Here is a 111,640-nt window from a genome sequence, read left to right as displayed (position 1 = left end):
GGCTACCATCTCAGTTGTCTGTCTTGGTACCCTATGATTCGAAAAGTAAGCGATTTGATTTAACATCCAGGGAATGCATGATTTATTTATTTTTTTATTTGCAACCTGTCAAAATAGGATCCCGAATGATCAGATTTATTTTAGGCTCATCAGAGAATTTGCTGACATTTTTGTGCATATCGGCTTAATAGGCTATATTATTCACCACCTGAGGAAGTGGGGTCTCAAAACACTTAGCTAGATTGCTAACTCTAAATATGATATTGTTGCTAGATAGCCATTTAGGCTTATTTATTAATATAGCAGTAAACATCAGCTAATATCCTACAAACACTTTGCAGCGCTAGGCCTAGGCTATGTGATGTTGGCCTATTTACTGCACATGGTGTGCCCTGCATCAAAACTATAGCCTCCTCCGGTTGTAAGGTGGTGCCTTGAACTCAATATTAAGAAGTGAGAAATAAATGATATACTCACAAAGCTCTGGCTCTCCTCTCTTAACTAGAACGATAGTAGATGCTTTGAAAACAATTTTTCCCACAATTGCAGTTTGGGCATTGGTCATATGCTTGTGCTTCTCTGAATGCATCTCTCCCTCCTCCGTGCGCACAGTGGGGAGAGTGAGTGGACAGGCAGACACTTAAATAGCAGGAATCAGCATAATGCATAGGCTATTACTGTTGTCCAAATAATGGTTTTAGAACAAGCTACAGAAAAGCAGAACATTGCCTACGTATGCAAAATGCTTCAGTAAGAGCAAAGCAATGCCGGTGTCTAATTTTAGGTTTATCGTCCTATGCTCCTTTGAGACCCCTCTTTCAAAGTCACTGAAATCTCTTCTAGCCATGTTAGTCAAAATAATAGGCAACTGGGCCTTTTATACCCTAAGCATGATTGGCGGTTAATTGCTTAATTAACTCCGGAACCACATCTGTGTAAATGCACCTGCTTTCAGTATCCTTTGTATTCCTCATTTGCTCAAGTGTTTCCTTTTATTTTGGCAGTTTCCTGTAGCTCTCCATGTACTCACCTAAGATTGTACTTTTCTATACCACGTATCTTATGACTGTACAAAACCAAAATTTCCTTATATTTGTGCATAATACAAATCTGCCAATGGTATACATACATGATAGAACTGTAATACAGAACTCAGATACTCTGAATCTACACAGAGAGCCGTATTGGTGTATTATCCAAAAAGTAGTTATTGTAGGGAAAATCTAAAAAAGTTGTGATATCAGGTTTCTCTAGAGACATAATATTAAGTAATGCATATCATCATAGGGTGGAGGGGGACCTGTTGCAGTGATCTTGTCCTGAAAGACGGATCACCTGCCGAGATGGAGCACCTTATGTACTCGCATTGGTTATAACTGGTTATTACTAGGTATGAGCGTATACAAAATCCAAATTACAGTTGATTTAGTTGCAGTCAAAACACCTTTTATAAAAGTCTGTCAGTGGTATGAATACTTGGTAGAACTGTAATACAGAAACCAGCTATTCTCTGAATGTACATATAGTGCTGTATTGGTGTGTATTCTCAGAACAAGAAAAAATTCTATATAATACCAGAATTCCTACAGATATGGGATCTTAATTTGAGACAGTTTGCTACATCAGGAAAGTGCTCCTGCAGCAACAGGAAATGTCAATTATTATGTGGATTATAATTAATGGACATTTTTGTAGGGGTTGATAAATGTTTTAAAGCAAATCAAGTCTGAATTTTTATGCGTAAATTATAAACTTAAGAATCCTTTTTAAACCTCGAATACTCTACAAGTTAACATTACCTGCTGTGCAGGACGTTTCCTGCAACAACAAGGTGACCAAATTAAGATCCTACATCTGTATAATATTTTACATGTCACTTGTTAAGATATTTTGGTTGCTATACAATTTGATTTAATGTGACTTTGAGGATTTGGGCTTACTCTTTTAAGCATGCATTAACCCCTACCACTCCCATTGTTTCGCTAACAGTTGGAAATCCACATAAGTAAAATATGTTGGAAGCTTGAGGATTAAAGCTAAATTCTCTGCAAGAGACACAAAAAGAAAAGAAAACCCTCTCCTATATGGAATGTTGCTTGATCTGCATCTTATTTTATCAATAGAAAAGAAAGAGTGGATGTAAAATGTTTTTTGGGGGGTCATGATCTAATTGTAATTTTGTGTGTGGATCTGTCTTGAAATCTCGGGATTTCTGTTTGAAAACAACCCAGAGAAGATGTTGTGCATCAGTTACAATTTTACATTAGGCTTCAATCAGGCTTGTATATATTTTTTTTGTGATTTACTTTCTAGTTGTTTTTCCTCAGAACTGTCCTCATTGTTTTTCATAGGAATTTGTACAGACACACACAATGTAAACAAAAAATTTCAACCATAAAATTGAAAAGCAGTTTTTTGGGGGGGCCGCTCGGCCCTGGGAGAGAATAACCAGAATGTGAAAACTAAGTATAAAATCTAATATTTCACTACGGTTTTTACCTGGCTGCAAATTAACCGTTTCTTTCCTGTAGACATGTCTGGTAATGCTTAGTTATTGCCGTTTTTTTCTTCCCAAAGGAATAAACCACAGCTATTTTGTAATGAATGCAGCACAGTCTTGGTTCATTGTGTGATAACATGTTTTGTATTCATACCACTTGACTTATTCCACATTTTGTTGTTAGACGGAATTCAAAATGGATTAAATAGATTTTATCACCCATCTACACACACTACCCCATAATGACAAAGTGAAAACATGTTTTTAGAAATGTTTGCACATTTATTGAACATAAAATACAGATATCTTCCATACATAATTTTACACCCGTAAGTCAGTACATGTTAGAATCACCTTTGGCAGCGATTACAGCTGTGAATCTTTCTGGGTAAGTCTCAGAGCTTTGCACACCTGAATTGTACAATGTTTGCACATTTATTATTTTTACACTTCAAGCTGTGTCTTGCCATGGATTTTCCAGTAGATTTAAGTCAAAACTATTAACTAGGCACATTCAATGTCCTCATGCTAATCAACTCCAGTGTATATATTTGGCCTTACGTTTTAGGGTATTGTCCTGCTGAAGGTGAATTTGTCTCCCAGTGTCTGTTGAAAAGCAGACCGAAAACGGGTTTTTCTCTAGGATTTTGCCTGTGCTTAGCTCTATTTGTTATTTTTAACCTAAAGTCCCTAATCCTTGCAGATGACAAGCATAGCCATATCATGATGCAGGCACTACCATGCCTGAAAATATGAAGGGGTACTCCGTAATGAGTTGTTGGATTTGCACCAAACATAACAATTTGTATTCAGGCCATAAAGTGAATTTCTTTGCGAGATTTTTTGCAGTTTTACGTTTGTGCCTTATTACAAAAAGGATTCATATTTGTACTTATTTCACTGCCATTTAGGTTAGTATTGTGGCGTAACTACAATGTTGTTGATCCATCCTCAGTTTTCTCCTGTCACAGCCATTAAACTCGTGTTTTAAAGTCACCATTGGCCTCGTGGTGAAATCCCTGAGCGGTTTCCTTCCTTTCCGGCAACTGAGTTAGAAAGGACTAGAGGTCGGCCGATTTTAAGTTTTCATAATCGGTAATCTGCATTTTTGGACGCCGATTTATATTTCACTCCACGAGGAGAATGCGTGGCAGGCTGACCACCTTTTACGCGAGTGCAGCAATGAGCCAAGGTTAGTTGCTAGCTAGCATGAAACTTAACTTATAAAAAACAATCAATCTTAACATAATCACTAGTTAACTACACATGGTTGATGATTACTAGGTTAACTAGCTTGTCCTGCTTTGCAAATAATCAATGCTTTGCCTGTAAATTTATCATCGAATCACAGCCTACTTCGCCAAACGGGTGATGATTTAACAAGTGCATAAAAAAACACTGTCGTTGCACCAATGTACCTAACCATAAACATCAATGCCTTTTTGTAAATTAATACAGAAGTATATATTTTTAAACCTGTATATTTAGTTAAATCAAATCAAATTTATTTATATAGCCCTTCTTACATCAGCTGATATCTCAAAGTGCTGTACAGAAACCGAGCCTAAAACCCCAAACAGCAAGCAATGCAGGTGTAGAAGCACGGTGGCTAGGAAAAACTCCTTAGAAAGGCCAAAACCTAGGAAGAAACCTAGAGAGGAACCAGGCTATGAGGGGTGACCAGTCCTCTTCTGGCTGTGCCGGGTGGAGATTATAACAGAACATGGCAAAGATGTTCAAATGTTCATAAATGACCAGCATGGTCAAATAATAATCACAGTGGTTGTCGAGGGTGCAACAAGTCAGCACCTCAGGAGTAACTGGAGCAGCAGCACGGCCAGGTGGACTGGGGACAGCAAGGAGTCGTCATGCCAGGTAGTCCTGAGGCATGGTCCTAGGGCTCAGGTCCTCAGAGGGAGAGAAAGATAGAGAGAGCATACTTAAATTCACACAGGACACCGGATAAGACAGAAGAAGTACTCCAGATTTAACAGACTGACCCTAGCCCCCCGACACATAAACTACTGCAGCATAAATACTGGAGGCTGAGACGGGAGGGGTCAGGAGACACTGTGGCCCCATCCGATGATACCCCCGGACAGGGCCAAACAGGCAGGATATAACCCCACCCACTTTGCCAAAGCACAGCCCCCACACCACTAGAGGGATATCTTCAACCACCAACTTACCATCCTGAGACAAGGCCGAGTATAACCCACAAAGAACTCCCCCACGGCACAACCCAAGGGGGGGCGCCAACCCAGACAGGAAGATCACGTCAGTGACTCAACCCACTCAAGTGACACACCCCTCCTAGGGACGGCATGGAAGAGCACCAGTAAGCCAGTGACTCTAACCCTATCACAGGGGCTGAGGCAGAAAATCCCAGTGGAGAGACAGCAAGAGCGGTTCGTTGCTCCAGTGCCTTTCCGTTCACCTTCACACTCCTGGGCCATACTATACTCAATCATAGGACCTACTGAAAAGATGAGTCTTCAATAAAGACTTAAAGGTTGAGACCGAGTCTGCGTCTCTCACATGGGTAGGCAGACCATTCCATAAAAATGGAGCTCTATAGGAGAAAGCCCTGCATCCAGCTGTTGCTTAGAAATTCTAGGGACAATTAGGAGGCCTGCGTCTTGTGACCGTAGCGTACGTGTAGGTACGTACGGCAGGACCAAATCGTAAAGATAGGTAGGAGCAAGCCCATGTAATGCTTTGTAGGTTAGCAGTAAAACCTTGAAATCAGCCCTTGCCTTAACAGGAAGCCAGTGTAGAGAGGCTAGCACTGGAGTAATATGATAAAATTGTCTGGTTCTAGTCAGGATTATAGCAGCCGTATTTAGCACTAACTGAAGTTTATTTAGTGCTTTATCCGGGTAGCTGGAAAGTCGAGCATTGCAGTAGTCTAACCTAGAAGTAACAAAAGCATGGATTAATTTTTCTGCATCATTTTTGGACAGACAGTTTCTGATTTTTGCAATGTTACGTAGATGGAAAAAATCTGTCCTTGAAACAGTCTTGATATGTTCGTCAAAAGAGAGATCAGGGTCCAGAGTAACGCCGAGGTCCTTCAGTTTTATTTGAGACGACTGTACAACCATCAAGAATAATTGTCAGATTCAACAGAAGATCTATTTGTTTCTTGGGACCTAGAACAAGCATCTCTGTTTTGTCCGAGTTTAAAAGTAGAAAGTTTGCAACCATCCACTTACTTATGTCTGAAACACAGGCTTCCAGGGAGGGCAATTTTGGGGCTTCACCATGTTTCATTGAAATGTACAGCTGTGTGTCATCCGCATAGCAGTGAAAGTTAACATTATGTTTTCGAATGACATCCCCAAAAGGTAAATATATAGTGAAACCAATAGTGGTCCTAAAATGGAACCTTGAGGAACACCGAAATTTACAGTTGATTTGTCAGAGGACAAACCATTCACAGAGACAAACTGATATCTTTCCGACAGATAAGATCTAAACCAGGCCAGAACTTGTCCGTGTAAACCAATTTGGGTTTCCAATCTCTCCAAAAGAATGTGGTGATAGATGGTATCAAAAGCAGCACTAAGGTCTAGGAGCACGAGGACAGATGCAGAGCCTCGGTCTGACGCCATTAAAAGGTCATTTACCACCTTCACAAGTGCAGTCTGAGTGCTATGATGGGGTCTAAAACCAGACTGAAGCATTTCGTATACATTGTTTGTCTTAAGGAATTTTCTAAACATTTTGAGAGGAATGGAAGATTCGATATAGGCCGATAGTTTTTATATTTTCTGGGTCAAGGTTTGGCTTTTTCAAGAGAGGCTGAGAACTGAGCTTTGGAGGAATACGCAGATTTAAAGAGGAGTCCGTAATTTGCTTTCTAATGATCATGATCTTCTCCTCAAAGAAGTTCATGAATTTATCACTGCTGAAGTGAAAGCCATCCTCTCTTGGGGAATGCTGCTCTTTAGTTAGCTTTGCGACAGTATCAAAAATAAATTTCAGATTGTTCTTATTTTCCTCAATTAAGTTGGAAAAATAGGATGATCGAGCAGCAGTGAGGGCTCTTCGATACTGCATGGTACTGTCTTTCCAAGCTAGTCGGAAGACTTCCAGTTTGGTGTGGCGCCATTTCCGTTCCAATTTTCTGGAAGCTTGCTTCAGAGCTCGGGTATTTTCTGTATACCAGAGAGCTAGTTTCTTATGACAAATGTTTTTAGTTTTTAGGGGTGCAACTGCATCTAGGGTATTGCGCAAGGTTAAATTGAGTTCCTCAGTTAGGTGGTTAACTGATTGTGGTTAACTGACTCCTCTGACGTCCTTGGGAAGGCAGAGGGAGTCTGGAAGGGCATCAAGGAATCTTTGGGTTGTCTGAGAATTTATAGCATGACTTTTGATGCTCCTTGGTTGGGGTCTGAGCAGATTATTTGTTGCGTTTGCAAACGTAATAAAATGGTGGTCCGATAATCCTGGACTATGAGGAAAAACATTAAGATCCACAACATTTATTCCATGGGACAAAACTAGGTCCAGAGTATGACTGTGACAGTGAGTAGGTCCAGAGACATGTTGGACAAAACCCACTGAGTCGATGATGGCTCCGAAAGCCTTTTTGGAGTGGGTCTGTGGACTTTTCCATGTGAATATTAAAATCACCAAAAATTTGAATATTATCTGCTATGACTACAAGATCCGATAGGAATTCAGGGAACTCAGTGAGGAATGCTGTATATGGCCCAGGAGGCCTGTAACCAGTAGCTATAAAAAGTGATTGAGTAGGCTGCTTAGATTTCATGACTAGAAGCTCAAAAGATGAAAAGGTTTTTTTTTTTTTTTTTTGTGTAAATTGAAATTTGCTAAAAGAAATTCATGTTAGCAGGCAATATTAACTAGGGAAATTGTGTCACTTCTCTTGCGTTCTGTGCAAGCAGAGTTAGGGTATATGCAGTAGTTTGGGCTGCCTGGCTCGTTGCGAACTGTGAAGACCATTTCTTCCTAACAAAGACCGTAATTCATCTGCCAGAGTTTTACGTAATTATGACATAACATTGAAGGTAGTGCAATGTAACAGTAATATTTAGACTTATGGATGCCACCCGTTCGATAAAATACGTAACGGTTCAGAATTTCACTGAAAGAATAAATGTTTTGTTTTCGAAATGATAGTTTCCGGATTTAACCATATTAATGACCTAAGGCTCGTATTTGTGTGTTTATTATATTATAATTAAGTATATGATGTGATATTTGATAGAGCAGTCTGACTGAGCAGTGGTAGGCAGCAGCAGGCTCGTAAGCATTCATTCAAACAGCACTTTGCTGCGTTTGCCAGCAGCTCTTTGCAATGCTTGAAGCACAGTGCTGTTTATGACTTCAAGCCTATCTACTCCCGAGATTAGGCTGGCAATACTATAGTGTCTATAAGAACATCCAATAGTCAAAGGTATATGAAATGCAAATGGTATAGAGAGAAAAGGTCCTATAATAACTACAACTGTCAGGACCCGGTGTGAGAAACAGTCACTAATAGTCGGCAGAACCCAGAAGATGAGGCAGACACAGCAGTACTAGAGACGGTGGTTTAATCAAGGTAAAAGATCTTCAGGCAAAAATATAAATCCACAACGTCAAAAGTAAAGCCAAGAGAAAAAATGGATATCCTCCAAAATACAAAGAAAATCCACAAAGTGGTAAGAACAGCAGGGAAAAAACAAACCTCAAAAGACTAATCAAAAATAAACAAGAACAAAACCAGAGAACCTCTGGAAAATCCAACAAGAGAAATATATGTTAACAGCATGGCTGGGGGTGGGTGCTAACATACAAACACAGCCAAAGAACTGAGGAACACAAAGGGATTAAATACCTACAAGGAAATGACACACAGGTGCAAATAATAATTAGAACAAGGGAAAAACAAAAGGTTCAAAAAAGGCGCAATGGGGGCATCTAGTGACCAAAAACCTGAACAATCCTGGCCAAATCCTGACAACAACCTAAAACTTCTTAACTGGGAATATTGAAGACTCGTTAAAAGGAACCACAAGCTTTCATATGTTCTCATGTTCTGAGCAAGGAACTTAAACTTTAGCTTTTTTACATGGCACATATTGCTCTTTTACTTTCTCCAACACTTTTTGTTTTTGCATTATTTAAACCAAATTGAACATGTTTCATTATTTATTTGAGACTAAATATATTTGTATGTATTATATTAAGTTAAAATAAAGGTGTTCATTCAGTATTGTTGTAATTGTCATTATTACAAATATATATATATATATAAAAAAAAATCGTCAGATGAATCGGTATAGACTTTTATTTGTCCTCCAATAATTGGTGTCGGCGTTGAAAAATCATAATCGGTCGACCTATTTAGAAACATAAAAAACGTGTGTTTTTTCTCCCATTTCATTGCATTAAAAACCTCCACTCCTCTCAATAAAGGCTTTTTTTGTCCTGCCCAATGCAATCGGGAAGTAGTCAAGACTGTCGATAAAAGGTTTGGCTCCTGAGATCGCTTGAAAGTCAATCTTAATCATCAAAGCTTTATTAAAATATAAAGCTTGAGATGAGTAGAACAGTGAGCTGACATTCCCTTTTAATCTATGCATTGTAGGCAGGCCCACATTACTTTGGCCATGAAGGTCCCGTTTTGGACGTGCGTAAAACCCTGTCCATGATGTGTCCATGCCCATCATGAAACGAGAGAGGAGAATTTTGGTGAAGTGATCTGTAACTTGTAAGAACTGCTTGTTTTCCATTTCATATGTTCAAAACCCAAGCCCTCCCTTAGGCCTACTATAACGAAGGCTCGTTCAACAACAATGCAATTGTTTTTTTATCCTGACGATTTATGATATCATTACATTTTACACTTATTTATTCTTGTTGTTTAAAAAAACAGTGGTTGTTTTTAGTTACATTTTATTACAACCAATCTTATTCTAATTATTTACCTTCCTGGTTGGATGGTTACAACGTCCTTGGTGTGCATGAAATGCAACTTCTGGAGATGTGTGAATGCAATCTGATCTGTAAAATGGTTCTGATTATGTTCATAAAACATAGGCCTATTTGGGAGCAGTTTAACAGTGATTGGACATTCTCCCCTTCTCTTTATATTGGATCTTTGACCAGCTGCTGTGAAAAGTTTGGATGTGCATAAAACCCTCATAGTCTGCAATGTTTTACAATGATATGCTCATGGGGAGAAACTATTGTGCCTGTAAGTGTGACAGTGTATTTAAAACAAGTTTTGTAAAAAATTTGACTAGAATTATTCATTATCTTTTTAGGCCTTATCTATAATGAATTCAATAATGCTTATTGACAATGTTTGGCATGCCCATGGTCAGCCATAATGCAATTTACAGTTGGCCTAGCCCCTATATCCATGTGAATGCTGTTGAAGCCATGCAATTACTTAGAACAATGTGGACTGCATATGGGTTCAAGTTAACGTATTTAGCAAAGATTGGTCTACATTTTGTTATTTAGTTTCTGTAAGCCATTTAACAAACTATAACGGACTACATTGGTATTGGAATTGATTCCAAAGCAATACATAAAATACCGTAAATACACAACTGGAAGCAACCACATATTTTGCCATGGAGCACATTCTGATTGGCCAAGCCTCGACACACCCACAACTTGATTATTCCTCAAAACCCATCTCTTTCGGCCAACATAAGCAAGTGCGCTGATAATTGTGATAGTGAAAATGTGATTTTTTTAAAATACATTTTTTCTATATTTGCAAAATAAAATAGAAAAACCTGTTTTTGCTTTGTTATTATCAGGTATTGTGTGTAGATTGATGAGGAAAATAAATGTTTTCATCCATTTTAGAATAAGGCTGTAATGTAACAAAATGTGGAAAAAGTCAAGGGGTCTGAATACTTTCCGAATGCACTGTAGAGCCCTATGAGTCTGCTTTGATGCTTGCTGAGGAGAGGTGTACACAACATAGAGGCTCTTCCTTTCATGTAATAGCTTTGTGCTGCATCTATTCACTGCAGTTATTTCATCTCATCCAATATTAAAAGACAAAAAACGGCAGCAGTGTGTCCCTTTTGTCTACATGCACCACAACACAATGCAGAACCGAAGCCAGAACGCAGTAGTCAGCGCATTTATACATAGGCACAGACCGTTTACACTAACAATTAAGTTCCATTCATGAACATAGTAGCTTAATGTGTAGTGGGTAATTGTATAGCTTATGTGTTTATAGATCAACTGAGGTGAATGAAGCTACACCAACCAATGTGATAATGGCTGGGGTAATTTTTGCTGTTCTTCAAATAGCATTTAACAGTTTTTAAATGGTATAGAAATGCAGTAAATTAGCTTAAACTTTCTTAAAATTTACTGGATGGGGAGGATACCCAAAACTTACCTTTTGGGTCTTTGCTTGTAGCTGGTAGTTACCTTGTCGTTGTTATTTCATTACTGTAGTTAAGTAATTATTATGTCACTTACTGGTCATTTCTTTATAGTTTCACCATAGTTTCAGTCTACCTACAGGGCGTTGACACTGTATTTTAAAGAAAAGATTGGTTCTCCTGTTATCAGGTAAATTACTATTACTTTCTTAATAGTTTCACCATTGTTTCTTACTATTCATATCTTTATACATACTGGTATGTAGATCTGACTTAATTTCATGCAATTTCTCCCCAGACACATTAACACAATCACAAGTAATTAACCGGGATTAAAAATGGTAATTTAATACATACAGAATGATCTGTTAGTAGAACAAGTATTTTATTAACAAAAGTGAACAAATATGCTTGCTTTCAATGAAACTTTTTTTGTTGCAGTTTTACAGTTAATTTCCTGCAATTCTACACATTTTGCCATGACTTCTGGCATGTTAATACGATATCGGAGTGAGAGAGTGACTAACAAAATCTATGGGGGCCCCCTGGAGGTCAGGGCCCCCTGGGCACGTGCCCTGCGTGCCTGTCCGATAATTCGTCCATGCTTACTACTTAAAGCTGCAATACTTAACTTTTTGGGCAACCAACCAAATTTACATAGAAATGGCAGTTAAAGATCTGTCATTCTCATTGAATGGATGTCTAAGAAGCTGTAGATCTGTTCTATATGCGCTATTTCTATGCTCCCCGGTCTTCAGTTTAGTTTTTGCCTCTTTTACTTTCGGGTTTTGTACACCAGCTTCAAACAGATAAATACAATATTTTTGGTTATGGGAAATATATTCTGCAGCGGTTTAGATGTAACAATGATTCTCTACACTATACTTCCTTGTTTTGTCACAAACTGAAATTAGGAAAACTATTATTAACATGTTTTGCAACGAGAAAATAGCGGAGCGATTTTTGCATAGTGCATCTTTGTAAGTTTAAATAGCTGTCTAGACTGATAAATTAGTCTAGTTAATCACGTTTTTTTACCGACACGGGCTAATTGAGCGACTGTCAGTGAGTGACACAGTAACTAGAGGAAAACTGCTGATGCACATCCAAGTTTCGAAATTGCACATTGTGTATTCTAACTTTCAACAGTAAATTGAAACCCCGACTCAGTGCTGTCAGTGCTGAACTGAATGTCAGTTAGAAAACAGAATGGTGTCATAATGTATTATATATATTTTTTCAACATTCTTTATGAATTTAAAAGCAAACCAAGAAGTAATCATCTAGTATTTCTAGTGTCTGTATATTTTAGCTGGTAACGTAACTGATTAGTTCGTTTTTTCTCCAGATTACATGTAGTAAGTACTCCCCAACCCTGAATGTAAACCATATGCCATGGCCATCTTCGTCACCAGATCTCAATCCAAATGAACACTTATTCTGATTCTGAAGCGGCACCTGAGATATAATTTCCCACCACAATTATCAAATGCGCCTCGGAGACCAGATGCTGATAACAGGTTACCCATCAGTTGGTGGTGGTGGGGAGGTGGAAGACTGAGGACGCAAAACAGCAGGGGAGAGACACAAGGGGTGAGTTGACATACAGTATAAATACTCCCGTAGATGTATGTCCATTGTTTGAAAGAAAGGGAAGTGATTATAGCATGAGTGAGCTCATAGGTTAATCAGCAAGCGTGGTGGAATTGCCTTAGGGTGCCATGCACATAGGCTGACTTTTAGGTGAATGGCATTCCACAAGCTTGCTAATGGGAAAGAGGAGAGACGTGAAGCGATGCTGATGAGTGACATTATTGACACTACCAACACTATCACTACCGTCCCTGTGGTTGGCGTCCTGCGGCTGGAGCCGAACGCGCTGGGGAGAGGGTACTGTCACGAATGCTCGCTCTCCGGCGCTCTAATTCGTCATGCTTCCGCGCCTCAGCCGGATCGACAGGTCGTCATGCTTCCGCGTCTCCGCCGGATCGACAGGTTTCCGCGCCTTAGCAGAGGTGACCAGTCCGCTCCTGATACCCGGGATCTTGGTCGGCGTTCTGCGGCTGGAGCCGTGCATCGCGGAGGGGGTACTGTCACGAGTGCTCCCTCTCTGGCCTCTAGATCATCAGGCTGCTCGTTATGGCGCGTACCTGTTACGCGCATCTGCACATAATGACACTCACCTGGACTCCATCACCTCATTGATTACCTGCCCTTTATTTGTCACTCCCTTTGGTTTCTTCCCCAGTCGTCATTTTTTCTATTTCATGTCTGTGCGTTGTTCGTGTTTCTTGTTTTAATTTATTTATTAAACGATTCACTCCTTGAACTTGCTTCCCGACTCCCAGCGCACACGTTACACTGCCCCTAAAAACCAGCGTTAGAAAGTAATGTGACACAAAGATTATCTCAATGAATGGACATAGACTACTCATCTTAAACCACATATTTGTGGATAGAAATACGTCAGGTGGAAAATGTGTCCGAAAATTCTGTAAGCACGGAATACAGATCCACAAGCACTTTTTGAATAAGCAAATTCACATTCCACAGTTGTAAATGTTAGGGATTTCTGAATATTTGCTCACAAATCGTTTTACATTTATTCAAATTGTAATTTTATTTGTGAGCTATGTTGAATATATTTACAGATTATGGATTTATGTGTGATTTATTTTTACATACTGTATTCACGGATTATGGTTTACTTTGTGAAATATTTGTATACATTCACAGATCATAGTTTTCTTTGAGTTATGTTCAATAGACATTCTTACATAATAAAGAAACAAATCTAACCCCATAGAATATTTTTTCAATCTTACAAGAAAGCCGTTGTTCTCATACAGTACACATATGAGGAAGCAATTTGTTTTTGCCTTTGTCACGCGAGTGTTTCACAGGAATAGTCAATGAATTATTGTAACTGGTGAGACAACCGGTTTGCAGAGTTTTCGATCCAGGTGCATTCCACCACAGAAATGAACAGTATATAAGCCTAGTGTCCAATTGTACCACATACATGAGGGTGAATCCACAGAAACAGGTGAGCTCATTAATACAACATGTAAAAGGTGCATGAAATACATTTTAAGGATGGGATAATAATATTAATGGTTTCTGACGATTGTGGTAATGATGATTATCATCTTTTCTCATAGATTTGAATTATCTTGGCCATTGAGCTAGTGACAATGGGGAATCAAACCATGCTTTTGGTGCTGCTTTTGTTGATGATGAGTAAGTATTGTCTCTTCTCAGTATGAAGCTGATGAGAAAAGCTGGTGTTGAATTGCACACGTTTACCTTTGTCCCCACTTCTATTTAGTCTATAAGGCTATAAAACCAACTTATTTTTCCATATTAATTTCCCTTTCCTGAAAATGTTATCTTTGGTATCTCAACAGGTAGGGTGACCAATGCTGTTTCTGGTAAGTTTACCATGTCTAATAACTGATTTCAACCCACTTAGCAAAACAAACAATTCCCTTTAAGGGATAGTTTCTCAAAATGACGATCTAGTCGTAATTGTTTTCTTACCTTGAGTGGAGTTATGCGACTGTATTATATTTTTAATACGAGCTCTATGGAATGTCCTGTGAAGTAAACTATGCCTACAGTGTCATAGTTTACTTCATGTATGAATAGTCACCCTAAAATAGCTCACACAGTTCGATTACATTTATATTGCAACAATATCACTCAAGAAAATCTGTGTTTGACTTTGAATGAAATGTTTTGGAACATAAATGTGTTTAATCATTTTAAAACTCCTGTAAGAAAACAATTAAGATTGAGTCAAAATTTGCTTCAGTAAGAGAAGGTTGTTCTGAATGTGCAGAATGCTGTCTGCACACTTCGTAATAGTCATTGTTTTATCTTATTTGACAAAAATCCATTATGACAAGGTGTAGACAATGCATGTGATAGAGTAAAAGGCCAGTTTATACTTGGTCTGTAGATAATTAGAATGTGACACTGATCAAAACTATATTTAACTTATACTCCGGTGGAATGACTGTGGACCGTTGCTGCGACTTTTGGTTTCCTTGTGGAGGTTACTGGGCGGGTACAGCAATAAGACCAAATCCATCTGTGACGAGACAGTGCAGGAGTTCTAAAATCCTCAGATAGAATGACCTACTTTTATTTAGTCACACTCACAACCATAAGCTATTTTCTGTATGCTCGCCATTACTTTGTAAATGATAATAATTTTCCTGTAAAATTAAGACGTTGTCAGCTATACTTAGGTCATTATTTGAACTGGCTAGCCAGTTAACTTTAGCTAGATGACATGTTTTGTATTTTATTATGGATCCCAATTGGGATCCAGCAATATTAAGGATTGAAAGAAACCATATCAGTGCCCCATGCTATCATCGGTGGTCTCTGATTGAACTCTAGCTCAGTGTTTCTCAGCCCACGCAGTCCCTGGGATGATGCTGACTGGACCCTGAGATACGGATTATATTATGTAACTGCTACAGTGCTAGTTTTAGTGCAATGATGAAACACCGCTGCTTGCTGTTGCCTGGTACAAAAAAAACGGTTTCGAAATACTGCACTAGCTAGCAAACAGCATCAATCTCTATGTCTCAGTTCACATGAAGGCATTGCTGACATTTAATGGGCATATATTAGAGCTGGTTTTAAAGTTTCCTCAATGTCCTGATGCAAAATAAATGTACCCGACATTCTACCATAAAATCTGCGCATCATTTGACTTTGATATCAGAACTCACTTGATTTCCTTTGCATTATTAGAAGCAAAAGTAACTTGCCATTGTGTTTGTTGCTTATAGTGCTCTCCGCGCAGCGCGATGCAGGCAAAAAGAGGATTTCGGCAATGTGAGGAACAGTTGAAGAATAATACATTATGAATTTATTTAATTTAAAGGTGCTATGCATAGATTTTGGGGGGTGTTTTGCATTGTAATTTCAGAAGTATCTCCATAACATATCTGGTGCTAATAGTGGAATGATAGTGGGTTGATTTTGTCCATCCACAACAGATGCGATCAGGACCCGCAGGTTGAAATATATAAACTAACTCTGAACTAGAGGTCGACCGATTATGATTTTTCAACACCGATTCCGATTATTGGAGGACCAAAAAAAGCCGATACCGAGTAAATGGACAATTTTTTTAATTTATTTGTAATAATGACAATTACAACAATACTGAATGAACACTTATTTTAACTTAATATAATACATCAATAAAATCAATTTAGCCTCAAATAAATAATGAAACATGTTCAATTTGGTTTAAATAATGCAAAAACAAAGTGTTGGATAAGAAAGTAAAAGTGCAATATGTGCCATGTAAGAAAGCTAACGTTTAAGTTCCTTGCTCAGAACATGAGAACATATGAAAGCTGGTGGTTCTTTTTACATGAGTCTTCAATATTCCCAGGTAAGAAGTTTTAGGTTGTAGTTATTATAGGAATTATTGGACTATTTCTCTCTATACGATTTGTATTTCATATACCTTTGACTATTGGATGTTCTTATAGGCACTTTAGTATTGCCAGTGTAAGAGTATAGCTTCCGTCCCTCTCCTCGCTCCTACCTGGGCTTGAACCAGGAACACATCGACAACAGCCACCCTCGAAGCAGCGTTACCCATGCAGAGCAAGGGGAACAACTACTCCAAGTCTCAGAGCGAGTGACGTTTGAAATGCTATTAGCGCGCACCCCGCTAACTAGCTAGCCATTTCACATCAGTTACACCAGCCTAATCTTGGGAGTTGATAGGCTTGAAGTCATAAACAGCGCAATGCTTGAGGCATTGCGAAGAGCTGCTGGCAAAACGCACAAAATTGCTGTTTGAATGAATGCTTACGAGCCTGCTGGTGCCTACCATCGCTCAGTCAGACTGCTCTATCAAATCATAGACTTAATTATAACATAATAACACACCGAAATACGAGCTTTAGGTCATTAATATGGTCGAATCTGGAAACTATCATCTCGAAAACAAAACATTTATTCTTTCAGTGAAATACGGAACCGTTCCGTATTTTATCTAACGGGTGGCATCCATAAGTCTAAATATTCCTGTTACATTGCACAACCTTCAATGTTATGTCATAATTACATAAAATTCTGGCAAATTAGTTCGCAACGAGCCAGGTGGCCCAAACTGTTGCATATACCCAGACTCTGCGTGCAATGAACGCAAGAGAAGTGACACAATTTCACCTGGTTACTATTGCCTCCTAACCTGGATTTCTTTTAGCTAAATATGCAGGTTTAAAAATATATACTTCTGTGTATTGATTTTAAGAAAGGCATTGATGATTATGGTTAGGTACAGTCGTGCAACGATTGTGCTTTTTTCGCAAATGCGCTTTTGTTAAAACATCCCCCGTTTGGCGAAGTTGGCTGTCTTTGTTAGGAAGAAATAGTCTTCACACAGTTCGCAACGAGCCAGGCGGCCCAAACTGCTGCATATACCCTGACTCTGTTGCAAGAGAAGTGACACAAAGAAATTCATGTTAGCATGCAATATTAACTAAATATGCAGGTTTAAAAATATATACTTGTGTATTGATTTTAAGAAAGGCATTGGTGTTTATGGTTAGGTACACGTTGGAGTAACGACAGTCCTTTTTCGCAAATCCGCACCGCATCAATTATATGCAACGCAGGACACGCTAGATAAACTAGTAATATCATCAACCATGTGTAGTTAACTAGTGATTATGATTGATTGATTGTTTTTTATAAGATAAGTTTAATGCTAGCTAGCAACTTACCTTGGCTTCTTACTGCATTCGCATAACAGGCAGGCTCCTCGTGGAGTGCAAGAGAGGCAGGTGGTTAGAGCGTTGGACTAGTTAACCGTAAGGTTGCAAGATTGAATCCCCGAGCTGACAAGGTAAAAATCTGTCGTTCTGCCCCTGAACAAGGCAGTTAACCCACCGTTCCTAGGCCGTCATTGAAAATAAGAATGTGTTCTTAGCTGACTTGCCTAGTTAAATAAAGGTGTACATTTTTTTAAATATATATTTTTTAAATCGGCCTAATTGGTGTCCAAAAATACCGATTTCCGATTGTTATGAAAACTTGAAATCGGCCCTAATTAATCGGCCATTCCGATTAATCGGTTGACCTCTACTCTGATCCAACTATATTAATTTGGGGACAGGTCGAAACACATGAAACATTCATGGACATTCAGCTAGCTAGCGTGCTGCTGTTAGCTAATTTGTCCTGGGATATAAAAATGGGGTTGTTATTTGATCTGAAATGCAGGATCTTTTGTAGAATTTTTACACATTTTGAGTCATACAAAATTGTCTGTTCTCTACTCCGACAATTAATCAACAGATAAAAGGAGAAACCTAGTTAGTTTCTAGTAGCCGTTCCTCCTTCAGTCTTCTTCTGTGGACTTTATATGGCGGTTGGCAACCAACTTTAAGGTTAATTTTTAATCACCCAAGTGGATATTTTGCTCCTAAAAACCAATGAGGAGATGGGAAAGGTGGAACTTGCAGCACTTCAAGCATATAACTATTTTAGCGCCTGGCTACGCAGACAGCGCGCGAGCAGTTAGATGAAATTATTGAACAACAAGTAGTGACTCATCACCTGGATTCGGTCTTCTGTAGCAACATTTGAATTTCATTTTTTTTTTTACATTGGATAAAAGTAGAGACTCAGAGCTACAAAATTGAATATCATACACTGAGACAACAATGGGAAAGTAATTATGCTTTGAAAGTTGAACAACTTGTAAACTCACTTTTGAGAAACCCGTCTTTCAATGTTTTGGTACTACTATTGTTCACAGCCTCTTAAGCCTTCGCCCCACCCATCTCTTTAAGGCAGTGCTTCTCAATTATTTTCTATTACGCCCCCCCTAGGAAGAAGTAAACATTTCGTGCCCCCCAACTCTCCGCCGCGACTGTAAATAGTATCATTTGTCTATAAAATTGTTATAAGTACACCTCTGCATAACATTGTATCCTTATTAACATTAAAGAAAACAAAAAAACAAAAAAATATAGATCAACTTACAACAAAGAATAACTTTATTAACATTGTTTTTTAGTCTGTAACAGAAAAGACTTAAAGTGCATCAATTTGCCTGAAAAAAAAAAAGAAAAAAAAAATCCTTATTTAAACTGTAAACATTTTTTGATCATTTGATACTGAAAAATACAATTAAATATAATCAATAAATAATAATACATTTAAATTGATCAGCAACATTAACTCAGGAGCACAAGATATGAAACACTTTGACCTATAAAACAAAAATGAATAAAACAATTTGTGCTGATTTTTTAAAATCAAAATGAGGCAGTCAGGATTAATGGCTACAATGAGCACGTTTTGCAGAGCACAGCTTTTCGAAGCGGGGTTTGAAGCATGATACTGCAACTCTCAGCTCCTGCTCAATGTTTAGCTGGGACCTGTACTTGGTCTTCAGTGCAGCAACAGCAGAAAAGCCAGTCTCACAAAGATAAGATGTTGCAAAAGGAAGAAGAATGTCCATGGCCCTCTGCCATAAGAGTGGATACTGCCTCTCTACACTCAGCCAGAATTCACTCAGTGTCTGTGATATGAACCTCAGTCTCAATATGGAGTCAGACGTCATATCAATGAACTGGTCCTCCTCTGCAGAGCTGAAACCAGTTGGAGCTGGTGCATTGAAAGGATCTCTCACCCAGTCATATTGGGAACTGTTTTCAGGGAAGTACTTTTTAAAGAATCCCATCAGTGATGAAATATGCTCCTTAATATATGGAATCACTGAGGTGGCATCATAGTCAGTAGTCTCAACAAATTCATGCAGGTTCTCGAATTAATCAGTATTTCATTCATCAAGTCGCCTGCCCCACATTGCAAGCTTTCGAGTGAAAGAGCTGATCTTGTCTGTGACCTGAGGGAGGTGTTTATCTTTCCCTTGAAGCTGTTGATTTAGTTAATTTAGCTTTCCAAATATGTCACTCAGGTAGGCCAGTTTTGCCAGGAAGTTCTCATCACAAATTTTTTCTGCGAGGTCATACTTGTGCTCCTGCTCCGAAAACATTCTTATCTGCTCTCTGAGCTCAAGAACTCAGGACAAGACTTTTCCACGTGACAGCCACCTTGCTTCACTGTGAAACAGCACCGCTTAATGTTCAGCTCCCATCTCCTCACAGATAGCAGAGAAGACTCTTGTTTTTAGTGGTCTGGTCTTTATAAAATTGACTACACCTACAATGTCAGTCATAACCTCACTTAATTCAGAGGAAAGGTGCCTTTATGCCAGTGCTTCTCTGTGTATAACACAGTGTGTCCACTCAGCATTAGGTGAGGCCTTCTTGATGAGTGCCCGAAGTCCTTTTCTCATCCCTGCCATGGTCTGTGCACCATCACTGCAAACACCAATGCAGTTCTCCCACTTTAGCCCATTCTCAGTCAGGAAGCAGTCCAGCATTTTGAATAGCTCTTCAGCTGTGGCTCTGTCTATGACATATTTACAAAAAAGTAGATCCTCACACAGGGAGTTTGTCATGTCAAAACGTACATAAGCGATAAACAAACAGTCTTTTTTGCTGTCAGTTGCTTCATCGAACTGTAAGGCAAAACGTTTGTCTTTGAGTTTATCTACCAGCTGTTCTTTAAGATCGTTAGCAATGTCATTTATACGTCTGGCGACAGTGTCATTGGACAGAGGGTTAGATTTTATTTTTTGCAGCACTTGCGTCATCCAGCATGACAGAGACCATGTCTAATGCTGCAGGCAGTATCAGCTCCTCTGCTATGGATAGTTTTTTTTTGCACTGAGCAATTTGGTACGCCACCTTATATGATGCTAACAGTGCTCGCTGGTTTACTGAAGTAGCATTCACAAAGCGGGACGATTGTTGGCAATATTCGGCACGTTTTCGCTGAAAAAACTCAAGCGGCTTATCAGCGTGATTGGGGTGTAATGTCTTTAAGTGACGCCTTAATTTATTTGGCTTCATGCTGTCCACTGCCAACATTTTTAGACACAGTAAACATACCGGTCTTTCCTCCTCTCCCACCTTAGTCACAGTGAAGCCAAGCGCTACATACGCTTCGTGATATTTCCTCGTCTTAGCTTTCGGGAGACTTACCTTTGTCTCATTATCTCCGTCTCTCTCCGCCTTTCTTTTCATCCCTGTTAAATATTTTTCCATGGTGTCTCTTAAGGGTTTGTTATCTGCACTTCATATCTCCTGCTCTGCTGTGTGCTCTTGTTCGGTGCAAAAAAAAACTACTCCCTGCGTCAAAAAAAAGCATGTTCCCCGGGGTCACACACCCTGGCATCGCTCCGGGGGGGGGGGGGGGGGGGGGCGCCCCACTATTTGAGAAGGACTGCTTTAAGGGTTGATCTGTGCGTTCTGTACTAACTTGCCAGCTACTTCCAGACATCTAAGAGAGAGAGCAGCTCACTGAACATTATTCGCCCTAGCAGAGCTGGTTAGGCTGCTTTGTTATCCAGAGCGTTGGTGACTGCAACTGTGCTGTCAGATTGTCCTTTCGTAAATTCAGAGCGTTTCGCGTTCAGAGCGCACACTGGACGCTCTGACAAATAAGTAGGGCTGTTCCGAAAGCTCTGACCTCACAATGACAGTCACGCTCCCAGTCTATCTGGCTAACATTGGCTAGCTTCCTCCAGACACATAATGAGAGAACACCCCACTCTGACCATTTTACTCACTCCAGAGTGATTGGTCGAGCCATGTTGAAAATGTGTAATATATACCCATTGATTCCTTAAAGAATATACAGTGTCATGTGTTGACTATCATTAAATGTGAAGACTTATTTATATCAAATCATTTCTCTAGGTTGAAATATTACGTGATGAAACTAACCATGTAAACATAAATTAACTAGGAAGTCAGGGCACCACGGAAAATGTTAAGATTTACAGAGTTATAATTTTCAGAAAATAACTCTTCAGATATTTTAATATATGATCGATTAGTCTTATATAAATGAATTATTAATACCTCATCAGTTCTCATTATTGAACGTCGCAAACACTTGGATATCTGCACGAACCCTACTTTCCATAATGAATCAGCAATATACAAATTGTATTAATAATTGATTTACTAACTAACTAAATAATCACAGAAATACATGACAAACAAACAGTAGATATTGGTTACTAACAATGATAGAAAAGTCCCTAGTGGGCTAAGCCGATATGACAGCTTGGTAGACAAAGGAAATGGGTGGGGATTGAGAAAGAGCGGGAATGACTAAATGGATTCACTACACACAGTCTATAATTATATTAATTGAAATGCTAATCCTTTCGAGAATATTTGCAATGCATATATTTATGCCCGTATGTCATTGTTGTCTTTTCTGTTGGAATCCGGTCCATCTGCGGGAGAGTTCATCAGAGTCTCTGGTTAACTTTCCCAGAAGTCACAATGTCTTTTGTGGTTGTAGGTGTGTCACGATCGTGTGGAGGAGAGACGGACCAAAACGCAGCATGTGGAAAATAAGCCATCTTCCTTTTATTATAGAAGAAGGCAAAACGAAACAAAACACTTACAAACTAACAAAACAAATAAACGACCGTGAAGCTAATAAACGTAGTGCACACACACAGGCTACAAACGTTCAGACATAGACAATTCCCCACAACAAACTAAAGCCTATGGCTACCCTAAATATGGCTCCCAATCAGAGACAACAGAAACCAGCTGTCTCTAATTGGGAACCCATTCAGGCAACCATAGACTTTCCTAGACAACTACACACAACATAGACACTGCTAGACAACTATACTAAACATAAACCCAACTACTCTAAATAAACCCCCTAAACCTTACAATCACCCTGGACACTACAAAACCCACATAAATACCCATGTCACACCCTGACCTAACTAAAATAATAAAGAAAACAAAGAATACTAAGGCCAGGGCGTGACATAGCCCCCCCCCCTTAAGGTGCGAACTCCGGGCGCACCAGCACAAAGTCTAGGGGAGGGTCTGGGTGGGCATCTAACCACGGTGGTGGCTCAGGCTCAGGGCGAGGTCCCCACCCCACCATAGTCAATCCCAGCTTATATCTCCCCCTACAAATGACCACCCTCATATTACCCCCACTTAATCTTTTGGGTAACATCGACACAAGGGGCAGCACCGGGATAGAGGAATAGCTCAGGACAGAGGGATAGCTCAGGATAGAGAGGTAGCTCAGGATAGAGAGGTAGCTCAGGATAGAGGGGCAACTCCGGACTGAAAGGCAGCTCCGGACAGAGAGACAGCTCTGGACTGAGGGGCAGTTCTGGATAAATAGCCGCTCTGGGCTGAGGAACAGCTCATGACTGGCTGACGGCTCTGGACGCTCATGGCTGGCTGACGGCTCTGGACGCTCATGGCTGGCTGACGGCTCTGGACGCTCATGGCTGGCTGACGGCTCTGGACGCTCATGGCTCACTGACGGCTCTGGCAGATCCTGTCTGGTTGGCGGCTCTGGCAGATCCTGTCTGGTTGGCGGCTCTGGCAGATCCTGTCTGGTTGGCGGCTCTGGCAGATCCTGTCTGGTTGGCGGCTCTGGCAGATCCTGACTGACGAATGGCTCTAGCGGCTCCTGACTGACTAACGGCTCTGACGGCTCTGGACAGACGGGCGGCTCTACTGGCTCGGGACAGACGGATGGCTCAGACGGCGCTGGGGAGACGGATGGCTCAGACGGCGCTGGGGAGACGGATGGCTCAGACGGCGCTGGGGAGACGGATGGCTCAGACGGCGCTGGGGAGACGGATGGCTCAGACGGCGCTGGGGAGACGGATGGCTCAGATGGCGCTGAGGAGACGGATGGCTCAGACTGATCCTGTCTGGCGGAAGGCTTTAGCGGCTCCTGTCTGGCGGAAGGCTCTAGCGGCTCCTGTCTGGCGGAAGGCTCTGTAGGCTCATGGCAGACGGGCGGCTTTGCAGGCTCATGGCAGACGGGCGGCTTTGCAGGCTCAATACAGACGGGCAGTTCAGTCACCGTTGGGCAGACGGCAGACTCTGGCCGGCTGAGACGCACTGTAGGCCTGGTGCGTGGTGCCGGAACTGGAGGTACCTGGCTAAGGATACGCACCTTCAGGCTAGTGCGGGGAACAACAACAGGGCACACTGAGTTCTCAAAGCGCACTATATGCCTGGTGCGTGGTACCGGACTGAGGGCACGCACCTCAGGACGAGTGCGGGGAGAAATAACAGTGTGTACAGGACTCAGGAGACGCACAGGTGGCTTAGTGCGTGGTGCCGGAACTGGAGGCACTGGGCTGGAGACACGCACCATAGGGAGAGTGCGTGGAGGAGGAACAGGGCTCTGAAAATGCACTGGAAGCCTGGTGCGTGGTGTAGGCACTGGTGGTATTAGGCTTGGGCGGGGAGGTGGCGCCGGAAATACCGGACCGTGCAGGCGTACTGGCTCCCTTGAGCACCGAGCCTGCCCAACCTTACCTGGTTGAATGCTCCCCGTCGCCCGACCAGTGCGGGGAGGTGGAATAACCCGCACCGGTCTATGTAGGCGAACCGGGGACACCATGCGTAAGGCTGGTGCCATGTAAGCCGGCCCAAGGAGACGTACTGGTGGCCAGATATGTAGGGCCGGCTTCATAACATTTGGCTCAATGCCCAATCTAGCCCTACCAGTGCGGGGAGGTGGAATAACCCGCACTGGGCTATGCACCCGTACAGGAGACACCGTGCGCTCTACTGCGTAACACGGCATCTGCCCGTACTCCCGCTCTCCACGGTTAGCCTGGGAAGTGGGCGCAGGTCTCCTACCTGCCCTTGGCCCACTACCTCTTAGCCTCCCCCCAATAATTTTTTTGGGTAGTACTCACAGGCTTTTCAGGCTTCCAGCCACGTCTCCTTGCTGCCTCCTCATATCTCCGCCTCTCTGCCTTCGCTGCCTCCAGCTCAGCTTTGGGGCGGTTATATTCTCCTGGTATTTCTCGGTCCAGAATTTCCTCCCAATTCCAATAGTCCAGTGTAGGTGGGTCCTGTTGTTGTTGCACACGCTGCTTGATCCGATGATGGTGGGGAATTCTGTCACGATCGTGTGGAGGAGAGACGGACCAAAACGCAGCATGTGGAAAATAAGCCATCTTCCTTTTATTATAGAAGAAGGCAAAACGAAACAAAACACTTACAAACTAACAAAACAAATAAACGACCGTGAAGCTAATAAACGTAGTGCACACACACAGGCTACAAACGTTCAGACATAGACAATTCCCCCACAACAAACTAAAGCCTATGGCTACCCTAAATATGGCTCCCAATCAGAGACAACAGAAACCAGCTGTCTCTAATTGGGAACCCATTCAGGCAACCATAGACTTTCCTAGACAACTACACACAACATAGACACTGCTAGACAACTATACTAAACATAAACCCAACTACTCTAAATAAACCCCCTAAACCTTACAATCACCCTGGACACTACAAAACCCACATAAATACCCATGTCACACCCTGACCTAACTAAAATAATAAAGAAAACAAAGAATACTAAGGCCAGGGCGTGACAAGGTGGTTAGAATGCATACTTCAGAGTAGAGGTCGACCGATTATGATTTGTCAACGCCGATACCGATACCGATTATTGGAGGACAAAAAAGCCGATGCCGATTAATCGGCAGATTTATAAAAAAAAAAAAATATATATATTTATATATCATACACACACACACACATTTTTGTAATAATGACAATTGCAACTAGACTGAATGAACAATGAACACTTTTATTTTAACTTAATATAATACATAAATACACACACACACACACACACACACACACAGCTCTGAAGTGACAATGATACTGAAGAGTCTGCTTAGGAGACAAATACTCTCAACTGTTTGAATAAAAATATAGTTTAAGTTACCTGTGATGAATGTTGAAAACAAAAACTGTAATTTCTATATGCAGGAAATCCTATTTTAATAATGGGCATGGTAAGAAAGTGCGAGTCATAATTCCCATGACACCTTCTAGCAAAATCTGAAAAGCGGTTCCTTCATTTATTCCATAGGATATTTTTAGATTCACTTAAAATAAGGTCTGTGTTTCGTGTAGGCTTACACCACCTTGCCAATTTTATAACTGTGTAGATATCCATAGGACAAGGTAACTCTGATCAATATTGGCTAAATATAAGCGAAGATCATTTTTTTTGTAGAGTGGATTTATGAAAATATGTTGACAAACGTTACCTTATCCTAGTGAGATTTACACGGGTATCAAAACGCCGAGGCGGTTTAAGCCTGCACGAAACACAGACCTTATTTGAAGTAGATCAAGACATTCTCTATGGAAGACATGAACGGTAAAATAACGAAGGAACCCCTTTCAAGTTCAACCGCAAGTTATTACAGGAATTATAACGCGTCTACGACTATTTCTCTCTAAACCATATACCTTTGACTAATCCGGAAACTATCACCTCGAAAACAAAACGTTTATTCCGTTCTGTATTTTATCTAACGGGTGGCATCCATGAGTCTAAATATTCCTGTTACATTGCACAACCTTCAATGTTATGTCATAATTACGTAAAATTCTGGCATATTAGTTTGCAAAGAGCCAGGCGGCCCAAACTGTTGCATATACCCTGACTCTGCGTGCAATGAACGCAAGAGAAATGACACAATTTCACCTGGTTAATATTGCCTGCTAACCTGGATTTTTTTTTAGCTAAATATGCAGGTTTAAAAATATATACTTGTGTATTGATTTTAAGAAAGGCATTGATGTTTATGGTTAAGTACACATTGGAGCAATGACAGTCATTGATTGATTGTTTTTTATAAGATAAGTTTAATGCTAGCTAGGAACTTACCTTAGCTTACTGCATTTGCGTAACAGGCAGGCTCCTCGTGGAGTGCAATGTAATCAAGTGTTAGAGCATTGGACTAGTTAACTGCAAGGTTGCAAGATTGGATCCCCCGAGCTGACAAGGTTAAAAATCTGTTGGTCTGCCCCTAAACGAAGCAGAACGTTCCTAGGCCGTCATTGAAAAATAAGAATGTGTTCTTAACTGACTTGCCTAGTTAAATAAAGATTAAATAAAGGTGTAAATTAAAAATAAAAAAAATCTGCAAATCGGCGCCCAAAAATACCGATTTCCGATTGTTATGAAAACTTGAAATCGGCCCTAATTAATCGGCCATTCCGATTAATCGGTCGACCTCTACTTCAGAGTACCATTAGGAAATATTCTCATAGAATAGATATTTCGGCGCTTGTCGGTGTTCTCGTACTAGATTTACGAAATTTCTAGCTGCAGACTAGTAATTGTACGTTTAAGATTTGCTCTTATTCTGTAGTGATCGATAGTCTCAAAGTTGAACCATTCCAGCTGTGTAGCCAAAACTACATATGTATGGTCTCTGTGGCCTATAGAATTGTAGCCATGTCCAGGCCTTCTCTGACTTAATGTACATTTTGTAGGAAGTAGGTTTAATACTCTGTGGAAAATAGGGCGGTTCTATGACACCTAATGTGATGTCTGGCTCCCGGGGGTGTGGCCACTGACTAGTTAATCTTTATATGAAAATCCATACTCTCATTTAGAAGGTTAACATCACATTACATATTTTCACAAATAGTTTTATGTTTAAACATATACGTTTCACAATATTTAGATGTAAACCTGACAACTGGGAAATGTACACTTTAAGAGATGCAGTTATGTGTGTTTCCTGTCTTTCATGAGATCACCAAATGAAACACACTTGTCATAACTGTCCCTGAAGTGTCCACGGACCATTCCCACATTCACAAAAGTAGAAATATTTTTTAATTCTCCCATTTTGGGGATTAGGAGTTTGACCAAGTCTCTCTTTGTTCTCAGTACTGCATATCCAAAGGGAGAGAGGGTCCCTTCCAGGGACTATGATACTCCCCCAAGAACAGTCATGACAATGCCTCATGAGTTTAGTTCAACTGTCTTACCCCACCAGAACCCAACATATAAGCTTGTTTTACGCCATTGTTTGTAAACAATGTAATTGTAAAAATAAATATATAGCCTCAAACATAGTTAAAATTATACTTGTGATCTCATGGATGATCCATAGCTCTGTCTATTAATTTGAGCTTGGTTACATTTTTCCAGCCCCATCCCTCAACTTTTTACCAAAACAGTGCTGGGGTGTCCACAGCAGATTGTATAATATCACACCACAATACTTAGCATTCCAACTACCCACTGAAAAGATTATTGCCAAAGGTGTTTATTTGTTATAGCAGGTGTTCATTCAATGGTATTAGATGTCCCCTTCAATGCTTTTGTTTACTTGCCAACCTTCATTGCCATCTTGGCAAAAGAAGTCTGCAAATATTTTGTTTGCCCAACCCATTCGGGCAGGTTGCTGTTGTCAAAGATACTGTATTTTAATCTCAACAATTAGAAATAATCTGTTAAAAGAACCTGTGTGACACACCCCTTGTTGTGACACATTCCTAATCTTGCCAGAAACATAGCTGAAAGACTGCCAAGAAGGCATGACTTCCTAGTAATATATGTGCTTTCAGGTAATTTGCGGGACAGTACAATGCCTTCAGCAAGTATTCAGAGCCCTTGACCTTTTCCACATTTTGTTACTGTAACGCTCGTCGTTGGAATGAGGTGAGGACCAAAGCGCAGCGTGGTAAGTGTCCATATTCAATTTAATAACTGGACACTAAGAATACAAAAATAACAACGTGAATGATACAAAACGAAAACGAAACAGTCCCGTATGGTGAAAACACAGACACAGGAAAACAACCACCCACAAAACACAAAGGAAAACAGGCTACCTAAATATGGCTCCCAATCAGAGACAACGACTGACACCTGCCTCTGATTGGGAACCATACTAGGCCAAACACATAGAAATATAACCATAGAACAAAACATAGAAAAACAACATAGAATGCCCACCCCAACTCACGCCCTGACCAAACTAAAATAAAGACATAACAAAGGAACTAAGGTCAGAACGTGACAGTTACCTTACAGCCTTATACTTAAATGGAATAAATAAATAAATGTTCCTCATCAATCTACACACAAAACCCCATAATGACAAAGCTATTTTTTTTATAATAACAGAAATACCTTATTTACATAAGTATTCAGATCCTTTTCTATGAGACTCGAAATTGAGCTCAACTGCATCCTGTTTCCATTGATCATCCTTGAGATGTTTCTACAACATGATTGGGGTCCACCTGTGGCAAATTCAATTTATTGGACATGATTTGGAAAAGCACATACCTGTCTATATAAGGTCCCACAGTCGACAGTGCATGTCAGAGCAAAAACCAAACCATTAGGTCAAAGGAATTGTCCTTAGAGCTCTGAGACAGGATTGTGTCAAGGCACACATCTGGGGAAGGGTACAAAAAGATTTATGCAGCGTTGAAGGTCCCCAAGAACACAGTGGCCTCCATAATTCTCCAAGTTTGCTGTCATGTGCCTCAGTAAAAGGCACATGACAGCCCACCTGGAGTTTGCCAAAAGGCACCTAAAGGACTCCCAGACCATGAGAAACAAGATTCTCTGGGGTGAAGGTTCACCTTCCAACAGGACAACAACTCTGAATACACAGCCAAGACAACACAGGAGTTGTCTCTGAATGTCCTTGAGTGGCTCAGCCAGAGACGGGACTTGAACCTGATCGAACATCTCTGGAGAAACCTGAAAATAGCTGTGCAGCAACGCCCCCAATCCGATCTGACAGAGCTTGAGAGGATCTGCAAAGAAGAATGGGAGAAACTCCCCAAATACAGATGTGCCAAGCTTGTAGCAACATACCCAAGAAGACTTGATGCTGTAATGGCTGCCAAAGGTGCACCTCCTCCAACCTCTCCATGTGAATGTCTGTGTCCCCGTTTGTTTAGGATGAAGGAAAAATACAGATTTCAATGTCCACGTGACAATTGAAAATGAAGTATATCTTATTTTATGGGTCGTTCTTGAATTGCGTTGGCATTTGCATCACTCGCCTTTGCAACCATGAAAAACACTTTAAAATGACCAGTTACACATCATACATGCTGTTGTGTATATTGAACTGTTTATCAATGATAAAACATGATGCAAGTTCTTTACACTAAGAATATCTCATTTTATTTTGTCTGGTAGGAAGACATATTTGGAAGAATTACTCAAGTATGGTCAAATCACTCAGAAGTCAGGTTCTTACACTTTGTAAATGTCTGTCCAAGCGGGCTGTCCTGTTAGAAGGTGAACATTCACCCTAGTCTGAGATCCAGAGCGTTCTGGAGCAGGATTTCATCAAGGACCTCTGTACTTTGCCACGATCCTGACTAATTTCCCAGTCCCTGCCGTTGAAAAACATCCCCACAGCATGATGCTGCCACCACTATGCTTCACTGTGGGGATGGTATTCCCGGGGTGATGAGAGGTTTGCGCCAGACATAGCGTTTTACTTGATGGCTAAAAAGCTCAATTTTAGTCTAATCTGACCAGAGTACCATCTTCCATATGTTTGGGGAGTCTCCAACATTCCTTTTGGCGAACACCAAACGTGTTTGCTTATTTTTTTTCTTTAAGCAATGGCATTTTTCTGGCCACACTTCCGTAAAGCCCAGGTCTGTAGAGTGTACGGCTTAATGTGGTCCTATGGACAGATACTCCAATCTCCACTGTGGAGCTTTGCAGCACCTTCAGGGTTATCTTTGGTCTCTTTGTTGCCTCTCTGATTAATGCCCTCCTTGCCTGGTCTGTGAGTTTTGGTGGGCGGCCCTCTCTTGGCAGGTTTATTGTGGTGCCATATTCAAAGTTTCAGATATTTCTTTATAACCCAACCCTGATCTGTACTTCTCCACAACTTTGTCCCTGACCTGTTTGGAGAGCTCCTTGGTCTTCATGGGGTCTTGCTTGGTGGTGCCCCTTGCTTTGTGGGGTTGCAGACTCTGGGGCCTTTCAGAACAGGTGTAGATATACTGAGATCATGTGACAGATCATGTGACACTTATATTGCACACAGGTGGACTTAATTCGTTAAATAATGTGACTCTTGAAGGTAATTGGTTGCCCCAGATCTTATTTAGGGGCTTCATAGCAAAGGGGGTGAATACATATGCACGCATCACTTTTCCATTTAAAAATTGTATTTTTTTTTTAAACAATGAATACTTCTGCAAGGCACTGTAGGGGTGGTATACAGAAGAAATCCCTATTTGGTAAAATAACAAGTTCATATTATGGCAAGAATAGCACAAATAAGCAAAGAGCAAGGACAGTCCATCACTTTAAGACATGAAGGTCAGTCAATGCGGAAAATTTCAAGGACTTTGAAAGTTTCTTAATGTGCAGTGGCAAAAACCATCAACGCTATGATGAAACCGGCTCTCATGAGGACTGCCACAGGAAAGGAAGACCCAGAGTTACCTCTGCTGCAGAGGATACGTTCATTAGAGTTACCAGCCTCAGGAATTGCATCCCAAATAAATGCTTCACAGAGTTCAAGTAACAGACACATCTCAACATCAACTATTCAGAAGATACTGCGTGAATCAGGCCTTCATGGCCTAATTGTTGCAAAGAAACCACAACTAAAGGATATCAATAATAAGAAGAGACTTGCTTGGGCCAAGAAACACGAGCAATGGACATTAGACCGTTGGAAATCTGTTGTTTGGTCTGATGAGTCCAATTTTGAGATGTTTGGTTCCAACCGCTGTGTCTTTGTGAGACGCGGAGTAGGTGAACGGATGATCTCCGTGTGGTTCCCACCATGAAGCATGGAGGAAGAGGTGTGATGGTTTGGGCATGCTTTGCTGGTGACACTGTTGGGGATTTATTTTGAATTGAAGGCACAGCATTCTGCAGCGATACGCCATCCTGTCTGGATTGTGCTTAGTGGGACTATCATTTGTTTTTCAACAGTACAATGACCCAACACATCTCCAGGCTGTGTAGGGTCTGTTTGACAAAGAAGGAGAGTGATGGAGTGCTGTATCAGATGACCTGGCCTCCACAATCACCCGACCTCAATCCAATTGAGATGGTTTGGGATGAGATGTACAGCAGAGTGAAGGAAAAGCAGCCAACAAGTGCTCAGCATATGTGGGAACTCCTTTAAGATTGTTGGAAAAGCGTTCCAGGTGAAGCTGGTTGAGAGAATACCAAGAGTGTGCAAAGCTGTCATCAAGGCAAAAGGTGGCTACTTTGAAGAATCTAAAATATTTGTTCATTTGTTTAATACTTTATTGGTTACTATAATATAGAACGGATTTTCATCCAATTTATCTCCCAGTGATTGCACGTTGGCCAATAGAACAGATGGTAGAGGAGTTTTACCCACTTGCCGACGAATTCTCACAAGGCACCCTGATCTCCGCCCCCTGTATTTCCATCTTTTCTTCATGTGAATTACAGAGATTTGGGCCTGGTCTTGGGGAAGCAATATATCCTTTGCGTTGGACTCATTAAAGAAAAAATCTTTGTCCAGATCGAGGTGAGTAATCTCTGTTCTGATATCCAGAAGCTCTTTTCGGTCATAAGAGACGGTAGCAGCAACATTATGTACAAAATAAGTTACAAACAATGCGAAAAAACAAACAAAACAGCGAAGTTGGTTGGGAGCCTGTAAAACGGCAGCCATTCCCTCCAGGTTGATTATTCAAATACAGCACCCGATCTGCCAGTCACATTCTGTTAAATGTCCCCAAACACATCCCCGGGTCATTCTTCTTTTCAGTTCATGTCAGACGAGGGATGTTGTGGTGACCGTATTACCGCCACTCCGGCGTTCACGAGTCACGAAGGCAGTCAAATTTCATATGACCATTTAGTCACTTGCCAACTGACATTATTGCAAATGTAATCGAAAATCTAATCAAACACTTCATGAGAGCCCATTATGCAATTGCGCAAGAAAACAGTGTGATGGCCTCTATTAAAAAGAGGAGGATTCCCATTCCCAGCTTTCTATAGGCTAGGCCTACTATATTTATTTCTCAACTTTCCTAATACTAAGCACATTGCTTATCTTTACAACAGAAGTATAGCCTACCTGGCTGTCATGAAAATTAACCACGGGAAAAGCGTCCTCCATTTGCTATTTAAATGCATAGGTGACATGTATTTTCTTCCCCTGCCCCTGTTTCGAGACAGGTGCATGATAATGATCCATTCTAAATCAAAACAAATGTCACATATATATTATTTGGTATATGTAAAGACAATATTAAATCAAGAATAGTCTGATGTCTGGTGACAATATTAGCCTATCACTTGTGAATTATATATTATCACTTGTGAATGATGCCCAGCGTAAGGCAAGAAACAATTTTCCCCAACTTTTTTGAATCATAGTCGCACACCTCATGTAGCCTAGCCCATAGGCCTATATGTTTTGATAAGATTTGTTTCACAACTAAAGTGGCCAAATAACCTTAATCCCCTTTATAAGGGCCTGACTGGAATACATAAGCAGCGCGTGAGTTTCAAGTTTGGGGAATATTCGCACATATAGCCTACTGCCGTGTAATAGCCTAATAGTTTAAAATGTTGATAAACTAAACGTTCTGATCTGTTCCATCAGCCACATTGCGGAAAAAAAAGTGTTTGTATTAGTTTGGGCTCTATCGCATCCCAGAACTGTCCCAGACTATGTTTGGAATATTTGTTTCCTCGCACAGAATAGAATAGGTTAACTTTTGTACTATGGGGGATAGTAGATTGACATAGGCTAGTGCTTTTGTTGTTCGTTAGGCCTACACATCTTGTTGGCTGACAAAAAGTAAATGTGGACAGTTCTTCCAATATCTTCAATATGCACTTCGGAATTGGATAAGGACGTGTGCAGTTGCGTCCCCGATGTGTCTTGGGGTGGTTAATTTCTTTACTATCAAATAAGGAGAGACAAACTTATCACACAAGTCAGAGTTATACTTAAACTAAATCTTTATTCACTTATTAATAAGGGAGCAGGTCAATACAGCACACACATACAAAGTGAATCGATTGAGTGCTCTGCGATAATGTGGGCTGGTCGACAAATCACCCTCAGATGATTCGTTGAGAGCCCTGAGACAAAGAATACAATACCTTTTTATAGCAAACTACATCCTCCTGAATGTTCATGACAAACAATAGATGTATGGAATGGGTCACCAGGTTAATAAAGACCGTTCTCATTGTGTAGAAACCAGGGTCTGGCTCCGAGCCATCTCTCCCTGGTACCTTCCAGTCAAACCGGAGTAATCTCCCTTACATGAATGGAATGTGGCCTAAGGCATCGTAAATCTACTGTCAGTATTAAGCCCCCAGAGGCCCATTCTCAGTAGAAAACACACAGATGAGTGTTCTAAGAACCCCCATTTCTGTTGCATTAAACAAATCATTTGATGCAATAACAGTATTTATAACATGATCCTGTAATTTCTCACAGTCTGTCTTCACTTGTAGCCTGTAAGAAAGACCCGATCACGTGATGGAGAGCCATGTGAGTGAGAGGTGCTTCGGATCACATAGCACTCAGGGAGAAGGGCACAACGCAGCACTCCGGGCCAAGGGCACAATGGCCACTGGCCGAAAAAGGCATGGATTGTTTTATGGTGCATTATGGCCACACAAAGGGGATGCCGCCAGGAAATTGGAGGCATTAGCAAGTGCTTGTCAAATTGTGAATGAAAGACTAATGCAGTTTGTACAGTCTACGCAAAAAAAACAAAGCAGAGCTCATTCCTTTCAACCGACTATTTTCAAATCATCATTAGAGTTGCATCATGCAGCCTTATAATGTATTTAAAAAATCTAAACATTGGCTTCCCGAGTGGTGCAGCGGTCTAAGGCACTGCATTGCAGTGTTGCAGCATCATTGCAGCCTGGGGTTCGATCCCAAGCTGTGTGAGTCCCGTAAGGTGGCTCACAATTGGCCCAGGGTCATCCAGGATAGGGGAGGGTTTGGCTAGGGGGGCTTTACTTGGCTCATTGTGCTCTAGCAACTCCTTGTGGCGGGCCAGGCGCCTGCATGCTGACTTCGGGTGAAGCGAGTGGGTGTTAAGAAGCATGGTTTGGCGAGTCATGTTTTGGAGGACGCATGATTCGACCTTCGCCTCTCCCGAGCCCGTTGGGGAGTTGCAGATTGTAATTGGATATCACGAAATTGGGGAGAAAAAGGTGGTAAAAAAATCTAAACATATAGCCCAACATTTGTAGTACAACTAAAGTTACATGAATAACTCTAAATTAAGCATATAGGAGTACCTACTTCTTTGTTAACCGCTCAGCACAGAATAGCCGCATGTGAGCACTCCCTCAAATTTGATTCAGCTTTGTTAAATTGTATTCTTCATACTATAAAATTATCTAAAATAATGCCATGGAATTCTAAGCAAATCTTGTCTGCTAAATGAACTAGTCTAGCCCACAGCCATTTGGCATAGCCAGATCAGGACCTAACATAAGGACAACGCGGAGTATGCTATTCTGTTCTTCTGAAATAGTCTACAATTTCTTCATGTTTCTTTAGACCTGTCTAAAGGTTTAGGCTATATTACATGGATTTATTCAACTTTTTAAAATTGAGATGTTCCAAAGGTATGCATCAGTGGCTTGTAGACCGTGTGGAAGCCAGTAGATGCTAAATATGTTTATGTTAATTAAACTTCTTAGGGATCGGTGTCCTGTGCACGGGACGGTTGAGCTAAAGTAGGCTAATGCGATTAGCATGAAGTTATAAGTAACAAGAACATTTCCCAAGACATAGAAATATCTGATATTGTCAGAAAACTTAAATTCTTGTTAATCTAACTGCACTGTCCAATTTACAGTAGCTATTACAGTGAAAGAAGACCATGCTATTGTTTGAGAAGAGTGCACAATTTTGAACATGAAAAGTTATTAATAAACAAATTAGGCATATTTGGACAGTATTGACACAAAATTTGGAACAGAAATGCAATGGTTCATTGGATCAGTCTAAAACGTTGCACATACACTGCTGCCATCTAGTGGCCAAAATCTAAATTGAACCTATGCTGGAATAATACATTATTGCCTCTCGGTTGCATTTCAAAGATGGTACAAAAAAATACAAAAGAACGGTTGGTTTTTTCTTTGTATTATCTTTTACCAGATCTATTGTGTTGTTATTCTCCTACATTTCCACACACTTCAAAGTGTTTCCTTTAAAATAGTACCACTAATATGCATATCCTTGCTTCAGGGCCTGTGCTACAGGCAGTTAGATTTGGGTATGTCATTTTAGTCGAAAATGGGGGAAAAAGGGGCGGATCCTTAGGTTTTAAATGTCCCCTGACAATGAAGAGGTAATTTGCTAAATCACCTGCAATGCTTTTGTTCACTTATTAACCTTCATTACCCACCAGGAAAATGAATTCTGCAAACATTTGACTTACTGGTAATAGGTGGGCCTTCAGGTAATTTGCTGTACAGTATGTGATTAGCTAGAAATATGAGGATGATGATATCAGGCTAAATATATGTCCTCTTTGTTGTGTGCATTGATTGTTGCCAACCAGTGAAGCCATTTCTGTTGATTGGCATATGCATTTAAAAAGTGAAAGAACCAGACTTCTGAGTGATTTAATCACACTTGAATACTTCCTCCAAATATTTCTTATATTCCTACCAGATATAATACAATTAGATATGCTTTGTGAAATCAAATGTAAAATGTTTTTTTTATTACTTTTAATAGTACTAAAAAAAGAATAGTTATCTTGGCTTATTGTTGATCCACTTTGATGGACAGGTTATACTTTGCTGACCTGATCACTGGTTGGTGATCGAATAACTCACTTGAAATAATTGCCAGTGTGGTCAAATATTGCTGGATAATTACTTTTTTATGATAATGGCGCATTTTGTTCGTCTCAGGACCACTCTATCCATTTGGGGCTGGAGACACCATGAGTTCCAGATCAGATGATGGAAGTTCCCCTCTTATACCCCTGAGCCGGCCATTTGTCTATTTTGGAAACACGTACCACCAGATATATGTGGGTAGAAATGTATATTTATTTATCTGTTGCATGAAACCTGTTGTGTATTTTGAATATCTTAGTAGGCAAAACTGTATGCAATGCATTATGACTTCTTTTGCTGGTCAGGTTGAATATTGGTTGTCAAAAATCAAGATGCCATTGTTTACCTGGATGTAATCTGGTTCTATGATGTCTGTTCAACCAGTAAACCACTTTACAATCAGAATATGCTGTTAAGATGTTGCATGCCCCAAAAAAGTATGCTGGGATGCCTCCTGGAGTTGTTCAAGATGATACAACTTGATGTTAGATGGTTCCTCACCTTGAAAGTAGTCTATGTGCCAGGAGAAACTGTAATCCATGTTTTTTGTTGTTGCTGCTACTAACTTCAGCTCACTATAGCCATAACAAGTTGACCATTTTTGGTGATAGGGGCATGTGAAATCAACTCAAATATGAATATTTTGTTTAATGTTACTCAAAGGTGATTTGGCCTTTGGGTAACAATTGAGTACCTTACTGTGCGTGTTTTCAATTAATAGCTTTTTAGCCAAGATAAATAATTTTGATAGGATTGTCTGGAAGTGGTCTGAGTGGGGAGGGGAAAACTAGCTCTTATAGGCAGAGAGGTTTTGAACTCTCCTTCGTATTGGTCTATTAACTAATTTACCACCTGGTGATGTCACCAGGCAGACCAAAACTCCATTCCATCAAAACACGTTGAAATTTCAAGCGGTCTTTTGAAACAGCTCTCACACTAAGGACATTAACCGAATTTTCACAATTTCACAGTATTATTCCAACCTCAGAGTTTGGAAATTATATACAAAACACAGTTTTGTGTTTATATACAAAACACAGTTTCTCCTGATCCATAGACTACTTTCAGGGTGAGGAACCATCTAACATCAAGTTGTAAAAGCCTGAACTACTCCTTTAAGCAATTCAAAACCTGTTCTGATATACAGTACAAATAAACAAAATAATTGTGTAATCATTTGCCATTTTTCAATGAACTCATTTGATTTAAGGTTAACCACAATGGACACCTGACGTTCAACCAAGCATGGTCCAGCTTCACACCATACAGTTTTCCTGCACATTCCACAATAGATCTCATAGCTCCATTTTGGACCGATTTGGACAACCGATTCAATGGTAACATCTTTTACCAGCACTACATCAGCGGTAGTGTTCTTCAACAGGCCACACAAGATATCAATCAGTACTTCCCAAACCTGGTCTTCTCTGCTAATTTGGTCTTCATTGCTACGTGGGATAGGGTGGCCTACTACCCCAATTCAGGAACAGTAAGACTTTTCTTGTGGTTCCATATCTATCAAAAGTAATGCGTATTGTAAAGGCAATCGATACAACACCTGTAAAGCAATGATATGAAATAGAAATGACATAATTGCAAAATGTTTACATTATACAGTAGGCTATGTATTAAAATCTTTCTCTCATTTCCTTAATGTAAGGAAACCACCTTCCAAGTGGTTCTGATTGCTGGTGTCTCATCCTCTTTTGTCCTGATGAACTATGGGCAGATTGCACCATCACAACGCAGCATTCAGGTCAGAAGAATGAATGCATAATTGTGACTGTCTATCCCAAAGGGGGCTTATGTACAAAAGTTTAGATTCAGATCTTGTATATAATTCATTGTGATTGGAGGAAACATAGGAAAGTTATTCTACTTTAAAAAGTTGGTAAACTTGTTATCCCACTTAGGAGACAAGTAGGAGAAAATACCCTTGAAAGATTTTGAGTGCTGGAGAGAACTTCTTTGTTTACGATCATTCAGCATCGTTCACACCCTCTTAAGCCATAGATCCACCCATCTCTTTAAGAATTCACATGTCGGCATGGTCAACCTCTCCATTGTCTCAGGCAATCATGGCTAGCCAGAAAGGATCCTGTCTTTCTCCCTATTTTGCTCAGTGCTTTCTCCTTGGCAAAACTCAATATTTTCTGATCCCATACAAGTTTGTAATTAAGGCACATGAAAGTTCACGTTCAAGAAGGCATTTCTGCAACAACAACAAAAATATATATTGTCTGGTGATGTAAATTTAGTTTTCATCATTCAATTTGTTAAATACATTTGTGTCTATTTTTTTTACTAGGCTGGCTATGACACAATCAACTCCACCCACCACTTCTCGATCCCTGGATCATTTCAAAGCAATTTTACAGCGTTCAGCTCCACCAGTAACGTCAATGTTGCAGGTCGCTGGGCCTTTCACACAGACCATGGATCAAGAGGCTGTACTTTCAATGGTGAGAACAACACTATAAATACAAAACATAGGAGCCCCATTATTTTGATTTGTGTTAAGAATTACTGTTCTTTTCCTAAATAGACAAACTATTTTCATTTTTTTTTTTTTTAAGTGATGGTTGCGCATCATGTTACTGAGAGACTCTGCCTAGGTTTAAATTTAAATTAATTACATCTTGTCCAGGCTTCTGTTCTTACCCCATAACATTGGCTGCATGAAACATCTTCTATCACTCTCTTTCAGGTTCTCCTGTCCAGTTGGGTGACTCCTTCTGGAGTGACAACAGCTGCAGACAGAGGTGCACCTGCACCAGTACAGGCATTCAGTGCCAGAGCCAACCCTGCTCCTTTTCCCAAATCTGTCAACCCGACGCCTTCCAGTTCTCCTGCCAAACGATTGAACGCAGCACCTGCACCGTTTCCGGCGACCCCCACTACTACACCTTTGACGGAAGAATGTTCCACTTCCAGGGCACCTGCACTTATGTCCTGTCAGAGGAGTGTGGTCATGGACTGCCCTACTACCGTGTAGAGGGAAAGAACGAGAACCGCGGTAGCACCCAGGTGTCCTGGACCCGTCTGGTGAGGGTATCTGTTTACGACGTGGAGATAGAGCTGGTCAAAGGTCACCAAGCCGAAGCAAAGGTCAGTGCTGGTACACATGTAAGAGTTTCTTTGTCGCTCAAGCAAGATTGATGTTTATTACTGTTGATTTCACATTGCATTGCACATAGTTCACAAACATGTTAACTTGCACTTCACTGAATTGTCTCTTCATAATGCTGTAGGAAGTATTATTTTTACTTTTATGATATACACTACATTATCAAAAGTATGTGGACACCTGCTCATTGAACATCTCATTCCAAAATCATGGGCATTAATATGGAGTTGGTCCCCCCTTTGCTGCTATAACAGCCTCACCTCTTCTTGGAATAATTTTCACTAGATATTGGAACATTGCTACAAGGACTTGCTTCCATTCAACCAGAAGAACATTATTCAGGTCGGGCACTGATGCTGGGCGATTAGGCCTGGCTCACAGTCAGCGTTCCAATACATCCCAAAGGTGTTTGTTGGGGTTGAGGTCAGGGCTCTGTGCAGGCCAGTCAAGTTCTTCCAAACCAATCTCGACAAACCATTTCTGTATGGAACTCGCTTTGTGCATGGGGGCATTGTTATGCTGAAACAGGAAAGGGCCTTCCCCAAACTGTTGCCACAAAGTTGGAAGCACAGAATCGTCTAGAATGTCATTGTATGCTGTAGTGTTAAGATTTATATTCACTGAAACTAAGGGGCCTAGCCCGAACCATGAAAAACAGCCCCAGACCATTATTCCTCCTCCACCAAACTTTACAGTTGGCACTATGTATTCGGGCAAGTAGCGTTCTCCTGGCATCCACCAAACCCAGATTTGTCCGTTAGACTGCCAGATGGTGAAGCGTAATTCATCACTACAGAGAACGTGTTTCTGCTGCTCCAGAGTCCAATTGCGGCAAGCTTCACACCCCTCCATATCTTAGGCTTGTGTGTGAGGCTGGAAACCCATTTCATGAAGCTCCTGACGAACAGTTGTTGTGCTAACATTGCTTCCAGAGGAGATGGAGATTGCATGGCTTTGTGCGCAATTTTATACACCTGTCAGCAACAGGTTTGGCTGAAATAGCCGAATCCACTAATTTGAAGGAGTGTCCTCATACTATTGTATATATAGTGTAGTGTTCTAATTATGTCCTTCTCTCTCATACCCCTCAATGTTATGATTTCTACTCATTCTGCGCATCCAGGTCAACGGAAGCTTTGCCTCCACCCCGTTCTCCCTCCGTAATGGCACCATCCAGGTCTACCAGTCTGGTTTCTCCCTGGCAGTCAGCACCGATTTTGGCCTGCTGGTGATGTATGACGCCAACCACTATGTGAGAATCAGTGTACCTTTCAACTACTTCAACGCCACCTGCGGTCTGTGCGGAACCTTCAACAACCACCGCGAGGATGACTTCCGCTCTCGCACGGGACAGATCCTGACCTCCGACGTTGACTTTGCCAACAGCTGGCAGGCGTCTGGGGACGACGACCCGGCCTGTGAGAGGGTCCAGTGTGCTGGGTTGGACTGTGCCGTCTGCACCACCTCCCAGAGGAGCCTTTATGGCAACACAGCTCACTGCGGTATCCTCCAGGACCCGTCTGGACCATTTGCACCATGCCACGACCAGCTGCCCCCCCACACCTATGAGGAGAGCTGCGTCTATGATCTGTGCGTGGGGGGAGGGTACCAGCCCATTCTGTGCCAGTCCCTTAACGTGTATGCCACCCAGTGCCAACAGCATGGCATACAGCCGGGATTATGGAGGAGGCAAGGCTTCTGTGGTATGTACTGTATGTGCCAATCAATCTTGTAACTATGGTCTCTGTTCCAACGAATTGCATCATAAAAATTCAACTGACATATGTTTTCACCATTTCTCTTTCCATTGTATTCCATCAGAAATCTCCTGCCCAGCCAACAGTCACTTTGAGTCCCAGGGCACAAGCTGTCCTGCCACCTGCAGCAACCTCAATGCCTCCCATGGCTGCCCCCTCCCCTCCCAGGAGAGCTGTATCTGTAACCTTGGTTACGTCCTGAGCGCTGGGGTGTGCGTACCCCTCGCCGAGTGTGGCTGCACCTTCGAAAACCGCTATTATAGCTCGGGAGCGACCGTCGTACTGGACCAGGACTGCGGCAGGCGTTGCATCTGCAGCCGTGGCTCCATGGCCTGTTATTCCCATGGGTGTGGAGAACTTGAGGCCTGCAGCGTGGAGGATGGGGAGAGGGGCTGCAGACCAACCAGCTACGCCACCTGCTGGGTGGAAGGACCCAGGTCCTACCGCACTTTTGACGGAGTGACCTTCCAGTACCCCGGGGCTTGTGGGCTGATCCTGGCCAGGGTCATGGGGTGGTCCCCCCACACTCACTTTGTGGTGTCGGCAGAGAAAGTACCCAGAGGCCAGCAGGGTTTCACCCAGGTGCTGAAATTTGAAGCGGTGGGGACACAGGTGTCAATTGAGATGGGAGGTGGGAGCAGAGTGCAGGTCAGTGCCATTCCTCAGTAATACAATGTAACTACAGATAACTTGCCAACCACAATGTGTATTGAATGTGTCATGAGTCATGACATTGCTCAAATGTATCAGATATATCAGATTTTGCTTTTGTCTTCCGGATGTATGATTTAATTAAAAAAATATATAAACTCAGCAAAAAAAGAAACATCCCTTTTTCAGGACCCTGTCTTTCAAAGATAATTTGTAAAAATCCAAATAACTTCACAGATCTTCATTGTAAAGGGTTAAACACTGTTTCCCATGCTTGTTCAATGAACCATAAACAATTAATGAACATGCACCTGTGGAACGGTTGTTAACACTAACAGCTTACAGACGGTAGGCAATTATGGTCACAGTTATGAAAACTTAGAACACTAAAGAGGTCTTTCTATTGACTCTGAAAAACACCAAAAGAAAGATGCCGAGGGTCCCTGCTCATCTGCATGAACGTGCCTTAGGCATGCTGCAAGGAGGCATAAGGACAGCAGATGTGGCCAGGGCAATAAATTACAATGTCCGTACTGTGAGACGCCTAAGACAGCGCTACAGGGAGCCAGGACGGACAGCTGATCGTCCTTGCAGTGGCAGACCACGTGTAACAACACCTGCACAGGATAGGTACATCTGAACATCACACCTGCAGAATAGGTACAGGATGGCAACAACAACTGCCCGAGTTACACCAGGAATGCACAATCCCTTCATCAGTGCTCAGACTTTCTGCAATAGGATGAGAGAGGCTGGACTGAGGGCTTGTAGGCCTGTTGTAAGGCAGGTCCTCACCAGACATCACCTGAAACAACGTCGCCTATGGGCACAAACCCACCGTCGCCGGACCAGACAGGACTGGCAAAAAGTGCTCTTCAATGACGAGTTGCGATTTTGTCTCACCAGGGGTGATGGTCTGATTCGCGTTTATCGACGAAGGAACGAGCGTTTCACCGAGGCCTGTACTCTGGAGCGGGATCGATTTGTGCGTTACAGGGAAGACATCCTCCCTCATGTGGTACCCTTCCTGCAGGAACATCCTGACATGACCCCCAGCATGACAATGCCACCAGCCATACTCCTCGTTCTGTGCGTGATTTCCTGAAAGGTAGGAATGTCAGTGTTCTGCCATGGCCAGCGAAGAGCCCGGATCTCAATCCCATTGAGCACGTCTGGGACCTGTTGGATTAGAGTGTGAGGGCTATGGCCTTTCCACCCAGAAATGTCTGGGAACTTGCAGGTGCCTTGGTGGAAGAGTGGGATAGCATCTCACAGCAAGAACTGGCAAATCTGGTGCAGTCCATAAGGAGGAGATGCACTGCAGTACTGCAGCTGGTGGCCACACCAGATACTGACTGTTACTTTTGATGTTGACCCCCCCTTTGTTCAGGGACACATTATTCCATGTATGTTAGTCACATGGCTGTGGAACTTGTTCAGTTTGTCTCAGTTGTTGAATCTTGTTATGTTCATACAAATATTTACATATGTTAAGTTTGCTGAAAATAAATGCAGTTGACAGTGAGCGGACGTTTCTTTTTTTGCTGAGTTTATATATACAATTATATTTTAAATACTTTACTGGGAGAGAGATTTAATCTAGAAGTTTTTAACACCTCTCCTTCATGTACTCAATTCCTTTAAAGGGATAGTTCACCCAAATTACAAATCCCTTTAACTCTCCAGTTTTTTGTCAAATCTCAAATCCCACATTTCCTAACGAATTGATCCCCTTGAATCCCACCATAGGTGAACGGTCAGCTGATTCGATTGCCCTTTAGCACCGAGTCCGGCCACATCCAGGTCTTCCACAGCAGTGTCAACAGCATCGTCCTCCACACCTCCTTTGATGTCACCGTCCAAATTGACTGGCCTCACTTGGTCCGGGTCACCACACCAGGCACCTACAACAGCTCCCTCAGTGGTCTGTGTGGCAACTACAACGGCCACAGGCACGACGACTTTCAAACCCCGAACGGTGTTCTGGTCAACAACTCGCAACTCTTTGGAGACAGTTGGCGGAATGGGTCCCTCTCGGCGCATTGTGTGGAAACAGAAAATAGGGTGCTGCCACCTATTGGACAGAACACCACTGTTTACTATTCTGACCAGTCATGTGGCCTAATGGCTTTGCCTGGTGGGCCGTTCTCTTTGTGCCAGAGCAGGGTGGGCCCACGGGATCGGGTGGAAGAGTGTGTGGAGGATTTGACTGAAGCAGGCGGGGCCCCAGGGGTCCTGTGTGAGGCTCTTCGTGGTTACGCCCTAATGTGCCAACAGAGTGGCATCACAGTGGGAAACTGGAGAGATGTCACTGATTGTGGTGAGCACCAGTAGCATTATTGCATACGCTGCACGTCAGCTGAACCGCTACATTAAAATGCACATGTATCACAAGCTGGTTCATGTATACTTATTATGCCCTTCAACGCCAGTATAGTATAAGAAGTATAGTGTGGTATAATTAAGTATAGAATACTAGCATTGACGGGCATAATACATATAGTCTGAATCTCAAAACGAGCACTTCGATCACACAATCACTCGATATGAGCGTTCATGACTCAATCAGGTCAATCTTACTGCGCCCTTCGGAAGCCTATTTATCGAGTGGGCATCCTATTGCGACACAGCGCCCTTGGAAGCAACTTGTTCCCATGCATCTTAGCATGTTAACTAGCAACAACAGTTATTACTACGTCACCCGAAAAATAGTCTGAATAAATCAAGATAAATCAAGAAATCTGTAATTCATTTTGAAGTTTGATTTGGAGGAGGTCTCAGTCGCGCAATTTTAAATCTAGCTAAGGAGTTTCATGTTTCTGAAGCTTGTCTATTATTAACGTGTTAGCTAAGCTTGAGCCAGTCACTTCATATGAAACGTAAGAGAAACTAACCAACCAGCTAGTGCAACACTAAATCAGGGGTTAAAGTTCTCTGTCACTGTGACGGATTTCTGTCATATGGATTCTGGAGAGGTCGTTTTTTGAGATCAGTGTAGATCGCAATAAAAAATCTCAGGGGGATTGGGTTTGGAGATGTAAAGGGTTGCGTCAATCGAATCTGGTATCAGGATAAAATGTGATTCAGAGTCACCGAATATACTTTAAGTATTTTTATTTAACACAAGCGATAAATGGTGAATGCAATTTTCGTATATACGGGTTCACTGTATCACCACGCAGGGTAAAGCAGAGAACTGACTGAAATAGTACAGACATCTTCTTTTATACTGTGACAGAGGTAGTTCCAACTTTAGAGTTGGCCTGTCACAGTAGTGGCTTAGCGTGGTTTAAACTTGCTAGCCTATCGGTGGTGCCCAGGCTGGTCCCAGCCTCACAGCACACAGGATCCAGATATCCGGAAGTGTTTGTTGTGAAGATTGAGCTGAGTTGTCGATGGCTACACATTCCTCACTTCCTGTTTTCTTGTTATTCAGCATTTTTCCATCTTGTCTCAACCTTGTGGTTAGCACAGTCGACACCCTAGATTAGCAACAGCTTTACTGCATTCCCGCTATGTTTGTGCAACACTATAATAGCTGGGTTAGCAACACACTATGTTTTTTGATTAACATGTCCTATTCCTATAAGGCATATATTTTTGTTAAGAAGAGAACAAAACCATCCTTCACAGAGATGACAGCCTAATACAGAAGCATGTCTGTTCTACGAAATATTTGCGCTGAACTGACATGCATGATTGTTGCTTACACTCCTATGTTCAGAAGAAGGGAATAATCCATAACGATAGTCTATAATGCGCTCAATTCAATCAGCAGTGTACTGTAGCTCTTGGCAAAGTAATTCAAAGCCTAAAGTTTATTACTCAGGATGCAACTTTCCAGTGCCATGTAATGTTGTTAGACAACCCCATAGTAGGTTAGTTTACCTATTTACCTAGTCAGCTTGTTATTGTGTGTTATGTGAGATATATTCCTCTCGAGGTGCATTCAATTGGGAGAGCCATAGGGAGGGAAACGTGTATTCTGACAAGCAGTCAATGCACAACAATTCTTAATGCAATCACGGGAAAATGCTTTTGGAAGCAGTTTTCCATTGCTACCACATTATTTTCTCTACACCTTCAATTGCGCGAGTTGGCCTCAGATAATCAATCTGAGATCGACTTAAGTTTCTGTCATAGAATTTTTTTGTTTGTTGCTTTAACCCCTGCGTTAAATACAATGCTCATTCCATAAGCAAACTAGCTAGTTACCTAGCAACTGTATTAACATTATTTTATCACAATGAACGGGTTTTAATGAATTAGCAAACAGCTTGCTCTGCCCTTTATCAGTGCAATGCCCAACATCCTTAGCTAGCGCTAGTTCAAATTCCATCCCTGTGTTTGTCAGTGAATCTAGCTAGCAGCAGGCAGGCTACAACAAGCTAAAACCAGCTGATGAAATCACTGGTAACCGTTATACAGTACTTGCACTTATTTTGTGCAGGAGTAGAGAGATGTCATTTTTACAAGTTTCTCACTGTCTATCGGAGTATCTGTGTCTGCCTCAAGTCTCCAGTGCCCGTGTTTCATAGCAAGCGAGTCATGCCCCAAGACAGGTTGTGAAAGACGGTGCTCGCAAATGGTTTTCGAACTTTAGAATATTTATAAGTGGCAGTTGGGGCGTCGAGTGTGCATCGTCTCAATGCAAATTTTGGCCAAAACAGTTGCAGACTTGAGTGATCACTATAGTACACAACGGCAAGTGGCCAATCGATAAAGGGCTTAGGGGCCAAGTGTTCGGTTTGAGATTCAGCTATGATACATGTGTGCAATCATGATATGGTTCAGCTTTATAGCCTATTAATGGTATTATGTTAGTGTTGTGTCTGAAAGGGTTCTTCAATGAAATCCACGTTTTTTTCCCCCCTCAGAACAAACCTGTCCCCCCAACAGCCACTACGAGCTGTGTGGCACTTCCTGTCCCGCCTCCTGCCCTAGCCTCTCCTTCCCCTTCCTCTGTGTCGCTGCGTGCCAGGAAGGGTGCCAGTGCAACGATGGCTACCTACTCAGCGCCAATCAATGCGTTCCGCCAGTGGCCTGCGGATGCCACCACCAGGGACACTACCTCCAAGGCGGTGAGCGCTTCTGGGAAGGTGAGGAGTGCCAGAGCCTGTGCACCTGTAACGGCACCACTGGAGCAGTCCGCTGCTCCCCATATGCCTGCACCCCCCAGGAGTCCTGCCGTGTGGTGGAGGGTGAATACGGATGCCACTCCAACCCCCATGGCACCTGCTCCGCCTCTGGAGACCCCCACTACCTCACATTTGATGGGGGGGCATTCGATTTCCAGGGCACCTGCCGCTACGTCCTAGCAACCCTGTGTGGTAACACCACGAGAGGGCTGCAGCCTTTTTTGGTGGAGGCCAGGAATGAGCCATGGAACGGGTTGACAGTTTCCATCACAGCCGAGGTGTTTGTCAATGTGTGGGGCCACTGGGTGCACATTTCCAGGGAGAGGCATGGAGTGGTACAGGTAAGGTAAAAAACCTGAGCTTTGATAAAGACTATGTCAAATGACATTTTTCAGTTTGTGGTACTCTTCTTTTCTTTTTTTTTTCGAAACGCATCAGCTTTTTCAAAAGATAGTACTATGAACTGAAACATGTCAAAGTTGTGTTATCTTCTTTTTTTGAAAGAGTACCATGTATTTTTACCCAGACTAGCAGAACAGCAGAAATACTTGAACAAAGGCATGATGAAGTTAATAGAAGGTATTCACTTCAGGTGTTATCATGGCCATGGGGAATACAAACGTTATCTACCACATCTCTGTTGATTACATTCATCATCTATTTGACAAATACCAGAGGTGATGATGAACAACATTGAGAAATACTATTGCTGTTTTTCGACATTGTAAACAATGTCGAAAGACAGATTACTTTAATTGTCTTTTCAGATTGATGGCGTGACCAGCAACCTGCCTATCCTTTTGCATGGTGGACGGGTGTCCATCTACACGAGTGGACTCCGCACGTTTGTCAACTCCGATTTCGGCCTGAGTGTCAGTTACGACGGCTCGAGTGTGGTGTCTATCTCTGTCCCCTCCAACTACAGGTGTGTGTTAGGTACACATTGGTGGTAGTGGTGGCGAATGTAAAACCATTATGATCTCTGCAATCAGTGCACACATAATTTGTCTAATAAATGGATTGATGTTTAAAATTCTTAAGTCAGGGTAAAGTACGTAATAAAACCTAACAAATGAAATGTTTGTTTTTAACCGCTTTAAACAGTTCTTTCTTATATCTGTGATTCACTGTATCACTATTATCATTATAGCGGAATGACGTGCGGCCTGTGCGGAAACTTTAATGGCAATCGCAACGACGACTTCCTCACCCCCTCCGGAATGCTGGCGTCCACTCCCTCCCAGTTTGGGAATTCTTGGAAGGTGGAGGGCAACTACACCTGCAGCGATGGCTGTGGAGCCTCCTGTCCACAATGCCACAACCCGAGTCCCGCCCGCGCCCGGTGTGAGGTCATCAGGGACGTTGAGGGACCCCTGAGCTTCTGCCACGGCCAGGTGGACCCCGAGCCCTACTTCCGCGACTGCGTGTTTGACGTGTGTCTGTCGGGGAACAGAGAGCAGGATGTTCTTTGCAGGGCTGTCCAGACTTATGTGAGCGCCTGTCAGTCAACCAACGTCAGGATCTACCCCTGGAGACAGAACACCACCTGCAGTGAGTGACAAATTGTCTTCACTTTAGATTGGTAGATAGGACCTAACATATTCTGTGGTGTAACCTTTGTGGTAATGCGGTAGGACCCAAGACCTCATACAGTACTGTATATACGTCATTCTGTATTTTATGTAGAGTGAAAAGCCTCATACAGTTTCATGATTTAGTTTTTTTCTGAAGCATGTACTTCATGCACAATTGCAAGTTGGATTGTATTCTAAAAGACAGCCCCGTGAGTTTAAATAACAAAGTCTCAAGTTGTGAAGCTTTCACATCAACAATTTTGTAGAATGTCTGGTATTTATCTAATGTACATTGGGGACAATAAAATATCACACCTATTTTAATGTATCACATAAGTTCCAACACTTAAAAGAAATTGCTGATGGTGCAGTTAACCATGCATTGTAACAATTGTTTTGTCAACATCACGCAGTGTGGAATCTTTTCAGTGATTGCAACTGTATGACTAAATGCTTTACGTAGTCTCCAGGTGATTTTCTCATTCTCTCTCTCTCTCTCTGCATGTGCAGATATTGAGTGCCCAGCAAATAGCCACTATGAGCTCTGTGGAACAGACTGTGGAAACACCTGTGTCAGCAGCATCGATGCCAGCTGCGAGCAGAGCTGCTCCGAGGGATGCTTCTGTGACAACGGTTACCTCAGGAGCGGGAGGCACTGTGTCCCCGCAGAGAGCTGTGGCTGCCAGTACGATGGCTTCTACTACGATGTGAGTTACTCATCTCGTAGTTTATGCCAGTGGAATAGGTGTCGCTCTGTGTTGTATGTAGAGTAAGGATCCAGGGTGACACCGCGAAGACTTTCTTGATGGATCTGAGTTTTTCCTGCCTGCATATTGAGGTACAGAAATATAAAACCACATTCTTTCAGTTCATTGTGTCTCAATTACATCTGCACATTCTCCCATTAGAGCAGAAGTCAAGATCAAGTAAATAATTGTGCACATTCAATGCATGCGTGGCACCACAAGTTACATACACCACATATACTGAGTGTATAAAACATTAGAAACACCGTACTAATATTGATTTGCACCCCCTTTTGGCCTCGGAACAGCCTCAATTCGTCAAGGCATGGCCCTCTACAAGGTGTCGAAAACGTTCCACAGGGATGCTGGCTCATGTTGACTCCAATGTGTCCCACAGTTGTGTCAAGGTGGCTGGATGTCCTTTGGGCGGTGGACCATTCTTTATACACACGGGAAACTGTTGAGTGTGGAACAACCGAGCAGCATTGCAGTTCTTAACACACTCAAACCGGTGCGCCTGGCACCTACAGTACCACCATACCGCGTTCAAAGACACTTAAATCTTTTGTCTTGCCCATTCACCCTCTGAATGGCACACACACAATCCATGTCTCAATTGTTTCAAGGCTTAAAAATACCTTTTTAACCTGTCTCCCTTCATATACACTGATTGAAGTGGATTTAACAAGTGACATCAATAAGGGATCCTAGCTTCACCTGGATTCATCCGGTCAGTCTATGTCATGGAAAGAGCAGGTGTTCCTAATGTTTTGTACACTCGGTGTAATACGTACACAAGATAATATGAAAATGCATTTATAAAAAAACATTTGTCATTTTCAAATAGAAAAAGTATCATGCCTGCATAAGCAGGCTTTCAGTTCAGTGTCTCAATTGTATCCGTGCCTGTTGGATAATAAAGTCATATATCCCTCAGTCAGTGTCTGACCAGTGAGAATACAATGACTGCTCGTTTTACCAAAGGAAATAGCTTACAGCATAGCTAATATACTAACATGCTAAGTTGCATAGCACATAGCATGCTAAGTTGCATAGCTAAAAACAACACAAGAGTTAGCAGCTCGTGCTCAGACTAAGGTGAACATTCCATTGAGTACAAAGATAACATTCTGAACACACGGAATTCCCAATGTAGCTTGAACAATAAATATGAATAAAGTTGACAAGGAACATATTTCACTACTCTGTAGTGATTATTACATAATTTTTATGACAGGATTAGCAGAGCTGGAAAATACAAACCACTTCCCATTGACGCAGTAGGAGAGGGAAAGAACGTCAGGGATGCAACAGGTTCAACTGATTCTATAATTCTTATCGTCATGTTTTCTCCTATCAACTCTGCTAAACTCAGGGGATAGATGGATTTGCACCGCAGTGATTTTTGAAATAATATACCAACATAGCTCTCGTCGTGGTCAAATATTAAGACAATATTACGGTAGAAAATGTATTCAGAAAAAAATTATAACCCCTAAAGTGACCGGATTGACCCAGGCCAGTCCGTTAGATCACTGCTGAATCAACATAAAAACAGCAGTACTTTGCTACATTTTCGAAAGGTTAGATAGAAATCATAAGTATTTTTATGTCCCGTTTATTTTATGTAAGTAGGCCTACTTCATTCATTTAAAACTGTTTTTACTCTTTGATTTAATCCCTTTCTAAATTGACATAGCTAGGTGTACCTGTAGAGACGTTGTTATATGAACATGGTGTACTGTAGCCTATATTTTGCAACGCATCCACACTGTTTTTTGTACTTCAGGTTAGTGAGTCTTTCTGGACCCAAGGCTGCTCACAACACTGTGAGTGCTACGCCCCAAATGACCTCCGCTGCTCGGCCGCATCCTGCACCCCCACCCAGGAGTGCACCATAAAAAATGGCCACCTGGGCTGCTTCAACGCCTTGTCCACTTGCACGGTCTGGGGCGACCCCCATTACATCACTTTTGACGGGGCCGTGGCCCATTTCCAGGGCACCTGCTCCTATGACATCGCCAGGACCTGTTCCAACCACTCCATTAATGGCCTCACATTCCGTGTGGTGGCCACCAACCGTCACCGTGGCAACAACCTTGTCTCGTTTGTGTCGCTGGTGGATGTGTGGCTGTCCCATGGAGGGGAGGAGACCCATGTCTCCATTGGACAGAGCGTGATGGTAAATGCACTAAAATCCAAATAACACTCTTATAGTTGATGAAAATGTGACTAGTTAGGTACAAATCTGTCCGTTTTTAACAATGATATGAGACTTTTATTACAGAGACTTTTATTATAGAGCCCTTCAAGATGGTAGTCGCCAAGCCTTCCCCAACCACAAGTTTTTGCCCTCATGCTTTTGCATTGTTCACACTACCTACAAATACTTATTTTCTTGCTTACAAGGACAAAAGCTTCTTGAGGTCTCTATCAAACTAGTCAAGTCTAGGCCTGAGGTCTTTTCCAATAACCTCAAATCTCTTTCCGACATTCCCCCTTTTCTCTCGGTCAGGTGGACGGGAGCGAGGTCTCTATCCCCTCCTCCATCGGCTCCATTGCCGGAGTGGTGCGGGAACGGGGCTTCGTGATGCTCAACTCCAGTGACCTGACGGTCCAGTTCGACGGCCGTAGCACCCTGATGGTCAGGCTGGGCCAGAGCCACCACGGTGCAGTGTGCGGGATGTGTGGCAACCTCAACGGTGACCCGGAAGATGACAAAGTCCTGCCCAATGGCACGCCGGCGCGGAGTGACAACGACTTTGGTGACGGTTGGAAGGCAGACACTAGCCGGCCAGGGTGAGCTGCTGCTGTTGTTGTCAGGCTGTGAAATAACTAAGGCTTCTGGGGAAACAACCTCTATTGAAATTCAGTTTATTCAAAATATGCATTAGTATGTATAATTTCATAAAAAAACGTAAGAAGATTATTCAGAAGCAAAGTTATTAGCAGAATGAAAATACATACTTTCATCCATAACGGAAACACAATGGATTAGATGATTGTACAGTACAGTGACTGTTATTCTCCAATGTTTTCATTATTTCCCAACAGATAATAAAGTACTATACTTATTCATGCATGCACGCACTCACTCATTCACTCATTCCCTCACTCACTCATTCACTCACTCACCTCAGTCACTCACCTCAGTCACTCACTGGCTGCCTTCCGACTCTCTACCCTTCTCCAGAAGTGTGCTCTCGTTCACTCGCCCTCGTGTATTTAAAAGCATTGGATTGGTGCAAGCATGGCTGGAGGGAGTTTCAACCATATTCTTCACACTAGTCGGAGAAGGGTACAGAATCGTAATGTAGCCACTCACTCACCAAGTAAATAACTAACTAACTCTTCTACGTGTCCTTTTCCAGATGTGGGGCTTCTGATAACAGAGGCGGTGGAGACGACTGTCCCTACAGTGTGGAATACACTGACCTGTGTAGCATCGTCACCAACACTACCGGCCCCTTCAGTGCCTGCCATCTGCACTCTGACCCCCAGCCCTACTTCACTTCCTGTGTCTACGACCTTTGCTTATACACTCCAGCCAATGGGATGCTGTGTTCTGCCGTGGCGGCCTATGAAGCATCCTGTTCCGTCCTGGGTCTCGATATCCCAGAATGGCGCGCGGGTCTGCTGTGTGGTGAGTGTCCGGGTGTCTTTGGGGGCATTTTGTCTAAATTGAATAATTGAGAAATTGGCAATTAGTAGGCATTAGTGTTCTTTTCCAAATGTCTGTACTATTTATAGTTAACCCTGTAGTCGTTACTGTTGCCAATTGTCCCTCTCTCCCCTCTTTCTCTATCACTCTCTCTCCTTCTCTCCCTCCCTCTCTCTCTCTCTAGCGGAGTCGGACCCCTGCGATGATCTGGACTGTACTGATGATGAGTGGTGTGGGGATAAGGACGGCGTCTATGGCTGTTTCTGTGACGAGAACCACCATCGGCCCAACAACGACAGCTACGGTAAGACTTCCCTAGCACTTCGCCAATGTGACTGACGTCGTCCGAAACCCACGTCTCCTGTGCAAATTCACTTCCCTCTGATGTTTCGAAAAGAAGGAAGGATGAGTATAGAGGATACGAGAAACTGAGGACGGACTTTAGAGATTCATCCGTGGTCTTTGTCCGTCTCTGCCCTTAGATTCGGTCACGTCTTGCTCCAGCAGTTCAGGCATCATGTCTCTGTCCCGGTGCCAGCTATTTGAAGCCGGTTTCCCACCCCACGTCCTGCACCTCACTGACTCCACCTGCAACGGGTCTGTCCGGGATGGACGCCTGGAGTTCCACTTCGACAACGACAACGAACTCTGTGGGACAACTCTTACGGTACTGTATTTTCACAGTTCAATCATGATATTATCACTTGGATTATGTAGTCTCACAGTGCACTTCACAGACAACACAATGCTCAAAAAAGGCTCAAGAAATACAAATCATAGTCCAAATAATGATTCATATTATAAATATTTGTCAACTTTTCATTGTCGAGTGTTGACTTCTTACTGCATAAATGCAGTATACTGTAGTTTATGAATGTGCTATGAAATCCTTACATACAGTAGGTGCTCATCAAGTGAAGATTTTATTTATAATATTCTATATCCACCAATTTTTCACATTTGTGTTTTTCCACCACATCATGTGGGTACCATCATGTGTGTTTAAAATGTTAATGTTCTCCGATTTTTTTATTTTATTCATTGATTTCATATGTGTATTCAAATGTTTTTTTGTTAAGATCAATGCACTAACTGTAAGTCCCTCTGGATGAGATCATAAGATCTGCTAAATGACTAAAATGTCAAATGTAAATGTTTTGCATGCAGATCTCATATTACTACATAGATTTGTTTTAATGTTGACGTCACAAATGTGTCATTTGTACAGTTATTTATAAAAAATGTTGTTATTTGTCACATTTAACTGTGTAAAACCTAGCAGTACTACTTATTTCTCTGAGAGTGAGACAGATACTGTACTGTATATAGCGTTTTGCCCCAAAAACATGCTTATTTGTCTCTGATAGATATCAAACAAATACATGTCTGTCATTGAACAACCCCATGCCACGATTAGATAGTGAAAAAACACACCTTTTTTTTTCTTCCATAAGCTAATTTACCAACATTTCAGAAAAGGGACATAGAGCGTTTTGGAATGAGACTCTTTGGAATGAGACAAATGTTCTTATTTAGTTGTTTTTTTTCTCCGCAGAGCAATGGGACTCACTTCATCTATCAGAACTACATCCAGGGTGAGGTGGAACCCCACGGAGGGGTGACGGGGGTCATCAGCCGTGCGAGGCACCTCAACCTGCGCTTCTGCTGCGAGTACCCCCTCTACCAGTCCTTGTCCATGACCATGGACCTCAACCCTCTAGAGAGGTCAGAGCACCCTCTCAAAACAGCCTATGACTGGAATTGAATTGATTTTAGCATTCAAGTTCTCCTCCAGTCTCCTTTTCACCTCAAGTAACACCTTATTTACCTAACAAAGGACACATATCAATAGGTGGTTCAGGTCAGACATGACATGGCACAAGTTGTATCTCAAGCAAGGGCATCACATCTGACCATCAGACCAACTACTTGAACGCCCTATTCCTTAAAGTTTGCCGTTGTGTCAAAAAACAATGTTTTGCTCAAAACATTTTTTTTACCTTTCAGTGTGTGTACTGTATTTATCGCTTTTCAACAGGAAAAGTAAAAAACATAGCTGGAGGATGTATTTAAGGCACAAGAGGCTGTGCTAGTACAGTATATCATTGTTAATATTCTGTAGTCAGTGCGTGAAACTCTGTTTTATGCTCATGTTATCCTATTATCCAAATTATCCTTTTATATTAAAAGTATCTTTTTATAATCCTTTTTATGTACAACAATTTGGGTTGCGCTTTACCTGTATAAAATGTGCTCTACAAATAACCTTTATTTTTGGCCTTTTTCGGCGGGATCTGGACATTTTTCTACTTACCCAGAGTCAGATGAACTCGTGGATACCATTTTTATGTCTCTGCGTGCTGTATGACGGAACAAGTTTCGGGAGCCAATACTAATTAGTGTTAGCGCAATGACTTGAAGTCTACAGTTACGGTAGCCAGAATCTCGCAGTATCCCTTTAAGTCAATTATGACAAATGAGCCGAATAGTCTTACAAGGGTTAAAGTCACTGCGGGAAAGAGAATTCTGGTGAGTTCAGTGCATACGCTGTGTGCACTGAACTGAAATGTATGATTGTTGCTGACACACTGATGTTCAGATGAAAATAAATAAACAGTCTATAATGCGCACCCACCCCTGCGCTCAACTCAAACAGTGGGTAGCCTACTGTAGCTGCTGGCAAAGTAAGTTAAAGCCTATACTTTATCACTAACGATGTAACTTTCCAGTGTTATTATTAAAACAAAATCAGACAACCCCATAGTAGAATAGTTGACATATTCACCTAGTTGGCGTGTTGTTGTGTGTTCTATGCAAGATAAATATTATTCTCGAGGCTCATTCAAGTTGCGAGAGCCATAGGGAGGAAAACGTATTCTGACAAGCAGTCAATGCACAACAATTCTTAACGCAATTAAGTTTTGATAGCAGTTTTGGGGGATCCCAACTTTCCATTGCTACCACGTTTATTTCTTTATTCTTAAAATGTGTGGCATCATTTAAAAAATGCAGGGACAACCAGAGTTTCAACCATGCTTAAAGGTGCAATTTGCGGAAATCAATCTGCCATTTCCTGGTTGCTAAAATTATAATAAGTTGCCTAATTTCAGTTTATGGGACAAAACAAGCAGTCATTGTGTAGAGAATCATTGTACCGTCTAAACAGCTGTGAAATATATTATCCATAACCAAAAATATCATATTTTCCGCTCTTTGCAGCTGCTGTACAAAACCGAAAGTAACAGATGCAAAAACATAACTTAAGAACAAGAAGCATAGAAATAGCGCATATAAAAGCGATCTGCCACTTCTTAGACTTGCTTTCAATGAGAATGACAGATATCTAACTCACATTTCTATGTGAATTTGGTCTGGTCGCAGAAAAGTTAAATATTGTAGTTTTAAGTCGCAACTGTGCAACAGAGCTCTTAAAAGAGGCAATGTCATCTTAAAAGGGAAATGACATACTTCGTAATAGAAACTAAAAAAATGTATAACTTTGAGTGTATAATTAATAATAATAACAATCAGGATGTTGTGTCCAATGGGGTAAATGCATATGGACAAACCCCATGCTTCAGCATATGTATTTATAGCGACTATGCAGCACCAGTTGGGTTCAGGTAATAATGCTTATTGCTAATAGCACATGTGATAATATAGACAGACCATGCATAGGCTATATGCATTGTCCAATATGTCAAAAAATAATCGTTTTTACCAATGTTATTGGGCTCATTTCTGAAGGTGGAAATTATATTATATTTTATTTTCATTCATTTTAGAGTAGAAACTACTTCTAAAAAGTCACCAGAACTGAGCTTCTCAGACCGTCTACATAAAAAAAATCCCAGAGGAGGAACCTGGAACCCCCTAAGTAAGGGTACTGGAATAGGTCAAACTTGCAGTTTATGTACAATACATGTACTCTTTCCCTAAAAGTATGATGGTCATTACTTTTTTTACATGGCAGGGGAGGTTAACTAGGCCCCTCAGACAATCGGTTTGAGATCGACTTCTGTTTCAGTCATGGGATTTTTAAAATCTTCAACCCCTGAGTTTTGTCTAGTTATTTGAATAACCTTTTGTTCCTCTGCTCCGTAGCATTGTGACCAAGAAGCTTCCCTCCGGCAAGGGCCACTACCAAATACGGATGATCCCGTACCAGGATGCCGGCTTCCGCTACCCGTTATCCGGTTCTCACATCAACGTGGAGATTGACCAGCAGATCTATGTGGCCGTGCAGGTGGACGGAGTGGACGGTCATCAGATCTCCACTGTGCTGGACTCCTGTTGGGCCACGCCTGTGAACGACCCAAGCTACGCCGTCCGCTGGAATCTTATTGCTAGAGAGTATGGAGACATTATGTTTACCAGGGAAATGTTAGCATGTTCAGAGCCACAAATTGTCCCCATGTTGGGAATAATAGATTTGAAAGTGTAGGTTTGATATTTAAATTTTTTTACCAATTACCATTCCAAAACGATCAAAACAAAAATGGTCATAACTTTTACCTTATGGTGGCGCCATAGCTACGGGAAGTAAGGGTCCTGAATAATCAGAATTGAACAAAACATTCTCAGCAACCCAACCCCCCCACCCCCTGGCAAACTACTTCCTGCAGCTATGGGTGGCGCTCTAAACATGCACAAATTCCCATGGGAACACAGCCATTTTAAAAGTGCAGGACTTGTGCAACGTCCCATGCTTTCATTTTCGCCTTACAGGAATTATATACATGTGAGAAGAAAGCTTTAGTCATAACCTTTTCGCTGATGTAATCAGATCTCATGTCTGATTCTCAATTCATCCACTTGCTGATTTTCAAGCCAGACATCTTAAAATGACGCTAGCAATCGGTACCAGGTCCAAAACAACCGCGCAGTTCGACAGGTTGTCATTTCCTGGTCAACGAAAATTGTATTTATTTAACAAGGAAAATACACTTGATGGAACAAAATAGTTGAGATATTGATAAATGCTTGACTGTTAAACCATCCTAATGTAATCGCACATAATCACCAAAATGACATTTCATTTAGAAAGTGAAAATAACAGCATAATTTATAATTTACTTCCTCCTTCACTTCCTCCTCCCATTTCCTCCCCTGCTTCCTTGTTTACTCCAGGTGCCCTAACCCTGAGGACAGCACGGTGGAGCTTATCCAAAATGGCGTCTCCACATCGGCCCACTTCTCCTTCCGGATGTTCACCTTCACCAGGAACTCCTCCAGTGTCTTCCTGCACTGTCAGGTCCACCTGTGTCTGCTGCACCTCAACGACTGCACCACTGTGAGTCTCCTCCCCAACACACCTGGGCCGTGTTCATTTGGCAAAACGTTTGAAAACATTGTGTAAGGCACAAATGAAACAGGTTCCAGGGTTAAAAGAGTATTTGTTTACTTTCAAATACTTTGGGCATTTAATTGAGCCTGTCTGGAGTGCCAGATGTGTGTGGTTTGCTCTTTTGCGACTATTCCATTGTTGATTCCATTGTACCAGGCAAGCTCAAAGCTTTACGTTAAAGTGGCAATCCGCAGTTGAAACAATATCAAAGTGTTTTCCCTGCCACTGTTTCGGTAAAAAGCTGAGGGATGGGGCTGAAGAAATGTAAACACTCAAATTGATAAACAGAGCAATGGATGCAAGTACTGACCATCCATGATATGAAACGTATATTTTTAACCATGTTTTGAGGCTATACAGTGTTTTTTTTACATTTTAATTTGTTTAAGAAAATTGGTGTACAAAAACATTTTGGGGTTCTGATGGGGTAGAACAGTTTAACTAATCTCATGAGGCATTAATAAGTGATATTCGTAAAGAATCAATGGTAATAAGTGATATTTGTAAAGAATCAATGGGTACATATCATTAATTTTTTAATCCTAAAATGGATGTAGCAACTGGAGATTGCCCCTTTAAAATGGAACTAAATTATCTTATTTTTTAATTTACCCAGGTCTGCCCTCCGCACACCGGAAGTCAAGCATCCTGTTGATGCCTTTGATATGGATTTTTTTAATTTATTGAACTTTGACATTTTTCTCCAAAATCAGCTGATGTTAGATAATCCTCTCACTTTTGTGAGTTAATGTCAAATAGCCAAGACAACCACTTACAAATAGTTAAATGTAGAAATATGTTATGGAATCATCCTAGATACGTTTAACTTGTTTACAAACAGTAGTCATTTGGAGGAAACTCTAGTGGTCCATAGCCTAAACATGGTAATACAGTCTGCCATCTTGTTTCTGTGTCCTGCAGCACTGCTACACTGGGTACCACCACAGAGGACGCAGGGATGTGTCCTTCCACGACAGCGCTGCCATTTCCATGGGACCTCTGGTTTTGAATGGAAGAGACAGAGGTAATATTTATCACTGTGTATTTCTGGCCTTAAAATATGATATTTTAAACAGAATACACAATATGGTATACCGTACCAACTGCACAAATTGAAAATAACCACAGCATTGTTGAATACTCGTTTCTGAATGGCGAGAAGGGCATTCTAGAATAGACATTAAAACCAGATAACGGGACAGTTAGAAAAGATTTTGGGACAGTTGGAAAAGATATCGGGACACCTTGCAATCATGACGCAATATGCGTCTACACATGCAGACCGTACTTGCTATAAAGTTACAGAAAGCTAAACCAACAACCACACAAAACTAAATTGGATAAATGCAAGTCCAACAAAGAAAAACGTAGCTCGTTAGCTAGCAATTGATTTGTTTTTGCAGAGACATCTTTTTTTGGAGCATCTGATGACATAACGTGGTGAGTGATGAACATGAATTTAGAGGTAATTTGTACACGTAGGTAGGGGTGAAGTGACTATGCATAGATGATAAACAGCGATGACCAGTGTCAACGAGTGTCCAGGCAAAATTGGGCATCATCAGCTCATTGTTATGGATGTCTCCAAATGAATGTCGATAGAAAACCGAGTCTATTGATGCCACAGGAGGTTGGTGGCACCTTATTTGGGGAGCACGGGCTCGTGGTAATGGCTGGAGCGTGTCTTTGATGCCATTCCATTTGCTCAGTTCCAGCCATGATTATGAGCCATCCTCCCCTCAGCAGCCTCCACTGATTGACACACCCGTGCGTCAATCTAAGTAACACAATAAAATAATCCCCATCAAAATCCATCAATTTAAGATAGAGATATCCGTTTTTTGTTGTTGCGTGGGCTGAGTCTCAGTCCACCGCATCCGCCTATGTCGGCCTTCCTCATTATGGGGGAGACTACTCCGCCTTGCTATATGACCCCACAAGTGTCACGGGACGCGTCTGAAGGTAACCCATACAAATGAATGGAAGTATGGAGGTGTTTTTTTGCCCCCAAAAATATGGGGTTAAGTATGTGTAAAAGAAAACTATAATATATACAGTTCCAGTCAAAAGTTTGGACATACCTACTCATTCTAGGGTTTTTCTTTATTTTGACTATTTTCTACATTGTAGAATAATAGTGAAGATTTCAAAACTATGAAATAACACATATGGAATCATGTAGTAAACAAAACAGCGTTAAACAAATGAAAATATATTTTAGATTTTAGATTCTTTAAAGTAGCCATCCTTTGCCTTGATGACAGCTTTTCACACTCATGGCATTCTCTCAACCAGCTTCATGAGGAATGCTTTTCCAACAGTCTTGAAGGAGTTCCCACATATGCAGAGCACTTGTTGGCTGCTTTTCCTTCACTCTACGGTCCAATTCATCCCAAACCATCTCAATTGGGTTGAGGGTAGGTGATTGTGGAGGCCAGGTCATCTGATGCAGCACTCCATCACTCTCCTTGGTTAAATAGCCCTTATACAGCCTGGAGGTGGGTTTTGGGTCATTGTCCTGTTGAAAAACAAATGATAGTCCCACTAAGTGCAAACAAGATGGGATGGCGTATCGCTGCAGAATGCTGTTGTTGCCATGCTGGTTAAGTGTGCCTTGAATTCTAAATAAATCACTGACAGTGTCACCAGGAAAGCACCATCACACCTCCTCCTCCATGCTTCACGGTGGGAACAATAGATGCAGAGATCATCTGTTAACCTACTCTGCATCTCACAAAGACACAGCGGTTGGAACCAAAGCTCATCAGAGCAAAGGACAGATTATCACCGGTTTAATAGCCATTGCTTGTGTTTCTTGGCCCAAGCAAGTCTCTTCTTCTTAATGGTGTCCTTTGGTAGTGGTTTATTTGCAGCGATTCGACCATGAAGGCCTGATCCATGCAGTTTCTGAACAGATGATGTTGAGATGTCTGTGAAGCATTTGTTTGGGCTGCAATCTAAGGCTGGTAACTCTAATGAACTTATCCTCTGCACCAGATGTACCAGATGTACAGTTGAAGTCGGAAGTTTACATACACTTAGGTTGGAGTCATTAAAACTAGTTTTTCAACCACTCCACAAATTTTTTGTTAACAAACTATAGTTTTGACAAGTCAGTTAGGACGTCTACTTTGCTCATGACACAAGTCATTTTTCCAACAATTGTTTACAGACAGATTATTTCACTTATAATTCACTGTTTCACAATTCCACTGGGTCAGAGGTTTACATACACTAAGTTGACTGTGACTTTAAAGAGCTTGGAAAATTCCAGAAAATAATGTCATGGCTTTCGAAGCTTCTGATAGGCTAATTGACATCATTTGAGTCAATTGGAGGTGTACCTGTGGATGTATTTCAAGGCCTACCTTCAAACTCAGGGCCTTTTTGCTTGACATCATGGGAAAATCAAAAGAAATCAGCCAAGACATCATAAAACAAATTGTAGATCTCCACAAATCTGGTTCATCCTTGGGAGCAATTTCCAAACGCATGAAGGTACCACGTTCATCTGTACAAACAATAGTACGCAAGTATAAACACCACGGGACCACGCAGCCGTCATACAGCTCAGGAAGGAGACGTGTTCTGTCTCCTAGAGATGAATGTACTTTGGTGCTAAAAGTGCAAATCAATCCCAGAAAAACAGCAAAGGACCTTGTGAAGATGCTGGAGGAAACAGGTACAACAGTATGTATATCCACAGTAAAATGAGTCCTATATTGAAATAACCTGAAAGGCCCCTCGGCAAGGAAGAAGTCACTGCTCCAAAACCGCCATAAAAAAGCCAGACTACAGTTTGCAACTGCACATGGGGACAAAGATCGTACTTTATGGAGTAATGTCCTCTGGTCTGATGAAACAAAAACAGAACTGTTTGCCCATAATGACCATCGTTATGTTTGGAGGAAAAAGGAGGAGGCTTGCAAACCGAAGAACACCATCCCAACCGTGAAGCACAGGGGTGGCAGCATCATGTTGTGGGGGTGCTTTGCTGCAGGAAGGACTGGTGCACTTCACAAAATAGATGTCATCATGAGGGCGGAAAATTATGTGGATATATTGAAGCAACATCTCAGACATCAGTCAGGACATTAAAGCTTGGTCACAAATGGGTCTTCCAAATGGACAACGACCTCAAGCATACTTCCAAAGTTGTGACAAAATGGCTTAAAGACAACAAAGTCTAGGTATTGGAGTGGCCATCACAAAGCCCTGACCTCAATCACATAGAACATTTGTGGGCAGAACTGAAAAACTGTGTGCGAGCTAGGAGACCTACAAACCTGACTCAATTACACCAGCTCTGTCAGCAGGAATGGGCCAAAATTCACCCAACTTATTTTGGGAAGCTTGTGAAGGGCTACCCAAAACGTTTGACCCAAGTTAAACAATTTAAAGGCAATGCTACCAAAAACGAATTGAGTGTATTTAAACTTCTGACCCACTGGGAATGTGATGAAAGAAATAAAAGCTGAAATTAATCATTCTCTCTACTATTATTCTGACATTTCACATTCTTAAAATAAAGTGGTGATCCTAACTGACCTAAGACAGGGAATTATTACAAGGATTAAATGTCAGGAATCATGAAAAACTGAGTTTAAATGTATTTGGCTAAGGTGTATGTAAACTTCCGACTTCAACTGTAACTCTGGGTCTTCCTTTCCTGTGGTGGTCCTCATGAGAGCCAGTTTCAACATAGCGCTTGATGGTTTTTGTGACTGCACTTGAAGAAACTTTCAAAGTTCTTGACTGACCGACATGTCTAAAAGTAATGATGGACTGTTGTTTCTCTTTGCTTATTTGAGCAGTTCTTGCCATAATAAGGACTTGGTATTTTACCAAATAGGGCTATCTTCTGTATACCACCCCTACCTTGTCACAACACAACTGAATGGCTCAAACGCATTAAGGAATTCCACAAATTAACTTAAAAACAAGGCACAATAATTAAATTAAATTAATTCAAGGTGACTACAGTACCTCATGAAGCTGGTTGAGAGAATGCCAAGAGTGTGCAAAGCCTTCATCAATGCAAAGGGTGGCTACTTTGAAGAATCTCAAATATAAAACATATTTTGATTTGTTTAACACTTTTCTGCTTACTACATTATTCAATACGCATTATTTCATAGTTTTGATATCTTCACTTTATGTTGAAAATAGTAAAAATAAAGAAAAACCCTGGAATGAGTAGGTGTGTCCAAACCTTTGACTGGTACTGTATATTTCCTGAGCTTTTATATACAGTATCTCCTAGATATAGGACAGACACTTCAAACCCTTATTCCTTATGATTTTTTTTTTTGCTGTATTTTTTGCCGTTTATGAATGTCTTATTCAATTCAAGCAGTCCTAAAATTCAAAATCAAATAGCTAAATAATCCATGACCATCTTAAAACAATTCCATATGTTAGTACCCCCCCAACAGCTTACACTTTTAGAGGTTTTAAACAAACGTAAATGGAAGTACTTTGCTGTACTTTGCTGTTATTCTGCAGAGGCCGTGACTGTGTTAGCCCTGGCTAGTTGGCTAACTAGCAAGCAAGGGATAAGAACGTTGCCATCGTGCATGGCAGGATCAAATATTAAGAAATGGCAGAAACTTTCCTCCATTATACACAGTTTTGAACAGATTAAAACAACTCTGTGCAAGGAGCTCAAGAACAGCCTTATGCAATACGGGATCCTACGGAAAACATGCAGACGGCGAGGACGACAAGGCCATAGGAAATTGATCCACAAATTAAGGTCTATTGTGTGCACTCGCAGTGCGAGCAGTACAGCATGCACACTGGAGTTGGACAATAAAGATCACTTGCCAGTTCTGCAGGCTGACCCTCAGGCAATTGACGTCGCCCACTCCAAGCCAATACAGTCCATACAGAGCACAGTGGACCAACCAAAATGCAATGAAAATGCGATGTCCCTGGCTCTGACTTGGATGTCATCGAGCTAGGCATCTCTGACCACAATGCTGTGACACTGTCTCTAACCGCTCCAACACTTCTCTACCGCCCAAAGAGGACCATTCAATTCTGCAACCTGAGGAAACTTAACCCATCCCTCTTTCAGGAACACATCCAGCCCACCTTTGAGATTGACTGCAGTGAGCTGGCCCTCGATGACTTGGTCAATCTGTATAACAGCACACTGAGTAATATTATGAACATCCTTGCCCCTGAAAAAACATGTGAAGTAACATTCTAACGCTCGTCTCCTTGGTTCACTTATGAACTGCACAGAATGAAGACTCATGGCAGTAAGCTTGAGAGACATCTGAGGAAGGATGGCCTCACTGTCCACCTACTGGCCTATAAAGCCAACAAGGCAAGCTACTCTGCTGCCTTAAAAACAGCACGATCAGCCTTCTACTCTGCCACGATCGACAATGACAAAGTTAACCCTACCATTAACCGCCTTTTCAACCCTGCAAACTCATGCTCTCCTGCAGCCTCCTCTGAGCAGTGCAATCGCTTCTGAGATTTTTTTCAAGATAAAGATTGACACCATCAGGACAAATATAATGGCCTCTAAGACGGCCTACACCCCACGTCTTGAGTCACCAAAACAGACTGCCCCTCCCGTCAGCAACTTTACAAAAGTCACATTTGCTGCTGTGCATTCAATCGTCTCAAAAATGAAGGCCACCACTTGCTCCCTTGACCCTTGACCCTTTCCCTACACCCCTACTCAAAAACTGCTCATCTAGCCTGCTTATGTGTGTCACCACCCTGATCATCAAGTCCCTGCTGACCGGAGAAGTACCATCGATTTTCAAAACAGCTTTTGTCACCCCCTTACTGAAGAAACCCAACCTTGACCAGGACATCCTATCCAACTACAGGTCCATCTCCAACCTCCTCTTCCTATCAAAAGTACTGAAGAAAGTGGTTGCAAACCAGCTTCAATCACATCTGTCATCTAACCAGTTGTACAAGGTTTTCCAGTCTGGCTTCCGGCCCTTGCACAGCACTGAAAAAGCTTTGGATAAAGTTACCAACGACCTACTGATGATTATGGATCAGCATCCTCCTCCTCTTAGATCTCAGTGCTGCTTTTGACACCGTAGACCACATCATCCTCCTGCGGCTTATCAGAGAGGATACTACTGTCTCTGGAACAGTTCTGAACTGGTTCTCCTCCTACCTCTCCAATAGGAAACAATACATATATTTTAGAGAGTCCAGATCAGAGGAGTCTACAGTCACAGGGGTCAGTGCTGGTCCCTATCCTGTTTATAATTTACATGCCAAATCCTCAGATATTATAACATCAACTTCCACTGCTTCAGTGACGAAACCAGGTTTACAACACAAAACTAGACACCATCTTTGACCCTAGCAAGACTCAGCAGCTGCCTAAAGGACATCAGGGCATGGATGAAACAGAACTTCCTCCAGTTGAACATTAGCAAGACTGAGGCTATGCTTATTGGGACACCCAAGCAGGTCACCAGTACTGGAAACATCTCCCTTACAATCAACGACCAGGCCATCCACCTGTCCTCTGTCATCTCCAACTTAGGAGTCAAGTTTGATCCTTCTCTGTCCATCGATGCACACATTTAAAAAAAGAAAAGAAAAGTAAAACATAATTGGGTCATACCATCACTCTCCCATCCAGATGCAGCGGAATTCATCCACACCTACACTACCGTTCTAATTAGAGTGTCTAGTTTGAGAAACAGACGCCTCACAAGTCCTCAACTGGCAGCTTCATTAAATAATACCCACAAAACATCAGTCTGGCCTTCTAGGCAGAGTTGCAAAGAAAAAGCCATATCTCAGACTGGCCAATAAAAAGAAAAGATTAAGATGGGCAAAAGAACACAGACACTGGACAGAGGAACTCTGCCTAGAAGGCTAGCGTCCCGGAGTCGCCTCTTCACTGTTGACGTTGAGACTGGTGTTTTGCGGGTACTATTTAATGAAGCTGCCAGTTGAGTACTTGTGAGGCGTCTGTTTCTCAAACTAGACACTCTAATGTACTTGTCCTCTTGCTCAGTTATGCACCGGGGCATCCCACTCCTCTTTCTATTCTGGTTAGAGCCAGTTTGCACTGTTGTGTGAAGGGAGTAGATCTTCAGTTTCTTGGCAGTTTCTCACATGGAATAGCCTTCATTTCTCAGAACAAGAATAGACTGACGAGTTTCAGTAGAAAGGTCTTTGTTTCTGGCCATTTTGAGCCTGCAATGGAACCCACAAATGCTGAAGCTCCAGATACTCAACTAGTCTAAAGAAGGCCAGTTTTATATCTTTTTTAATCAGAACTACAGTTTTCAGCTGTGCTAACATAATTGCAAAAGGGCTTTCTAATGATCAATTAGCCTTTTAAAATGATAAACTTGGATTAGCTAACACAAAGTGGAACACAGGAGTGATGGTTGCTGATAATGGGCCTCTTTACGCCTATGTAGATATTCCATAAACAATCTGCCATTTCCAGCTACAATAGTCATTTACAACATTAACAATGTCTACACTGTATTTCTGATTAATTTGATGTAATTTTAATGGACAAAAAATGTGCTCTTTCAAAAACAAGGACATTTCTAAGTGACCCCAAACTTTTGAACGGTAGTGTACATCGTCTCTCGGATCGACTATGGCAATGCGCTGTTTAGGTGCCCCCCCAGCCAAATTTTTACAGAGGCTCAAACTAATCAAGAACAGTGCTGCCAGGATCCTGACCAGTACCAAGAAGTCAGACCACACCCCCCCGATCCTCGCCCAACTCCACTGGATACCAGTCAACTACAGGATCAACTTAAAAATGATCATGCTTGTATTTAAAGCCTCAAATGGATTGAGCCTCACTACATCAGTGACCTCATCTCAATCAGCGAGCCACCTCACACTCTCCGCTCCAGCCACTCTCTACTATTTCAAGTCCCGAAGACATGTCTCCAAACTATGGGGGACCGAGCCTTCTACTCCCTTGCCCCTCACCTGACCGTCTGAGATTCTCTCCATCACTCCGAACTTTTATAACGGGCCTTAAAACCCACCCTTAAATGTATTTAGCACCAAGCTCACTATTGCTATTTTACTTGCCTTGATTCTAAATGTATTTGGATGTAAATTATTATTACTTTTCCTCAGTAGAGCTTTGAGATAACTCTGTAATGAAAAGCGCTATACAAATTAAATGTATTATTATTATTACTATTTTGTTCAGTACTATTCTTTTTTGGACTAACTGATCTCTGATCTGTTTTGATTTCTCCTCAGATATGTGGATTCCAATACCAGAGAGAGTGAGTGGAGCCCCAGGTCAGATTGGCTCCCTGGTGACCCTGCTGCTCTCTGTCCTCCTGACTGTCACAACACTGATATAGGACCAATCTGTCTCTATGTCAAACCCAGGCTTGGGTCTGTGCGGTTACAAAATAATCTGCATATGACTGAAGAGACCATGTAGAGTGTGTGTTGAGGTGTACAATGAAGTAGATCAACCTTCACAGTGATATTGTTAATGGTGATATAGTGATAATGTTTGAGTGAAGGGACATAGTGTGTGTTGAGGTTTACGATGAAGTCGATAAAACTATACAGTAATATTGTGAAATATTGTTAATTTATCGTTTGATTTAGTGCAATTCCCCCCCTGAAAATTTAAAATGTGTTTGATAGAGGAATTTACTTCCTATGTGTTCGTTAACCAATTCAATTAAAACAAAGCAAACACTCTGTCCGTTTCTAAGAATTTGTAAGGTTCTTATTTGCCCAAAATGGACAGAGACCAGCCACCAAATTAATCAATAGCGTTTATTCTCGAGAGCTCTGACGTGCATATACAAAACCGTACTTTTTATCCCTTCTCTTAAACTAACGCACATACATTACACACTACATTTGGATTATGCCCTGAAGTCTCACCACAGTTTATTACCACTCAGCTGACAGTTCCAGTCCCTCCCAGATACGGGAAAACCTGGAGGGGCTCTCGCTGTCTTATTTTATCTCCACAGAGTTATAGCTGGGTCGGTTCAAACATAGGTTAAGGAGTCTCTTTGCTTTCTTTCGGCACACACATACATTCCTTTCTTCCACAATGGTTATCATTTTTAATTACCCCTTGTTAATGCTACATAACCTCTAATCCTAATGGTTAAGTTTCTGGGTAGAATTATTTAATCATTTATCTTAAACCTTGATAAAATATCTTAACAATCCACCCTTAATGACTAAATAATTCATCCTGACATATCAAACACTATATGTAAACATACATTTTTATACAAGAATATACCAAAACAATACATGTATTTACATTCGATTTATCCATTATACTCAAAATCAACCACACAAAAAAACAATATATGTATTGACATCATAACGCTTCTTGTCAGGATTTTCATCATAATCTTCATGAAATGAACAGCCTTTAACTAAACATGAAGAGCCTTTAACTAAACATTGAAAACAGTCTCATCTAACATTGGCACCTCATAATTAAAAGATACAGAGTCTTCCCCTATGCCTGGAAGTCTGCATTCTTCATCAAAAAACAGTCTAAACATAAAAACAAGAAGGGGCCTAAACATTAAAAAATGGTTTCATCCAACATAGGCTCTTTGTATGTGAAGGAGCCGGGTCCATCTACTAGGTCTGGGGACATGTATTCATCATTCCACTGGTCAGAGCTCGGAATCGGTCCGTATCTCATCATCTGTAGTGTCATCGATTTCTCCAGAGTCCTGGAAATGAGACCTTTTACACCCAGAATCAAACAGCATACACACGGAACCAAAACACTCATACAGGTGAAAGTGGCCCACAACACTTTGATTATGACAATTTTCCATTTGCCAAACATACTGTCAAATCAATTTGTAAGAGAATTATCCACCCCATAGTTCTCTGCCAGAGCCTTGCTCACTGATCCGTCTGGAGCTATGTTATTTAAAAAATAAACGTACAGCAATGAATCCCAATCATTCTACATACCCCGCCCTTTTCTGCCAATTTACATATCGAGAGTCAGTCTATTTTACCAGGCCATGAGGGAGGTGGCGGATAATTGGTCAGAGAACCCCTTTACTGCATCCCCTGTCACACCCTGACCGTAGATTGCCTTGTATGTTTCTATTTTTAGTTTGGTCAGGGTGTGATGTGATGGGTATTCTATGTTGTAGGTCTAGGTTTTCTGTTTCTATGTGTTTGGCCTGGTATGGTTCTCAATCAGAGGCAGCTGTCTATCGTTGTCTCTGATTGAGAGCCATACATAGGTAGCCTGTTTTCCCACTTGTGTTTGTGGGTGGTTATTTTCTGGTTAGTGTTGTTGCACCTGTCAGTACTGTTCGTTTGTCGTTTCGTTGGTTTTATTCGTGTATTCATCTTGATTAAAAGTATTATGGATACGTACCACGCTGCACTTTGGTCCTCTTTTCTTTCTCCAGACGACAATCGTTACATCCCCAGTCTCATTCACGAATCTCTGTTGCTTATAATAGATGTCATTAATCCAATCCACATTTGTATTTATTGTCAACCACCAATATAATGTAGTGGTTAAATCTTCACCTATTTGATCCATAGCTTTGTATTAATCTGTAACTTCCCTGAGGATGCCAATAGCATCCATCTAAACTCCCATCCTGGTAAAAAACTCCTCCTGTGCCTACTTTAGCCTCCTATAACTGGCCTCTGATGACTAACTCAAACTGGTCAGTGCATTTCGTATGTGCTTTGCATTTACAAATCGCTACCTTCTCTGGTAATAAGACTGCTTCTAGCAAATTCAAAATTAGCTGTGCATGTGTAATGGGTTTACCTGCCGTAGTGATCATACCCCTGTTTCTCCACTGAGCTGCAAATATATGGACGGTGTTAAAAGCATAAGCACTATCAGTATGTATCGTAATGCATTTATCCTTCCCCAATTTACAAGCCCTGGTAAGGGCAACAATTTCAGCTTGTTGAGCAGAGTAATTTATTTGTAATGCTCCAGCTTCCAACACCTCAGTAAGAGTCACTATTGTATAACCAGTGGCATTTGAGCCATCTGGGTTCTTTCCAGAAGACCTATCAACAAACATAGTAATTTCAGCATCTGGCAAAGGCAAATCAGTTAGATCTGGTCTGGGGAGAACTACTTTCTCCGTCTCTGCTACATAGTCATAAACTGATTCTCCGCCTCCCTTGTCCATATAATTTTGTATTTTGACTCCTTGCTGTCCCCAGTCCACCTGGCCTTGCTGCTATTCCAGTTTCAACTGTTCTGCCTGCAGTTATGGAACCCCTACCTGTCCCAGACCTGCTGTTTTCAACTCTTAATGATCGGCTATGAAAAGCCAACTGACATTTTTTCCTGATTATTATTTGACCATGCTTGTCACTTATGAACATTTTGAACATCTTGGCCATGTCCTGTTATAATCTCCACTCGGCACAGCCAGAAGAGGACTGGCCACCCCTCATAGCCTGGTTCCTCTCTAGGTTTCTTCCTAGGTTTTGGCCTTTCTAGGGAGTTTTTCCTAGCCACCGTGCTTCTACACCTACATTGCATGCTGTTTGGGGTTTTAGGCTGAGTTTCTGTACAGCACTTCGAGATATTAGCTGATGTACGAAGGGCTATATAAAATAAACTTGATTTGATTTTGCTGCCATAGTCCTACCATAGATCAAATCACTAAGTATCCCTGTATGTCATGTCTATCCTGTATCAATTCTCTGTCAAGTGTCTTATCTACTTTAAGAGTTATCTGTGCTGCTTTGTATGGTCTTATATATATATGTGCTTGTCTATGTAAACAGTAACCTTTCTCTCCTTTCTTATTTCACAGGCACTGGTCAATGCTACTATTTCGGCCTGCTGTGTCGAATAATTTCTGGGCAATGTATCCGTGTTTAACATCTTAGTTCCTGAAACCAACTCAGTTTTCATTCCCTCTTTTGTCTCCCCTCAGTAACCGTGACCCAGTCTGTGTCACTCCTATCTTGCTGATTTCCTGGCCTCCCTTCCCCACCTTCTCCTCTCTGCTCCCAAACCTTCAAGGTCTCAGCAGTGCGGGGAGGGCTGCTCCGTCTGCCCTTTCTCCTATCTATCTGTCAATTATATGGGTTGTTGCCAAATCTTGACTAAGTGTCTTACTGTCTGAACTCATAGATTTTGGAAAAATAACCTGTCTATGGTGGCCATCTCCAAAGTAATTACATAGGTTGATTAAGGTTATCTCTGTGTTCTCAATAATTCGGAATCAACACAGATGTAATTTATCCCTGTCCTGTTGGCCTGGATTATGTTCTAAATACTTAACATAAGTCTACCATTAATCCAAGGCTATGCCATTTCTTTCTTCTCATTGGTTCAAATTACCACTATGTAAAATAACTATAAACTTATTCATAATTATCAATTACTCAATTTACCTTAAAATCAGTATCACAAATGACCTCTAATTCTTTATCCAAATGCCCCCCCCCCCATGAGGCTGATCAGACCACAAGGGAAAGCCATGATGGAGGTCAAGAGTCATACCACCCTTTTACAGTCATTTTCCATACTATATTAGACAAATTGAAGAAAAGCCATCAAACAATTTCTTACATGTTGTATCCCAGGTTCCCAGTACATTCCCTTATCAAAAGAATTCACATGTTTAATTAAAACTCAGAAAATAAAACTTCTCATATTCCACATGTGTGTACCCCTTTTAGATATCGTGTCTCTAGGAAAATTGAAAATTCCTCAAACCCAAAAGCTAAAAACAAACATATCCAGGCCTTTGCAATTTTGGTAGAAACATGCCTCTGTCTCACTCGCTCCCTTCAAGAAAACATTTCCAAAGAACAACAATGAAGTATTCCTTTTCCCAGAAAAAACACTTTGTCAGACTACCCGGATTCAGAAATCCAACCGTTAGAATACAAACAAAACCTAATAATTATTCCTTTTAAATTTCCTCAATGGTCATATGTGAAACCCATTCAGTCCGTTTGCAGACAGTCTCCCAAAATTCTTAATAGGAATATCCTGCCATTAGATACCCACAACTGTGATTAACGTGCACTGTCACTTTAAAATAATATTAACTAACCTGCAATCCCCTTTACCGACCGGACATGGTTCCACGTAATGGAAACAGATTATAATGTTTAGAATACGTTAACTTCCTCTTCAAATTCACTGGTGTTACCTAAACAATCAAACCAAAAATCAATAACCAGAAACTATCACAAAACTTTTAGGATTCAACTATTCCGACCTGAATCGCTTACAGCCAAATATAACCCAGCGCGCACAACCAACCAGTGATGCCCACCTAGCAATTTTGATGCTATATTTAGCATCTTTTCAGACTATCCTGACAAATTCAGCTACTTTAAAAAAAAATGTATTTGGAACTTTTAGCAACTTTTGAAAAGGGACTCAAAGCTATAATGCACGCATTTTTCCCTCTGAGTGACACAAACAATTTTCTCTGTGACACCCTCAGTCACAACATCTTTGCCTGGCTGCAAAAGTGCATTGTGAGCGACGTCAGCAGCAGGCGCTCAGCCCGTGCCCAGGCAGCAGCATTTTCAGCGAATTGCAAATCCTTATTGGCTGACTGCAGCAGCAGTTCTACGGGTTCGACAAGCCAAACCCAATTAATATCGTTGGTCACGAATGTTTGATCTTGAACAGAACTTTCAACATCTCCCAATCAAAATTGTACTGCCAGAAGTACAGAAAAGAGTGGGAGTCTGTCCCTGAACAACTTTCAAATCAATTTGAGTACCGTTATTGTGTATTCTACGTAATGACACAGTTTTACGTTTTCACGCAATGATATCACAATGTCATTTAGCAACAACTCAACCTGCCTCCAGCACTTACCCTGAAAATTAGTCGGCAACACTGCAACCAACTCTCTTATTCCTGCCTCTAGGCAAAAATATACCCCCTACTCAAACTGCGTTCTGCTTTAGTTCTATCGTAAGAGTAAAACCAAACGTTCCAACTCTCTCTACTCCAAAATTTAAAAGTACCATGTACTTCGCTAAGTTTATAACGTATGTCAGTCAATCCATAAGAATAAAAACATTTAGATGGACACAACTCTATCGTAATTATCTCTCCGTTATAATTTAGAATTCATTGGATTTAGGCAACTGTCTCTTCTACGATTCAGTCATTTAAATACGATTCCTTTCCCAATACGTTATTCCAGCGAACCATTTAGGCAAGACAATTTATTCCATCGAAATCGACTCACTATTATTTAGAATGGATGAGTCTTTCAATTTAACCTAAACAAGCTATTAAAACGTTCAATTTATATCCTATCCAAACACTACCGACCATATCTTTCCAGGCAAAACATATCAATAGTTGAATTACAATCCGAATTAATTTTAGTCTATTGGTGCATAGTCTGAGATGCGATGCCGAGTCTCCCGCGTTGTAGACAAGAGTTCTAACGCTGCACCACCAACACTATTGAAATGACGAAAACTCCTTGCGAATAACCCTATTTATAATTGTCTAATTAGTCGTAAAATCAGTCACGTTCTACCGAGACAATTCCCAGAAACTTGCCCTAATTTTAAGGTCCAAGCGTTTCTCCAACGATGATTCTTCTTCCTCTTTTTCTTTTTTTCTCGTCGTCACAATGTTTACAGGGAGCGTTAAACTCCCGGGCGACATGTCCTGTCTCATCGCAATTTAAACCTTTTCTATCCTTCTTGGTTATTATGTCCTGTTTTGTTACAATATTTACACGGTGCCTCCCAATCCCTGGCAAAGTGCCCGCTCTGGCTACAATTATAACTTTTATCATTATTTCTATCTGTCCCCTTTCCTCCCTTGCTGGAAGGTTTCTGTTCTACAAGGTTCATTACATTCTCTAGCGAAATGTCCGTCTTTATTACAATTGAAACATTTTCTCTCTCTGTTCCATGAAGCGCTCATCTCCCGTTAATTCCGGGACCTCTTTTGAGGATTTACTACCCATGTTTGATAAATCCTTGCCGTTCCTAGTCACTTTGGCCTTTACCACTATCTGTGTGTATGTATTTCTATGATCTATGTGTGTGCTTCCTACTGTCCTCTGATTACTTTAGCTATGTTTTCTGGTATTTTCTACACACTCTATGTGTATGTGTAATGGATGTGAAATGGCTAGCTAGTTAGTGGGTACGCGCTAGTAGCGTTTCAATCAGTTACGTCACTTGCTCTGAAACCTATTAGTAGTGTTGCCCCTTGCTCTGCAAGGGCCGCGGCCTTTGTGGAGCGATGGGTAACGATGCTTCGTGGGCGACCGTTGTTGTGTGCAGAGGGTCCCTGGTTCGCGCCCGTGTCGGGGCGAGGGGACGGTTTAAAGTTATACTGTTACATTGATGCTGTTGACCCGGATCAATGATCTGGTTGCTGCGGAAAAGGAGGTTGAAAGGGGGGTGAGTGTAACGGATGTGAAATGGCTAGCTAGTTAGTGGGTACGCGCTAGTAGCGTTTCAATCAGTTACGTCACTTGCTCTGAAACCTATTAGTAGTGTTGCCCCTTGCTCTGCAAGGGCCGCGGCCTTTGTGGAGCGATGGGTAACGATGCTTCGTGGGCGACCGTTGTTGTGTGCAGAGGGTCCCTGGTTCGCGCCCGTGTCGGGGCGAGGGGACGGTTTAAAGTTATACTGTTACATAAGTAATGTTTAATGTGTATTTCTCCTTTCTGGAAACTTTGTTTATAGATTTGACTTTTGATTGGACATTAGATCTCACCCTTATACAATTATAAGCTCATTATAAGCTATTGTTCCTTGGGACTGTCGACTGTTAATATCTCATATCTCACTCCTCTAGATTAGGTTTCCCTCTCCTCCTTTTTGGATATTAATTTATTTTAGTGTTGAATAGGTTAAGTTATCTTGTTCGCATAGAATTACCTTCCTTTCTCACCAAGCCTAGTTTATATCCTCACCTGTTTTAATATATCTATCGCTACTTTTCATAGTCTCAGACTACTTCCCATATACAGATAGACTATTTAGGTCTTAGGACTTTATTTAGGTATGTCTTTTGAATTTATGGCTGTCCTATTTGTACAAAACGACCGTCCTATCTAACAACATCTACTATATCCCTTCTTAATCCCTCCTATAATTAAGCTTAGTTTTATTTATGGTAGCGCACCTTACCTCAGGTCGTCTCAGACCTGATTCCTATCGATTTTGGTTAGATCACAAAGCAAACCTCCTAGTGAATCTGTTTGGAATACCCAAGCTCCTATCATTGAACAATTCTAAGCATTTTTAGAATACCAAATCAAAGATATCTTAAATCATTCCCCCCAAATTCGAGAATAAAGACTACTGACCTGGTCTCGCAGATTGGGAAAAGCAATGTATTTTGGATCTCGTCACCACCTCTGTCGTGTACCAGTTCGCCCCTGGCCTGAAATTAACCCTCAACTCAGAGGTCAGGTCTTTGTCTTACGGATCTTAGATCCGCCCGTGCACGGTTTTCAGCAGTTCCCTGGGACGACAGAGGCAGATTTTGAGATCCGTCTCGAAGGACCAATTGATAGGAAGTAAATTCCTCTATGTGTTCGTTAACCAATTCAATTAAAACAAAGCAAACACTCTGTCAGTTTCTAAGAATTTGTAAGGTTCTTATTTGCATAAAATGGACAGAGACCAGCCACCAAATTAATCAATAGCGTTTATTCTCGAGAGCTCTGACAAGGCATATACAAAACCGTTCTTTTTATCACCTCTCTTAAACTAACGCACATACATTACACACTACATTTGGATTATCCCCTGAAGTCTCACCACAGTTTATTACCACTCAGCTGACAGTTCCAGTACCCCCCAGATACGGAAAACCTGGAGGGGCTCTCGCTGTCTTATTTTATCTCCACAGTTATAGCAGTTATAGCTGGGTCGGTTCAAACATAGGTTAAGGAGTCTCTTTCTTTCGGCACACACATACATTCCTTTCTTCCACAATGGTTATCATTTGTAATTACCCCTTGTCCATGCTACATAACCTCTAATCCTAATGGTTAAGTTTCTGGGTAGAATTATTTAATCATTTATCTTAAACCTTGATCAAATATCTTAACAGTTAACCTGTTCAACTTTTTGGCCTCTGGATATAGGCTAGCAATATTCTCAACTCCGGAGCATTTAAAATTCAATGTTTTGCTAGGCCAACCATGAAACCATGTTATCTCAATGTAGAAAGTGATGTATGGTTAATGTCTACTTGCCAGGAGAGGATGTAATAATTTCATAGAATACTTGTCTTGGGAAAAGGTTTTTGGAGTTCATGCATGTTCCCAGGTTGTCTTTGAACTAGCCTTTTGATGTATGACATGTTTTATGTGGAACTAGCAATTGGAAATGAAATATGAATCATTGAAGACAGACGTTGTTCGGCTCATCTTTATATCCATGCCTTCCATAATTGGTGACAGCAGTTTCAGTTTCTGTTCGGAATTACAGACTTCTATGCTGTTTTGCATCAACAGCTACCTACCAAAGCATTGACCTAGTTAGCAAACGGACTGTGAATGAATGAGTCTCTGCTATGAAGCTTGCTATTCATGACCAAGAACAATAAACAAACTAACAAACAGACTATACAACTACAAGTGAGTGGAATAACAAACAGACAAAACAGCTCAAATGAGAATGTCGGACTCTGAGGAGGTGCGCGAGGACTTCGTTGCCCCGCTGAGAGGACCCGAGGGACGAGCAGAAACCACTGGAGCCTCTATGAGTACTGCCTGGTACCCCTGAGTATCCCACTGTTAACAAAGTGATACATTACAAAGTGGATCTGCCCCCACCATTTCATGGTGATGGAAAGGACAAGGAGAGTTTTACTCAAAGGGGGAAAAAAACGTTTGGGGAATTAGCTGTCAAAGCTTGTGCTGGCACAACAGACAATTGTTTAGCCACAAGTCTTCCAACCAAACTGAGAGATGATGCACTGTCTTGCTGGATTTCTCTGCAACAAGCAATTTAATTGGACTACGGAAAAATTATAGAAAAGTGGAGTGACGTTTTTGGTGGAAAGCAATACTCTTTTTCAGAGCTTTGTTAATGTTAGGCCCAGACTCCCAAGATCAGCATTAGAGGTGTATGCAGCTGAAATCACACGTCTAACTCAGGAAGCTTTTCCAGCCTACAATGATGCTGCCATCCAAATGAAACGTTTTAGAAGTTTTGAAGCTGGACTGGACTCAGTGCTTCAGGCTACATGCCATGAACATGGGGCTGCTACTCTGACACAGGCATTTGTAATTGCTAGCCAATGGGAGCGAGCACAGAAGAAAATGCAATTGAACCCCCCAAGTCTAATGGTTAACATGTCTGCCACATCTAACCCCTCGTGCCAGGCTCAGGTGCTGCAACCACACACACCACTTCATGTGATGAACGGCTCATGAACATAATAGAGGACCTTACAACCGACATGAAAGCAGTGCGAAGTGACTTTCTCCGGACTACGTAAAGAACAACAGGTGATGGAACAGGGATTGTCCATGCAAAGAAGGAGGCAGGATGATCCACACCATGATTCAAAAGGCAGTCCAAGTTGACAGGTTTCTTCTTACTCTGCAGGCAGAGCAGGTTGCTCACCTACTCCAGACCACAGCTCGTCTCATCAGAGGAACCGCTCCCCTAGATACATAGAACAACGTCATTCACCCCAACCATATGGACAATGTGATAGCTATGGTGGACAGTGTTTTGGCTATGGTAAACCTTCCCAAGGCTACAGACGGCGCTCTCCCTCTCCTGGTGGAGGATATAACAATGGCGGACGTCAGGAATGGGCCTTCAGCAGCTATGGCTACAACAGACCTCCGAGCCCTGGACACACTCATCAATATGTATCAACAAACGGAGGTAGGGCCACACACAGACAGTACTACGACGACGACAACAACAACAACAACAGGAGATGGCCCAAAAAGGAGGGCATCTGCTCTGATGATGCACGTACTCAAGACTAGGGAAACGAGTACTAGTTAGTACCATGGATCAAGAGCCAGCTCACCCCTCAAACAAGGCCCAGATTTTTGCCTTCAGCTTCCAGTGAAGCTAAATCAAACACACCAACCGCTTATATACAAACAACACTCGAAGTCCATGAGACACATGTATTTCTAGACACCGAGTCAGCCATCTCTCTCATCAGTGAGGACCTGTGTATGTCTACCTCCACACTGAGAATTAAAGCATTGTCAAATAATTGTGTTATTGTTAAGTATGTGACCGGGGACTATTTAGACACCTTAGGCACCCTTAGCATTTCCTTGAGAATTGACAATGTTACAGTTCAGTTGGAGATTCACGTTGTACGCAATTCATGTGGGAGTTCGTGACAGCAAGTTCTTGTCATATCTGACATTACTGTTGGCTCCATGACAGAAAGAAACGTTGTTCCAAAAAAGCAATCGCAGCTACGTGACATAATTAAAGGTTAGGGGGATATTTTCAGCAAACACGACATGGATTACGGTCGCACTGAGCTAATCGAACGTCATATCCGGATGGGAGACGCTGCACTGATTTGTCAACCTGCCTACAACCTACTGTATTTGCAATGATTGACAAGAATGTTGATCAGTTGCTTGAAGAGGATCTGATTGAACCAAGTCACAGCCCCTGGTCTTCTGTGGTTATGGTCAGAAAGAAAGATGAAAGCTACAGATTCTGTCGATTACAGAAAAAATGGATTCTCTAACACTACGTGACTCCCATCCCCTGCCTCGAATGGACGACACTGCTGAGTCCCTCTGAAACACGTCTTTTGAGTATGGTTGATCTATCCATTGTTTACTGGCAGGTTCTCAGGGCTTCTACATACAGGTAAAAGACGGCCTTTAACACAGGATGCGGAGTCTACCAGTTTAAAGTCATGCCAATGGGTTTGTCCAACACACCGCTGACAATCCAATGCCTATTAGAACTTGTCCTCTGTGATTGTCACTGGAATCACTGTCTCGTGGACGATGTTATCGTGTTCAGCAGGAACTTCAAGGAACATCTTCAGCACCTGAAATACGTTTTCCAGAGATTCAGGTTGGCAGGTTTGAAGCTGAAGCCGTCAAAATGCACCTTTGCTCAGAGCCAATTTCTAGGTCATATTGTGTCTGCTCAGGGCTTGAGACCAGACCACAGAAATGTAGAGCGTGTCAAAAATGTGAATTTAAAGGACCGTGTTTTCATTTTTGCCATGGAAAAAATATTGCGATACTGGTATTGTTCCAGCCCTAGTCATAACTGATGACAAACCACTTGCGGGGCTCAGAAAGATCCCACTGGACAGTGACCCTACAGGGCGGAGAGCCTGTCTACAATTACGATGTCTACAACATTGTGGTCGAACATAGGGAAGGAAGAAAACATGCCAATGCTGTCAAGTTGTCATGCCACCTAGCTCGAGAAACGGAAGCTCATCTCTCTCTACGCGGCCAGCACTTTGCCTCTGCTTCAATGGCATCAACCATATCAGACAAAGGAAAATCCCAGTCAGGTTCCACAGATGTGCAATGTTCTCCTGTCATGCTTGACCGAATGTCACCAAACGTACCCGATTCAGATACTGGAGAGCAACCATTCCGACCTGAAGATGACCTACCGCACTCGGACAGCCTCCAAACGGCCCAGCATGCTTACACTCCACTAGCTCAAAGTTGATCAGATGAGACCAATGCAGAGACCACCTCAAAACTCCCTGCAGCACTTTGGGAAAAAAACCTGACTCCTCATCCACGACGGTCTCTTGTTTAAAGAGGTCCTCCTACCTCCAAGTGATACGCTGGTGTACCGGGTAATCATTCCAGATTCCCCGATCACTGAAACCCTAGCATTCACGAACAAAAATATCGGCCCCTTTTTTTCTAAGTGTTGCCTCTCACGTCAATCGTAAGCGCCCCCCCCCCCAGTGGCTGACTCAAAAGCTCCCCTCAAGCAAATAGTGACTGAACGGCCATTTCGAAAGGTGGCTGCAGATTTCATAGAGTTGAACCCCGCTCCTAGTGGAAAGAGACATTTTGGTCATAATGGACTATTTCACGAAATACAGTGAGCTCCAAAAGTATTGGTACAGTGACAGACTTGTAGTTGTTTTGGCTCTGTACTTCAGCACATTGATACAATGACTATGCGGTTAAAGTGCAGACTGTAAGCTTTAATTTGAGGGTATTTTCATCAATTTCATCAATTTCTGGTGAACTGTTACAAAGCTATTGGGACAAATTCACTAATGTGTATTAAAGTGGTAAACAGTACGTTTTTGGTCCCATATTCATAGCACGCAATAAATAAATCAAGTTTGTAACTCTACAAATTTGTTGGATGCATTTGCTGTATATTTTGGTTGTGTTTCAGATTATTTTGTCCCCGATTAGAAATGAATGGTAAATAATGTATCGTGTCATTTTGGAGTCACTTTTATTGTAAATAAGAATAGAATGTTTCTAAACACTTCTACATTAATGTGGATGCTACCATGGTTACGGATAATCCTGAATGAATTGTGAATAATGATGAGTGAGAAAGTTAGACACACAAATATCATTTCCCCCCAAAAAATTCTAACCTTCCCTGTTTTTGTAATGGTGAGAGATTAGCATGATTATAATTTTTTTATGAAGCTAATTTACTGCATTTCCATACAACAACAACAATAAGGCCTACATTGTCACAAACGTCGTAACGTTGAAGAGAGGAGGACCAAGGCGCAGCGTGAAGTGAATACATTTTCTATTTATTTAAGCGACGTAATGAAGAACACTTAAACAAAACTACAAAACAACAAACGAACGAATGCGACGCTATAAACAAATAGTGCTGACACTAAACACTACACATAGACAATCACCCACGACATACCCAATGAATATTGCTGCCTAAATATGGTTCCCAATCAGAGACAATGATAAACAGCTGCCTCTAATTGAGAACCAATCTAGGCAGCCATAGACATACAAACACCTAGACTAGAGAAAACCCCATAAACATACAAAACCCCTAGACATGACAAAAACACCTACATCTCCCATGTCACACTCTGACCTAACTAAGATAATAAAGAAAACAAAGATAACTAAGGCCAGGGCGTGACAGTACCCCCCCCCCCCCCCCAAAGGTGCCCACTCCACCATAGTCATTCCCCGCTTTGGTGGCCTCCTAGGAACGGCGACCCTCCTAAATGACCCCACTGGACTGAGGGGTGCCTCTGGACTGAGGGGCAGCTCCGGACTGAGGGGCAGCTCCGGACTGAGGGGCAGCTCCGGACTGAGGGGCAGCTCCGGACTGAGGGGCAGCTCATGACTGAGGGGCAGCTCATGACTGAGGGGTAGCTCATGACTGAGGGGTAGCTCATGATTGAGGGGCAGCTCATGATTGAAGGGCAGCTCATGATTGAGGGGTAGCTCATGACTGAGTGGAGCTCATGACTGAGGGGTAGCTCATAACTGAGGGGTAGCTCATGACTGAAGGGCAGCTCATGACTGAGAGGCAGCTCATGACTGAGAGGTAGCTCATGACTGATGGGCAGCTCATGACTGAAGGGCAGCTCATGACTGGCGGGCGGCTCATGACTGGCGGGCGGCTCTGGCAGCTCCTGACTGGTGGGCGGCTCTGGCTCTGGCGGCTCCTGACTGACGGACAGCTCTAGCGGCTCCTGACTGACAGACGGCTCTAGCGGCTCAGGACAGACGGGCAGCTTTGACGGCTCAGGACAGACGGGCGGCTTTGACGGCTCAGGACAGACGGCGCTGGACAGGCGGGCGGCTCAGGCGGCGCTGGACAGACGGGCGGCTCAGGCGGCGCTGGACAGCTCTAGCGGCGCTGGACAGACGGGCAGCTCAGGCGGCGCTGGACAGACGGGCAGCTCAGGCGGCGCTGGACAGACGGGCAGCTCAGGCTTGCCGAGGCGCACTGTAGGCCTGGTGCGTGGTGCCGGATCGGGTGGTACCGGGCTGGGAACACGCACCTCAAGGCGAGTGCGGGGAGAAGGAACAGGGCATACTGGACCCTGGAGGCGCACAGTAGGCCTGGTGCGTGGTGCCGGAACTGGTGGTACTGAGCTGGGGACACGCACCTCAAGGCTAGTGCGGGGAGAAGGAACAGGATGTACTGGACTGCCGAGGCGCACTATAAGCCTGGTGCGTGGTGCCGGAACTGGTGGTACCGGGCTGGGAACACGCACCTCAGGGCTAGTGCGGGGAGAAGGAACAGGGCATACTGGACCCTGGAGGCGCACAGTAGGCCTGGTGCGTGGTGCCGGAACTGGTGGTACCGGGCTGGGGACACGCACCTCAAGGCTAGTGCGGGGAGAAGGAACAGGATGTACTGGGCTCTGGAGACGCACAGGAGGCCTGGTGCGTGGTGTTGGCACTGGTGGTACTGGGCTGGAGACACGCACCTCAAGGCGAGTGCGGGGTGCTGGAACTGGAGGCCTGGTTCGTGGCGCCGGCACCGGAGGACTGGTACGTGGAGCTGCCACAGGAGAGCTAGTACGTGGGGCTGCTACAGGAGGTGCAGGACTAGGAAGGTGTACAGGAGGCCTGGTGTGTGGGACTGGCACTGTCATTACCAGACGGTTAGCCCGCACCTCAGGACGAGTATGGAGAGCTGACTCAGGTGACATCAAATCCCCGACACGCTCCGTCGGGGCGGATGTCGTGCCTCATGCACCAAACCAGCAAATCCCTCATTTCTCTCTCCTCCAATTTCCCCATTAAATCCTTCACAGTCTCTGCTTCACTCACCCTGCTCACCTCCAATATCACCCCGACTGGCTCTGGTTCCATCTTCGGCTCCTCACGGTAAGCACGGGAAGTTGGCGCAGGTCTCCTAGCTGAAATCGCCACACTCCCCGTGTGCCTCCCCCCAATAAATTTTTGGGGTTTCCTCTCGGGCTTCCTACCGCGCCGTCGTGCTCCTTTCTCCAACTCCATTATCTTGTAACCCTCCTCGCACTGCTCCAGCGAATCCCAGGCGGGCTCCGGCACTTTCTCTGGATCGATCGCCCACCTGTCTATCTCTTCCCAGGTTGTTCTCCACTCATCCTTTTCCCGGGTCCATTCTTCCATAAAGCGCTGTTCCCTCCTTTCACGCTGCTTGGTCCGATTTTGGTTGGTGATTCTGTCACGAACGTCGTAATGTTGAAGAAAGGAGGACCAAGGCGCAGCGTGAAGTGAATACATTTTCTATTTATTTAAGCGACGTAATGAAGAACACTTAAACAAAACTACAAAACAACAAAGGAACGAACGTGACGCTATAAACAAATAGTGCTGACACTAAACACTACACATAGACAATCACCCACGACATACCCAGTGAATATGGCTGCCTAAATATGGTTCCCAATCAGAGACAATGATAAACAGCTGCCTCTAATTGAGAACCAATCTAGGCAGCCATAGACATACAAACACCTAGACTAGACAAAACCCCATAAACATACAAAACCCCTAGACATGACAAAAAACACCTACATCCCCCATGTCACACCCTGACCTAACTAAGATAATAAAGAAAACAAAGATAACTAAGGCCAGGGCGTGACATAGATAAAATGCTATTTGGAGAACAGAAAAAACAAGCAAAAATGACCCCAGCCATTATCACTTTGGCTCAGTCGATCTACAAACATACTGTATAGCCTATTAGCTTTACAATTGTAATGTTATATGAGAAACCAATTCAAATATGAGAAATTATTCAAACTGAGTATGTTTACGTGCACAGTAATAATTTGATATGAAACTGATTATGGCAGTAGGCAGATTGTGCAATAGTCATGTGAACACCGTACTCTGTTTGTCTTAATCGGCGTCAGGTCAAAATCAAAGTGAACATACGCCTATGTAACCGATGTGAAATGGCTAGCTAGTTAGCGGTGGTGCGCGCTAATAGCCTTTCAATCGGTGACGTCACTTGCTCTGAGACCTTGAAGTAGTGGTTCCCCTTGCTCTGCAAGGGCCGCGGCTTTTGTGGAGCGATGGGTAACGATGCTTCGTGGGTGACTGTTGTTGAAGTGTGCAGAGGGTCCCTGGTTCGCGCCCGGGTCGGGGCGAGGGTGACGGACTAAAGTTATACTGTTACACCTATTAAAATATCTGGTTTTCTGAGCAATCTTTCGAACACCTTAATCGGTGTTCCAGCTGTGTATATGATCTGCGCATGTGCTAGCACCAGCCGATCGAACCTCCGTCTTTAACGTGAGGTAATTTCGGAACAACTGAATGTACGCGTCTTAGAAGTAGTTTTCACATACAAACGTAATAATGACCGAACTCAGAATAAAATTTGCTTGCTAAAAATAACATGATTGCTGTGGTAAAACGTTTATTTTCATTAGTTATTTTCTGCATTTATCAGAGTGCCATCAGGTATCCTGATTTTCTATGTGTCCAAGAACTGTGCCCCCCCCCCCCCCCCCCCTCTCCGTGGCCGACGTGAGTAAAACATTTAAATGTGTTAACCCTAGCAAGGCCTGCTGGCCCAGACAGCACCCCTAGCCGCGTCCTCAGAGCATGCGCAGACCAGCTGGCTGGTGTGTTTACATACATATTTAATCGCTCCCTATCCCAGTCTGCTGTCCCCACATGCTTCAAGATGGCTACTATTGTTCCTGTACCCAAGAAGGCCAAGATAACTGAACTAAATGACTACCGCCCCGTAGCACTCACTTCTGTCATCATGAAGTGCTTTGAGAGACTAGTCAAGTATCATATCACCTCCACCTTACCAGTAACCGTAGACCCACTTCAATTTGCATACCTGCCTAACAGGTCCACAGACGATGCAATCGCCATCACACTGCAAACTGCCCTATTCCATTTAGACAGGAGGAATACCTATGTGAGAATGCTGTTCATTGACTACAGCTCAGCATTCAACACCATAGTACTCTCCAAACTCACCATCAAGCCGGAGGCCCTGGGCCTCAAGCCCGCCCTGTGCAATTGGGTCCTGGACTTTCTGACGGGCCCCCCCCCTCCCAGGTGGTGAAGGTAGGAAACAACATCTCCACTTCGCTGACCCTCAACACTTGGACCCCACAAGGGTGCGTGCTCAGCCTCCCCCCCATGTACTCCCTGTTCACCCACGACTGCGTGGCCATGCACGCCTCCAACTCAATCATCAAGTTTGCAGATGACACAAGAGTAGTGGGCTTGATTACCAACAACAACAAGACAGCCTACAGGGAGGAGGTGAGGACACTCGGATTGTGGTGTCAGGAAAACAACCTGTCACTCAACATCAACAAAACAAAGGAGATGATCGTGGACTTCAGGAAACAGCAGAGGGAACACCCCCCTATCCACATCGAAGGGACAGCAGTGGAGAAAGTGGAATGTCTTAAGTTCCTCGGCGTACAAATCAACAACAAACTGAAATGGTCCACCCATGCAGACAGTGTGGTGAAGTAAGCGCAACAGCGCCTCTTCAACCTCAGGAGGCTGAAGAAATGTGGCTTGTCTTTCAAAACCCTGACTAACTTTTACAGATCCACAATCAAGAGCATCCTATCGGGCTGTATCACAGCCTGGTACGGCAACTGCTCCGCCCTAAACCGCAAGGCTCTAAAGAGGGTGGTGCAGTCTGCACAACGCATCACCGGGGGCAAACTACCTGCCCTCCATGACACCTATAGCACCTGATGTCACAGGAAGGCCAAAAAGATCATCAAAGACATCAACCACCCGAGCCACTGCCTTTCCAAACCATTACCATCCAGAAGGCGAGGTCAGTACAGGTGCATCTAAGCTGGGACCGAGAGACTGAAGAGCAGCTTCTATCTCAAGGCCATCAGACTGCTAAACAGCAATTACTAACTCAGAGAGGCTGCTGCCTAAATGGAGACCCAATCACTGGCCACTTTAACAAATGGATCACTAGTCACTTTATACAATGCCACTTTAATAATGTTTACATATCTTACATTACTCATATCACATGTATATACTGTATCAAATACCATTTATTGCACCTTGCCTATGCCGCTCAGCCATCGCTCATCCATATATTTTTTATGTACATATTCTCATTCACCCCTTTTAGATTTGTGTGTATTAGGTAGTTGTTGGGGAATTGTTAGATTACTTGTTAGATATTACTGCACTGTCGGAACCAGAAGCACAAGCATTTCGCTACACTCGCATTAACTTCTTATGGCTGCAGGGGCAGTATTGAGTAGCTTGGATGAAAGGTGCCCAGAGGTGCCCATAGTAAACTGCCTGCTCCTCAGTCCCAGTTGCTAATATATGCATATTATTATTAGTATCGGATAGAAAACACTCTGACGTTTCTAAAACGGTTTGAATGATGTCTGTGAGTATAACAGAAGTCATATGGCAGGCAAAAACCTGAGAAAAAATCCAAACAGCAAGTGGGAATTCTGAGGTTGGTCGATTTTCAACCAAGCCCCTATTGAATACACAGTGGGTTATGGTTGAGTTTGCACTTCCTACGGCTTCCACTAGATGTCAACAGTCTGTAGAACCTTGTCTGATGCCTCTACTGTGAAGTGGGGCCGAAGGAGACAGGAATTAGTCAGGTCTATCATGACCTGACCATGCGCGTTCACATGAGAAGGATCTCTGTTCCATCGCACATCTGAAGTCAATGTAATTCTCCGGTTGGAACGTTACTGAAGATTTATGTTAAAAACATTCTAAAGATTGATTCAATACATCGTTTGACATGTTTCTACTAACTGTTACGGAACTTTTTTACATTTCGTCTGCTTTTTGTGAACGCGCTTCCTGACTTTGGATTTGTTTACCAAACATGCTAACAAAAATAGCTATTTGGACATAAATAATGGACATTACCCGAACAAAACGAACATTTCTTGTGGAAGTGGGAGTCCTGGGAGTGCATTCCGACGAAGATCTGCAAAGGTAAGTGAAGATTTATAACTTTATCGAACAAAACATATATGTATTGTGTAACATGAAGTCCTATGAGTATCATCAGATGAAGATCATCAAAGGTTAGTGATTAATTTTATCTCTATTTCTGCTTTTTGTGACTCCTGTCTTTGGCTGGAAAAATTACTGTGTTTTTCTGTGATTTTGCGGTGACCTAACATAATCGTTTGTGATGCTTTCGCTGTAAAGCCTATTTGAAATCAGACACTTTGGTGGGATTAACAACACGATTACCTTTAAAATTATATAAGATACATGTATGTTTGAGGAATTTGAATTATGAGATTTCTGTTGTTTGAATTTGGCGCCCTGCACTTTCACTGGCTGTTGTCATATCATCCCGTTAACGGGATTGCAGCCATAAGAAGTTTTTAACATCTGCTAACCATGTGTATGTGACAAATAAAATTTGATTCGATTTTTTGACATGGCGTTCTTATTTGTATTTCTAAGCATTAGTAATCAAGCTCTGCACAAACAGACATCAATTGAGCACACAGACGATCGTATTATCACGTTAACATGAATTATTAGAATATTACTTATGATTATGTATTAGTATCAGTGATGTAGTGGTAAAAAAGGTGGGTAATGGATAAGACGAACAACCACCCCTATAAACAAAATCTATGACATTTTTAGAACGGTTTTGTTTGCATTTGGATTGCATTTTAATGTAGGTCTATAAGGAAGATAGGCCATGTCATGTTCATATTGAAAATTATCTTCTTTTTTTAAAAGTTCCTAACTGTTTTGATAAGATTATTACATATTTTCTCAGAGAATCTCACATGGGGTCCAGACCCCAAGCTTTTGGAACCTCTCTCTCTCTCTCTCTCTCTCTCTCTCTCTCTCTCTCTCTCTCTCTCTCTCTCTCTCTCTCTCTCTCTCATATGCATTTCAGCCTCACCTCTGAATGCCACATCACTGTCTGTCTCAGCACCCTACTCTCTGTAAAGCAAAGTTATGAGAACTTAGTAGCTTTTTTTTTGCTCCTGCTGGGGTAGTCTCTGTTTTAACGTTAGCTTCTTACATCATCCTTCTAGCTTGCTAAGTAATACTAGTCAGAGCCCTTCAACGTTACTGCAATAGAAGTCTCTGTCAGCAGCTAGCTGACTGACTGACTGACATACAGTATCTATAAGCGACAACCAGAGTCGTTTTTTGTTTGTTTAGTGGTTGTTTTAAAATGGCCTTTTGTCCAGCATCTCGCAAACACTGTCTCTAGTTTTGCCTACGACTCTGAGCTGGGGTAGTTTGTTTCACGTCTCAGGCCCTCGGCCTGTGCTGCGAGAGGGCAGAGTTAGCCGTTTGAGAAGGTGGCGAAGGTGCCGCTAAAAAGGCAAATCCAGGAGGCAAATCCGGGGGACGCGGGGAACATAATGGACCAACCACTGTTCATAATTCCACTCTTTCGCAAAGAGGCAGGTGCGATTAGAACTCAGTCAGATCAAGAACATAAGTGTTCTGAGTTTTGATCAACGCTGGGAGCAATATTTAGATGTTGACCTATAATTGATTTTCTTTATTGTGTTTAAAATATCTATTTTTATTATAAATGTATTTTTCAACCATGCAGGTTACACACCTTTCCTTCTTGTCCACGGACGAGAGCCAAGACTGCCTGCGAATGTACTGTTCGGAGGTGAGAGGAAACCTGACTGACATTTCCTCAAAGTCCCCATCACAGTGTGCCTCCTCTGTACAACCCAGACTACTGTTAGCCTTTGATGCCAACTCCCAGTTACAGCTAGCTCGGACAGAACAGAAGGAGCAATACGACATGGGAACCGTTTTCAAACCATTTGAAGATGGTGATCTGGTTTTCATGAAAGATCTATCCAAGCTGCACTGTAAACTAGCCCCACATTGGAAGGGCCCATGCAAAATCCTTCATTGGTTTGACACAGATAGACAGCCTGGTGTCACGTATAGGGTACTGGACTTGACATCACCTCAAACTACCCCAAAAGATATCCATCACAATAGATTGAAACCACTCTATGGGGACAACGCAGAGCATCTCACACCTCCCGTAGGCAGCTACAAGAGTCAGCAAGGTTCTGTACCTTCCCATACGCCCCCACTCACTGCCCTCTCAGGGGTATTACCATTCCGTTACCCACTATCTCACGGACATGGTTTGAGACATGCAGCCCCACTGTTAGCTACTCATGTGAGAGTTCAAGCACTCCCCCAGAGTTCCCCCAGGGCACCGGACCTTGCCCCTTCGTCCCCTGATACTCCTGCCCGTTCCCCTTTGCATCAGGCTGCAACGCTTGTGGATATTGCTCAGGACAGTCCGTGCAGAGCCACTGTTGCTGCACCTTACACGACCCGCAGGGGCCGCACTATACCGAAGCCCCGGTGGCTCATAGACTATGACTGCTTAATGACAAAAGGGGGGGAAAGGAATTAAAAAATAAAACTATCTATGGTAAAATATAAATATATCTCCCTGTCTGGTCACAAAAAAAAGTGAAAGGGGTGTGAAAAACATCTCTATTCTGTTGGTCTGAATTATCTGAAAGTGTTCTGTGTTGACATATTCTAGTCACAGTCACAGTCATATTCTAGTCACAGTCACAGTCATATTCTAGTCACAGTCTGGTGACAATGTGGATTACTCTCATGTTCTATCCTCTAACAACTAACTGTGCTAAGGTAACATGTTCTTCCCATGCTTTACGGTCTTTTTACTTCTACATTTATAAGTAACTGTAAAACGGGGATGTTTCTTTTTTGAGCAGGGATGGTACATACTGTAGAAAGTGATGTACTGTTAATCACTCCTTGCCAGGAGAGGGCAGAATCACCCTATGGAATACTTACTGGGTTTCATACATGTTCCCGGGTTGTCTTTGAACTAGCCTTTCAATGTATGACATGTTCTATGTGGAACTAGCAGTTGGAAACTAAATATTAGTAATTGAAGACAGAACTTGTTCATCTCATCTTTATATCCACAACTTACACATACACTTGAGTATACATGAGTATAGAAAACACTAAGAACACCTGCTCTTTCCATGACATTGGAGTCAACATTGGCCAGCATCAATGTTGAACGCTTTCGACACCTTGTAGAGTGCCCCGACGAATTGAGGCTGTTCTGAGGGCAAGAAAAGGATGAGGGGGGGTCTTAATATTTGGTAAACTCAGTGTATAAAACAAACTGTAGGCCTAAAGGCACACTCACACACACAGATTGTACAATATGATGAGGATTTATAGTCCTACAAAGCTTTCCAGTGACATTGAATTATTTTATTTTATTTCACCTTTATTTAACCAGGTAGGCAAGTTGAGAACAAGTTCTCATTTACAACTGCGACCTGCCCAAGATAAAGCAAAGCAGTTCGACACATATAACAACACAGAGTTACACATGGAGTAAAACAAACATACAGTCAATAATACAGTCGAAAAATAAGTCTATATACAATGTAAGCAAATGAGGTGAGATAAGGGAGGTAAAGGCGATAAATAGGCCATGGTGGCGAAGTATATACAATATAGCAATTAAAACACTGGAATGGTAGATTTGACAGTAGATGAATGTGCAAAGTAGAAATACTGGGGTGCAAAGGAGCTAAATAAATCAATAAATACAGTAGGGGAAGAGGTAGTTGTTTGGGCTATTTATAGATGGGCTATGTACAGGTGCAGTGATCTGTGAGCTGCTCTGACAGCTGGTACTTAAAGCTAGTGAGGGAGATAAGTGTTTCCAGTTTCAGAGATTTTGTAGTTCGTTCCAGTCAATGGCAGCAGAGAACTGGAAGGAGAGGAGGCCAAAGGAGGAATTGGCTTTAAGGGGTGACAAGTGAGATATACCTGCTGGAACACGTGCTACGGGTGGGTACTGCTATGGTGACCAGCGAGCAGAGATAAGGCGGGACTTTACCTAGCAGAATCACCCAATTATGAAAATATTGAATATGCTTCTGATGGCAGATGTGAGTGTCAATAGCCTATCTCTCAAAATACGTTGTAAAATAATGCTGTTCGCTCAATATTGGGAGTTGATACAATATTTTGTTAGCCTAACTGCAGACATATTAAAGTCTTCTCGTTTCAACAGTAGCCCTTTGCTTTTTAAGTGTTTTCCTCCCGCCATTGTATTTTGAAATATTGCGAAAGGCCAGGCTATGCGATATGCCATTGAAGATTTTATGCACAGGCCCATAGACTACACGCGCAGCAGTGTAGTTGATACAGTAACTTCTATACCCTCGCTCTGGAATGCTGCATAAATTAATATTACTATTGTGATGCATAATTTCCATGGTGATTTGGAATGTCCAGTGAGCATTATGGGTAATGTAGTTATTCTGCAGATAAAAAATAGACCTACAAATGTCACGCCTGCTCTCGATCCTCCTCTCTGGTGCTCGAGGGCAGCACATCATTATGCACACCTGTCACCATTGTTACGTGCACCAGCGCTTCTTTGGACTCACCTGGACTCCATTACTTTGTTAACCAGTTGTTCAGAGACACAAAGACTACTCCATGGCTATTTAAAAAATTACAACGTTCTTATAGACGAGGAAAATAATGAAAAACACAATTCTAGCCCGGTTATGGATTGTAATAATACAACAAAAAATACAACAAAAAATATAGCAAAAAATATAGCTTTTCTATATATCTTCAAATATAACAAATTGGAACACAAAAGCACTAATTCAACATGGTGAAGATAAAAACTCAGTAAACAGGCACAGTATGTGTTGATGGTGTGGTGTGTGTTTTTTGGTGCTTGGGAAAGTGTGGCGTTGAGTGAGAAAGGAAATGGTTGCATATCGCAGAACCAATGTATTGCTGTGAGCAGGGGTTGTGAGAGCTTTCAATATTGTTCAGATGATGGATATACTTTTTTATAATGAATTAAACATCTTATTTATTTATTTACTGTCCTATCGTGGTGGAAGAGCGTTTTACAATAAATTATACATTTCATTTTTTTATTGTCCTATCATGGGGAACTACATTTTTTAAATTAATTATACATCTAATTTATTTGTTTATGATCCTATATTGATGGAACGGTCCTCAACCCTATACCCTAGACACCCACCTGAATGACCCAGATACTAAGGAGAAGTCCCTAACTGTTTTATGGGCCTGGTGTAAGCGGTCTGTATGCAGCGAAATGCAGTCAGAGACCTAGAGCAGCACTGCCCCCTCAAGATCCTGAGCCTGCTTGGCAGGGTTGGTCCTGCAAAGCCAAAGCCCCGTAAAGGGAGAGCATAATATACAAGGAAATTCTCAAAGCTGCTAATGAGAACCATGACGACCTTGTACCTAGCCGGTGGGGATTCCGGTGGAGTGCCCCCACCCAGGCAGTGACAGTGCTGGCAACACTAGCTGCAGTAACCCATAGGGAGGGGGTCACACTCGGACATTCAGAGAGGGGGTATATTATTGTGGCCCTGGTGGCACAAAATGAAAGGTCTGACTGCATGGAGATGCTTGGGAATATGGTCAACACGGGGGACCATATTGTGGTGTTTCAGGGGAAAGGGGTACATCTGACCTTCATCATCTAGGACGTGACAATGGTTAATAAAATCTCCCTATTTTTGCACAATTTTGCATGCCTTCTCATACAGCTGCAACTGTATATGCATTCGTAAATCAAGACCTTTCTTGAGTTGGGCTCTGGGATGGTGCAACTATTGAGAATGTGAGCCTATGGTTGTGTGTGGGAAAGGGTTTGAGTGTGTATGAGTGTGTGGGTGTATCCCACAACTGTTGCGAGGTAGTAAAAGATGTTAGGGACAATATAGGATTATTCACAATATTTGTTTGCTAATATAATAATTACCTGCAACAATGTAATTTTGGTAATGGCGAGACTGGTGTGAGGTAAAATCCTTTGTATAAATTGCCTACATTACTACAAATATTAATAGCTAATTATGGAAAATAAGATACACAGGATTTAAAAAAAATATATAATTTTTTTGACGGCTATATATATTTAGCGGGTGGAATAGTGGGGACCAATTGGAGGTTTACTTAGTAGCAATGCAAATATCATGGTACAGCTATATAGACACTCAATCATCATGTTACTTTTTAATGGTACGTTTACAAACATATATTTTGATAAATAGAATTGAAAGTTGTGTCTCATTATGGTAAATGGTGAAATAAGTATAGCCAGTTACAATTGTAATGGCTTAGCAGATAATAAGAAAAGACGATCAGTACTTACCTGGCTGAAAGAGAAGGAATATAATATCTATTGTTTACAGGAAACTCAATTCAACAATTTTAGATTACATTTTGTGGAAAAAGGACTGGGGGGGTGAAATATATTTCTCCCATGGGCAAAGAAATTCAAAAGGGGTGATGGTATTAATTAACAGTAATTTTGATCCAAATGTGCAAATTGTTCAAACAGATTATCAAGATAGATGGATTATTTTAAATATATTATTGGACAATAAACAGATATGGCTTATTAACCTATACGGTCCAAATAATGATGATCCAAGCTTCTTTGAAAATATATATAAGAATGTATCAACACTACAAGCAACACTAGACTATTATTATGGTGGGAGATTTTAATACGGTCTTAAATACCTATATGGACCGTAAAGGAAATCACACTACAAACTATCACCCTCAGGCAATTAAGGAAATAATGAATGTTATGGATATATTGGAATTAGTGGATATATGGAGGCTTAAATACCCTGACCTAGTGAGATATACATGGTGGAGGCTTAATCAAGCTAGTCGTCTTGATTACTTTCTTATGTCGTTCTCTCTGGCACCAAAAGTTAAAAAAGTGATAGGGGACAGAATGTGGTCGGATCATCACATAATTGGCATATATATTACTCTTACAGAATATCCACGTGGGTGAGGATATTGGAAATGTAATCAAAGCCTACTAGATGATAAATTGTTTTATAACTAGGACAGAATAATTTATATCTGACTTTTTCAGACATAACATACAGTTGAAGTCAGAAGTTTACATACACTTAGGTTGGAGTCATTAAAACTCGTTTTTCAACCACTCCACAAATTTCTTGTTAACAAACTATAGTTTTGGCAAGTCGGTTAGGACATCTACTTTGTGCATGACACAAGTAATTTTTCCAACAATTGTTTACAGACGGATTATTTCACTTATAATTCACTGTATCACAATTCCAGTGGGTCAGAAGTTTACATACACTAAGTTGAGTGTGCCTTTAAACAACTGGAAAATTCCAGAAAATGATGTCATGGCTTTAGAAGCTTCTGATAGGCTAATTGACATCATTTGAGTCAATTGGAGGTGTACCTGTGGATGTATTTCAAGGCCTACCTTCAAACTCAGGGCCTCTTTGCTTGACATCATGGGAAAATCAAAAGAAATCAGCCAAGACCTCAGAAACAAATTGTAGACCTCCACAAATCTGGTTCATCCTTGGGAGCAATTTCCAAACGCTAGAAGGTACCACGTTCATCTGTACAAACAATAGTACGCCAGTATAAACACCACGGGACCACGCAGCCGTCATACCGCTCAGGAAGGAGACGCGTTCTGTCTCCTAGAGATGAACTTTGGTGTGAAAAGTGCAAATCAATCCCAGAACAACAGCAAAGGACCTTGTGAAGATGCTGGAGGACACAGGTACAAAAGTAGCTATATCCACAGTAAAACGAGTCCTATATCAACATAACCTGAAAGGCCGCTCAGCAAGGAAGAAGCCACTGCTCCAAAACCGCCATAAAAAAGCCAGACTACGGTTTGCAACTACACATCGCAACAAAGATCGTACTTTTTGGAGAAAGTTTGGGCAGAACTGAAAAAGCATGTGTGAGCAAGGAGGCCTACAAACCTGACTCAGTTACACCAGCTCTGTCAGGAGGAATGGGCCAAAATTCACCCAAATTATTGTGGGAAGCTTGTGGAAGGCTACCCGAAATGTTTTACCCAAGTTAAACAATTTAAAGGCAATGCTACCAAATACCTATTGAGTGTATGTAAACTTCTGACCCACTGGGAATGTGATGAAATAAATAAAAGCTGAAGTAAATCATTCTCTCTACTATTATTCTGACATTTCACATTCTTAAAATAAAGTGGTGATCCTAACTGACCTAAGAAAGGGAATTTTTACTAGGATTAAATGTCAGGAATTGTGAAAAACAGAGTTGAAATGTATTTGGCTAAGGTGTATGTAAACTTCCAACTTCAACTTTAGGTACAGCAGATCCCCTTATTGTATGGGACACTTTTAAATGTGCCTTTAGAGGCCATGCAATTCAGTACTAATCTATAAAACAAAAGCAATTTAGATCAAAAGAGTCCATATTAACAAGGGAAATTGAAGAACTAACAGTACAGTTAGATAGTAATAAAAACTGTACCATAGAGGCACAGAATCAGTTAGAAGAAAAACAAAAAGAAATGGAGGACCTTCTTCAAGAAAGATCCAGTGTAATATATGTATTATAAAAATAAAGCGAGCTGGATGGAATATTGGGAAAAATGCACCAAATTCGTTTTCAATCTCCAATATAGAAATGCTACCAAAAAATCTATTGAAACTGAAAGAGGAAGTAAAGTACTTTAAGAATACGTTTTCATTTCAGTTTCCTCCATCTCCACTAACCGAAGCTAATTGTATGGATTATTTTCCTAATAATAATGTAAAATTAACATCTGTACAGAAAGACTCATGTGAAGGCCAAATTACAGAGGAGGCACTTCTTGATGCAATTAAAGCCTAAGTGTTATTGTTTATTAGTTTACTTCAATTGGGGGAAGGGTGGTAGGGTTTGCAGGAATAATAAAGGTATATTCTAAAAAAGTATATATATCTATGTGTGTATGTGTTTATGTATGAATGTTTATGTATGCATATGTATATGTATGGTAGGTACGTGTATGTATATGGATATATTTTTACCAAAAAAAGATATGGGGGATTGGAAATGATGCAGACAATGACATTGATGGAAGCAACAATCATTCCGCAATATTAAGCTGATCCACCCCTATTAAGAAAAAAGTAAAATGTTCACTCCCTGTACTTGCTTCTCGTCTCCCAGTGTCTGTCCCCACAACAAATGCTTACATCATTTTAATTATGACAGCATCATCTCCCATAGTAACCGTGCCATTACAAACATAAAAACAAACCTCTATACTACACATCGTGGAATATAAAGTGGCATGTGGCATGTAAGAAGAAATGAAGACCCACCTGCAGTTGAGAGGCTTAAACTATTTGAATATAAATGGTTATATAATGGTAACGTCTTAGAAATTGGGCATTATAGGAGTGTGTGTTGAGGTGTTTTCAGTGAAGTAGACCACATTTTATTGGATGTCATGCTTATAAGACTTGTGACTTTTGTTTTTGTGTAGTAGGTGTGAGGCTATATTGAAAAGGCGATACAATACAACACAATAAAATACAATACAATACCGTATGACCACTGATACAGTACAATATGCTGACAATATATCAGCAATAAATCGCTAATGTTTTTTTTCCTGCACTGTGTTGGTGTCAATGATCCTACAGCTTCAAGCTGTTTGCACTTTATGTTTCTAATGAAGGAAATGATGTATAATAGTTTTAATTTATACTCTGCTGATGTTTGAGGTTATTAATCAAGGGCACAAAAACAATGAACTAATACAGTCTGCCATCTTGTTTTATCATAGGTAAGTACAATTGTTGTAATAAGCACATAAGGCATTTATAAATTATATTCTTCAAGAATCAATGGGTATATCAATATCACTTATTGAAATGCTAATTGAACAGCATGTCAAATGACAGAATGTGGCTTTAATCACTAGAGGGCAGCAAAAGCCCATTAGTCACTGCTAGTGTGTTTGTCTCCGCTTGTTCTGAGGTAAAGTTTCCCCTAGGTACAGATCTAAGATCAGCTTTCCCTCCCGTAGTACTAACCTGAACCATTAGTGGGAAAAATGCTACAATTACCCAAGATCAGCGTCTAGAGTCAACTTCACCCCACTCCAGGGCGTTTCGCCTTCATTCACCACCTCTTTGTGCACTTTGTATGTGACGTTTATCAAATGTTTAGCTGAGGTCAAATGAGGTTCCATTGCCTACTCAATTAGTTATTCTTTGTATAGTCTGAAACCTCTAATCATGTTTCTATTTATCGCTATTCAGCCAAATGTAACGACATGCCAGGACTTTATCTCTCTGTTTGTCCTGGAATAGATTACCCTCTATTGAACGTTTTCTTAAAGAGCATTGCTCTATTGAGCATTGAACATTGTCAGACCAATGGGAAAGTGATTAAACCAAAAGGTGAGTACACGATAGTTCACCTGACACGACTGAATCAAAACATCATGCTGTTGATTTTATGTGCATTCACATTTTTACATTTAAGCCGTATTTCTTGATAACCAAATCTGAAAATACTCTGGATACATTCAGTAACACGATAAGACTATTCCTAGACATTTTGGGGGGAGGTGCAAGATAAGACAAAAAAAAGGGTTTGAGTGAGAGGACTAACTGGTGTCTCCAAGTGGCCACACACCTCTCCAAAGTGTCTAAGCAATTTCAACCATATTTATGACTGAAAGAACTCTTCAACTCAGGTACATTTTTTTTCGTGCCGTTGAGGAAGTAGAGCAAGCACACTTGTAGTTGTTTTCAGTTGGAACACAACCCTGCCATCACACAATTACTACTGTTGTTTACACAAGACAAAAAGGTCCATTTATAAATTGCAAACTGGGTCAGGTGGGCATGATTTTAATTACTGTTCTACTGCCAATATGATTAGCTCAGCTATAAATATGATCGGTGTTTGGCTTTCACAAGGCAGTTCAGAAAAACTGTGACATTTTGGAGAGCGTAGAAAGGAGTCACGAGTGTATTCGGGTGCATGTGCGCCGGCGAACGTGTTTTACAATAAACAAACATAGGCTCATTCTGTTCAGAACAACCCTGAGTATGACACCATGTCACCTCGTAACTGTACATCAAAGATAGAGATCTTAATCATTGCCTCTGTAAATGACGAGTTTTATGATTAGGAAATGTGCACATTTGGACTCAAAGGTATTTGGCTTGCTTGCATGACATCAAAGCGGTGTTTAATATCATCCTTAACATTTTTTTAACATTTTTTTAACATTTTTAAGTCATTTAGCAGACGCTCTTATCCAGAGCGACTTACAAATTGGAAAGTTCATACATATTCATCCTGGTCCCCCCGTGGGGAATGAACCCACAACCCTGGCGTTGCAAGCGCCATGCTCTACCAACTGAGCTACACGGGACCACGTCTAGTCATTTTTCAAAATACATCGATTAATCTTTCATTTATAGCATTTCCCTCACTCAGTCAACAAAAAATGGGCAGAACTGCCATTTTCAACCAGTGTACGGGTATGAGTGTCAAGGGCTACCTAATATATTTATGATTGTGGAGCTGTTAATAAGTGAATAACATAATTTCCAGATTCTAGAATAGAATATCCAGAATAGAATATCCAGAATATTTACAGTTGAAGTCGGAAGTTAACATACACCTTAGCGAAATACATTTAAACTCAGTTTTTCACAATTCCTGACAATTAATCCTAGTAAAAATTCCCTGTTTTAGGTAAGTTAGGATCACCACTTTAATTTAAGAATGTGAAAAGTCAGAATAATAGTAGAGAAAATGATTTATTTGAGCTTTTATTTATTTCATCACATTCCCAGTGGGTCAGAAGTTTACATACACTCAATTAGTATTTGGTAGCATTGCCTTTAAATTGTTTAACTTGGGTCAAGCATTTTAGGTAGCCTTCCACAAGCTTCCCACAATAATTTGGGTGAATTTTGGCCCATTCCTCCTGACAGAGCTGGTGTAACTGAGTCAGGTTTGTAGGCCTCCTTGCTCGCACACGCTTTTTCAGTTCTGCCCACAAATTTTCTATGGGATTGAGGTCAGAGCTTTGTGATGGCCACTCCAATAACTTAACTTTGTTGTCTTTAAGCCATTTTGCCTAAAAACTTTGGAAGTATGCTTGGGGTCATTGCCCATTTGGAAGACCCATTTGCAACCAAGATTTAACTTCCTGACTGATGTCTTGAGATGTTGCTTCAATATATCCACATAATTTTCCTACCTCATGATGCCATCTATTTTGTGAAGTGCACCAGTTCCTCCTGGTGGCTTCTTCCTTACTGAGCGGCCTTCCAGGTTATGTCGATATAGGACTCGTTTTACTGTGGATATAGATACTTTTGTATCGGTTTCCTCCAGCATCTTCACAAGGTCCTTTGCTGTTGTTCTGGGATTGATTTGCACTTTTCGCACCATAGTACGTTCATCTCTAGGAGACAGAACGCATCTCCTTCCTGAGCAGTATGACAGCTGCGTTGTCCCATGGTGTTTATACTTGCGTACTATTGATTGTACAGATGAACGTGGTACCTTCAGGCATTTGGAAATTGCTCCCAAGGATGAACCAGACTTGTGGAGGTCTACAATTATTTTCTGAGGTATTGGCTGATTTCTTTTGATTTTCCCATGATGTCAAGCAAAGAGGCACTGAGTTTGAAGGTAGGCCTTGATATACATCCACAGGTACACCTCCAATTGACTCAAATTATGTCAATTAGCCTATCAGAAGCTTCTAAAGTCATGGCATAATTTTCTGGAATTTTCCAAGCTGTTTAAAGGCACAGTCAACGTGTGGCACATGTAAACTTCCTAACCACTGGAATTGTGATACAGTGAATTATAAGTGAAATAATCTGTCTGTTAACAATTGTTGGAAAAATGACTTGTGTCATGCACAAATTAGATGTCCTAACCGACTTGCCAAAACTATAGTTTGTTTAACAAGACATTTGTGGAGTGGTTGAAAAATGAGTTTTAATGACTACAACCTAAGTGTATGTAAACTTCCAACTTCAACTGTATGTGTGTCTTACGGAGGGGTTGGGTTAAAAGCGGAAGTCAAATTTCTGTTGGACCGTGTGTGCAATTGAACAATCAAGTGATCATATGGTATTGTAGCGTTTGTCAACAGACTGTGGGATGTGACGACTAACAAGGTATTTTGTTCCCCTACCCTGATTTTTCGTCACTGATCAATTGGACAAATCACAATTTCGCAAGTGCTCGCATCTTTCGAATTTTGGAAGACGAGGGGACATTTGGCCCATATATTTGCCTGAAACTTGCTGAGTGGGTGAGCTACCGCCCTGTATCCACTCCTCTTTCAAGTATCTTTGATACTATACAGACTATCAGTAACATTTCAACTAACTATCTACTAACCCTAACCTTAACCCTTATCCTAACCCTAAACTTAAGCCTTACCATAGCCCTAACCCTTACCCTAACTCGTATTCTAAACCTCAGGCTAACCCTAACCTTAGCAAGTACTTGCTTATCATCACATCTCCCCCCAGGCCTTAATCTGACACAATTATGGAGCTTTAGTTCTGGGTTTCCGAGATGAATGCAAAACTGACCCAGGATCAGCATCTAGGTGCAATGTCTCCCTACGCCTGACAAACCACCATCCTAAAGCATTTATCTAGTTTCCATATGGAAGTTGAGAGACTGAGAAAAGTTGTGGGGTTGAATTTCCCAACTTTTTTTGAAGCCTCCTTTGTTGCCAGGTCCAGGAAGGGGGAGACAATACTGATATCCCTAGTGTTTCTTTGGTGAAGGTAAAGTTAATCACTCAGTGTCAGTGGATGTGTCCCTTGCGGTGTTAAGGTGAGACTCTAGACATAACAGTTGTTATCACACACCCATAATATGTGATTTGTCATCTATGTTACGGTACAAAGGCTTCAAATAAAGAAAAGGTGTCAAATACCTCTTGTGTATAGGGTCATCTTGCTTAGAAACCATAGTTGGAGGATTTAGTTAATCCTTCACAGCATAGGTTTTATTATACTCCCTGGTGCAAGAACAATTAAGACGACAAATCCCCTTTCTACGTCCATGTATCCTATTTGGATAGGTTTCTGTAGCTGATAAACCTATAGTATCTGTGTGATGTCATACTGTGTTACTTTACTTGGCTTTGGTCTCATGGTCAAAACAATCATTTCATGGTCCCACGTCTGTTTGTGCTCTTGCCAAACACCATGCTGTCATTGTCCAAGTCAAACAATTGTAGCTACAGTAAGTATGTTATTGGGGAGATAAAAGCTAGGTAGTGGCCCTCAGAAATGTTAGTTGTATATTCTTATTTATATGCCATTAGCAGATGCTTTCATCCAAAGCAATTTACATTAGTGCGCGCATACATTTTGTATGGGTGGCCACAATGGGAATCAAAACCCACTATCACGGCATTGCAAGCACCATAGTCTGCAAACAGCCTCACAGGACCACCATTGTTTCCAAATGTTTATTTATCTATTTGTGGATTTGTTTTTAATTGTGGTGGGATGCTTTATGACAGATATAATACCAAAGTTAGTACAAGAGTTTACTTAGAATCCTCAATCATTTCTCAACATCTATCTCTTCTATGACATCACCGTGAGCCAGATCTGTACTGATGCACATTATGTCACCCAGAATTCGATTGTGATGTCATGACTCAATAACACAATGTAACACCCTAGTCCTTGTACAACGGCCCACTTTTCAAATTTCACGCAAACGGTTCATATGTCTCTCTGAAAATATGGATGTGTTTGCACATTTTTTCATTGTGCAGTTCCTGACGCTCGATTTGGGCTTCCTTGTCCGTTGTGCTCTCTCGGACGACATGGACAAAGACCCCGGGACCTCCAGCTATTGGTAACCTACAGGTGTTAATCTCCTCCCTGGTGCTGGTGATCACTCTGACCCAGCTGGTTGCAAGTTTTCTGGCCAAGAGTGTGAGTCTATTATGTGCATACCTCGTGGCACATACTGCCCCCCTTCAGGAGAGGTTCTGGAGGTTGCTCTGCCGCCTCACCGGCCAAAAGAGGCGAGGCAAAAATAAGTGGGCTCCGCTTCTGGACCAGCCTCTGCCCAGTGCTGCCAAAGCCTGTGGTGGTAGATCCAGGCACCACAGATATCAATGCCAGTACCAGGGAACCATATCTGTTCCTTAACCCAGGAGAAGTAAACACTGTGGCTGTTTCTCAAAGTGCATACTAGTGTGCTCCGATCATGCAAATTGGAGCACAAGAGGGTCGGTGTATGGGTCCAAATTCAAAGTATGCGAAACGGAGCATGGAGGGCACTTCTCTAATGCATACTCCGCTTGTACATATTTTGAAGCATGCATCGATGCAAGCTTCAACGTAAAGTATACACAGTAATATACTGTAATACAACCACTAGAATCCCAAAACTTTTTTCACGCAATGAGGCTGATGCAACAGATCAGAACGTTTAGCTTAAAATGTTGACAAACTATTAGGCTATTTCTTCACATTATAGGCGCAACAATGCATATTAGCAAGAAAACACCATTATCAAAAGTGACCTCAAATGAGATTATGCATGTAATGTTTTTATTATAAAGGTGCATTTTTTTGGTAAAAATTATATTGCCCAAATGTCAAACTCACGAGCTGTGTATGTATGCCAGTTAGGCTCTACACCCGTTGTAACGTGGATTATTGTTCTTCATTTTAAGAAGTTATTTAGCCACTTTAGTTGTGATACAAACCTTATGAAAACAGATAGGCCTATGCGCTAGGCTACATGAGGTGTATGACTATAATTTGAAAAAGTCACAGAAAATAGTTCTGCATTGTTTCTTGCCTTACGCTGGGCATCATTGTCACGTGTGCTCCCTCTCCGGCCTCTAGGTCAGCAGGCTGCTCGTTATGGCGCACACCTGTCACCATCGTTACGTGCACCTGCATGTCATCAGACTCACCTGGACTCCATCACTTCCCTGATTACTTTCCCTATATATGTCACTCCCTTTTGTTCCTTCCCCAGGCGTCAGTGTTTCGGTTTCTTGTCTGTGTGCTGTTAGTGTTTCTTGTTTTGTATTACGGTCCGTTTATTTTATTAAAACACTCACTCCCTGAACTTGCTTCCCGACTCTCAGCGCCCATCGTTATAGAATGACGCCTCACCTAAGGGAAGCATCAGGGAGTGTTTTTTATTTTTTATTTTATTTCCGGTGGGAATGATGTCAGGTGCGGGAGCCGCTACAGCCTCTCAAGTGTCAGGCTGTCATGCCTCAGCCGGATCGCCAGGCTCCTCTGCTACAGCCGGCTCGTCGGGCTTTCATGCATTCACCGGATCGCCAGGCTCCCCTGCCTCAGCCGGTCTGTCAGGTTCCCGCGCCCCAGCCGTCGATAGGATCAACGCACAACTACTGAGCACAACTAATGACCACAGCTACTGACTGCAAGCACTGACCACAACCACACAACTACTTACAACAACCAGCTACTGCTCACAAAACTACTGACCAACACAACACTGACCACAATCACACAACTACTAAACACAACTACTGACTACAACTACTGACCACAGTCACACAACTACTGATTACAACTACACACCTACTGACCCAAATGACTGACCACAAAATGTACTGACCACAACAACTACCCACAACTACTGAACACAACTGGTGAACACAACTACTGCCCCAACAACAGAACTACTGATCACAATACAACCAACCACAGCTATTGAATACAACTACTGACCGAAACCACACTATTACTGACCACTATTACTAACCACTATTACTGACCAAAACTACTGACCACAACTACTAACCACAACCACATAACTACTACCACAAGTACTGACCACAGCCATACAACTACTGACCACAAACTACTAACCACACATCTGCTGACCAACACGACTGACCGCAACTACTGACAACTACACAACTACAGACACCACAACTACCGACCACAACAAATAACCACAACTACGGACCGCAGCTACTGACATAACAACTGACCACATACACATAAATATTGACCACAAAACAACTAACCAAAACTATTGACCACAAAAAGCACAGACTACAATTAATGATTACTATTAACCAAAATCACATGACTACTTACAACTATTGACCACAAATACAACTGATTACAACTACTGAACAACTGACAACAACAAACAACTGTCTACAAAACTACAGACCAACACAACTACTGACTACAACCACATATCTACTAACCACAACCTCTGACCAAAAGGACTAACCACAATGTAACTAACCACAACTATTGACTACAACTACTGAACACAACCACACTATTACTGATGACAACTACTGACCACAAACTACTGACCACAAAAACTACTGACCACAACTATGCAACTACTGACCATACATAGTGACCACAATCACCTAAATATTGACTACACCTACATGACCACAAAACAACTAACAAAAATGACTGACCACAAAAAATACTGACCACAACAAACTACTGACCACAAAACTACTGACCAACACAACCACTGGCCACAAATCACACAACTGCTGACTACAACCACACAACTAATAACCACAAATACTACCGCTATGCAACTACCGACCATAAAAAATGACCACAACCATGTAAATACTGACCAACACGTCTAATAAACAGAACTACTTTCAACGACCACACAACTACTGACCATACAACTACCGAGCATCACAACTACTGACCACACCCACACAACAACTACTGACCACAACCATGCAACTACTGACCACAACCACATGATTACTGACCACACCAACACACTTACTTTCAACAACCACACAAATACTGATCACAAACAACTACTTACCACAAATGACTAACAACAACTACTGACCACAAGTACTGACACCACAACTACTGACCACAATACTACTGACCACAACTATGCAACTACTGACCATAAATAGTGGCCACAACCGCTTAAATACTGACCACAAAACAACTAACCAAAACTACTGACCACTAATTGATAACAACTATTAATCAAAATCACACCACTACGGACCACAACCACACAACAAACTACTGACCACAATCACACAGCTACTGACCAAAAGGACTGACCACAAACTGAACACAACTGGTGACCACAACAGAACTACTGGACACACCTACTGACCACAACCACAGAACTACAGACCACATCTGCTGACCACAACTATGCAACTACTGACCACAACTACTTTCAATGATCACACCACTACTGACCACACTACTAACCACAACTATGGAGCATAACTAATGGCTACAACTACTGACCACTTACATTAGCTAGCTAACAGTACACTTTAATTTGCCTTGAAAATTACTTTCTGACAAAATTAGAAACGTATAATATCTGAAAATCTAGCTAGACTCTTACCCGTATACATGGATGAACGCTTCTCCCTCTGTCATGATGCCATGGTTGCTCTTAGTTTGAAGATGTAATCCGGAGACAGGTGTTTTATACAACAGCCTTCTTTCTGTGTTCTTTTTGGACTCTCTCCGCATTTGGTAATCAGCTCTGCTTCCACCGGGCATTCCACTGAGTTCAAAACTCAGTCAACTACTTCCGTGACAACCACACCGTTTCTTCCCCACCATTGTCATCAGAATACTACAATGTCTGGTTGAAAAATAATGTTTTTACCTAAATCAGGGATTTCCTCATCGTCTGATTTTCAGAGTCGGAGAGAGTCACAATTATACTCCAGAAAGTAATCCATCACAACCTTTTCCCACTGAGATTTGTCAATAGCGCTATTAACTTCAAGGAAGCAATGTTGAGAGCAGTAGAAAAACTTTTCAATTCTTCATGATATCTTTTAAAAAAAAGCAGCGTTAGACAGGATTATCCACACATACTTAGCAGCTCATGTTATACCATTGAAGTCGGAAGTTTACATACACCTTACCCAAATACATTTAAACTCAGTTTTTCACAACTACTAACCACACAACTACTGACCCTAATTACTGACAACAACCACACACCTACTGACCACAACAACCAACTACTGACCACACAACTGCTGAACCCCACAATTACTGACCACAATCACACATGTACTGACCATAACCACACAACTAGTGACTACAACTACTGACCACAGAACTACTGGCCACACAACTGCTTACCACAACCACACACCTACTGGCCACAAACTACTGACCCCACAGCTACTGACCACAACTACTGGCCACACAGCTACTGATCACACAGATACTGACCACATCAACAACTACTGACTAAAACCACAAAATTATTGACAACAACTACTGACCACACCTACTTACCACAAGCACACAACTACAGAACTACTGTCCACAACTACTGACAACACAACTACTGATCACAACCACACAACTACGGTCCGCAACCTACTGACCACAACCACAGAACTACTGACCACAAACTTCTGATCACAACTACTAACTACAACTACTGACCTAAAAAATGAGTGACCTGTAGTCAGGTCAAGATCCTGGTGAGGATGACAAGCACCTAGATGAGCTTCCCTGAGACAGGTTCTGACAGTTTGTGCAGGAAGTATTCGGTTGTGAAAATCCAGTTTCATCAGTTTCATCATCTGGGTGGCTGATCCCGCAGGTGAAGAAGCCGGATGTGGAGGTCCTGGGCTGGTGTGGTTACACGTGGTAGTGTTGCCGGTTGAATATACTGCCAAATTCTCTAAAATGACATTGGAGGCGGCTTATGGTAGAGACGTTAACATGAAACTCTCTGGTAGCAGCTCCGTTGGACATTCCTGAAGTCAGCATGCCAATTGCACGCTCCCTCAACTTGATACATCTATTGCATTGTGTTGTGACAACTGCACATTTTAAAGTGGCTTTTTGTTGTCCCCAGCACAAGGTGCACCTGTGTAATGATCATGCTGTTTAATCAGCTTCTTGATATGCCACACCTGTCAGGTTGACCAACCGGGAACTTGAAGACTACTCCACTCCACTGATACCACAAGCTCTTTGCCATTCTTAGAACCCCACTGCTCTTACACTGTTGAAGCTAAAGTAGGAACGCTAACTTCATGATAGGCCTAATATTCAGAATACTCTAAATTTAAGAACCATGACCCACTTTTTCATTGATATACTTCTAAAACTACAGTGTAATTGAAGTTTGCATAAATGGGTTTTAGTGGCCACCATGATAATATTTAAAACAGTAGGCCTACTGCACTTTCATATCTTGAGCTACACCAACTTTAAAATGTGCAGACTGATACCTCACAATATTTTCAACCCAGAAAACAATAATGAGTCGTTAGGACATCCCCGGGATGTCATGAAATGGTCACCTAAAGTCATCAGGATATTGTGTAATGGTCCCCTGGAGGTTTTGTCTAGTTCCCGGTTGGTCCCAGGGTCATCCCAGAGGATGTTTTTAGGACGTTCTTGGGACGATGTGTCATTGTCCCCTATATCATGTAAACATCTTCCCAGCATGAAATAGTTCCCAATCGTTCTGATTGTGACGTCATGGAAACTTTCTCACAGCGTGAAAATGTTCCCAGTTCAATAACGCTCGTCTCTTTGTGGATGGCTGAGCTCGTGCGGATGTCTCTCTCTTACCCCCCCCCCCCTCGACTTCGAAAAACTGTTAAATGGGCGCGTGCATTTGCTACATCTGCCAATCCGGACTCGGGCGTCAAAGTGCTAATTGATGTGAGGACATTTTTTGTGATTGCAAAGACTTTTTGATTGATAGTGCATAGCCTTCTTGAACAAATATATCTCAAAACAGTACCTGGGAACATCGATCTACTAGATAAGTGCTAACTTTCTTTCTCAGTCACAAGTAATCACAAGCTAACGTTACTTCTCCTTTGCTAGCTAGCCAATTCAATCCGTATCACGGGAATTCAGCGTAACACAATCACATCAAGCAGCTGAAGTGACGACGAACTATGTGCATTTTCATTTGTTTTACCTTAGTTTCTATTGCCAATTCTTTGCGTATATCCATTATAATAATTGTCCTGATAAATGTATCTACCTGGTTTAGAGAAGGTGCCAGTCTTGTCACATTCATATGCATGGTGGAGATGGGGGGTTAACATGGTCGGATAGGCACACAGCAAGGCTTATGTTAACCCCTGCTATACCAAACAAATGCTAGGCTCGTAGCATGGGGAATACATTTTGTCTAGATGCTTTTTTCCATGGGAGATTAAGTTTATAAATTGACTGGCTGGGCTGTGGGACAGTGGATGTGCATTGATAAATCTAACTGAACTGTTAACAGGCATTACCTGTGGAATGCGGGTAATGTGGGTCCCTGCTATCAATCAATCAGCATCCAGGTTCCAAACAACTTGTTTTATAACTTTGCTATTGCGGCTATTTTAAATTACATTGAAAGAGTGTTTGCGTTTGTTATATCTAATGTACTATGTTTTCACATTCTCTAAGGTTGAGGAGTGCAGTGTGTCAACTATATGATAACATGAAAGCGCGGGCTCCTGTGATGCATCCTATCGAAGTTAGACGTGCATGGTCTAGCCTGGGCATTGATCTCATAGGCCCTTTTGAAAAGAGAACCACGGCTGGAAACCAGTATGCCCTAACCATGACTGACCTCTTCAGCAAATGGGTAATGGCTGAACCCTTGAAGGGCTAATCGGGAACAGAGATCGCTTCAATAGTCACCAACAAACTTCTTGATTTTAAGACTTGTGGACAACATCACTGACTGGGGAGTGTGATATATTAACCCTTTACACTCGTGGGAATTGGCCTATATGGATAGGGATACATTTAAATGTTTCTTACAGAAGACATGTGAAAATCCATAACCATGGGAGCAATTGAAAGGGGACAGTTTGTAGATTACGGGCAAATTATTAGACCAAATGTGAGGACACAACAATAGCAGAAGCAGAAATGTTAACGAAATCTGAAAATACTCTGAATACAATCAGTAACATAAGAATATTCCTTGAAAATATGGGGTAGGTGCAACATAATACAACAAAATTACAAGGGTTAGAGTGAGAGGACTAACTGGTTTCTCCAAGCGGCCACACCTCTACAAAGTCTGCACAGTTTGTAAGTCATTTCAATACACTTTTATGACTCAAAGAAGAGTCTTCAACTATAAGGTGTTTTAATTTTTAATTTTTTTAGCTCTCCTAGCTGTGCCGTTGAGGAACTAGAGCAATCACACTTGTAGTTGTTTTTGGTTTGGAATACAACTCTGCATCCTCGCCAATACACAATTACTGTTGTTTACGCTATTGAGAAACAGTCCATTATAAATCACAATCTGGGTCAGGCGGGCATCATTTGAAAGCTTGTTTTATTATCAACATGACAGTGAAGTTATAAAATATGATGTTAGTGTTAGGCTTTCACAATGCAATTCAGGCTAACAGTGTAACGGCTGTCCTCGCTGACAGAGGAGAGGACCAAAACGCAGAGTGGTTAGTGCTCATTATTTAATGAAAGTCAACAAAACACTTCAAAATACAAAACAACCAACGTGACAAAACCGAAACAGTCCTGTGTGGCACAAACACTGACACAGGAACACAACCACCCACCACAAACAATGTGAAACAACCTACCTATATATGGTTCTCAATCAGAGGAAACGTCAAACACCTGCCTCTGATTGAGAACCATACAATGACACTTAACATAGAACAAACAACACAGACTGCCCACCCAGCTCACGTCCTGACCCACTAAACACAACTATACAAAAGGAAAACAAGGTCAGGAACGTGACATTACCCCCCCCCCCAAGATGCGGACTCCGGCCGCAAAACTAACTAAGGGGAGGGTTTGGGTGGGCATCTGTCCACGGTGGCGGCTCCGGCTCCGGACGCTGTCCCCACACCACCATAGTCACTCCCCGCTTCCGTATCCCCCTCCAAATAAACCCACCTAAATTAAGGGGCAGCACCGGGATAAGGGGCAGCACCGGGATAAGGGGCAGCACCGGGATGAGGGGCAGCACCGGGATGAGGGGCAGCACCGGACTTAGGGGCAGCTCCGGATTGAATGGCAGCTCCGGACTGAAGGACGGGAGCTCCGGACTGAGGGACGGGAGCTCCGGACTGGCTGACGGCTCTGGCTGCTCATGGCTCGCTGACGGCTCTGGCTGCTCATGGCTCGCTGACGGCTCTGGCTGCTCATGGCTCGCTGACGGCTCTGGCTGCTCATGGCTCGCTGACGGCTCTGGCTGCTCATGGCTCGCTGACGGCTCTGGCTGCTCATGGCTCGCTGACGGCTCTGGCTGGTCCTGGCTCGCTGACGGCTCTAGCTGGTCCTGGCTGGACGGCTCTGGCGGATCCTGTCTGGCGGAAGGCTCTGGCTGATCCTGTCTGGCGGAAGGCTCTGGCTGATCCTGTCTGGCGGAAGGCTCTGGCTGATCCTGTCTGGCGGAAGGCTCTGGTTGATCCTGTCTGGCGGAAGGCTCTGGCTGATCCTGTCTGGCGGAAGGCTCTGGTTGATCCTGTCTGGCGGAAGGCTCTGGCTGATCCTGTCTGGCGGAAGGCTCTGGCTGATCCTGTCTGGCGGAAGGCTCTGGCTGATCCTGTCTGGCGGAAGGCTCTAGCGGCTCCTGTCTGGCGGAAGGCTCTAGCGGCTCCTGTCTGGCGGACGGCTCTAGCGGCTCCTGTCTGGCGGACGGCTCTAGCGGCTCCTGTCTGGCAGACGGCTCTAGCTGCTCCTGTCTGGCGGACGGCTCTAGCGGCTCCTGTCTGGCGGACGGCTCTAGCGGCTCCTGTCTGGCGGACGGCTCTAGCGGCTCCTGTCTGGCGGACGGCTCTGAAGGCTCGGGACAGACGGGCGGCTTTGAAGGCTCGGGACAGATGGGCAGCTCTGACGGTGCTTGGTAGACGGGCAGCGCAGGCGGCGCTTGGCAGACGGGCAGCTCAGGCGCCGCTGGGCAGACGGCAGACTCTGGCCGGCTGAGGCGCACTGTAGGCCTGGTGCGTGGTACCGGAACTGGAGGTACCGGGCTAAGGACACGCACCATCAGGCTAGTGCGGGAAACAGCAACAGGATGCACAGGAGGCTTGGTGCGTGGTGTAGGCACTGGTGGTAATGGGCTGGAGACACGCACCACAGGGCTAGTGCGTGGAGGAGGAACAGGGCTCTGGAGACGCACAGGAGGCTTGGTGCGTGGTGT

General features: G+C 42.1%; 1 protein-coding gene across 1 annotated transcript; it reads left to right on the top strand.

Annotated features, from left to right (window-relative positions):
• The first annotated feature begins 14,031 nt into the window (after nt 1–14,031).
• LOC139570538 (alpha-tectorin-like) lies at nt 14,032–70,037 on the top strand. Its single transcript, XM_071392484.1, has 24 exons — nt 14,032–14,112; nt 14,280–14,303; nt 36,736–36,857; nt 37,874–38,152; nt 38,324–38,419; nt 38,972–39,125; nt 39,371–39,771; nt 40,914–41,493; nt 41,612–42,195; nt 43,948–44,518; nt 47,076–47,677; nt 48,104–48,261; nt 48,487–48,887; nt 49,421–49,617; nt 51,446–51,838; nt 52,172–52,455; nt 53,028–53,299; nt 53,502–53,621; nt 53,800–53,984; nt 54,873–55,042; nt 57,422–57,670; nt 58,448–58,610; nt 59,586–59,688; nt 67,902–70,037. Exons 1-24 carry the CDS (start codon nt 14,067–14,069, stop codon nt 68,006–68,008), a joined length of 6,261 nt encoding a protein of 2,086 aa, XP_071248585.1. The 5' UTR covers nt 14,032–14,066; the 3' UTR covers nt 68,009–70,037.
• Nucleotides 70,038–111,640: the final 41,603 nt, after the last annotated feature.

This window comes from Salvelinus alpinus, chromosome 3, assembly GCF_045679555.1.
Source record: "Salvelinus alpinus chromosome 3, SLU_Salpinus.1, whole genome shotgun sequence".
NCBI classification, from domain to species: domain Eukaryota; kingdom Metazoa; phylum Chordata; class Actinopteri; order Salmoniformes; family Salmonidae; genus Salvelinus; species Salvelinus alpinus.
Note: the sequence above shows the minus strand (reverse complement) of the source record. Positions and strands in the feature narration are given on the sequence as shown.

Excerpts from the sequence above, each read along its gene's own strand:
- LOC139570538 (XM_071392484.1), top strand. The coding sequence starts at position 14,067 with ATGGGGAATCAAACCATGCTTTTGGTGCTGCTTTTGTTGATGATGA. Across the intron at positions 38,153-38,323 it reads ACTACCCCAATTCAGGAACA|GAAACCACCTTCCAAGTGGT; the intron begins GTAAGACTTTTC and ends CCTTAATGTAAG. Across the intron at positions 49,618-51,445 it reads ACGATGGCTTCTACTACGAT|GTTAGTGAGTCTTTCTGGAC; the intron begins GTGAGTTACTCA and ends TTTGTACTTCAG.